The sequence below is a fragment of the Pituophis catenifer genome, unplaced genomic scaffold, assembly GCF_029215685.1.
Source record: "Pituophis catenifer annectens isolate HBS135680 unplaced genomic scaffold, rPitCat1.0.hap2 SCAF_2, whole genome shotgun sequence".
NCBI classification, from domain to species: Eukaryota; Metazoa; Chordata; class Lepidosauria; order Squamata; family Colubridae; genus Pituophis; species Pituophis catenifer.
The window spans coordinates 37,270,315-37,414,493 of record NW_027256882.1 but is presented as its reverse complement, the minus strand read 5'-3'; the positions used below and the strand labels follow the sequence as shown (position 1 = coordinate 37,414,493).

The following is a 144,179-nucleotide window of genomic DNA, read 5'->3' as shown; positions in this document are numbered from 1 at the left end:
TCAAACTAAAATCAACAAACAGCATTCGCACATGAATGTTCTTCTCCTCCAGATGCACCAAGCTAAGATGAAGCACACAGGAAAGTGCAAAGGGAAGAGAAGACAATGATGGATGGTTCAATTATAGTGTGTGAATCATTGAAAGACCTGAAGGAATTGGTTAGAGACAGATTGTCATGAAAGAAAATCAGTGTAATTGCTAAGAGTTGACACCAAGTTGATGGTACATATTGGTATTCCTTGACTTACAACCATTTGTTTAGTAACCATTCAAAGTTACAACAGCACCAAAGAAAAGTGACTTATGACCACTTCTCACGCTTAAGACCATTGCAGCATCCCCATTGGTTGTGTGATCAAAATTCAGACACTTGACAACTGGCATGTATTTATTACAGTTTGTTTGTTTGTTTGTTTGTTTGTTTGTTTGTTTGTTTGTTTAGTTTGTCAAACAAGTACAAGATAACAGGTATAAGTATAAACATGGACATGAACACAGGAAATGGATGTCAGCACTTGCATTTACTCTAGTGCTGACATAAGAAGGAGAAGCGAAGGCGTCTGGAAAGGGACGTTTGACTTTTCACCTACTTATTTTCCCTGGAGATAATATCCCCTAGGAGATGGGATGGGAGGGGGGAAATTCCTTTGAGCTGGAGTAGATTAGGGGTAGAATGACTTGGAAGATGGCCAATGAGTGCAGGGGAGTGGGGAATGGAAAGGGAGGGTTTTGGGGCTGGAAGTCAGTGTTGGCTTCGATGGAGTCAGGTTTTAGAATGCCGTGCTTAATAAATAGGAGTTTTTCTTTTTCTTCAAAGACTTTGTTTGAAATGCAATTTATTTGAGACGACCTCGAAACTTGACAATGAGGAGAAATAAATGGAGACAGTAGGACAGGGACGGTAGGCACGCTGGTGCGCTTATGCATGCCCCTTACAGACCTCTTAGGAATGGGGTGAGGTCCATGGTAAACGGTTTAAGGTTGAAGCTGTGGGGGTTAGAGGCTGTAACAATGGAGTCAGGTACAGCCTTCCAGATGTTGACCACTCTGTTGCTGAAGTCATATTTTCTGCAATCGAGTTTGGAGTGGTTGAGTTTGTATCTATTGTTTTCCCATGTATTATTGAGGTTGAAGCTGAAGTAGTTGTTGACAGTTGCATTGTCCCAGGGTCATGTGATCAATTTTTGCAAACTGTCTGACAAGCAAAGTCAATGGCGAAGCCAGATTCACTTTACAGTTGAATTTGTAAAGTGAATTTGGTTTCCTCCCTTGACTTAACAAACTTAACAACTGCAGCGATTCGGTTTCTTATGGCAAGAAAGGTCATAAACTTGGGCAAAATTCAATTTTGAACAATTATCTTGCTTAGCAACAGAAATGTTGGCGTCAATTGTTGTCATCCTATGTGAAGGACTACCTTGATAATCAAACATGATGCTCCAATTACAAATGATGGTCTATAGCAGGGGTGTCCAACTCACGACATGTTGTCGTCATGTGACATATCACAACTTTTTTTCCCCTTTGCTAAATCAGGTGTGGGGGTGGCATGATGCATCTGGCCTGCGGTTCATGAGTTTGACACCCCTGCTCTACAGTCTCTATAAATTGGGTTGCAAACAATACAATACAATAAAAAGAAATAATGCTATACAAACAACATATATAGCACTGGAAAATTCATCTATATGACCAAAAGACAAAACCAATTTCCCATGCTTGATGGAACACATCAGGATTCCAGCATTCCAACTATGTATGACTGAGAAGAAGGACTGTATATGCTACTCTGAAATCCTAGTTATCGCAACGTCTTGGGTGCAAAAAAAAAAAAGAAAAAAAAGCTTCCAAAAATGAACGGGTAAACTTTTGTTTTTTTTTAAATTGGTGTTTAAGGCAATCTTGCAGAATGGATCTTTAGCAATCTATGTTGGAGCAGCTTGAACAGTGATGCCTGGTTGGAAAATTGTGCAACGGCGCTCATTCCATCCACCCCTTAATTATCATCAATGGGAGGTATGAGGAAACCTATCTTCTTTCGTAAGTTTTTGAATAATGTATGTGATCGTTCAACCCAACCTAGTCAGTTTTTGGTTGCTGTGGGTGACCAAAAATCTCAGAAGGTTTGTGCATGCGACTGCCAGGAGGCATGTCCTTGGATAGGAACAGACCAGAAAGGAGTGCTGAAATCAGTTGTAACTGCTTCTCCTTGCCCAGTTTGAGTGACTAAACTGGGACTGGTGAAGGATGAAGCTCATCAGATGGATGATGGATTAAATAACTAAAACCATATATAAAACTATATGTACAAAAGGATAATCTTACAGGGGGGAAAATCAATCTTTAGTTTTTTAAAAAAGGTAAAACTAAAACACTGACCAAAATACTACCATAATATATATTTTGTTGTTGTTATTAGTAGAGAAGCCATGTCCGATCCATCGTGACCCCATGGACAACATTCCTCCAGGCCTTCCTGTCCTCTACCATCCTCTGGAGTCCATTTAAACTCACGTCGACTGCTTTGGTAACTCCATCCAGCCACCTTGTTCTCTGTCATTCCCTTTTTCTTTTGCCCTCAATCATTCCCAGCATTAGGCTCTTCTCCAATGATTCCTTCCTTCTTATTAGGTGACCAAAGTATTTGAGTTTCATCTTTAGGATCTGGCCTTCTAAAGAGCAGGCAGGGTTGATCTCCTCTAGGACTGACCAGTTTGATTGCCTTGCAGTCCAAGGGACTCGCAGGAGGCTTCTCCAGCACCATAGTTCAAAGGCCTCAGTTCTGTAGCACTCAGCCTTCCTTATGGTCCAACTTTCACAGGCATACATTGCAACTGGGAAAAACCATAGCCTTGACTATTCGCACTTTTGTTGGCAGGATGATATCTCTGCTTTTTAGTATGCTGTCTAGATTTCAGAGACTCTATTCAAATCTATGAATTAATCCTTTCTCCCACCATTCTCTCCCTGCACTCCCACGTGACACCTCTCCTGCGCGAGCTGCATTGGCTTCCGGTGGACTTCCGGGTGCACTTCAAGGTGTTGGTGACCACCTTTAAAGCGCTCCATGGTTTAAGGCCGGGTGGTTATGGGGGCAACCCGTTGTGCCCACATGACACCCCTCCTGCACGAGCTGCACTGGCTCTCAGTGGTCTACAAGGTGTGATTCAAGGTGTTGTTTACCACCTTTAAAGCGCTCCACGGCATAGGACCCAGATACCTTCAAGACTGACTTCTGCCACCAATTGCCTCCCACCGGCCGGTTTGCTCCCACAGAGAGGGCCTCCTCAGGGTGCCGTCAGCCAGACAATGTTGGCTGGCAACCCCCAGGGGGAGAGCCTTCTCTGTGGTGGCACCTACCCTCTGGAACGATCTACCCCCAGAGATATGAGTGATCCCAGACCTCCGGACTTTTCGTCGGGCCCTAAAAACTTACTTTTTTCGGTTAGCCGGGCTGGCCTGATTCCATGTTGGTTTTAACGTTTGATACTGATTTTTAATTGAAATGTTTTAAATTATGGGCCAAATTTCATTTAATTATTTTTAAAATTATTTTAACTTTTGTGTACAAATGTTTTTATTTTGGCTGTTCACTGCCCTGAGTCCGAAAGGAGAAGGGTGGTATACAAATCTAATAAAAGATAAAGATAAAGATTCTACAGATAGAGGGATATGTATATTTATTTATAGACAGAATCACATGTACCACTTTATACATATATTATTTTGTACTATACTTATTTTATACCAAAAATGAGAGCCAGTTTGGTCTAGCGGTTAAAGTACTAGGTTAGAAACCAGGAGACTGTGAGTTCTAGTCCTGGCTTAGCCATGAAAGCCAGATGGGTGACTGAGCCAGTCACTCTCTCTCAGCCCAACCCACTTCCCAGGGTTGTTATTCGGGAGGAAGGAGTGCTGGATATGTTCTCCACATTGAGTTATTTCCAAAAATAACTCAAACAAACAAACAAACAAACAAATAAGCAAGTGCGTAAGTAAACAAATAAATATAAATAAGTGTAAATAATGAAAAGGATTAATTTTATTTGATACCAAAGGAATGTTGTTTAAGGATTTTTAAAAAACCAACATAACACGTCTTAGTCCCGCTTTTTTTCAGGAGGCAACTGGACTTTCTTGTTTTTTTTTTTTCTTTTGAAGACGTCTCGCTTCTCATCCAAGAAGCTTCTTCAACTCAGAGCTGAAGAAGCTTCTTGGATGAGAAGTGAAATGTCTTCAAAAGGAAAACCAAGAAAGTCCAGTTGCCTCCTGAAAAAAAAAAGCACCTTTGGGACAACCCTGGATGACCGAGGATCTCTACAAACACATCTTAGCTTTAATTTTTTTTATTCTTTAATTCACGGTATCGTCACTATTATTTCCCTTCATGGGGGTATTGTATTTTTCTGTATTTCACTTTTATGAAGAATAACGTTGTTGTTTTTTAAATGGACTTTTTGCATTTTGAACCAACCGCCTTTTTCCGGGTCTTTTTCAAGCTCTGTATTCTTGGTAGGCTTGCCTTGTAGGAAGGATCTTTCAAACAGAAATTAGAAAAACTGTATACTCAGAAACTGCAGGGCATCAATGCTGCGATGATCATCCCCAATCCCAAAGGCTGAGGAAAGAAAGCTGCCGAGTCTTCTCAAGAGCCGGTTTGAATCATACAAGTTGTTTATCCTGGGAAGTGGATTGGTGTGAAAGAATGCAACAAGGCGATGCTTGCCTCTTCTGGATACGCCCATAAGTGAAAGCAAAGCTCCCTCTCTCGTTTTGTGAAATTAAGGGAGGGAGTTGCTTACCAAGCACCCTGATATTCCCTCCCCAAAGAAGAATGTGTTTATTAAGTATCACTCATTTATCACTCTTTATTATATTGATCACCCTTTTCCATAATAGAACAGGAGATGGGTAACCTTGGGTGGCCCAACACCATGCTTGAGATGTTTGATGGTGGAGGGCAGCAAAAATGGATAGAACAGAGCAAGGTTTGTAAGTAAAAAGGTAAAGGAGTTCCTGCGGGCATGTTGTTTTACTCGCTAGTCATTGCTGACTATAGGGGGCCGTTTCTAGGCCATTGAGTCAGCACTGTCCGAAGACATTTCCATGGTCATGTGGCCAGCAGCATCATGTGTCGCGACAGGGTGAGCTCTCGTCCTCAACCAGCAAGTGCCCACCTAGCAGTTCGATGGGATGGGATGGGATGGGATGGGATGGGATGGGATGGGATGGGATGGGATGAGATGGGATAGGACATGATGGATGGATGGATGGATGGATGGATGATAGATAGATAGATAGATAGATAGATAGATAGATAGATAGACAGACAGACAGACAGATATGATGGTGGATGGATGGATGGATGGATGGACAGACAGACAGAATCGGCTAATGATTTTATTTTTTAATAATTATCTAAAAAAAGATAAAGAAAAATAATCCATTGACATACCTAAAATCAGTGGTGAAATCCAATTTTTTTTACTACCAGTTCTGTGGGAATGGCTTGGTGGGCGCGGGAATGGAGATTTTGCAATATCCTTCCCCAGGAATGGGGAGGGAATGGGGATTTTACAGTATACTTCCCCTGGAGTGGCCCACCAAGCCACACCGCGCCCACCAAGCCATGCCCACAGAACTGGTAGTAAAAAAAATTGGATTTCACCACTGATTTTAGGTATGTCAATGGATTATTTTTCTTTGTTTTTTTTACCTAATTATTAAAAAATAAAATCATTAGCCGATTCTGTCTGTCTGTCTATCTATCCATCCATCCATCCATCCATCCATCCATCCATCCATCCATCATCCATCCATCCATCCATCCATCCATCCATCCATCCATCCACCATTATATCTGTCTATCTATCTATCTATCTATCTATCTATCTATCTATCTATCTATCTATCCATCTATCCATCTATCATCCATCCATCCATCCATCCATCCATCATGTCTGTCTATCTCTTTCTCTCTCTCTATCCATCCATCCATCCATCTATCCATCTATCATCCATCCATCCATCATCATGTATATCTGTCTATCTGTCTATCTACCTATCTAGCTATCTATCATCTATCTCATCTATATATCATCTATCTGTCTATCTTGTCTACCAGAGTAGAATTCAGTTTTGACAATGGTTAAAATTGCCTAGTAGTAGGAAGCATTGCAAAATTGCTGATTGAAAGTTTTGCTTGTCTTAGACAAGCCAGAAACCATGTTACTGAGTTTTTTTACTTCTTCTGTAAAGTTTCCCCCAGATGGGCACTCAAAGTAAATGCCTGGCAACATTTCTGGTAGCTCCTATTCTCTGTCTAGCAAGAATAGCTTGCTGGATATTCTTATCCTACCCATAAATCCCCTGTCCTGCTTTTAGGTCCTGCTCCTTCTGGCTTTGCAATTTAGTAAGGCCACCTCCTCCCCGTAAATTTTTATTTATTTTATTTTATTTATTTATTTGTCAAACAAGTACAAGATAACAGGTATAAGCATAAACATGGACATGAACATAGGAAATGGGTATGAATAAATGGGGACATTAGGACAGGGATGGTAGGCAGGTTGGTGCACTTATGCACGCCCCTTACAGACCTCTTAGGAATGGGGTGAGGTCCACAGTAGACATTTTAAGGTTGAAGCTATGGGGGTTTGAGGATGTAACAATGGAGTCAGGTACAGCATTCCAGGTGTTGACCATTCTGTTGCTGAAGTCGTATTTTCTTCAATCGAGTTTGGAGCGGTTTACCTTGAGTTTGTATTTATTGTTTGCCCATGTATTATTGCAGTTGAAGCTGAAGTAGTCATTGACAGGTTGGACTTTGTAGCAGATAATTTTGTGTACTATGCTTAGGTCATAGTATTCTGTGAGAAAGTTCTCTCTCTCTAAATTTGCAATCTCCTCAAATTTGCCCTCCATGAGGTCATAGACCCCTGTTTAACAACTCCTGTTCCAGGAGAGGACAGCTGGAGGATGTTTAGCTGGCCAAGAGAAATACTGGAGAATAGAGGAAGTTCCAGATGACTGGAAAACAGTAATAGTTGCCATAACTTCAATAGGGGCAAAGTTGGATAAAAGAAAAAAAAAAAAAAGGAAACAGATTAGTTTGCCATCATTTACATGGGAAAATTCCAGAGCATCTAAGGATTGATCGATAAGCATCCCAAACAATACAGTACAATAATTGCTAAAGATTGATATGTATTCAGAAGACTTGTTAAGCTAATTTATTTTTGACGAAGTAAATTCTAATAGATTGAGGGAATGCGGAGAAATAAGATAACTTGAGTTCAGGAAAACATTCAGCAAACTGATGATATTCCAACTAACAATCTAATTCAGTGTTTCCCAAACTTGACCCTTTGAAGATGTATGGACTTTAACTCCCAGAATTCCTCAACCAGGCATACTGGCTAGGGAATTCTGGGAGTTGAAGTCCATGCATCTTAAAATAGCCAAGTTTGGGAAACACTGATCTAATTAAATATGCACTGGGAGATGTTTATTAGAAGGATCTACAGCTGAGATGAAAATCGTAAACAAAGATGCCCAGCCCAAGAAAGTTTTATCTTAGACCTGGCTTCCATCAACATTTTATCAATGATTTAGATAAAGTGAAGAGGAAATTACTGTCAGGTTGGAAGATGATAGCAAATTGTATGCGACCAACCATACGGAGGGATTTTAGTAATACAAGAGCAATAGCATTAGTAATACAATAGCAATAATTGAGCCTTGGTGGCGCAGCAGACTAAAGTGCTGTTAAATAGCACCAGCTGCCTGCAATTACTGCAAGTTCAAATCTCACCAGGCTCAAGGTTGACTCAGCCTTCCATCCTTTCGAGGTAGGTAAAATGAGGACCCGGATTGTGGGGGCAATAAGCTGACTTTGTATAAAAAAGAACACCGCTTGGGTGGGGGGGGATGAAAGCCCTACTAAGCAGGTATATACAAAAGTATGAAGGCTATTGCTTAACGCATTGTAAGCTGCCCTGAGTCTCCGGAGAAGGGCGGCATATAAATTTAACCAATAAATAAATAAATAATTCTTAGATTTATATACTGCTTCATACTGCTTTACAGCACTTTCTAAGCCATTTACAGTCAGCATATTGCCCCCAACAATCTGAGTCTTCATTTTATTGCCCTCAGAAGGATAGAAGGCTGAGTCAACCTTGAGCCCCGTCAGGATCAACCTCAGGCTATGGGCAGAGTTTGCCTGTAATACCGCACGTTATCAACCATGCCGCCAGGGCTCTTAATACATCCTAATAACAGCAGCTCTTCAATCACAAGACTCAGTTACCTAGAGTGGTGGTAGGTTCCCTTTACATATGCAGTCTGGTAGAGATTTTGGAAAGACTTCCATGTGTATTCCAGCATAAGCACAAAGTAGGACTTGGTCTAATTGACCCTTCTAAATAGTCAGTATGGTTATCAGGTTAGAAAGTGGGAGACTGTGAGTTCTGGTCCTACCTTAGGCACAAAACCAACTGGGTAGCCTTGGACCAATCACTCTGTCTCAGCTCTTGGAAGAAGAAAGCAATGGCAAACTGCCTCTGAAGTATAAGTATAACTTTATTGTCATTGTACGTATATACACAGTATACCCATACAATGAAATTCACATAACACCCAAAGATCAGGCCCAACACACACAATAATCCCCAAACACCCCCCCCACCCACCACAAATTCCCCGCCCCTAAACCACCCAAACATCCACACAGCAGACCAAGTAATGCTGTCCAACAGCTCACTGATGGTGGCCCTTTAGTTCATTGTTGAGTGCAATTATAGCTCTGGGATAAAAACTATTCAGAAAATGTGTGGTCCGAGTTCTAATTGTTCTGTATTTTCTGCCAAAAGGCAGCAGTCCCAAAAGATTGTAAGCAGGATGGGAAGCGTCTCTGAGAATGTTGTGCAACTTCCTCAAACAGCGAGATGCGAAGATGTCGTCCAGGGCTGATAGCTGGAGCCCGATGATATTCTGGGCCGTTTTAATGATTCTCTGTAGAGCTTTTTTGTCCCTGCAGAGCTGCTCCCATACCATGCAAGAATGCCATATGTCAGGACACTCTCTCTGCGATAATAGGACAGAAGTAGATGCTGAGATAGATTTATCTTCCTGAGTATTCTCAGGAAAAACCTTGTCAAGAAAACTGTAGGGATTTGTCCAAGCAGTCACCAGGAAACAACAGTGACTCAAAGGCACATACACACAAGCACACAATAAATAAAAATAAAAATGGACCTTTCTAACTCTATACAGTACTGTAATTCTGACTTAGTTTTGGATTTATACTGCCTCAATTCCTTGTGTCGGAGTGACCGCTGTTTCATCTGATACCTAATAGTGCCTTTGTCATGTTGCAGATCTCTTGGTTAAAGGTTGCAACATCTTTTGTGAGAGGGAGGTTAGCTAATTGCAAGAAACTAAAGGTATCTATCTGAGCAGGAAGACGGTGCGGCTTTAAATCAGGGATCTGTTAACACTTTTTCCAACCGCTCATTTTATTAAAGGGCATATGGTTTTTAATTTATGCTAGCAGACTCCTGATCTCGACTAACCTATCTCTCCTCCTACAATATCATTGTGTGCACTTACATTTACGTTATGAGTTACATCCTGATTTAGCCACAGATTCCATAAATTATTGAGATTTAAGTTGGAGAGGATTACACTCACTTGGTTTCAGTTGGCTTGTTATAATTATGGACATTATATTTTCTAACCTCTGGTCCACATCACAATTTCACTTCTTAGATTTTGTTATGGCAGAGAACGAGGTGGCTGGATGGAGTCACTGAAGCAGTCAGCGTGAGCTTAAATGGACTCTGGGGGATGGTAGAGAACAGGAAGGTCTGGAGCAGGGTCTGCAACCTTAAACACTCAAAGAGCCATTTGGACCCATTTCCCACAGAAAAGAAAACATTGGGAGCCACAAAACCCTTCCCCTGCCTGACTATTTCTTGAGCAGCCACAAAACTAGCATATTTAGTTGAATGTTCTGTTTTCTTCAGAAACCTTTCTTTTCTTGGATTTATCCATGGTTGGCCTACCGGGGGTTGAAAAGCTCAATAAATTGCGTGCTGGCGGGTGTCACACATTGGTGGTTGTGATGCATATTTTGAGTGACTGGGAGCCACAGCAGAGGGATGAAAGAGCCACATGTGGCTCCAGAGCCACAGGTTGTTGACCCCTGGCCTGGGTCGGACATGACTTTGCAACTAACAACAACAGTATAGATCTATTTCAAGCTATTTAGCTCTCGTCAGCTAGTCATACCCTTCTGGGATTTGATCCCAGGCTGCTTACATATTAGATCGAAGTATTAACCTCTAAGCCACAGGCTCTTCTTTCTTTGTTGGCTATACCAGGGGAGATATGGGACAGAGCATACTGCTTAGATCTACCTAATATGTAAGTAGCCTGGGTTCGAATCCCAGAAGGATATGACTAGCTGATGAGAGCTAAATAGCTTGAAATAGATCTATACTAGTCTCCCTTTATTTCTTTGTTGGTAAATATTTTGTTTGTCACAAAAGCGACTGCCTGCGAAAGCTCCTGGATTGGGGCTGAAAGGCGAAAGTGGAAGCAGTATGCTCCATCCCATATTTGGGTAGATCAGGTTGCCCTGATTAAAAACACTTTCGAGAATAGCTGTTGTTAAGTGTTGACGAATGCTAGCATGTCACCCAAATAGCTGTGGCATTTCACCTTTGATACACGTCATAGGTTTGCCAACACAATTGTAAGGTAAGGAATCTCGCTTCAAAATAGGCATCCTTCATTATTTGCTAAGGTGATAGGTGCACTATATACATTAATGCTATAATGCATGGCTTAAAGTTATCTCATTTTAGGAAGAACATAAATCATCTTCCCCAACTTGCCACCATCCTTAGATGTTGAGATGAGAATTCTTAAACTTTCCAATCGGTGTAGAATACTTGAGAAATATGGTTGAGAAATAAAACTCAACAGTATCACTTCTAGATACTTAGCTCATAAATAAGTATTTCTGTTCCATTATTGTTGTTATTGTTATTGTTGTTGTTTTGATGGAAAGAACAGAAAATCTGTTGAAATCTGTGGGGCAAAGAACAACAACAGAACTGTGTCAAGAACAGAACTATAATTGGATTGAAACTGTATCCTCATGTCATCATCTACATTCCTTGTTCTCATCTCCTAAAGATCAGGTGTGTCTTATGTACCATGTTCTTCATCCCATTGGTTGATCCCTGAATGATAATAAAATCTTGATCCTTATATTTCTCATCCCAAGATCTGTTTGAAAGAGTGTCAATTCCAGAGTTGGAAAGAGTTCTTCTGTCTATATAAATTCTGTGTCCTTGACAGACTCAGCACCTCTTTCCCAGTTTGGTGAGATTTATCAAGATGAAGAATTTTGTTCTTCTTGCGTTTTCTGTCCTTCTGTTCTGCACAATTGGTAAGTGTCTTTTCTTGGTGGTGTGATGGAGGGTGGTTTTGGTTGTGATTGTTAAACGAAGTAAGAAAGCCAAAAAGAAAAGAAACGGCTAACGTCTGAAAATGATTGGACACACAAGGAATTTGTCTTGGTGCACCGAGAGCGTATGCACCAAGACAAATTCCTTGTGTGTCCAATCACAATTGGCCAATAAAGAATTCTATCTATCTATCTATCTATCTATCTATCTATCTATCTATCTATCTATCTATCATCTATCTATCTATCTATCTATCTATCTATCTATCTATCTATCTATCTATCTATCTAAAATATGGATAGACCAGATCTATATGTAAGTGAATGGAATAATCTGGTATAACATTTCAGTTTATAGTTGTGTCCATTTGAATTGGTGATTCTACTAGTGATTTGCACTTTGTACATCGCTTGCTACCTAATGTCAAATTAACATTGAAGTCCTGGCTACATTTTTCTTACTTCTGCAGTTCTGAGCCTTAATCCTCAGTGTCCATAACCATTTCCTCCCATCAGACAAGCACACAAGCTGATGCATACACAAGTGATTGTAACTAGAGGTGCCACAAATGGACTGCTGAACTAGTTGGTGACAACAAAGAGATACAGGGAAACGTCTTGGTGCCAATTAGTGTTCCTATGGCCTAGATACTGCAACCATAGTATAAGTAACTTCTGTGTCTGGAAAGGAAGGCCAGGTGGCATAATTCCGAAACACAACTTTCGGGTTATGTAGTTAGCAAGGAAAGAGCTTGTGAGATTTTAGCTTTCATTGTTTGAATCTTCCATGGAACAAAGTGCAAATTTTTCAGGACTGTATGAAAAATAAAATCCTATGTACTAACACAGAAATAGCATTTAGGACTCTGAAGAATAATTGTTTGCATTGATTAGAAATCTCAGTATACAATATATACATTTTAATTATAAGCTGCCCAGAGTAACGGATGGATTAATAAATAAATCAAACTGATAAGTTTTTTTTTTTAAAAAAATGCATAGAAGACTCAGTTTCCTGAACAATAATTCCAAAAATGCTACTCTAAGGTTGTTTCTCTTGGGTCATTAAGGATTAATTAATTGCACAATAAATCCTGAAGTAGAATAAAAATAGGCTGTCTCTTACTGTTGTTTCATAATTGTAAGTAACTCTTGGGAATTGGGCACGTTACATGGAAGGGGGCATTCAGAATAGAATAGAATAGAATAGAATAGAATAGAATAGAATAGAATAGAATAGAATAGAATAGAATAGAATAGATGGAAGGGACCTTGGAGGTCTTCTAGTCGAACCCCCTGCTTAGGCAGGAAACCCTACACCACTTCAGACAAATGGTTGTCCAACCTCTTCTTAAAAACTTCCAGTGTTGGAACATTCACAACTTCTGGAGGCAAGTTGTTCCACTGATTAATTGTTCTCACTGTCAGAAAATTTCTCCTTAGTTCTAAATTGCTTCTCTCCTTGATCAGTTTCCACCCATTGCTTCTTGTCCTACCCTCAGGTGCTTTGGAGAATAGTTTGACTCCCTTTTCTTTGTGGCAGCTGTTTCTATGTAATTTAATGTTTCCATGTAATTTAAAATAGACTTAACACAATTATGTTCTGGGGGGGGCGGGAGATGTCCACAAAATGAGCCAAGGTTGCACTGCTGAAAAAGGGAATATGTGCTGTATTTTGGGGGTAAGATAGGAGAATTTGATACAATGCTAACAGTTAGTTATACAATCCCCAGGCTGGTGTCTTCCAGATGTACCAGATAAGAAAAATGTGCAGTCTGGACTATTGCAATGACCTCTGAAAGGGGCTGTGCTTAAAGACACTTGGTGCAAAATGCAACAGCATTGGATAGTAAATAGCACTGGTTGTTTGGTGCACATGACACCAGTACTTTGGAAATTGCATCAGGCCCCAGGGTGCTTCTGGATGCAAGTCAACAACCTGGTAGTTTCCTTTAAAGTCCTCCATGGCTTGGGACACTGACATAGTCTTGAGGTCCAGGAGAGAGAACCGCTCACTTTGTAAAATGTTAAAAACTCTTAGTAGTTCAGCAATAGCAATAGCACTTAGACTTATATACCGCTTCATAGTGCTTTTACAGCCCTCTCTAAGCGGTTTACAGAGTCAGCATATTGCCCCCAACAATCTGGGTCCTCATTTTACCCACCTCAGAAGGATGGAAGGCTGAGTCAACCTTGAGCCGGTGAGATTTGAACTGCCGAACTGCAGCTAGCAGTCAGCTGAAGTAGCTTGCAGTACTGCACTCTAACCACTGCCACAGAACTCCCTGTGGCCTCTGAAACATTCTCCCTCCCAAAATCAAGTTGTCTCCTATTTTATAGATTACAGATTAACAGAGTTGTAAGGTACCTTGGAGGTCATCTAGTCCAACCTTCCTGCCCAAGCAGGAGACCGTACACCAGAGATGGCAGTCCAATCTCTTCTTGAAAGCCTCCAGTGATGAAGCTCCCACAACTTCTGAAGGCAAACCAAGTTCCATTGGTTGATTGTTCTCACTGTCAGAAAATTGCTCCTTATTTCTAGGTTGAATCTCTCCATGATCAGTTTCCTTCCATCATTTCTTGTTTGGCCTTCATGTGCTTTGGAAAATAGCTTCACCCCCCCTCCTCTTGTGGCAGCCCCTCAAATATTGGAATATTCTCTTCACTAGACTAGCCAGGCCCAGTTCCTGTAACTGTTCTTCATATTTTTTAGCCTTCAGTCCCCTAATCATCCTGGTTGCTCTTCTCTGCCCTTTTTCTCGAGTCTCAACATCTTTTTTATAGTGCGGTGACCAAAACTGGATGCAGTATTCTAGATGTGGTCTTACTAAGGCTTTATAGAGTGGTGTTAGTACCTCACTTGATCTTGATTGTATCCCTCTGTTAATGCAATTTAAGATTGCATTGGCTTTTTTTTTTTTTTACAAGACCAGAAAGACCTGGTTCTGGGCCTGGGCCTGAGGCCCTGAGAGTGTGAAGAGACCTGTCTGCTTGTTGCACAGATGAATGTAGTGGTTCTATCAGCTGCTGTGCATTGCACATTTTAATTTTTGTATATTGATCTGTTGTTGTTTTTTTAGCCCCATTCACTGCCCAGAGTAATTTCTTGAGATGGGTCATTATATAAATTGAGGGCATAAATAAGTAAGTTGTTCCACTGATTAATTGTTCTCACTGTCAGGAAATTCCTCTTTAGTTCTAAGTTGCTTCTCTCCTTGATTAATTTCCACTATTGCTTCTTGTTCTACTCTCAGGTGCTTTGGAGAATAGCTTGACTCCCTCTTCTTTGTGGCAGCCCCTTAGGTATTGGGACACTGCTATCATGTCTCCCCTAGTCCTTCTTTTCATTAAACTAGACATACCCAGTTCCTACTTGTTTAAAACAATATCGCCTACATGGTTTCTAGTTATTTACAGCTTCAGTTGATCCCTAAATTGCAAGCAGGCAGGAGGAGGAGGAGGAAAAGTATCGAGATGGGATGACCCACCCATTTTCTGCTCTACATTGGCTTCTCTGCTTACCACATCACGATAGGCAACGCAGGCCCTTTATTGGGCCTGGCTCCACATTTTGCCTCTCTGTTGGCTCTGTTTCCTAATCTGTAATCTAGCAGAAGTAACAATGAAATCCAAAATGTATTTTAATTCATTGGTTGCATTGCCTTTCTGCTCTTACTCGGGGGTCCCACAGCAGGATGAAGTTTCATTGGCACATAAGTGTGAGATGGGTGATGTACAGGGGTGAAATTTTTGAGCAGTTTGGCAAAGTACTTCTGAAATCTTGTCAAGAAAACTGCAGGGATTAAGTCCAGACACTTTCCAGGGGTCAAAACTGACTCCAAGGCACATAGACACACTCATCAGTTAGATGAAAATTAGTACAATATATATACATAAAGGCAGGGGTGCTATTCAGCAGGTTCTGACAGGTTCTGGAGAACTGGTAGCAGAAATTTTGAGTAGTTTGGAGAACCGGAAAATACCATCTCTGGCTGGCCCCAGAGTGGGGTGGGAATGGAGATTTTACAATATCCTTCCCCAGGAGTGGGGTGGGAATGGAGATTTTGCAGTATCCTTCCCCCTGCCACGCCCACCAAGCCACGCCCACAGTAAGGAAAAATTTTGACTTTCACCCCTGGTGGTGTATAAACGTAACAAATAAATATAAATAACCTTGTGAGGGAGGCTGGATTGAGAGGCAGTCACTTACCCAAAATCATGCAGAGAGTTCCAGACTGGGGTCAAATGGAACCTGAACTAAATTCCCTCCAGACTAACCTCTAACATCAAAGAGTTGCATCCTACCAACGAAACGAACTCTTGCAAGTCCAAAGAAGAATCGAAGATGACCCCTTTTCTTCTGCTGTTTGTCCTCTCACTTGGTTGACCAATATCTACTACTCCCAAACCCAAAGTTTCAATATGAGTAATCATACATACAGTAGTGGCCAAAATTGTGGAAATCTTTTGGGAACTAGCTAATAACACCACTTTTTTTTTTTTTTTGGAGTAGTACCATAAAATTATATATCAATGGAAAGATAATTTAATCAAGAATATAATGCAATACCTTTTATGAAGAATTTGCTATTAGAATAGCAGTTACAGTATAAAGAAGAAAAGTGAAACACATAGAAAAAATGAGATATACAAAAATTATCACCATAGAAAAAATGAGATATGCAAAAATTATCACCCTGTCGGTTAACACTTAGTTGGGTAACCTTTAGCATGAATGACGGCCTTACAATGTCTTCCCATGGAGTGAACCAAGTCTTTTAGTTCTGCAGCTGTTCTAATGTGAAACCAAGATTGAATGATGGCTTCCATTAACTGGGTTTTATTGCTGGGTCGCTTCTGACTAACAAGTTTCTTTAGTTGGCTCCATAGATTTTCAATTGGGTTAAGGTCTGGGCTATTCCCAGGCCTTAACCCAATTGATTATCTTGAAACTTCAAAAAAAAAGTGGTGTTATTAGCAATCAAAACAAACCTCAAAAATACACTTTTTCCAAAAGGCTTCCACAATTCAAAGTGACAATAGCACTGAAAAAAGTGACTTTTTTTCCTGTAACTTATGACTGTTGCAGCATTCCCCCATGGCCACGTGATTAAAATTCAGATGTTTGGCAACTGACTCCTATTTATGACAGTTGCAATGTCCTGGGGTCGTATGATCAGCTTTTGCAACCCAAATCAATGGGGAATCCAGATTCACTTAACAATGTTGTTACTAACTTAACAAATGCAAGATTCACTTAACAACCGTGGCAAGAAAAGTCATAAAATGGGGCAATGCTCACTCAACAGATGTTTCACTTAGCATCATCAATTTTGGGCTCAATTGTGGTCATAACTCAAGGACAACCCGTATTGATTTTAACAACCAATTAAAGCCAGCAGTTTGACTCCTAATTTGAGCAAATGTAAGAGCGCTACCAAAAGTAGCATGGAAGCCCACTTAGAAATATATCAGCAATCCGTTGCTCATATCTCGGGATCCACAACCTGAGAAATGGATTCAGATTTTCCAAGGTAGGCAGGGCTAAATCTATTTTCTTGCAATACCTCAATTGTCTCTCATTTAGAAGATTAAGCAGCCTTAAGAGAGCCTCAAAAAGTTTCACTATTCCTCCCTCAAACAAATTGACATCACGTTCCAGAAGCTGCTTGGATGATATAAAACACTGTTTGGCAGCCTTACAAGAGAGCAGCTACGTGTCCTTTCCAATGTTGGTTTTTTTTTTTTTTTTTGGTTTTATTTTTGCAGCATTCCTTTTTGAGTCACTGTTTGCAGAAGATCTGGCTGGTCTCCAGCAAAAAGGAATTTTCTCCACCCTTGCCAAAATAAATAAATACCATATTTTTCGGAGTATAAGACGCACCTTTCCCCCCCCAAAAAGAGGGTGAAAATCTGGGTGCATCTTATACTCTGAATGTAGCCCCCACCCACCCAGCCTCGCAAATGGAGTTTTCAGAGGCTGAAAAAAGCCTCAGAAAGCTTCAGAAAAAAAGATCGGAAGAGGTTAATCTTTATACCAATATCAAAGAAAGGAGATTGAACAGAATACAGATAGTCCTTAAGAATAAAAGCCTCTGAAAGAAGCTTCAGAAAAAAACCCTCCAAACAGAGCTTCAGAAAAAAAGCCTCTGAAAGAAGCTTCAGAAAAAAAGCCTTTTTTTCTGAAGCTCTGTTTCAGAGGCTTTCAGAATCAGAAAAAAAAAAAGATTTTTCTGAAACAGAGTTTCAGAGGTTTCAGAGGCAGAAAAAAAAGCAAGGCACAGAGCTCACAACCAATGAAACTGTTGCTAAAATTCACCTCTGGAAACAGCTGATTGGGGGTATTCCAGGAGGTCGACCCACCTACCAATCAGCTTTTTTCTTATTTTCCTCCCCAAAAACTAAGGTGCGTCTTATACTCCAGTGCCTCTTATACTCCGAAAAATATGGTAAATAAATAAAAAAGTTGAAAACCTGCTTCTCCACGATCCTGTCTCCTGTTCAGATTTTATAGGATTTTTTCTGGCCGACTTTGTTTTTGATATGTTGATGAACATATCAATTACAAATTTTCACTTAATCCACCGTCTCCTTGGATTGCATTACCTGACACTGTTTTTGCTATAGTTTCTGCTGCCAGCCTAGCCTAGCCGGTTTTCTTTAAATGAAAGGAAGTGCAGAGAAGAGCAACAAAGAGGATTAGAGAACTGGAGGCTGAAACATATGAAGAACGGTTGCAGGAACTGAGTATGTCTAGTTTAATGAAAAGAAGGACTAGGGGAGACATGATAGCAGTGTTCCAGTATCTCAGGGGTTGCCACAAAGAAGAGGGAGTCAAGCTATTCTCCAAAGCACCTGAGTGTAGGACAAGAAGCAATGGGTGGAAACTAATCAAGGAGAGAAGCAACTTAGAACTAAGGAGAAATTTCCTGACAGTTAAAACAATTAACCAATGGAACAACTTGCCTCCAGAAGTTATGAATGCTCCAACACTGGAAGTTTTAAAGAAGATGTTGGATAACCATTTGTCTGAAGTGGTGTAGGGTTTCCTGCCCGAGCAGGGGGTTGGACTAGAAGACCTCCAAGGTCCCTTCCAACTCTGTTACTTCTATTCTATTCTATTCTATTCTATTCTATTCTATTCTATTCTATTCTATTCTATTCTATTCTATTCTATTCTATTCTATTCTATTCTATTCTAGAGCAAAAACTAAATTAATTTCATTTCAGTATGGTATTTATAGGCCAATGACTTCCCTAGATTCATAATGATTTGCAAATATGTAAAAAAAACCACACACCATAGAACAACAATAAAATATCTCACCAACAGAATTTGTACTGGAATAAAATTTAAGCATAGTTAATCTCATTGCTCTTTAGCCATGTTTAATCATTTCCCTCTTGTTGGGTTAACCATATCAATTTGGAAGTGAGGTTTGGAATTTCTGAGGTTCCCAGGTTTTTTTTGTCAGAGGCAATCAGCCCTGTCACCTTGCTGGGGTAATTGCCTGGATCGTGGCATTTCCCTTGTGTATACCTTTGAAAAATAAAACCGGAATACATCTTCTAATTAAACTCATATTTATTGTAAAGAAGAAAATAAAACACCTTACTGACCTAAATAATTAAATTGTTACATTTTGGCAAAATTCCTACCGGCCACCTCTCTGTGGTCAGACTTCTCTTGGCAAGAGAACAAAGAAAAGTGTGAAGTAGAATGAAAGAATGTGGACATGCGTAGTATCAGTTACTGATAAGAAGTTTGGCAAGCTACGGAAAGTCTGACAGTCCAGAAATAATGAGCTCAGCTGGTAAATACAAAAACGCAGTGACATTTTTGTTGAACACAGTACAAAGTTATAGTGCATTTCTCTGGTCTAAATGCAAATAGGTAAGCATTTGGCATACAAGTGATGTAGCAATACTGTTGAAATGATTAGAAGGTTCAGCTAGGATAAGAGTTATGTTTTCACTTAGCCAAGATATGGGTAGTCCTCAACTTACAGCAGTTTATTTAGTGACCATTCAAAGTTACGAAGGCACTGAAAAAAGTGACTTATGACCATTTTTCACACTTACAATCATTGTTAGCATCCCCATGGTCATGTGATCAAAATTCAGGTGCTCGGCAAATGACTCGTAGTTATGATGGTCGCAGTGTCCCACGGTCACGTGGTCACCAGTTCCGACCTTCTGACAAGCAAAGTCAATGGGGAAGACAGATTCACTTATGTTGTGACCCATCAGCGGCCTGTGCAGTTAGTAGCTGATTCAGACAGCGAGGAGGTTAGTGTGGTACTGCGCCAGCAGCCTGTGCAGCTGGTGCTCGAGTCAGACAATGGGGAGGCTGGAGAAGATGTGGTGCCAGAGGCGGGGATTCAGCCAGGGCCTTCAGAACCTCCAGAAGCTCCCATAAGTGAAGAGGAAGAAGAGGAGGAGCCTCTTCTCGATGCACGGGCGTGCAGAGCTGTTAAAAAGCAGGAGTGGCTCCTCAGAGGAGGTCTCCTCGAGAGTAAGGCTTGGGGCTAATTGGCCATTCCCTTAGCCTATTTAAGGAAGGACGACCACTAATGCAATTTGCAGGAAACAACTTCATTCATATTCTTTTGTGTCTTGATTCCAGAAATGTTTGATTCAACTCTTGTTTATCTCTTTTCAGTTTTTCCTGCCAATTGCTTCTAGGCATTCTGCCAACCACAGTAAGATTACGGTTGTCTGAAATACTGTGCCTCAGAATTTAGTTATTATTCTTTGGATTCTTGTTGGCTGTTAATGAAGTTAAATTAACAGCGCTTGTTCAGAAAAGACTGATTTAAACTGTATTTGTGTTCGAACAGCTACTAAGAAACCTCATTAGTAGTCCTTAATTAGTAAACTAAGGTTTGTATGGACTTTGTGTGTGCTGCGTTCTTTGGGGTCCGTAGTTGGGGCAGAACAGCTTAACAACTGAGTTACTAACAACCACTGCAGTGATTCACTGAACAACTGTAGCAAGAGAGGTTGTAAAATGGGGCAAAATTCACTTAACGACTGACTTACTTAGCAACAGAAATGTGTGTGTGGGGTCAGTTGTGGTCATACATTGAGGTCTACCTATACTTGCTGACTAAGGCTGAACCAAACTTTTCCCAAGGCTAGGGAATGCCTTGACCTCATGAAGGAAAAGGGCAGACTCTAGTTCCGTGTGATCTGTCCCCGTCCACACACACACACACAAACACAGCCAGCCGAGGGTTAAGGAAACACTTTGGCACACACCCAGGTCTTTATCTCCAACTTGGCAGCGATTTACACACCGTCTGCCAAGTGCGTTTATTTCCACAAAACAGAAAGATAAGATACTTAGCGTACAAAAAGTCCAATCAGAATAATATTTCTCTCAGCAGTTCCGGATGAGGCTTTAGTGACTATCCAAGGTTTACTTTTGTTCATTACAAGGATCACTGGCCACCACCCTCTATTATATAGTCTCTGGGGTGTGGTCCAGTGACTCAGTTCTAATCCCTAGCACGCCTCCTGAGCTGCTGCAATCGTTTATCACGCCTTCGGAGGTGTGCGTCCAGGAATGATGTTTCTCCTTCGCTCTCATCCGAGCCACCTGTCTCCCTGCTAATCTCCTCTCCCTCGGCTGGCACCTGAGACAGTGCCAGAGGGGAGGGGCCTGGAGAGGGAGGCCTGGCTGACTCCTCTTCCTCATGCTCGGAGCTTTCTTCCTCCGATGGGACAGGCTCAGAGGGCGGGGCCACAACACCATGATGGCAAACCTAAGGCAGGTGTACCTGAGTTGGCATGCAGAACCATCTTTCCGGGCACGCAAGCTGTCACCTAACTCACCTGCAGCTGCGCATGCACATGCACCCCAGCTGGTGTTTGGGCCTCCAGTGCGCATGGGCACAATTCCGGAGAGCCAGCTGGTCTTCAGAGCTCTCCTATGCATGCACGTGCGAGTATCTGAGGGTAGCGCACGCATGAGCAGATGGTGTTTGCACATGTGCATTGCGTGTGTGAAAGCCGTGCGCATGTACAGATGGTGCAATTGTGTGCGCAGCGCATGGGGGAGCTGCACAAAAGTTGCATGCGTGCGCAGATGGTGTGGTTTGAGTATGCAGTGCCCGGAGGAGGAACTGCATATAAGCGAAGCATGTACCTGTTTGGCACTCGGTGAGTAAAAGGTTCACCACCACTGCTCTAGTTGTTCAGCTTCTTTACGAAAGCTTCAAGAGTTGATCATTCTGGATAAATAATTGATTTTTAATTTCTCTTTTAATAGCGCAAGGTCTTGTTTGCAGAGTTTGTAAATACAAAATCGGCTTACTGTGTTTTAAACCTGGAGACCCCTGCAAACCTAAGCCTGGCCAGCTATGTGAGACAACTGAAGTTTATACAGGTAGGAACAAATCCAATACTTTTCAGAAATTTTATTCAAGACCTGGGGGTACTTATTGTATTTGCACAGCTATGAGAAATAGGGGATGTCTGATCTGGGTACAGATCTTGGAATCATAACTCCTTATAGTTAAACTTGACTTTTCTTAAAGTCAACAGTGAGATAAGGCTGGGACCGTAAGGAAAATGCAATTTAGGCTGCATTAACAGAGATTGAATCATCAAAACAATGGAAATAGAAATTTTGTGTGCTGCGTTTTAAGAAATGTTTGAGAAACTGGGACAGATGAGAAGAATGGCGAATAATTTGCTCCAATAATTGAGAATGAAGACTCACAAAATCACTCAATGAGTGTATGAGTTGTGTTTGAGTTAGATAACAGGGGATTAAGCCAGTATTGGGATTCAAATCCCGGTGCTACCAGTTCGCTATCGGTAGTGTGCAGGTGCGCTCGCTTGGTTTGCGAGTGTGTGGCGCTTCTGCGCATGCACAGAGTATTTTTGATAACCACCACTACCGGTTTTTCCCAAACTGGGGAGAACTGAGAGCAATGAGGGCTGTTTAATCAGTACTGTGGGTGGGAGGGGCAGATACGGTGGTAGCAGGGGGGCATATCATGTTCTGGGAGTGTGCACTTGCTGTCTTCGAGCGATTGCGCACTCCGGTCCCCAATGCTCTTCTTGTTCCCCGGGCTGCACAGATCCTCAGGGCCTGGGTCTCCGGCTGATGTTGTGCAATGCCAGGTCCGTGGTAAATAAAGCCCCCCTCATTTACGACCTTATTCAGGAGGGGGGAGTGGACCTGGTGGGTATTACGGAGACCTGGTTGGGTACGGAGGGGGGAGTGCCCCTTGTTGAAATGTGCCCACCAGGTTTCCATGCATTCTATCAGCCGAGGGCCCAGGGTAGGGGCAGGCGGGTGGCAGCTGTTATTAAAGAAGGTCTTTGTCCGAGGGAGGCCACTGTACCTCAGATAGCCGGATGTGAGTCCCTCCTTGTGAAGTGGGGTCGTGGGGTGCAGATGGGCTTGCTGATTGTGTACCTGGCTCCTTGTCACATAGCGGCGGCCCTGCCTGAGCTGCTCAACGTAATAGCCAGGGTGGCGGTGGATACCCCCAGACTTATAGTCATGGGGGATTTCAACCTGCCATCCATCAGTGAAATGTCAGAAGCAGCCTGGGAGTTCATGGCTTCCATGATGGCCATGGACCTGACCCAGTTAATTCAAGGCCCTACTCCCATGGGGGGGACACACTCTGGACCTGATTTTTGTCTCTGGTCAGTGGTTGAATGATCTAGAAACAGGGGATATAATCACCAAGCCCTTGTCATGGTCAGATCATTCACTCTTTCGACTAGACTTTCGAGCCGCTAACCTCCACCGCAGGGAGATGGAACCAACCAGGTGGTTCTGTCCCAGGTGCCTGATGGATCCGGATAGGTTCCTGACGGAGCTTGGGCCATTCCCTGAGGCTCTGGCTCTTCGACTCGACTGAAGAACTGGTGGCTGCCTGGGATAGGGCGGCCGCTGGAGCTTTGAACTGTGTTGTGCCTTTGCGGCCTCTGACCCGGTGCCGATCTCTTATATTAAGATCTACCTAGTGGTGATAAGGGCGGCAAAATCAAACTATTTTTCCACTCTTATTGCATCTGCAGAGAACCGCCCAGCAGCCCTGTTTAGGGTGACCCGCTCCCTTCTCCATCTGGGAGTGAGGGAAGACCTCTTGCAGGGTAGGGCTGAGGATTTTGTGCAATTCCTGCATGACAAAGTCACTCAGATTCGGGAAGGCCTGGACTCCGACTGGGTAGATTCAGATGGGGTGATGGAGGTGGGTCTTGAGAGTGTTATCTGGGAGGGGTTTGACCTTGTGACTCCCGAGGACGTGGACAGGATTCTGGGTAAGATTAGCGCTGCCACATGTTTATTGGACCCGTGTCCCTCCTAGTTGGTACTGGCCTCCCGGGCGGTTACACAAGGCTGGCTCCAGGGGATTATTAACGCTTCTCTGAGTGAGAGTTTCTACCCTCCCTCCCTGAAAGAGGCGGTGGTGAGGCCCCTCCTCAAGAAGCCTTCCCTGGACCTGGCTGTATTAGCGAACTATCGTCCAGTCTCCAACCTTTGCTTTGTGGCGAAGGTAGTTGAGAGTGTGGTGGCGCGACAACTCCTCCAGTACCTGGATGAAGCTGTCTATCTAGATCTGTACCAGTCGGGCTTCAGGGCAGGGTACAGCACGGAAACGGCATTGGTCGCATTGGTTGATGATCTCTGGAGGGCTCGGGACAGGGGTTATTCCTTTGTCCTGGTCCTATTAGACCTCTCAGCAGCTTTTGATACCATGCTGCACTGATTGGAGGGGTTGGGAGTGGGGGGCACCATGTTGCAGTGGTTCTCCTCCTTCCTCTCTGACTGTACACAGTTTGTGTTGGCAGGGGGACAGAGGTCGACCTCGAAGTGCCTTGTTTGTGGGGTGCCGCAAGGGTCAGTCCTCTCGCCCCTCCTGTTCAACATTTATGTGAAGCCGCTGGGTGAGATCATCCATGGTTTTGGGATGAAGTGTTATCAGCACGCTGATGATACTCAGCTGTACATTTCCACCCCGGACCACCCCAGTGGTGCCCTTGACATGATGTCCCGGTGCCTGGAGGCCGTGCGGATCTGAATGGGGAGAAACAAGCTCAGACTCAACCCTTCCAAGACCGAGTGGCTGTGGCTTCCGGCGTCCCGATATAGCCAGCTAGGTCCATCGCTGACTATTGGCGGTGAGATCTTGGCCCCCTCAGAGAGGGCTCGCAACTTGGGTGTTCTCCTGGATGTGCGGCTGTCTTTAGAAGACCATATGATGGCTGTGGCCAGGGGAGCGTTTTATCAGGTTCGCCTGATTTACCAGTTGCGTCCCTTTCTGGACCTGGCCGCCTTGCGCAAGGTCACTCACGCCCTCATCACGTCCTGTCTGGACTACTGTAATGCTCTCTACATGGGGCTCCCCTTGAAGAGCACTCGGAGGCTCCAAGTGGTCCAGAATGCGGCCGCACGGGTGATTATGGGGGTGACACAGCGTACCCATGTAACAGTTCTCCTGTGCGAGCTGCACTGGCTCCCAGTGGTCTTCCGGGTACGATTCAAGGTGTTGGTTACCACCTTTAAAGCGCTTCATGGCTTAGGACCTGGGTATGTACGAGATCGCCTTCTGCCACTGATAGCCTCCCACCGGTCAATACGCTCCCACAGAGAGGGACTCCTCAGGGTGCCGTCGGCCAAACAATGTCGACTGGTGACACCCAGGGGGAGAACCTTCTCTGTGGGGGCACCTGCCCTCTGGAATGTAGTGCCCCCGGAAATTTGCATGATCCCCAATCTCTGTACCTTTTGCCGTGCCCTTAAGACTCTTTTGTTCCAACAGGCCGGGCTGGCTTAGCAAATGAATTTTAAATTGGGTGTTTGTAGTTTTTTAACATAAGGGCCAAATTTTATATATATATAGATTTTAAATTGTTTTTAATTTTTTGGGTATGTGTTTGTTTTTATATGGCTGTACACAGCCCTGAGTCCTTTGAAGGGTGGTATAGAAATTTAATAAACTAAACTAAACTAAACTAAACCCACCATTGGATTAAGCAGAACTAAATTTCACTTGATTTTTTTTTTTAAATGTACATGTAAATAATGTATACCAAGGAACTCTGCCTGTTGTAACATTCATGATAGCTTTTGGAGAAGCCCAAAGACCACAGTCAAACCTGGAATGTTAGATTGCATATCTCCAGGTTAATCTGTATGAAAAAAAACCACAAAATATTATTTTCTAACCAGAAAAGGAGAGTTTAAAAGAGAATACCAATGTTACTTTTCAACCCGTTAAACTGAGGTGGTCTAATTAGAATCCTATCAAAAGGACTGCTTTCTTCATTCTGAGTCCATTTACAAATTGAAATTATAGATTATAGAAATACTTGTGTCCAAAAAATAAAAAACAGAACACCTGAGGCAGAAGGAAATAGATACTCTTTCCTGTTTCTTCCTTTTAGACAAACACAAGATTGGCCCAGTGCTTGTTTTTCTTATATTTATTTATTAATCAAAATTATATACCTGCCTATCTCACTAAAAGCAATTCTGAGTGCTGCACAACACAATAAAACAATATAGAAAAACAGATCAGCGACCTGCAACCCTCTGCCAGTGAAAACAGAGCTCATTTCTGGGTGCGGCAGCCTCCTGCAACTCTTTGCCGGCGAAAACGGAGCTCACGAGGGCCGCGCTTGGCCCTCCTGAGCTCCGTTTCCAGCTGCAACGGCCTCCTGCAACCCTCGGCCAGCAAAAACGGAGCTCACGAGGCAGTGGTGAAATCCAAATGTTTTTACCACTGGTTCTGTGGGCGTGGCTTGGTGGGCGTAGTGTGGCTTGGTGAGCGTGGCAGGGGAAGGATACTTCAAAATCTCCATTCCCACCCCACTCTGGGGCCAGCCAGAGGTGGTATTTGCCGGTTCTCCGAACTGCTCAAAATGTCCGCTACCGGTTCTCCAGAACCTGCTGGATTTCACCCCTGTCACGAGGGCTGTGCGTGGGCCTCCCAAGTTCTGTTTTTGCTGGCAGAGGCACCGTGGGCCAGTCCTTCACTGTTTCCAGATCTAAGCACCACGCAGGCCAGAACTAGAACATCATTTGGCTGATTCATACCTATGTCAGCCCATAATTGGCACGAGCTGTTTATTGTATGAAATAGCATAAACCTCCTCCAACGAAACAGTTCTCTTCAGCTACCAGTCCAATAGGAGCCTGGAAAGCTCAACAAACAGACCTCTGTAATTTAACACCAGTTGTCTGCAATTAAAGTAAGATCGAATCTCCCCAGGCTCAAGGTTGACTCAGCCTTCCATCCTTTCTAAGGTAGGTAAATTGAGGACCCAGATTGTGGGGGCAATAAGCTGACTTTGTATAAATATACAAAAGTATGAAGATTATTGCTTAACGCACTGTAAGCCGCCCTGAGTCTCCAGAGAAGGGCGGCATATAAATCAAATTTAAAAAATAAAATAAAAAATAAATGTAGAACTAAACCTCTAGCTGTGCCAAAGGTGCTTTTTTTCCCCCCCAAAAAAAGGCAACTGGACTTTCTTGGTTCTTTTTCTTTGAAAATGTTTCGCTTCTCATCCAAGAAGCTTCTTCCAGTTGCCTTTTGAGAAAAAAAAAAGGGGGGGGAAGGACCTTTGGGATAACTATGAACTGGATGATTATGAATCTCCATAGACATTAAGTCTCTAGCTTCCATTAATCCCAGCTAAGTGGCAAGCTTTATAGCAGGGGTGTCAGACTGAAGGCATGGGGCTTGGATCTGACCTGCGGCCTCCACTACCCTGGAAATAGTGAAGGACCAGCCCACAGTGCCTCTGCCAGTGAAAACAGAACTCTGGATGGCTGTGTGCAGTCCTCCCGAGCTCTGTTTTCACTGGCAGAGGGTTGCAGGAGGCCGTCGTAGCCAAAATGGAGCCTGGGAGCCCGTTTTCACTGGCAGAGCGCTCGAGTCATCACAGGCACCCCTGACACGAGTGACGTCAAACTGGCCACTCCCACCCTGGCCACGCCCACTCCGGGCCACCCAAGGTCAAACACAAGCTTGATGCGGCCCTCAATGAAATCGAGTTTGACACCCCTGCTTTATAGGAATTGAACCAAGTATACAAAACTGGAGATTGCATGCATCGACTGAATGAGGATGTGCAAATAAATACAAGCCGGTCTAAAAAATATATTGGGATTTGAAGGCGGGGTAGTGGGTGGGGGCACACTCCAAGCTCTCTCCAGGAAGTGACTCATCTGTATGATGCAGAGATGTAATCTCAGTTGTTTGTATCTCACGTTTCTGTTTTGTTTTTTTGTTTCGTTTTTTCTTCTCTCATCAGCTGGCTTTCTGTTCTATAAAAATTACGGGTGTGGTGAACATAGAGAACTCTGCGGCAGGTCCGAACAGAGGGACACTTTATTTGGAAGAATCTACAAGCATACCTGCTGCGATACCGATTTATGCAATAAGGACTAAGCTTCAACGTCCAATGTTTAGCACAGCTCGGCTTGGGAAGGCAGGGGAAAGCTGAAATGCTGTAAAGGCTGATCCTGATGTGTTTTTTCTTTTTTCTTTTCTTCCGGCTTAAAAGAAACACCCACATTGTTCTCCCATCCCTTTGTTTTTGTTGTCGTCCCTACCTACGCCAGAACATGGTCTCACTTTCCAACCCTTTGTGATCATAATGGCAGCTCACACCACAAAGCTGCCCGTTTTGTGAGCCCTTTCGGAAGAAACATGGTAAGACCACCCATTTCCGGAGGCACACTTACGGTAGATCATTTTGGAGGTTGGATGGCATCTCCTCCATACCCTCCTGAGAAAATACATAGCTTTTCATCCACTATCCCAAAGGTGCTTTTTCAGGAGGCAACTGGACTGTCTTGGTTTTTTGTTGTTGTTTTGAGGACATTTCGCTTCTCATCCAAGAAGCTTCTTCAGCTCTGACTGGATGGTGGGGAATGGAAAGATTTATATTCCTTGCAGTCAGCTGATCATTTGCATCCTTTTAGAGGGTCGTTGAAGCACTTGGAGGTTTATCAGGACTTTTAGCTATACAATTTGGAATGAACACTCTTTGAATGGCTTGGGAGTAGGAATGGATTTCCAAAATAAATAAATAAATAAATAATTACAGATTACAGGAATCAGGAGCACTACTTTAGTTGACCCTGAGGACACAGATAAACCTCCAAATGCTTCAACAACCATTTAAAAGGATGCAAATGACCAGCTGTCTGCAAGGAATATAAATCCTTCCATTATACTTATCTTTTATTTGGCCCCACCCAATCTATTGCTGCCTCCTGAGTCTCAGCTGATGGCTAGAGGGAAAAAAACTGTTTAAACTCTTGCCGCGGGGCTTCAAAGGGCCGCCCTACAGCTGATCAGTGTTAAAAGAAAACAAATGAGTAGACCGGTGCCTGCAAAAATAAATGGGTAGACCAGTGCCTGCAGAAATTCATGAATAGATCAGTGCCTGCAAAAAATAAATGGGTAGACCGGTACAGCTCTGCAAGCAGTTAAAAGCCTGGTAGACCAGGACCTCTGCTAAATCCTAAATAATTGTCACATGTCCATCAAGCCACGCCTACAAAATAAGCCACGCCCACAGAACACGTAGTAAAAAAAATTAGAACCCACCCCTGTTCCCGCTGGCCAGCTGGTCTTCAGGTCTCTGCCATTCATGCATAGGGGCAGGGGTCATGCAGGGCGTGTGTGCATGCGTGGAGGGCAGGGCGCACGCAGGGCACATGTGCATGCATGGGAGGCGGAGGGCATGCGGCGGGGCATGTGCGCATTGCATTTTGGGAGTTTACACATGCTTCCGGCACTTGGTCCGGAAATTGTCCCGCAGCGAGTTGTCCCAAGTTGAGTTACCTGTGGCGAGTTGTCCCACATTGAGTTGGCCATGGCAAGTTGACCTCAGCAAGTTGGCTGTGGAGAGTTATCCCATTCCATCCCTTAAAGGCCTGAAGACCAGGCTTGGTCAGTTGACTTGTGGCCCCAATGGGGGTATATCCCACTGGAATTGGTCGACAGAATAGCAGAAGATCCCACCTGCCCCCTTGTGCATCCCGTTTCCTTCCTTCCTTCCACTCTTTTTAATGGTAATCTTTATTGTTATTGGACATATGCATTTGTTATGGCTTTATTGGCTTTTAATGTTGTAAGCTGTCCGGTGAGGTGAGATACTGTAGGTGGTGAGCAACCTAATAAATAAGCAAGCAAGTAAATAAATAAATGACATCTACTCAATTAGCATAGAAATCAAACTGGTTAGGACATGCTGCTCTCCTCCTACTGCACTTTTGAATATCTGTTTACTTATCTGCAAATCTATGGGTGCCAACAAGCTTCTGTTGTTTGCTGGCTGTGCTGGTGGGAAATTCCAAAACCTGATGTGGTGTCCCAATGTTTCTGGAAGATAAAGAAAAACATATGGAGGATAAAGGAAAGTAACATGATTATGTGTGCCTCCACAGGCAGAGACAACTGGAGAAAGCGATCACACATACTTGGCAAATATGCCTCGTTTTTCATCATCTCAAAAGAATTACTTAATACAGGTTCTCCTGCATGTTGCAAATTATATTTCAAAGCATGTGCGCTGTTCCAATGTAGGCATGAGAACACAACCAATTGTTACTCTGATACCAGGCTCAGATACATCCATTATCTCACTAATAAGAAAACAGTTAAGACCAAAAAATAGTTTGAACCGCTATAATCAGAGGTCCATATCCAGGGGTGGGCTTTAAAAAATTGAGCAAGGGATTCTCTTGCTGGGTGGTTGCTGGGTGGGCGTGGCCATGGTGGGCGTGGCCTAGTCGGCCTCCTGCACCACAGTTGGGGGCCATTTTTGCCCTCCCTGGGTTCCAGAGGCTTTTCTTGAGCCTCCAGAAGGACGAAAACAGTCTCCCCAGGCTCCGGAGGCCCTCTGGAGGCTGTTTCTGGCCTTCCCGAACTTCTGATAGGCCCGTTTTTCATCCTCCCTGAGCCTCCATGCACGCTCTGCACTTACCTGCATCCAAAAAAGGCTGCGTGGGGACTCCTGGGAGGGGTGGGTTGAGGTGGGTGGGGACAGCCAGGAGTGGGATTTGGGGGTTCTCCGAATTGCACAGAATCTTAGCGAGAGGTTCTCCCAAACCCCTGTGAACCCCCATCAGCCCACCCCTGTCCATACCTCCTTCTCGCCCAAAAAAGTTTTGACTCCTCTTTGAGCCAATCTCCTTTTGAGTCAGCTGAGTTAGATTGCGATAGGGCAAAGAAGATGCTAGCAGAGAACTGCCCTTAATTGGGCTTAAAGGAATCTTTAATTAAACATACATTCCAGAAATGCAAAGGTGGGGAAATTGTGATTTCTACATTTATGAGTTCTATTCGACTAGAAAAATTAACAAAAGCAAAAGAGAACTTGCAACAGTATATCAAGCTGATTAATTGTAATTAGGAGACTGTACCAGAGTATGGAACTTGTGGTTTTCAAATGTTTACCCACAGATTTAATAAAGATCCATGATGAGTCATTAATCTTAGCTTACCTTACCCAAGGTTATATTTTAAGAGATAATGAAATTAAATGTCTTCTCCAAAGAGGTTCATCTGTTGCTGATAATGATTAGCTGTTAAATAGCTATTAGTGATTATCTAGGCAAAGATTTATTTATTTATTTATTCAAACTTCTATACCGCCCTTCTTCTTTCGGACTCAGGGCGGTGAACAGCCAAGATAAAAAAAAAATTATACATAAAGTTAAAAATAGATTTAAAATAATTAAATAAATTTGGCCCGTAATTTAAAACTTATCAATTTAAAAATCTGTATCAAATTTTAAAACCAACCATAAAATCAGGACAGACTGGCTAACTGAAAAAAATAAGTTTTTAGGGCCTGACGAAAAGTCCGGAGGTCGGAGATCACTCGTATCTCTGGGGATAGATTGTTCCAAAGGGTAGGTGCCACCACAGAGAAGGCTCTCTTCCTGGGGGTCGCCAGCCGACATTGTCTGGCCGACGGCACCCTGAGGAGGCCCTCTCTGTGGGAGCGAACTGGCCGGTGGGAGGCTATTGGTGGCAGAAGGCGGTCCCGTAAGTACCCCGGCCCTAAGTCATGGAGCGCTTTAAAGGTGATCACCAACACCTTGAAGCGCACCTGGAAGTTCACCGAAAGCCAATGCAGCTCGCGCAGGAGAGGAGTCACATGGGAGTGCCCTGTCGCTCCCATAATCCCCCGCGCAGCCACATTCTGCACCAGTTGGAGCCTCCAGGTGTACCCCAAGGGGAGCCCCATGTAGAGAGCGTTACAATAGTCCAGACAAGAAGTGACGAGTGCTTGAGTGACCGTGCGTAGGGAGTCCCGATCCAGAAAGGGGCGCAACTGGCGTATCAGGCGAACCTGATAGAAAGCCCCCCTGGCCACGGCCGTCATATGCCCTTCTAAAGACAGCCGTGCATCCAGGAGGACACCCAAGTTGCGGGCCCTTTCCGTGGGGGCCAATGATTCACCCCCAATAACCAGCGATGGCGTCAGCTGACTATACTGGGACGCCGGCAGCCACAGCCACTCGGGCTTGGAAGGGTTGAGTCGAAGCCTGTTTCTCCCCATCCAGACCCGCACGGCCTCCAGGCACTGGGACATCACTTCCAAGGCATCATTGGAATGGTCTGGGGTGGAGATGTACAGCTGAGTATCATCAGCGTACTGATGGAACTCCAGTATCCAGGTTGTCTAACATGCCAACAAATATAATTCACACTGACCTTTCTTTCTTTTTCTTTTCTTTTCTTTCTTTCTTTCTTTCTTTCTTTTTTACAAACAATTGATTGCAATGGCTTTATTCCATTATTTTTTTTGGCGGGGGAGGATGTGTATTTCTTCTGAGTTTCCAGAACTTTGCATTTGATAAGATTCTAGTTAAGTTGACAGAACTGACAAATTTCACATATTAAAATAGATTAAGTCCTACAAATGAAACTATTGAGGGGGAGGCATATAGAATAGAATAGAATAGAATAGAATAGAATAGAATAGAATAGAATAGAGTAGAGTAGAGTAGAGTAGAGTAGAGTAGAGTAGAGTAGAGTAGAGTAGAGTAGAGTAGAGTAGAGTAGAGTAGAGTAGAACAGAACAGAACAGAACAGAACAGAATAGAAATTTTATTGGCCAAGTGTGATTGGACGCACAAGGAATTTGTCTTGGTGCATATGCTCTCAGTGTACATAAAAGAAAAGATATTGTGCTATGGTAAGGTTTGTTAAATAAATCATGACTGGATTTACACACCAAATTGTAAAAATGATTGTTTATAACCTATCCTTCCTTGATTCTTTTTTTTTTAAAAAAATAGTCAAAATCAAACAATGGGTTAGTTCACAGGGCTTCACCTATGGTGACAGTCAAGCAAATTGGATGCAAGGATGGATGGGGTAGTTATCTCAATGATGCCATCTTTTGAGCAGAAGAGCTGAATAAGGTTCACAAAAAAATATGCAAGGGCATGAGGGTCTAGAGCCGTGATGTTCGAACCTATGGCATTTGTGCCAGAGGTTGGATGAAGAGCCCTCTCTGTGGCCATGTGTGCCATCACCAGCTGCTCTTCCGGTTTCTGGTGCACCAGCTGATCTTCAGGTGGACCGGAGCACTGGAAAACTGGCCAAAAAACAGACCAATTTTGGGGCCATTTTCTGGGCTGTTTTTCAGACCGGTTTCAGGGCTGTTTTCGGGCCAAAAACGGCCCAAAAACTGGCCTGAAAATGACCCAAAAAATGGTCTGAAAACAGCCCCCCAAATGGCCAAAAAACAGGCATGCACACGCTGGCCAGCTGGTCTTCGGGTTTCCGGTGCTCTGGCACGTGCACATCCCGATAATAAGACATCCCCCGATAATAAGCCCAATTGGGCTTTTGAACACACACACTAAAATAAGCCTCCCTCTGAAAATAAGCCCTCCCCGAAAATATTTAAACGCAGAGCTGGAAATCAGATAAGATGGCAAAAGGAGCCCCATCTTGCTCCACGCGCCCCAAAATAATAAGACCTCCCCAAAAATAAAGCCAAGCATTTATTTCGGGGTTCAAAAAAATATAAGACAGGGTCTTGTTTTCGGGGAAATATGGTACACGTGCATCCACGCAAGTTTCGATTTGGGCACTCAGTGCTGAAAAGGTTCGCCACCACTGATCTAGAGTCTGTCACCATCCATCCTCCTTCAATCATTACTTTTAGCCAGTTCAGGGAAAACAACTATAAATATTTTGCTACTCATATACAAATAAGAGCGCCCATTGAATACTTGATGCTGATATAACTGCTTAGTAGAATTTGAGGGTGGGGGGGAATGAATACACAGACATCTAACAATCCACTGACTGTCCTACTGTCTACTACTACTGTCCCTCAAGGAGGCTCTAGCAATGTAAATGGAGGATGAGGAGCTTCATCTAGAGACCACAGCTGTGCTCAGTACATAAAGAGATGCTCGGTTCAGAAGAGTAGTATCAACTTTGCTGCCATCTAGAGCTCGTCTAGATTTTATAAAACCCAGGCATGAAAGTACTATTTAGATGGGAAGAGTTGATATTGCATGATTAGCCAACCCCACTTACAGACTTATCGGAACCATCTTAAGGACACACTGGCACTACTGGGAAAAGAGCCTACAGAAAGACACTTTAAGGGAGAAGAATCTCAGGTCCATAGATCATTTATTTGTTATCATTCTTGCACAATTCATTTGATGGACCAGCCCTGTTTTTCCAGATCCAGAAACACTACTCTGTCTCTGGAATCGATCCATCATGTTACCAGTCAAAGGACTGGCTACCGTATTATCCCGGCTCTTTTAATCCTCTAGAATGATGAGTCATCTTTCTGGTCCATCATCTCCCTGTCTGCTATCGGAGGATTTCTCTAGAACGTTAGATGAGTCTTCTTCACTGGAGTCATTAGAGGCTGCCACTTCACCGTCTGCTTCCTTGTGCTTCCCATGGACCAGGACCATCTCTGTGGTTGTCCCACCATATAAATTCAGTGGTCCAGAAAGATCACTTTCTTTTCCATCAGGCTGGGGTTTCTTGGTACTAGCTGGTAACAACTTTGGTAGAAGAGAAAGTTCTTTTCCCTGTACCCTCAAACTATTGGAGAGTCCAGAATCTGGTTTTTCCCCACTAGAAAGTGTTCTTCCTTGAACAAGCATGGTTTCTTCCCCTGCTTTTCTATTATTTGATGCAAATTGTTTTAACTCAATCGTATTGGATGACCCCTTTTTAGATTTTTTCCCAATGGCCAGCCCTTTGGGCTGGATAGAAGCCCTCCAGGCCAGACTAGATGGACCTTCCTCTGCGCTTCTCCTTGCTTCTGATCTTCTTATCCAAAATGATGGACCTTCTTTCCCATGTTTCCCTGTTGGTTTGCTTGATGACTCCACCTCTCCCAATGCTAGAACGACTTCTCTGCGGCAATGTTGATCTCCAATAACGTTGAAGATAGAGATCCAGCTTTCTCCATGCCCGGAAACCATCTTGAAGTTCTTTCCATCGCAGTCAATGAAGACAGTGGCATTGGCCCGGTGTTGTGGGGACAAAGCATTAAACTCCTGCAAAGCTCGCTTTAGGCAGGCTCGGAGGTCTACTGTACATCCTTTAAGGTCTTCTGTTTCTTTCCACAGTTTCATCAAGTTCTCCGTGGTGAGCAACGTTGTGCGATAGCTCAACCTGTCTAAATAGACATCCATAGAAGAAACTCGAACCCGATAGTGAGGTTGCTTATCAGAAAAGAAGATGTGGATACGGGACCTCCCCTTTCCAGAAATGAAATCTAAGCAGGAGTTACCACACTCAATAGTCAGTTCGGCATTGCTCTTCACCGAAGGAGGTTCCTTCTCAATCTCTGTTATAGACACATCCAAGCAAGCCCGCAGTTCCTTGGTACTGTTGTCCCATTTAGCAAGCTCCTGTCTCACCTTCTCTAAGTTCTCAGAGGTTAGTGGAAGTGGAGAAAGAGACAATCGATCTAAGTATACTTCCAAGGTGGCAATCTCAATATGGTAGTGTATTTTTCCTTTTAACCAAGAAATGGCAATCTTGTTTTCTCCTCCACCAGAGACAAACTCCATTATCTTTCTTCCTCTCACCTGAATAGTCAAGGTGGCATTATCTTGTAGACAGCGAGGCTCATGATGGAACTCTTGGGCAGCATGATCTAAGCAAGCCCTCACCATCTCGTCAGGTTCCCGGTTACCGATCTGCAAACTGTTGCGTGCCGACAGTAAGTTTTCTGTACTTAGTGGTGTTGGAGGTATGTTTTTGGGGATGCAGGCACCCATACGAGGAAAGACCAAGGTTTATGGAAGCAGGACCAAACATGTCTTCCAATGCAGTGGCATTAAATATTCGAAATCTGGAAAAGAGAGAATGTGAGAGGTTTCATACAAGCTATGATCTGGTTTGCTGGTAAGCCTAATGGTCTAGGGGTGGTTTTCCAGTGAGACCAGTCTATTAGGGTAACTTGATCTACCCAAATATGAGATGGAGCATACTGCTTCTGCTTTCACCTTTCAGCCCCAATCCAGGAGCCTTCGCAGGCAATCGCTTTCATGACAAACTATTTTTGTGTTAAACTTATATTTTACTGACAAAGAAATAAAGGGAGACTAGTATAGATCTATTTCAAGCTATTTAGCTCTCATCAGCTAGCCTGGTTCGAATCCCAGAAAGGGTATGACTAGCTGACGAGAGCTAAATAGTTTGAAATAGTTAATCCTTATTAGTTTGTCCTTATTAGTCCTTATGCAGTTTCAATCTCTCCTCTAGCCTCATCTTCTGTTTCATGTCTCCAACAACCTGAATTTTTATTTCTGCATATTGCTGTGAATCCAGATTCTTAATATTTTCCCTATTATCTTTTAGGAGGCTCTTGTGAAACCATAGACCATTAGGGTTAAATTTATATTTTACCGACAAAGAAATAAAGGGAGCATGTATAGATCTATTTCAAGCTATTTAGCTCTCATCAGCTAGCCAGGTTCGAATCCCAGAAAGGGTATGACTAGCTGAGTCCAACATTTCTGTTGTAGCCCTCCTGAGCTCCATTTTCGCTGGTAGAAGGTTGCAGGAAGCTGTTGCAGCTGAAAACGGAGCTGGGGAGCCCATTTTTGATGGCAGAGCACTTGGGCCACCACAAGTGCCCCTGACATGAGAAATGACTGGCCCAAAGTCACCCAGCCAACTTTCATGCTTTCAAACTTTCAATTAAAATTATCTATGAAAACACAAAAATCAAGCTTAGCAAATAATTTTAATGCAATGTCCCTCATCAATATTGAGGGAGAGGGATTCCTAGTGGAATTTCAGCTTGAGGTTTTTACAGCCTCACCTGGAAATGTTTGCAACTGAATTGGGAGCTAAAAAGCTTCTGCTTCAGAGTTACTGGTAATCAGACTACCTTATAACCATCAACTCATCTGAAGGTAATTATCTGACAAACCCAGACCTTAAAATAAGGATGGGAAATTAATTTTCACAAGCGGTCACATGAGAAACTGGAATTGTTGCGAAGGGCCAAGTCAATAGGGCTGTGAGGGTACATACTGTAGGTACACACACACACACACACATACATACATTGAAACAAAAACAGCAATCGGCTGCCAAATGAAAGTAATGCATTTGTATAGTGTGCATAGTGTACACTTAATTACATTTCATTTCTAATTTATCTTATTGAACTTATTGCTGATGTCATCTTCTCATCTTTCTCACATCTCATCTTTTCTATTACCTTCTCCTATCGACATATTATGATTCATCAACCGTTGATTGTATTTTATGATTTATGATGTATGACATCATCATCATCATCATCATTATTATTATTAATCATATTTCTATGCCGCCCACTCTCCGAGGACTCTGGGCGGCTTACACCAAGGACAGTATACTAAATAGCATATTGCCCCCAACAATCTGGGTCCTCATTTTACCCACCTCGGAAGGATGGAAGGCTGAGTCAACCTTGAGCCGCTGAGATTTGATCTGCTGATCTGCTGAACTGGCAGTCAGCTGAAGTAGCTGCAGTACAGCACTCTAACCACTGTGCCACCTCGGTTCTTCTTATCACTTTGTTGTTTGTATGTATGCTGAGGGCTTATGCACCGGAGACAAATTCATTGTGTGTCCAATCACACTTGGCCAATAAAGAATTCTGTTCTGTTCTGTTCTGTTCTGCTCTGCTCTGCTCTGCTCTGCTCTGCTCTGCTCTGCTCTGCTCTGCTACGCTACGCTACGCTACGCTATGCTACGCTACGCTACTCTACTCTCCCTATCCCTATCATTTCTATTTTCTCACACAGGCCAAAAACGGCTGAATCAGGGGTGAAATCCAGCATGTTCTGACAGGTTCTGGAGAACCGGTAGCGTAACTTTTGAGCAGTTTGGAGAACCGGTAGCAGAAATTTTGAGCAGTTTGGAGAACCGGTAGCAGAAATTTTGAATAGTTTGGAGAACCGGCAAATACCATTTCTGGCTGGCCCCAGAGTGGGGTGGGAATGGAGATTTTGCAATATCCTTCCCCCAGGATTAGGGAGGGAATGGGGATTTTGCAGTATCCTTCCCCTGCCATGCCCACCAAGCCATGCCCACAGAACCAGTAGTAAAAATGTTCGGATTTCATCACTGAATGTGTCCCGGGGCTCTAAAGTGCCCAGGTCTGCCTTAAAATATGATGCCTTAAAATAGGTGCTTCTTAATCCAGCAGTGAAATGACTTTGCATTTATATAATGTGCATATTAAATCAACTGCATGTTGGGAGGAAATGGCAATTTATTTATTTTTTATTTATTGAATTCTGAGGATATGTCACAAGATTTTAATATTGGGTATATTTACAGTATTTATTGCCTGAGAGAAAATGACTGGGCCCGAAGCCACACAGCTGGCTTTGTGACCAAAGTGGAACTATAACTCACAGTCTCCCTATTTCAGTCCTGGGAAGCAGGCCATGGAAAACCATCACCACACAAAAACGAAACGAAACAAAACCCTTGCCAAGAAAATTACAGGGACTTGTGTATTGGACACAGCTGAACAGAAGAAAAAAACAATATTTATGTTCTTTATTGCACACGCTATTGCTATTCTGTACAAGTGCTTTTAGCACTGAAGAATAGGACCACTGAAGCTAAATCCAGCTCTCACAAGTTGTCAATGGTATCTCCTCATTTCTCTTTTTTGAAAGTTCTTGGGGTATGTGGAAAGATCCAAATAATGTGGTGTTATGAAAACCCAAGTTACCTTAAACATAAAAACAACTGTAAAGATGTGGATCTAAATTGAAGTTCCCTTATATGCAGTCTGAATTTAAACTAATCTTTTAATTAGTTAAAGGTTTCCTTGGCTGTGAGGAAAAATTCAGCTTTCTAATCGGGAAATCATCCCACACATTATATTAAAACTTATATTAAATACATTTTAATACATTATATTAAAATTATATTCAAATAGAAATACATACAAGATGATTGATTCAAAGAAATCATTCTCTCCCTCCCTCTCTCTTTCCTCCCTCTCTCTCTCCACCCTCTTTTCCCCCTCTCCCTCTCTCTCCCCCTCTTTCTCCCCTACCTCCCTTTCTCTCCCCCTCTCTCCCTCCATCCCTCCTCTCTCCCTCCCTCTCCCCAGTATTTGATATAACCACACAGAAGTGCCTCACATGGTTCTCTATCGAGTTAAAAAAAAATGTCTCACAACTCCCATTTTACACCTATAAACATGCAAGTAAAGAAAAACCATCTTGAATATACAGGAATAGCAACACCACAAAAGGATGAGAAGGGTAATGATTTGAATTAAATGAACTTCAATGTGAATGCCAAGGGGTTTGAATAAGCAGAAAAGAAGGCAGAGAAATAATCGTGGGTCAGGATGTTCGTTCAGGACTGAGAGAGAAGCAAAGGGGTTACAATTAGAAATGGGGGGTGGGGGGGGAGCTGCTCACCTCTGTGCTTGGGTACTTCCTAGCATCCATGGGACTTGGGAAGAGGTTAAGAACCAGAGAGAATGTGCTTTGATTCTGATTGATCATTTTAGCTGTGATGTCACAGAACCATCAGTGGGAATTCCATTCGTGTGTGTGTGTGTGTGTGTGTGTGTGTGTGTGTGTATAGACACTTCCAATTTTACGCGGGAGAAAACCCGAATAACCAAAGACCTACATACAAACACCCACGAAAACCTCAGAAAACATATATATATTGCATATATCCCTTTAAAAAAATAAAGGGAACACAAGCAAAAGACATCCGAGATCTGAATGAATGAAATAGCCTTATTAAATACTTTGTTCTTTACATACAGTAGTTTATTCACTGCTCGAACAACTAAAGGGAACACAAAACTACTGTATGTAACGAACAAAGTATTTAATAAGGCTATTTCATTCATTCAGATCTCGGATGTCTTCTGCTTGTGTTCCCTTTAGTCTTTTGAGCAGTGTATATATAAACTGTATATATGTATATCCAATATATATATATATATATATATATATATATATATATATATATATATATATATATATATATATATATATATATATATATATATACGTCTATATATCCAGTGTGTGTGTGTGTAATATCTATCTGAAGGTGTTGAGTCTTGGCTCTTCACAAAATAACCTTCTGTGAAGCCACTGAGACTCACTGGATCCTTTTTTAATTGAAGGTAAAGAAGTGAGGTTCTTTCCCATTTAATATTCCCATTCTCTTCAATGTTCTCCATGAAGAGGCAGATTTCTTTTTCTTTCTTTTTTTCTCCTTCCTTCCTTCATCTATCTATCTATCTATCTATCATCTATCTATCTATCTATCTACCTACCCACCCACCCATCGGTATATATAGATATATAAAAGAAGCACCAATTACCTTTGTGTAGATCAGGGAAGTTGATGGTCCTGAATGACCCATTCAAAATTCAGTCTCGTTTAAAAACTGGCACCTCTCAGGAAAATTAAGTAAGTTGCTTAATAAATGAACCCATTATATAAACAAGTGGAAAGCAGCCATCCCGGCAGAACCGGTGTCTCCATCCAACCTCGCAGACCCCAGGTTTCCCCCCGCTTCTCCAAGATGCGTGTCTCGTCTCGTCACGCCGTAGTGGCCAGACAACAATGTTCATCGCAAACACTGTTGCAGAGTTGTGTAGCGAAAAAACACACAAAGCGCGACTCCTTCCCACATGGTCACTTGGCTAAGGCAGTCTCTCTCTCTCTCTCTCTCTCTCTCTCTTTGTCAGGCCTGGAACACTTTAAGACGTGGCAACTTCAACTCCCAGAATTCCCTACCCAAGACTTCTGGGAGTTGAAGTCCACCCGTCTGAAAAGTTTTTCAATGACTTCAGAAAGTCAAGGACAGTCACGCTCTGCACTGGTTAGAAGTTCCGCAGGCTGACCTAATTGTGGAGCCCACTCGGGACAATGGTCATGCATGGCTACCTTCTAGCTTTGTGCTTCGTGACTGTGGGTCCCCAAATCCTTTCCAAACATAAACGAGCTCCTAAAGCGGTCTTTACACCCGCGTCCCCTTGCGCGCATCTGCAGGCAGATTCCTTCGACTGACCAGAGGGGGCGCCAAAAACACGCCGTGGAAAGAAATTTTTGAAGACGAAATCTCTTTAAAGCATTTTCCCACCCACTCACTTTAAAGGCTGAACCCCGATGCTGAGAAAAAGGAACGAACTGTCAGAACCCGGCAGAGCAGGCAGCCACGGAGGATGCCACAGCAGCCTGAAAGAGCCACGCGGCGATAGTTCCACTCCAGCTAAATTTCTGGGTGTCCTGAGCCGCTCCCTGTAGCATCCCACTTTTCCCTTCTCCTCTTCCTTTTATAGAGTCAATCTATGGTATGTTACTTTTCCTATAAACTCTACATGAGTCCCTGCATAACTGCAAGGCGGCTGTTATATCATTTACCTCCATCAAAAAGGAAGGCTTTCCTAAATTTGTTAAAACCAAGGTCCAAAATAAAATTTGGGAGGGGTGTATGTGGGCAATGGGTAGGGCAAAATTGGTTGGCAGGATTGAAAAAAAGCATCAGGCATCAGATGTTGGGGTTTTCTTCCCAGTTGTGGGGAGCAGCTAGGAGCTGGTAGAATGGTTTAGGGGTGGAGAATTGTGGTGGGTGGAAATTGTGGTGTTGGACCTGGTCTTTGGGTGTTAAGTGAATTTCGTTGTATGGGTATACTGTGTATACATGTACAATGACAATAAAGTTATTTATGAATTGATTGATTGATTGATTTATAGAAGAGAATATCCATAGATCTGGGTTGAAATGTGGAGTTTGTGATGCTCTCTGAGCTTGGTGGTTTGCTTGCAGACATTTCATTACTTAACTTCAGTGGTGGTATTCAGCCGGTTATATCCGGTTCGGGTGAGCTGTGTGGGAGGCTCCGCCCAGCGGCCCGGACAGCATGACGTCCCGTTTTTGACACTCTGCATGACATCCATTTTTGATGGAAAGCCGTGCTCATGCGCAGAGCAGTGGTGGGTTTCAATTTTTTTTACTACCAGTGCTGTGGGCGTGGCTTGGTGGGTGTGGCTTGGTGGGTGTGGCAGGGGAAGGATACTGTAAGAATCTCCATTCCCTCCCCAATCCAGGGGAAGATTACTGCAAAATCCCCATTTCCTCCCGATCAGCTGGGACTTGGGAGGCAGAGAATAGATGGGGGCGGGGCCAGTCAGAATTTTTACTACCAGTTCTCCGAACTACTCAAAATTTCCACTATCGGTTCTCCAGAACTGGTCAGAACCTGCTGAAACCCACCTCTGGCGCAAAGGTGGCGCGTGTGGTCAGATTTGCAAATTGGTAGTGAAGGTAAGTGAATACTACCCCTGGTTAACTTGCATATGTGGTTTGGAAAGCTGAATTAAGTAAACTTGAAAACAATAAGCACACCAGAAGCTCTGAATTGAGAGAAAGATCTAAAGAGGGTAGGCTCCTCCTAAACTACCTACTGTAGGTGTATAATTTGTGAACTCTTTGATGTGATCATAAAAAGCAACACTTGGTCTAACACTGGAGAAGTAGTCTGAAAATGTTTTTTTTTTCCCTGACCATACACGTGTGCTATTTGCAGACCATATATCAGCAGTTGCAGGAACTTTGTTGGCACTTATTCATTAATCAATGTGGTGTGAGAAATTGCAGACCAGAAGCAAGTTTCAGATTAAAAAAGAGAATTTCCTCATTCTGTGACCTAACCTATCCCTTTTTACATAAAGTGTTATCTTAGGTTAGTTCCAAAACATAATAGAATATTACAGTGCAATTTAAATTGTTGTAAGCGAGGCAGAATTATTCTAAGATGGGTGGCCATAAAAATCATTTCTTAAAAAAAACCCAAAGAATTCAAAGAAATAAACTATATTGAGATGTAGTATGTCCTTGAGAAATGAGAATCATACAATATCAAATTGTCCTCATGAGAAACCTACACATAGAACAGGAAGCCAGACAGAATAGAATAGAATAGAATAGAATAGAATAGAATAGAATAGAATAGAATAGAATAGAATAGAATAGAATAGAATAGAATAGAATAGAATAGAATTCTTTATTGGCCAAGTGTGATTGGACACACAAGGAATTTGTCTTTGGTGGATATGCTCTCAGTGTACAATAAAATACATTCATCAAGAATAAAAAGATACAACACTTAGTGATAGTCAAGGTTACTAACAAGCTATCAAATCATACTAGGAAACAAATAAAAACAATATAAATTGAAAGATACCAGCAACATGGTTATAGTAATAAGTGTATAGTAATAATAGGATAGGATAGGGCAAAATGAAGTGACTCCAGGATGGTAAAGTAGTGAGACAAGGCAGTATTCCTCTGTTCTTATTTATTCATCCTTTATACTGAAAGGATATTAAGAGAATTTGGATTAGAAGAGGAACAAGGTTCTACATTGGTGGAGCAAACATCAATAACCTCCTCTATGCTAGCACACTTCATTTTCCCAAATCAACAATCAGATTGGCCCAGTTGATTTGGAGAAAAAAAAGTGGTGGCATAAAATAAATTCATTGCCCAGGCAGAGGAAGAAAACCTCAACCCATAACAACATGACATGAAAAGAAAGAAAACGAAACACATCAAAACTTCATAAAGATTAGCAAACGATTGTCATATCTTCTAAACATTAGATAAAGCAAATGTGTTTCTATAATACATATATACATATACATATGCATATGCATATGCATATACATACATACATACATTCATTCATACATACATACATACATACATATATTCTTCCTAAATATGGATTGTAGTAAAAGAAAGTAACAATTCAAAAGAAAATGATCTCTTACAAATCTCTAGCATATCTTATTATATCAGTCATAACTGAGACTTGAGAGAGTTTTTAGAACATGTAACAAAAATTTTACTTCCTACTATCCTATTTTATCTTAACAATAATTTGGGTAAGAAATAACTTTCAAAATCAAGAGCCCTCATTGTTTTTCATTATTAGTTGCTCCTTAGTGTTCATGTCAGGTCTCAGAATAAGGATGTAACATTTGGGGACAAAAATACAGCCCAGTAAGCCCAGGCTGGAGGCCAGGATGGAGAAGATCTGCACAGCGACCATGTACTTCCCTTTGGTGCTCAGGTAGGTGGGGACAAAGGAGATCCAAACACTGCAGAAGACCAGCATGCTGAAGGTGATCCACTTGGCTTCGTTGAAAGTCCCTGGAAGTTTGCGGGCCAGAAAAGCCACCAAGAAGCAGATGGCAGCCAGAAAGCCCATGTAGCCAAGGGCAGTGTAGAACATGATGGCTGAGCCTTCTTTACATTGCAGGAGGATTTCTCCTGGTTGAGAATGCAGGTCAGAATGTGGAAATGGGGGAGAAATTCCCAGCCATATAAGGCAGATACCCACCTGAACCCCAGAACACGACAAGACAATGGAGTTGGCCAGACTTTTCCCCAACCATTTCCTCATCCTGCTGTCTGGTTTTGTGGCCAAAAATGCCACCACCACCATGATAGTCTTGGCCAGCAAGGAAGAGACAGCAACTGAGAAAACAACACTGAAGGTGATTTGTTGAAGAAGGCAGGTCACTTTCTGGGGCTTACCAATGAAGAGAAGGGATGTCAAAAAGGAAAGCAGGAGAGAGACCAAGAGAATGTAGGTGAGATCCCGGTTGTTGGCTTTGACTATGGGAGTTTCTCGGTATTTGATGAAGATTCCTAGAATTAAGGCAGTGTTTAGAGACAAAAATAAGGCTGTGATAGCCAGGATAAGACCTAACATTTCTTTGTAGGACAGGAACGTTATGATTTTGGGGACACACTGATCTCGCTTCTTGTTGGAGTACTGTTCATCTGGGCACTTTTCACAATGTGCTGCATCTGGAAAACATGAATTGCCATTTATCTACTGATTCAGTGACATTTTATGCCTCATGACCAACTGACAAGAGGCAGGGTGTAGACACACTAGTGAAGATGTTTTTTACTCCTTTTTTTGCATTTTTTTTAAAAATAAAAATATTTCTATCATTAGAATAATGAAATTTAAAGGAAAAATGATTTACATTGGATGTTGACAATTGAATAACACAAAAAGATATAGTTACTAAGCAAGAATAAAGTAGAAAATGATTATAGAAAAACATTGCCACCATGCTTTCTCTTTATTTGCCAAGTGAAGAAGTATCTTTAGATATTATAAATTTTGCCATTGTGGCAAATTCTCTAATTTCACCTTCCAATGTGAAAATCACTGAGAAAATTTACGGGCTATTTACAGGACCGCCTGCTACCACCAATAGCCTCCCACCGACCAGAACACTCCCATAGAGAGGGACTCCTCCAGGTGCCATCGGCTAAACAATGTTGACTGGCGGCCCCCGGGGGAGAGCCTTCTCTGTGGGGGCACCTACTATCTGGAACGAGTTCCCCCCGGAGATACGGAGGATCCCGGATCTGCGTACCTTCTGTCGCGCGCTCAAGACTTTCTTGTTTCATCAGGCTGGCCTGACCTAAGTCTTTCCCCTTTTTAAATGGAAATTTTAAATTTGGTTTTAAAATATTGGGGTTTTAAATTCAGCCAAATTATTTAATTCGTTTTATTCTATTTTAAATTTTGTATTTATATTGTTTTATTTTATGGCTGTTCACCGCCCTGAGTCCTTCGGGAGTAGGGCAGTATACAAATTCAATAAAACTAAAACTAAAACTAAAATGTGTCATTCCAATTCTGTACCAGATTTGTAGAATTATACCTCAAAAAAATATTTGGGGTTTCAATTCAATGTTTGTTTACGTTTTTTCCTGAATATTCTGATGTGTTTCATTCTCTGAATTCTTTTGAGCTTGTTTGCATAACAACCACAAATGATAAAATATTCCTTCTTTGTTATAGGATTTCCAACATTTATTGTTATATGATTTGTCTGTTTTATCGATTGTTGATACAATTGTATACTGTCTGTAAAACATTTCCGCTTATAACCTGGAGTAAATTTTCTGGATTTTTTCCCCCCAAAGCTGTGCTCATTTTTGTATTGCAGTTATGTTAGAGTTTGCAGCAATCCAACTAGCACACAAGTAAATAATTCAGCAGGATTCATGTATAAAAGAAACTTCTTTATATACAGTAATATAAAGCATGATGCATTTGTACAATACCCATGCAGCAGAAGCCAGAACCAGAACTCAGAATCCAGAAGCACAGAATCAATATAATCACAGAAGCTATATAATACAGAGGCTATATTGGAAGGACAAAGCAACTCTTATATACAAATCAGTCAAGCTAAACCATGCCCAGGCTCTGAGCCATCTGGGTCACCAAACAGTCCCTATTAGCTTACCTGTTACTATGTCTATTCTAAATCATTAACTCTCATATACTGACAAAGTATTTGTTTTATTTTTACATCCATTTTATCATACAGTTGTTTATTTGTTCCATCTCCAGGTCCTGTTTCAAAAATTATTTATCTATGCCTACGAATAGTTGATCTTGGCTTTGTATACCTGTTTCAAATTCTGTCATCTCTCAAGGTTTTCCCATCTTTGTCAATATTACCTTTTACTGTTTCAGCAGTTTCTGAAAACATCCACCTGTCAGGTTCCAGATCAGTACGAGAAAGGAAAATGCCAGACAACAGTGTGAAGTTTGTTGTAGAGATTTTATCTTCCGTGCTCCGGCACGTTCTAACAATCACCCAGTGCAGGTTCAGTGAAATATTGTCAGCTCTAGCTTCTCTGTGCTCCCACCACTGTTTTAAAGCTGACACACCCCACCCCGCTACTCCCCCCTGACTTCACACACACACCCCAGCCAGGAAGCCAATATATAGCGCCAGATGCTAGCAAGCCTCAATCAGTCCTTGTTTGCCTGGGTTATCGATCTCTGCTTAACCCTAGGAGAGCCCTAATTAATCCTGGGTGACCTGGGCGGCGATGTTGCTCCAGATCAGGCTTGGGGCCTCTGCTCAGGCAGGTGTGGAAGTGGCTGGTTCCGGCCCAAGTGCCTGCTGTTTCCTGTCCGCCTCTCAGCTAAGAGGCGGTGGTGGTTCCGAAATTGGCAGGCAGGAGAGGGAGCCACTGGCCAGCACCAGGAAGAGGACTGGCTAGCCAGCCAGCAAGTGGAGGCAGGGTGAGGCTTCCTGGGCAGCTGGAATGTGGGGCGTTTTGCTCCATTGGTGGCCGTCCCCACTGGAAAGGCAGCCCCAACACAGTGGGGCTGACACCACCCTAGTAAAATACTACTTTTATTGAACACTAAACACTGCTGTGTCTTTTTTTTTTTCTGTTTACCAAATATGGATGCAGCATACTGGCATAGGAGATTAAATCTTAGTTGCTATATATGTCTCTAGAATAAAAGGCTGATGTACCTTTTTTGTCCTTGAGCCACCTACCTTCCTGGATGGAGATTGTTCCTTCTATGCATGGAGAGCAGTAATAACAGCACACTGGTTCTCCTTCTCTTGTGAGTTTGGTGTATCCTGGGAGGCAACTTTCAGTACACCTAGAAAAAGGGGCTTTCTAAACAGAAAGAAAATTATGGAAACATATGTTTAGGGCAGGGGTCTCCAACCTTGGCTACTTTAAGACTTGTGGACTTCAACTCCCATAGTTCCTCAGCCAGCAAAGCAAATGGATTATGAAAGTTGTAGCCCACAAGTCTTAAAGTTGCCAAGGTTGGAGACTCCTAGTTTAGGGAATTTATTTTAAAAGTGGAAGTCAATGAAAAGATGGGTTCATGAACTCAGAAGTTACTTTTAAGATCTTTTCTCAAATATAATGAAAATATTTTTGTTTGGGTGATTTCTGCAGCATATGATCTCAAAGTCCTCTCAATATTCAGCAAAGACTACTGGCTCTCCTGTCCAAACGTTTTTAGATTTCTGTTTGTAGACCAGTGAAATGCTATGGACATAGCATACTTAGATTTCAGCAAGGTATTCAATAAAATAGACCACAAGCTACTTCATGTAAGCTAGAAAAATGTGAGATAGACAGCATCATCACCAGATGGATTTGTAACTCTAAACCACACTCAACAAGTAGTACAAGTAATGTTACTACATCTACATGGAAGAAAGTAAGCAGTGGAGTAAGCAAACTAAGTTTCCATTTTAGGTCCAGTATTCTTCATTACCTTTATAAATGACTTAGATCAGGAAATAGAAAGGGAACTCATCAAATTTTCAGGTGACACTAAACTGGCAGTAATAGCCAACATCCCAGAAGACAAGCTCACCATCCAAAAGGATCTTGGCAGACTTGAACAATGAGTCCTATCCAACAAAATGAAATTTAATGTGGAGAAAAGCAAGGTTTTACACTTAGGCAGGAAAACCCAAAGGTACAAGTACAGGTTAGGTTTTGGTCACCACATTACAAAAAAAGATGTTGAGATATTGGAAAAAGTGCAGAGAAGAGCAACTAAGACAATTAAAGGCCTGGAGGCAAAAACATATGAAGAACGGTTTGCAAGATTTGGGTTTGGCTAGTTTAGAGAAAAGAAGGACTAAGAGGACATGATAGCAGTATTTCAGTATTTGAGGGGCTGCCACATAGAAAATGTGGTCAACTTATTTTCCAAAGCACCAGAGGGCAGGACAAGAAGCAATAGATGGAAACCAATCAAGGAGAGAAGCAACCTGGAATTAAGGTTGCTAACAGTGAGGACAATTAACCAGTGGAACAACTTGTCTTCAGAAGTTGTGGGTGATTCATCACTGGAGGTTTTTAAGAAGACACTGGGCAGCCACTTGTCTGAAGTGGTATAGGGTTTCCTGCTTGAGCAGGGGATTGGACTGGAAGATCTCCAAGGTCCCTTCCATCTCTATTCTGAATTTGTCTTTTGAACATCCAGTAAAATAAATATATGTAGTTCAGGGTTGAACTGTGGAGTCCTTGGTGTACTCTGATATGGTTGTTTCCTTGCAGACATTTCACTACTGGACTAGATAGCGTCATCCATGCTATCGTCAGGCACAGGATGCTATTATCATTGCACTGATAATGTTATCAAGCTGGGTAATAAAATATGTGTAAGCAACCATGCTGATAGAGCACCAAGGTCTGTACTGAGTTACACGCCCTGAGGTCAGGGGTGGGCTGCTAGGGGTTCACAGGGGTTCAGGAGAACCTCCAGCTAAGATTCTGTGCAGTTTAGAGAACCCCCAAATCCCACTCCTGGCTGGCCTTGCCCACTCCACCCCGCCCCTCCCTGGAGTCCCCAGGTGGCCTGTTTTGGATGCAGGTAAGTGCAGGGCACACACGGAGGCTCAGGGAGGGCAAAAAAAGGGCCTACCAGAAGTTCAGGCAGGCTGGAAACGGGCCCATTTCTGGCCTCCAGAGGGCCTCCAGAGCCTGGGGAGGCCGTTGGAACCCTCCCGGAGGAGGGAGGAAAGCCTCTGGAGCCCGGGAAGAGCAAAAAGATTCCCTCTTTATGGTGTAGGAGGCCGACTAGGCCACGCCCACCATGGCCACTCCCACCCAGCAACCGGGCAGAGAACCCCTTGCTAAAAATTTTTGAAGCCCACCCCTGCTCAGGGTCTAAGGGTTTTGTGTGGTTCCTTTAGCTTCCTTACAGGGAACAAACATCATTGGACTAGCTTTCCATCCTAACCTAGAACAATGCTGGCATTTCCACAGTTAGCAATCCAGGAGCCTTCTAGGAGAAATAGTAGCATCCCCTTCAACCAGTTTTTTTCATTAGCACAGAGACTCCATCAAAGTGTGATATAAAAGCAGGTGGAAACCTAGGAATGGATGAATAATAATAATAATATCCACAAACAGGCAGACCTGGTTACCTGGTGAAAGGAAGTTGGCCATACGATGACACTCTCATCGATAGAGAACTTGATATCCGCAGAGACTTCTTCTTTTCCAATATTCCCTATTTTCACCCCAGCAGAAGACTTGTTAGGAAATACTGCCCAGTCCATAATATCAAAGTCAGCAACAGGAATTCCAGCCTCATCCAGATAAACATCATCCACAGAAAGATTGTAAATCTGGAAGTTTCTAAGAAAAGGGTGGAGCTGAAAAGACATGGAGAATCACACTTGCCATGTGTACATTCTCTTTGGAGCCCTAAGTCAGAAGTGGGATATTCAGTTAGTGCCTCTGTCTGTCTGTGACAGGAAGATTATTCTCTTTCTCATTCCTTTCTTCCCTTCTTCTCTAACTCTTCCTTTCCCTCGCCCATCCTCTCATTCTTTCGGTCTCTTTCTCTCTCATACATAAACACATATGCATAAAGATTTTCTGTTCATTATTTTTGCCTGCTGTTTTATGAAATTTTTAACCATCTCCTTTTAATCCCTTGCGGGGTGGAGTCTGGTCAACTGAAAGGAGCTGAGTGTTTCCTGGCCAGATGCCCTTCCTGTCACCAATGCGGAGTTATATTCAGCAGATATATTCTCATTGTGCTCAGAGAGAGAACTATCTGCCTCTACCTAGGATCAAACTCACAGCTTTCTGATTGTGAGGTGAGAGCTCCACCTCTAAACCACCACACCACTTGTTTTATGACATTTTTAATCTCAGGTCAGAAACATGTTTTAACTCCAACAATCTCACCATCCTTCTAGGGTTGTTTCCCCACCTTTTGTGGTGAACTCCCATCGTTTTGGAAGGGCATCAAAACTCACTTTTGATAATTGGCTTGTATCCTTGAAGTGGGGCACTCACCACTGGAGGTCATTGTTGGGATAAGAAGATCTCATCCCAGTGCTGTCCTTCTCCTTGTTTCTTGTTTTTTAAAATAGCTTTATAAAAAATTTAATTGTTTTTCTGTTTATCTTTTTACTGTTTGTAAGCCACCCAGAGTGGCCTTATAGCTAAGAGGGATGGGTTATAAATTTAATCAATAAATAATAAATAATATTTTAGGGCCTTTGTAACCAACAATTGGTGGTGGAAAGCGAAAAGGTTGGGAGAAACGACAGGGCTCCAGATTCTAAGGTTTAATTTTCAAAGGAGAAAGAAAGATAAAAAGGATCTTGGGAGAATGAAAATGCAGAAGAAAATTGCCCGGTTATGTGACCAGGAAGTGGTAGTGAGAAGCAAGTCAACTGATCTGCTTGTTTTTTTGAAGATGCTGAAAAGAAAAAAAAACTTGACCATTCCTTGCATGGCAGGACAGGAACTACAGTACATCAGACCAATATTGGAATTTAACAATTTTGTTTATTTATTTATTTTTGTCAAGCATATATAAGATTACAGATAAAAGTATAAACATGATTATGAATACATGAAATGGATATAAATAAAAAGGGGACATTAGGACAGGGACGGTAGGCATGTTGGTGCGCTTATGCACGCCCTCTTTTCGGACCTCTTAGGAATGGGGTGAGGTCAACAATAGACAGTTTAAGGTTAACGTTTTGGGCGTTTGGGGATGAAACCACAGAGTCATCTAGTGCATTCCAGGTAGGGGTGGGTTCTAAATTTTTTTACTACCGGTTCTGTGGGCGTGGCTTATTTTGTGGGTGTGGCTTGGAGGTCATGTGACTAGGTGGGCGTGGCTAGCTGGTCAGAGTCATTTCTGGAAGGTCCTCGCACTTACGACCCGACTCATTTGTTTGCTTTTAACACTGATCAGCTGTAGGACGGCCCTTTGAAGCCCCGCGGCAAGAGTTTAAACAGTTTTTTTTCCTCTAGTCATCAGCTGGGACTCAGGAGGCAGCAATAGATTGGGTATGGGACCAAATAAAAGGTAAAAATAACGTGGGTGGGTGAGAGGGTGGGAGGGCGGGGGGGGAGAACCGGTTCGGTGACATCATATCGTCACCGCTACCGGCTCGGCCGAACCGGACCGAACCGGGAGGAACCCACCACTGATTCCAGGCATTCACCACTCTGTTGCTGAAGTCGTATTTTCTGTAATCGAGTTTGGAGCGGTTTACCTTGAGTTTCTATCTATTGTTTGCCCCTGTATTATTGAGTTTGAAGCTGAAGAAGTCATTGATGGGTAGGACGTTGTAGCATATAATTTTGTGTACTATGCTTAGGTCAGACCGAAGGCGGTGTAGTTCTAAATTGTCTAAGCCCAAAATTTCAAGTCTGGTGGCATAAGGTATTCTATTGCGAACAGAGGAGTGGAGTACTCTTCTCGTGAAATATCTCTGGACTCGCTCAATTGAGCTCAAAATATACGTTAAGTGAGTTTTATCCCATTTTATCCCATTTCTTGCCACAGTTGTTAAGTGAATCTGGGTGCTCCATTGACTTTGTTTTTCAGAAGGTTGCAAAAAGTGATCACATTACCCCGGGATGCTGCAATGGTCATATGTATGAACCAGTTGCCAAGCATCTGAAGTTTGATCACATGATCATGGGGCTGCTGCAATGGTCGTAACTGTGAAAACTGGTCATAAGTCACTTTTTTCAGTGCTGTTACTACATAAGACCAATATTGGAGATTAAGACAGAATACGATGGTTACTGAGGCATCTGGTACTTATTTATTTCACAAATATATGAAAAGGTTCCCTCTCTCTTGAGACAATGTCTATTCTTACGAGCATCCTGAAGCAACATACCCGGTTTGGTCTGGAAGATTCAGTAAGAAGAATCTGTCTTTTTCTCTCTAAGCCTCCACATTTGGTCAGAAAAAGTAGTAGAAACTGACATATTAGAAATAGGAATTCCCCCCATTCAGGGGTGGGTTTCAAAAATTTTAGCAACGGGTTCTCTGCCCGGTTGCTGGGTGGGTGTGGCCATGGTGGGCGTGGCCTAGATGGTCTCCTGCACCACAAAGCGGTGGGGGGGGGTGTTTTTGCCCTTTCTACAAGCTTCCGGAAGGGTGAAAACGGCCTCCCCTGGCTTTGGAGGCCATCTTGAGCCTGGAAAGAAACACATTTCCGGCCTTCCTGAACTTCTGGTAGGCCCATTTTTTGTCTTCCCCGAGCCTCCTCGTGCGCCCTGCACTTACCTGCATCCAAAATGGACCGTGTGGGGACTCCTTGGAGGGGAGGGGCGAAGTGGACCAGGACAGCCAGGAGTGGGATTTGGGGGTTCTCTGAACTGCACAGAATCTTAGCTAGAGGTTCTTTCGAACCCCTGCGAACCCCCGCAGCCCACCCCTGCCCCCATCCCCATCTATCCCTCCTTACATCTAACATAACATTTAAGAAATGAAAGGAAACCATTAGTGGAATTTTGTAATAGAAGTCCTACCTGCCATGGCTGTGTTATCTGGGGTGTCTGATGGTCCCCAACACGCATCCTCCTCTTGCTCAATTGGTAGGAAGAGGCACTACGGAGAACCCAGGCCACAACCTGGATTATTGTGGAAATACTGGAGCCATCCTCGGATAGGATTCTTTCAACCAAATCCTGGGGTGGGGTTTCCCAGCTCTCTTTTTCCAGGCATGTATTCCAAGATTTCTTAGACAACAAGGGGCTTGAATAGGAACACTGAAATGCTGCCTCCCCAAAATTCCGCGTAGCAGAGTAATGTGAATTAAAATCATAATATTGTGTCCTTTTCTTGGTCTGAGTTGTGAAGGATAACAAAAGATGATTATGCTGGAGATTAAATAATCGGTTAAAAAATCTCACACTTATATCGGACAAAGCTGTGGCAATCCATACTTTTTCCCCAAACAGGATTTCACTAGCCTCAACTTCTCGTATTAGAATTGCTAGTATTAATGTGGCCTGAAAGTTCAAGTGACAAACAAGACTTTTTACTTTAGTGTCACTAAAATATTGAAGAACATCCTTGTTCTTCCCCACTTCAATAACCATTGGTAAGCTTTCTGAGAAGGCAACACAGACGCCTTTCTTTAGGGCTTCTGGCACAAAGGTTCTTCTGAATTTTTCCCCACTTTCATTGTCCGGAGCAGCGAGGCCGATCCACGTCCATCGGAAATACAGGAGCAACTTGACAATTGCTGAGTGAGGAGGTTCTTGTTTTGGAGTCACCCGGTAGAAAAAAGGGAAATGATGTTTCTGCTCTGGAATGTGGCTGATGACCCCATAATTAATCTAAGATGTAAGAGAAAAAAAATGGTAGATTGCTTTGTTTTTAAGGACAACAGTAAGTCCTTACATATCAAGGCTCTATGGAAGAGAACTTCCTTCCCTCTGTTCTTGAGTTTGTACCATGAAATGTCACCTCAGTCTCTGTATCACTTGCCTAGTATTTACAGTCATTGCCTATTAGCAACTTTCTGCCAAAATTACAGGAGGAGAAATAGTTGTAGGATGCATAAACAGAGGGATAGAATCAAGATCAAGATATACCACTTTATAATGCCTTGGTAAGGCCACACTTGGAATACTGCATTCAGTTTTGGTCACCATGATGCCAAAAAGATGTGGAGACTCTAGAAAGAGTGCAGAGAAGAGCAACAAAGATGATTAGGGGACTGGAGGCTAAAACATATGAAGAACGGTTGCAGGAACCGGGTATGTCTAGTTTAATGAAAAGAAGGACTAGGGGAGACATGATAGCAGTCTTCCAATATCTCAGGGGCTGTCACAAAGAAGAGGGAGTCAAACTATTCTCCAAAGCACCTGAGGGTAGGACAAGAAGCAATGGGTGGAAACTAATCAAGGAGAGAAGCAACTTAGAACTAAGGAGAAATTTCCTGACAGTTAGAACAATTAATCAGTGGAAAAACTTGCCTCCAGAAGTTGTGAATGCTCCAACATTGAAAGTTTTTAAGAAGAGGTTGGATAACCATTTGTCTGAAGTGGTGTAGGGTTTCCTGCCTAAGCAGGGGGTTGGACTAGAAGACCTCCAAGGTCCCTTCCAACCAGTGTTGAAATCTCAACCGTTTGCTGGCTGCGCATGCGTGCTGGGCACCAAATATGTACTGTGTACATGTATGCACAGTGCCCACCATGCACCAAATGCATGGCGAACAGGTTGTAAAAAAATGCTTTTAAAAAGTTTTTAAAAAGGCTCTGACAATTGTGTGCCACAGCTCTGATCGTCAGACCCTCTTTTTTTTTTACTTTTTAAAAGCATTTTACTTTAGGCATGCCTGAAAAGTAAAAATGCTTTTAAAAAGTTTTTAAAAAGGCTCTGACAATCGCGCGCCACAGCTCTGATCATCAGACCTTCTTTTTTTTTTTTTTTACTTGTTAAAAGCATTTTTACTTTAGGCATTTAAAGAATGCCTAAAAAGTAAAAAAAAAAAAAAAAGTTCTGATGATCAGCTAAGCAATGCGCGATCTTCAGAACTTTTTTGTTTTGTTTGGTTTTAAAGCATTTTTAACTACCGGTTCTGGAAAACCGGTAGTAAAAAAATGCTAAAAAAATAAAATAAAAAAAAAAAGTTCCAACAATCATGCATCTCTCAGCTGATCGTCGGAACTTTTTTTTTTTTTTACATTTTTTACTACCGCTTCGGGTGAACCGGACCGAACTGGGAGCATTGCACCCCTGCTTCCAACTCTGTTATTCTATTCTGTTCTAAATATGACAATTTTTTCACATCTTCAGCAGTGCAAGGACAAAGGACAAAACACTGTTATAAAACCAGCTCAGCTACATATGTCTCAGTAATGCCCTAGGGATGATGGAATTATATGTGAACTCAGCAGAAAAAAGAAAGTTGGGCAGGATTTTTTTGTGTGTGTCTTTAAATACAAATAAAAAATCGCTAAAGCAATATTTTTCATTTTTTTTCTTCCAGTATAGGATGATTTAGAGCAGGGGTCTACAACCTTGGCAACTTTAAGACTAGTGGACTTCAACTCCTAGAGTTCCTCAGAATTCTGGGAGTTGAAGTCTACAAGGGTCTTACAATGTAGGGTTTTCATCTTCTTCTTCTTTTTTTTTTTAATTTTAAAAAGAAAAAGAAAAGTTGCCAAGATTGAAGACCAGAGGTGGGTTTCAGCAGGTTCTGACCAGTTCTGGAGATCCAGTAGTGAACATTTTCAGTAGTTCGGAGAACCGGTAGTAAAAATTCTGACTGGCCCCGCCCCCATCTATTCTCTGCCTCCCAAGTCCCAGCTGATCAGGAGGAAATGGGGATTTTGCAGTAACCTTCCCCTGGATTGGGGAGGGAATGGAGATTTTACAGTATCCTTCCCCTGCCTTGCCCACAAAGCCACGCCCACAAAGCCACGCCCACAGAACCGGTAGTAAAAAAATTTGAAACCCATCACTGTTGGAGACCCCTGGTTTAGAGCATTTCAGTTGAACTATGAATGAAGGTTTGTTCAACTTGCTTAGCGCATTGTAAGCTGCCCTGAGTCTCCGGAGAAGGGCGGCATATAAATCAAATTTTTTTAAAAAACTGCAAAAATGGAAACCATTTCAGGGCTTCTTTAAGCTCCATTGGCTCACTAATTTTATTTATTATTTTTCCTTTTGAGACATGGTGGCGCAATGGTTAGAATGCAGTACTGCAGGCTGCTTCTGCTGCCTGCTGGAAGCCTCAAATCTCACCAGGCTCGAGGCTGACTCAGCCTTCTATCCTTCTGGGCAATATGCTGACTCTGTAAACTGCTTAGAGAGGGCTGTAAAGCACTGTGAACTGGTATATGTCTAAGTGCTATTGCTTTTGGGGGCTATTTGCAGAGTGAAATTAGCTTCAATATTCATTCATACCTGTGGGATTTTGTAGACGCTCAGCATGGTGGAAATTTGACTAAAGAGATCAGAATCAGTGTCTTCAAGCAGAGGCAAAAGATTATTTTGCTTTCCACAGCTATAGTTTGGGACACTCTCCTGCCCCGCAGACAGCAAATCCATCATGACCTCATATGTTAACCTTGCATTGTAAAAGTTCTCATAGATGTTGTAGCCCAGAGTGATGTTTGGTAAGAGCTTTGGGTTCTGGTTGACCTGATGAGTGGCAAAGAAGAAAGGCAGGACATGCCAGAAGCTCATACTCTGTATACTGCAAGATAAGAAACTTTAGTTGGTTTTCATCTCAATGTAGGGTTTTCATCTTCTTTCTTTTTTTTTTAATTTTAAAAAGCAAAACTTTATTCATTTTTAAAAGAAAAACATTTAAAACATACAAAGACTTGATTAAGTTAAAAGTTAACTTATCAAGAAACAAATCTGCATATACATGTACAATAATCAACTTCAACTACTAATTATATATATATACAGATATACAAACCTACAGTGACATATTTCATTTTCTATCTATCTTGACAGTGCATTTTCCTTTACTTATAATAATTTCATCTAATTTTCATCTCAACCCATTTGGCCTCCTTTGATTTATCCACTGGTACCATCTATTCCATATTCTAAAGTATTTTGAGTCCTCCTTATCTTGTAACTCTAAAGTTAATTTGTCCATTTCTGCGCATGTGTATATCTTTTGCATTAGCTCCTGATCAGTTGGCAATCTATTTGTTTTCCAAAGTTGTGCTACTGCTAGTCTGGCCATCGTTATTATGTGAAGTATTAAGTATTTTGTATCATTCCTAATGTTCTTTTTGATCATACCTAATAGAAAGATTTCGGGTTCTAATTCAATTTCACAATCTGTTATTTCTGCTATCCATGTTTTAATCTTGTTTCAATATTTTTTAATTTCTGGGCAGAGCCACCAAGCATGATAAAAAGTTCCCTGTGCTTTTTTACACTTCCAGCAAGTTGGATTTACGTTTGGGTACATTTTTGCTATGAATCTTCAATTCATAATATCACATCATATTTCCTGAAGCTATTCCTTTATATATTTATAACTAATCAATTGAATTGCTGTCTTATGAGTCTAGTCTGGAAACTGGACAATCGAACAATCTGAAGTTAGTTATGGAATGCATCACCCTCTCATGTATCTCTAACGCTGTAGCCCACTCATGGTGATGTTTGGTAACAGCTTTGGATGCTGGTTGATCTCATGAAGAGCAAAGAAGAAGGGTAGGATGTGCCCGAAGCTCATAATGAGTATACTGTAAGTGAAGAGATTTCATTTTGGTTTTGAGTTTTTCATGTTCAATTCATTAAAAAAAACAACACCATATCACATTTCTGAAGCTGTTCCTTTAAAAACATTTATAAGACATCATTTGTATTGCTCTCTTATGAATCTACTATGGAAAGTTCAGAAATCTACAGTCTGAAATCAATGTTGGAATGCATTATGCCCTTATGTATAAAATAATCTGGTTGGCCTCTTGAAGGGGAAAGTAGGACAGGATCACGTCAAAAGCTCCCTACCCATATGTAATGCAGGAAATACTGCCAGAAATTCATTGTTCAATGAAAAAAAAAGTCAGATCCCTGTATCATTCATTTACCGTGATGGACTTTCCTTGGGTCTTCATATCAGAAGATCAGCCCCATTGATACCCCATTGACACAAGTGGGACCTTCTTTTCCATACTTTTCTTTAGGGTCAAAGTGACCCCAATTACAAGTTTTGGACCTGATCCCAACTTTTATTTTCTCTAAATGACTCAGAGGGGCATTCCGACAGCAAATCCTATATTATTCTAATCATGGATAAAATGTCTGAGCAACTGGATGGTTTTATTTAAAATTCACTTCAGAAAACCATATTCATATGAAAATACAGTCTTTCCCCTTTTTCTTGAGATTTGTTCTAGGATTACTTTGATTTCTAATTGTTAAGAATGACCCCCTTCTGACGACTTTTATATCTTTTAATTTAATTTTATTTCTTTCATATTGTTCTTCCATATTGTGTTTGAAATTTTGCCTCTCAGCGTGCAAAAGTCAGAAGAAAACAAGAATTTGCTAGCCATGATAAAGCCTAGAATATTACGAGAAAAGAGTTGATAAACAAGTGGCCTTAATCTTCTTAGACGCACAAAAGGCCTTTGACAATCTAAATTGGAACTTCCTCATATTGCAACTAGAAACCATGGACTTTGGTGCTAAATTTTTACATATGATTAGAAGAGTATATTCCCTCCAAACGGCCAAAATTATGATTAATGGAGATATGACTGAGAATCTGGATATACAAAAGGGTGTGAGACAGGGCTGCCCCTTATCCCCACTATTGTTCATAATTTCATTGGAAATATTACTAAATGAAGTCAGGAAAGATGCTGAAATAAAAGGTTTGAGAACACGGAAGGAAGAGTATAAATTGCAAGCCTTCGCTGACGACGTGGTATTTATAATGGAGCAACCGGAAATAACAGGAACCAAACTTCTAGCGAAGATAGAGGAATATGGAAGAGTCGCAGGGCTTAAAATTAACAAACAAAAAACTAAAGTATTAACAAAGAATTTGACAAAGGTACAGGAGACAAAACTAGAAGACAAATTAGGAATACAAATTGTAAAGAGAATAAAGTATCTAGGAATCTGGCTTACTGCTAAAGCAATAACAATTAGAGAAGACAATTATAATAAATTAATGAAACAAATTAGAAAAGACTTGGAAACATGGAACAAATTACAACTGTCATTCCTAGGGAAAATTGCATCCATAAAAATGAATATACTGCCTAGATTACTCTACCTTTTTCAAGTATCCCCAATCTGGCCAGGAAAGAACTTTTTTAAGGACCTTAATAAAATAATAACAAAATTTATCTGGAATGGGAAAAGGGCCAGAATCAAAATAAAATGCATGCAAGACATTCGGGAAAAAGGAGGTTTAGGCCTACCGGACTGGGAGTTATATTATAAAGCAGCGGCGCTAAACTGGATAAGGGACTGGATAGACCTTAAGAATAAAAGAATGCTATCACTAGAGGGCTTTGAATTACAACGCGGATGGCACGCCTTTTTGTGGGAGGGAAAGGACAAGCACCACGGATACTTCCAGCAACATATTATCAGAGAATCACTGTACAAATCATGGCAAGAGATTAGGAAACATTATACCAAGATTCCACGATGGCTATCGACAATGGAAGCACTAATATATCCCAATGCCATGGATATAGAGAAAATGAGGACTTACAAAGAATTACTGAACAGTGAAGGAGAATTACAAACAAGACAAGAATTACAAAATCAGGGTATAGACATTGATTGGTGGCCATACATGCAAATAGAATCAAGATATAAAATTGATCGGGCACAATTTGGATTCCAAAATGAACCAAATGAATTGGATAAAATATTACAAAGTACAGATCAGAAAATGATTACCAAAATTTATAAGTACCTATTAAAATACAAATTAGAAGAGGAGGCTGTCAAAGAGAATATGATAATATGGGCCAAAAATATAGGATATACTATTGAATTGGATAAGTGGGAGAACCTGTGGAAGATAAATTACAAGATGACATTGTCTATACCCTACAAGGAAAACCTTTATAAAATGTTCTACCGATGGCACCTCCCACCGGCGCGCCTAGCCAAGATGTTCCCAAATACATCTCCGATGTGCTGGAAATGTAAATCACAGAAAGGGACATATTATCACCTCTGGTGGCTATGCCGAAGGGCAAAACAATACTGGCAACAAATCAAAACAATGATTGAAGAAATTACGAAACAAAAACTGGAAATGAGGCCGGAAACCTTTTTATTGGGAATAATCACAGCACAATATACCAAAGAAATAAAGTATCTGATTATCCATATCCTCACAGCAGCACGTATACTCTTTGCCCAACATTGGAAATCTGAACAGCTACCCACAGAAGACAAAATAATAGCTAAAATTACAGAATGTGCAGAATTGGATAAGCTCACAAAAGAAATACAAGAGAAAGATGATACTGATTACTATTTAGTATGGCAAAGATGGTACAGCTGGCTGGAGGCAAAAATAGGAATATAAGATTACTTTCGACTATTTAATAGAAATGCATAGAAGTAAATAAGGAGTCAACTATATATGTATATATATAACTAAGTAAATAGGCGACTGTAGATATTGATACAAATAGAAATATGAAAAATAACCCACCGTTGTAAATATCTTCTAAGAGTCAGTCATTGGACTGAATTGATGTGTGTTCGTTTTGTATGTTGTTTCAATGTATTTATATTGGTTTTGTTTTTTCTTTTTATTATTAATAAAAACTATTAAAAAAAAAAAAGATCAGCCCCATTGACACCCCATTGGCACAAGTGGGACCTTCTTTTCCATACTTTTCTTTAGGGTCAAAGTGATCCCAATTACAACTTTTGGACCTGATCCCAACTTTTATTTTCTCTAAAAGACTCAGAGGGGCATTCTGACAGCAAATCCTATATTATTCTAATCATGGATAAAATGTCTGAGCAACTGGATGGTTTTATTTAAAATTCACTTCAGAAAACCATACTCATATGAAAATACAGTCTTTCCCCTTTTTCTTGAGATTTGTTCTAGGATTTCTTTGATTTCTAATTGTTAAGAATATCGCTATGGAATTTTTCTGCTAAGTACGAGCCCATTCTGATGACTTTTACATCTTTTAATTTAATTTTATTTCTTTCATATTGTTCTTCCACAGTAGAATAGAATAGAATAGAATAGAATAGAATAGAATAGAATAGAATAGAATAGAATAGAATAGAATAGAATAGAATAGAATAGAATAGAATAGAATTCTTTATTGGCCAAGTATGATAGGACACACAAGGAATTTGTCTTTGGTGCATATGCTCTCAGTGTCCATAAAAAGAAAAGATACATTTGTCAAGAATCATAAGGTACAACACAATGATAGTCATAGGGTACAAATAAGCAATCAGGAAACAATATCAATATAAATCATAAGGATACAAGGAACAAAGCTACAGTCATGCAGTCATAAGTGGGAGGAGGTGGGTGATAGGAAAGATGAGAGGATTAATCGTAATAGTAATGCAGATTTAGTGAATAGTTTGACAGTGTTGAAGGAATTATTTGTTTAGCAAAGTAATGGTGTTCGAGGAAAAACTGTTCTTGTATCTAGTTGTTCTGGTGTGCAGTGCTCTATAGCATTCTTTTGAGGGTAGGAGTTGAAATAGGATAGGAGTAGCATATACTGTTTGTAAATTTTGTCTCTCAGCATGCAAAAGTCAGAAGAAAACAAGAATTTGCTAGCCATGATAAAGCCTCCCCTTGCCCCATTCCATTGTTAGTCATTAAATCCCTAATATTAAACTTAATATTCCTTTGCCATAAAATAATTTACTTTTATTGTTATTATCTTTTCAGACAGTATTCTGCATAGAATAATCTATTTCCATAATTTTCAAAAATAGATGGCTTGACATATATGTTAATATTAAAAATTATAGCATATAAAGGTTTTGGTATATATTAGCCACAACAGATATTAATCATTATACCTTGCAATGATCCTATAGTTACATACTATTAATATTAATGTTTTAAATAATTTTTTTCATTGTATATAAGAATTAATTTCTATTTCAAGACATATATTAATACAGTAACAACCACTTACCAGAAATGGACTTTTTTTTTTTTTTGAAACATCTGAAATGGCCTCTACCACATTCATTTCTCTTTTAAATCAGATAGATGGTGTTTTCAGGGACAATAAACAAAATTATATTCTATTCTAAATAAATTTAAATAAAACACAACCAGGGCTGTGTTTTTCCTGGCATGGTCCTTGGCTTCTTTATTTTTTTTTAGGGATTTCATTAATTTAAACAAAAAGTAAGCAGAAAGATGGTGATGCTGCCACCCAAAGCAAAATGCCAGCCTCCTTTTGAGAGACCAAATTGCGCTCAAGCCATTTTATGAAAGAAAACTGAAAGCCAACAGGTGAGGACTTGCCCAGGAAGGAAAAAGATGAGAGATCAAAGAGAGATAGAGCCAGATAGACAGATTAAGAGATAGAGATTCAGTAGATTGAAGAGATAGAGATGATAGAGACAGAGACAAAGAGATAGATAGATAGATAGATAGATAGATAGATAGATAGATAGATAGATAGATAGATGATAGATAGATGGATGGATGGATAGATAGATAGACAGATAGACAGACAGACAGACAGAGGCAGATAGACAGAGACAGACAGACGATAGATAGATAGATAGATAGATAGATAGATAGATAGATAGATAGATAGATAGATAGATGATAGATAGACAGACAGACAGAAACAGAAAGACAATAGATAGGTAGATAGATAGATAGATAGATAGATAGATAGATAGATAGATAGATAGATAGATAGATAGATAGATAGGTAGGTAGGTAGGTAGGTAGGTAGGTAGGTAGGTAGGTAGGTAGGTAGATAGACAGACAGAAACAGACAATAGATAGATAGATAGATAGATAGATAGATAGATAGATAGATAGATAGATAGATAGATAGATAGATAGATAGATAGATAGATAGATAGATAGACAGACAGATCAATGGATGGACGGACAGGAGAGATAGAAAGATCAGTGCATCATTAAGAAAAACATTGATGAGAATGGGAAAATAAGATGAAACAGTTTGACTTCAGCTAAGAGGCAATCCTGTAATTCTCCCTGGCATCACAGACAGTTATTTTGTGAAGAGCACCCCCATCCCTAATTTAAGTCTTTTCCTTAAAGGAAATGAAGATGGGAAAAGACCTAGTACCAGGAAATGGAAACCATTGATATTTTTAAAAACAAACAAACAAACAACAACAACAACAAAAGGATAAAATGAATCACTAGGCTTATGTAGATATCAGGAATTACCTTTGAAATCTGTTGTTTGGTGGTTTAAAGAAAATGTATGGTTGAAATATAGTGATAGTTGTAGATATGATTGCACTAATCAGGAAGTCTCCTGGCTTGTAGTAATTGAATCTATGTTCTTCCTCTTTCTGCACATTCAATGGGCATTTGGTCCTCATTGTACCACAGGGAAACTGGGACACCAGGAGAAGAAGCAGCAGCAGCAGATTTTCACATGTCATGATGGAGATCTTCTGTAGTTCTCTGACACAGGCACCACTGTCTTTGGCCTAAGAGCTGTTTAAGAAAAGTGTCTTGCCAAAGCCGACTTTATTAATAAAGATAAAATGAAATCCGGCACATTAAAATGAGCAAGATTACATCCAGACTTGCACAGACCTGCCTAAAGGAGTCTCACATATGCTCTCCATAGTCCTCGTGGACCAAATTTTTAGATATTTTTAATAAGTGTTCATGAATATTTGTCAAATCTGTTGTTGATGGATGGTGCGTATGAGAGATTTACTAGTATGCATGAGGGAAAAAAGCTTTGTATGACTCATGGGCATAGTTCTAATTTAAGACTTATCAAAATAACAATTCAGGTAACTTTTTATTCCCTTCACTCAAGAGACTTATTCTTAACAGAATAACAGAATCTGAGAGACATGTCTTTGAAAGAAATACTGCAATGAATTGAGTGAACTTTTAATGAGCCAAAAAAAAAAATATTTTATTTTTTTTAAAAAAATAATTTTATTGAATATACAATTTAAAAACATTAGACTTGGTGCGACTTATCTGGTACATACTTTTCTAACACTTTTTCTTTCATGTATATTTCAATATAACATCATGCATATTCCACATATACTTTTTATACATTCAATCACACTTCAGTTACATACATATTCCCTTTGTATCTATTCAAATCCAATTTAATCCAACAAATATTTCTTATATTATTTTATTTATTTTTCTCCCCTTTTCTTCACTTTTTGAGAGAATTAGAAACAGAGTCAAAAAGTTTTTTATTGATAAAAAAGAATATCTGTTTCCTGCTGGAAATGAGTTACTTTTCTGCTAAGATCTGATTCCCAGACTCAGGAATGTCCATACACATCTCCAACTCAAAAGACTGGGTTTGGGTCAGAGCAGGGTTGGGTTCTACTTATCTTTACTACCGGTTCGCAACAGGGCCGCGTGCACCATTCTGCATGCACAGAAGCATTCTGATGACATCGGGTTGGTGGGCGGAGCCTCCCACCAGTTTTACTACTGATTCTATAGAACCGGTGTGAACCGGGGTCAACCCACCAGTGGGTCAGAGCTGGGTTTCAGCAGGTTCTGACCAGTTCTGGAGAACCGGTAGTGGAAATTTTGAGTACTTCAGAGAACTGGTAAATACCACCTTTGACTGGCCCCGCCCCCATCTATTCTCTACCTCCCGAGTCCCAGCTGATCAGGAGGAAATGGGGATTTTGCAGTATCCTTCCCCTGCCACGCCCACCAAGCCATGCCATGCCCTCCAAGCCACACCCACAGAACCGGTAGTAAACATTTTTGAAATCCATCACTGGTTTGGGTGCTTGATGCCTATGCAGGATCAGGGTTTGGATATGGCTCAGTTACCTGTTTAAATGATGTTGGCCATATGATGGCACTTTCATTGATGAAATGCTTGATTTCCAAAGAGGCCACATTTTCTATCGTTCCAATTTTCACTCCAACATGTGATTGGTTGGGAAAGAAGTACTGAAATAAGTTGACTTTTAGCAGGCCAAAAATCCTTTATTGATTGAAAACAACATCAATTTTTTTTGCTGGAAATGACTTGATCCCCCCCCCCTTTTGTTTCTTTCATTATAGCATAGCCAATTCTTCCAAATTTTTTGCTTAATTCAAAACACCGTGAATTGAGATTGGTGTCTTCATCTCAGCACATAACATTTTCACACCAACAGTCAGAAAAGTCTGGATCTCGTGCAGAAAAGAAGGGGATTGGAGGCTAAATCACGAGGAACGGCTGCAAGAATTGTGTATGTCTAGTTTAATGAGAAGAAGGACTAAGACTGACATGATAGCTGTCTTCCTATATCTCAGGGGCTGCCACAAAATGGAGGGGGCCAACCTATTCTACAAAGCACCTGAAGGCAGGACAAGAAGCAACGGATGGAAACTAATCAAGGAACCTAGAACTAAGGAGAAATTTCCTGACAGTGAACACAATTAATCAGTGAAAGAACTTTCCTCCAGAAGTTGTGGATACTCCATCACTGGAGGTTTTTAAGAAAAGATTGGTCGACCATTTGTCTAAAATGGTATACGGTTTCTTGCTTGATCAGGGGGTTGAATTAGAAGGCCTCCAAGGTCCCTTCCAACTCTATTATTCTGTTAAAAAGGGAAAGGAGAGTATTTGTATGAGCAAATTACTAAGTCCAAAGTTATAACTGAGAAAACCAATAATATGAAATGAAAAGTAACAACACACCTCACACTCAACCTTCAACATGATCGACAAATGATTTCCCCTCATGTAAAAATTATATTGAGCAACTTCAAGTGGCCTGACATGGCTGCTGCTGTTCCGCTGGTGTGAGTTAGCCTTTGAAGTGAGTAGACGGAGGAAAAGTAGTTAAATTTAGGACTTGCGGAACTGGTGTCAGGTCCCAGATATTTCTACAGGGATGCTGGCATTTTGGTGGGAGGATAGGGGGAGGAATGGAATGATCTGTATATGAAGTTTCTGTTTCTTTTATTACTGTGTTAATCTCTATATGAAGTTTCTTTTTCCCTGCAATGATGTAGAGTGGGAGGGGTTTTGGTTAGCATTGCTTTAAATAGCTGCTTTTAAGTGAGAAGCTTCAGTTCTTGCCTAGATCTCTTGTTATCACAAACCTTCCAATAAAAGCTCTTTTTGGAACAACTGCAGTTTCAAGAGTCCTGCTTTCTTGTGAAGATTGGAGAGGCAACATCTTACAGCAGGTATGCTTTGATGTATGTATGTATGTATGTATGTATGTATGTATGTATGTATGTATGTACAGTATGTATGTATTTATTTATTTATTTATTTATTTATTTATTTATTTATGCACAGAAGGCTGTGCACTCAGATTTGCGAACCAGTAGGGAAGGTAAGTGAATCCCACCTTGGGGGGGGGGGGCGGGGGAAGGAAGAGTGTCAACTCATTTCCAGCAAAAAAAAATGATGTTGTTTTCTAACAATAAAGGATTTTTGGCCTGCTAAAAGTCTACTTATTTCAGTACTTCTTTCCCAACCAATCTCATGTTGGAGTGAAAATTGGAACGATAGAAAGTGTGGCCTCTTTGGAAATCAAGTGCATCATCAATGAAAGTGCCATCATATGGCCAACATCATTTAAACAGGTAACTGAGCCATATCCAAACCCTGATCCTGCATAGGCCTCAAGCACCCAAACCCAGTCTTTTGAGTTGGAGATGTATATGGACATTCCTGAGTCTGGGAATCAGATCTTACTAATGAACATTGAGGCAGAGAAGAAGAAAAACGACTAACTCATTTCCAGCAGAAAACTGATATTCTTTTCTATCAATAAAAAACTTTTTGGCTCATTAAAAGTTTACTCAATTTATTGATGTATTTCTTTCAAAGACATGTCTCTCAGATTCTGTTATTCTATTAAGAATAAGTCTCTTGGGTGAAGGGAATAAAAAGTTACCTGAATTGTTGTTTTGATAAGTCTTAAATTAGAACTATGCCCATGAGTCATACAAAGCTTTTTTCCCTCATGCATACTAGTAAATCTCTCATACGCACCATCCATCAACAACAGATTTGACAAATATTTATGAACACTTATTAAAAATATCTAAAAATTTGGTCCACAAGGACTATGGAGAGCTTGTGTGAGACTCCTTTAGGCAGGACTGTGCAAGTCTGGATGTAATCTTGCTCATTTTAATGTGCCGGATTTCATTTTATCTTTATTAATAAAGTTGGCTTTGGCAAGACACTTTTCTTAAACAGCTCTGAGGCCAAAGACAGTGGTGCCTGTGTCAGAGAACTACAGAAGATCTCCATCATGACATGTGAAAATCTGCTGCTGCTGCTGCTTCTTCTCCTGGTGTCCCACTTTCCCTGTGGTACAATGAGGACCAAATGCCCATTGAATGTGCAGAAAGAGGAAGAACATAGATTCAATTACTACAAGCCAGGAGACTTCCTGATTAGTGCAATCATATCTACAACTATCACTATATTTCAACCATACATTTTCTTTAAACCACCAAACAACAGATTTCAAAGGTAATTCCTGATATCTACATAAGCCTAGTGATTCATTTTATCCTTTTGTTGTTGTTGTTGTTGTTTGTTTGTTTTTAAAAATATCAATGGTTTCCATTTCCTGGTACCAGGTCTTTTCCCATCTTCATTTCCTTTAAGGAAAAGACTTAAATTAGGGATGGGGGTGCTCTTCACAAAATAACTGTCTGTGATGCCAGGAAGAATTACTGGATTGCCTCTTAGCTGAAGCCAAACTGCTCCATTTTATTTTCCCCATTCTCTTCAATGTTCTCCTGTTGGCTTTCAGCTCTGTCTGTCTATCTGTCTATCATCATCATCTCTATTATCTATCTATCTATCTATCTATCTATCTATCTATCTATCTATCTATCTATCTATCTATCTATCTATCTATCTCTTTGTCTCTGTGTCTATCATCTCTGTCTCTTCTATCTACTGAATCTCTATCTCTCAATCTGTCTATCTGGCTCTATCTTTCTTTGATCTCTCATCTTTTTCCTTCCTGGGCAGGTCCTCACCTGTTGGCTTTCAGCTTTCTTTCATAAGATGGCTTGTGGGCAATTTGGTCTCTCAAAAGGAGGCTGGCATTTTGCTTTGTGTGGCAGCATCACCATCTTCCTGCTTACTTTTTATTTAAATTAATGAAATCCTTAAAAAAAATAGAGAAGCCAAGGACCATGCCAGGAAAAACACAGCCCTGGTTGTGTTTTTTTTTAAATTTATTTGGAATAGAATATAATCTTGTTTATTGGCCCCGAAAACACCATCTATCTGATTTAAAAGGGAAATGAATGTGGTAGAGGCCATTTCAACTGTTTCCAAAAAAAAAAAAAATCAATCCATTTCTGGTAAGTGGTTGTTACTGTATTAATATATGTCTTGAAATAGAAATTAATTCTTATATACAATGAGAAAAATTATTTAAAATATTAATAGTATGTAACTATAGGATCATTGCAAGATATAATGATGAATATCTGTCATGGCTAATATATACCAAAACCTTTATATGCTATAATTTTTAATATTAACATATATATCATTAGCCATCTATTTTTTAAAAATATGGAAATAGATTATTCTATGCAGAATACTGTCTGAAAAGATATTAACAATAAAAGTAAATTATTTTATGGCAAAGGAATATTAAGTTTAATATTAGGGATTTAATGACTAACAATGGAACAGGACAAGGGGAGGCTTTATCATGGCTAGCAAATTCTTGCTTTCTTCTGACTTTTGCATGCTGAGAGGCAAAATTTCAAACACTATAGGCTACTGTGGAAGAACACTATGAAAGAAATAAAATTAAATTAAAAGATATAAAAGTCGTCAGAAGGGGCTCATTCTTAACAATTAGAAATCAAAGAAATCCTAGAACAAATCTCAAGAAAAAGGGGAAAGACTGTATTTTCATATGAATATGGTTTTCTGAAGTGAATTTTAAATAAAACCATCCAGTTGCTCAGACATTTTATCCATGATTAGAATAATATAGGATTTGCTGTCGGAATGCCCCTCTGAGTCTTTTAGAGAAAATAAAAGTTGGGATCAGGTCCAAAACTTGTAATGGGGGTCACTTTGACCCTAAAGAAAAGTATGGAAAAGAAGGTCCCACTTGTGTCAATGGGGTATCAATGGGGCTGATCTTGTAATATGAAGACCCAAGGAAAGTCCATCACGGTAAATGAATGATACAGGGATCTGACATTTTTTTTTCATTGAACAATGAATTTCTGGCAATATTTCCTGCATTACATATGGGTAGGGAGCTTTTGACATGATCCTGTCCTACTTTCCTCTTCAAGAGGCCAACCAGATTATTTTATACATAAGGGGATAATGCATTCCAAAATTGATTTCAGATTGCAGATTTCTGAACTTTCCATAGTAGATTCATAAGAGAGCAATACAAATGATTTCTTATAAATGTTTTTAAAGAAACAGCTTCAGAAATGTGATCTGGTTTTTTTTAATGAATTGAACATGGAAAATTCAAAACCAAAATGAAATCTTTTCACTTGCAGTATACCCATTATGAGCTTTGGGCACATCCTACCCTTCTTCTTTGCTCTTCATGAGATCAACCAGCATCCAAAATTGTTACCAAACATCACCATGAGTGGGCTACAGCATTAGAGATACATGAGAGGGTGATGCATTCCATAACTAACTTCAGATTGTTCGATTGTCCAGTTTCCAGACTAGACTCATAAGACAGCAATTCAATTGATTAGTTATAAATATATAAAGGAATAGCTTCAGGAAATATGATGTGATATTATGAATTGAAGATGAAAACCCTACATTGAGATGAGTACCAACTAAAGTCTCTTATCTTGCAGTATACAGAGTATGAGCTTCTGGCATGTCCTGCCCTTCTTCTTTGCCACTCATGAGGTCAACCAGAACCCAAAGGTCTTACCAAACATCACCCTGGGCTACAACATCTATGAGAACTTTTTCAATGCAAGGTTAACATACGAGGTGATGATGGATTTGCTTTCTACAGGGCAGGAGAATGTCCCAAACTATAGCTGTGGAAAGCAAAATAATCTTTTGCCTCTGCTTGAAGGGACTGATTCTGATCTCTTTAGTCAAATTTCCACCATGCTGAGCATCTACAAAATCCCACAGGTATTTGGGGATTTTATAGTAAATAAATTGTATACCTGATTATTTCATGTAATAACTGTGGCTAGAATTGTGTTTGCACAGGATTGGAAAGGTGAAGAGATACCTGCAGATGAAAATGTGATTAAGAAAATATTGGAATGTGCAGAAATGAATAGATTAACACTTGCAATTAGAGGGAAGGAATAATCTGATTATTATAATATATGGGATTTGTTTTATCAATGGTTAGAGCAGTGGGTCTCAACCTTCCTAATGCTGCGACCCTTTAATACAGTTCCTCATGTTGTGGTGACCCCCAACCATAAAATTATTCCTAAAACCATTGAAAATATGTGTTTTCCAATGGTCTTAGGCGACCCCTGTCGAAGGGTAGTTCGACCCCCAAAGGGGTCCCGACCCACAAGTTGAGAACCATTGGGTTAGAGAATAAATATGAAAGTAATGTACAGTAAAGTTAAATGAGTTAAGAAGAGAAATGTTATGATAATAGATATATTAAGTATTAAGTATTAATATTAAACTAAGAGTAGATATAAATAATGAATATGGTGGTAAACTTTAACTGTTATGACACAAAAAAATTGTACCCAGACGACACACTGTTTAATGAATGATGAAATGTTTTGTATTAAATGTTTTGTATTAACAGAAAATAAAAAAAATATTTTTTAAAAAATCCCACAGGTATGAATGAATATTGAAACTAATTTCACCCTGCAAATAGCCCCCAAAAGCAATAGCGATAGCACTTAGACTTATATACCACTTCACAGTGCTTTTTCTAGAGTCTCCACATATTTTTTGCATCGTGGCGACCAAAACTGAATGCAGTATTCCAAGTATGATCTTACCAAGGCATTATAAAGTAGTATTAACACTTCACGTGATCTTGATTCTATCCCTCTGTTTATGCAGCCTAGAACTATTTATCCTCCCGCAATTAGCAGAAAGTTGCTAATAGGCAATGACTGTAAATACTAGGCAAGTGATACCAGAGACTGAGGTGACATTTCATGGTACAAACTCAAGAACAGAGGGAAAGAAGTTCTCTTCCATAGAGCCTTGATATGTAAGGACTTACTGTTGTCTTTAAAAACAAAGCAATCTACCATCTTTTTTCTCTTACATCTTAGATTAATTATGGGGTCATCAGCCACATTCCAGAGCAGAAACATCATTTTCCTTTTTTCTACCGGGTGACTCCAAAACAAGAACCTCCTCACTCGGCAATTGTCAAGTTGCTCCTGTATTTCCGATGGACGTGGATCGGCCTCGCTGCTCCGGACAATGAAAGTGGGGAAAAGTTCAGAAGAACCTTTGTGCCAGAAGCCCTAAAGAAAGGCGTCTGTGTTGCCTTCTCAGAAAGCTTACCAATGGTTATTGAAGTGGGGAAGAACAAGGACGTCCTTCAATATTTTAGTGACACTAAAGTAAAAAGTCTTGTTTGTCACTTGAACTTTCAGGCCACATTAATACTAGCAATTCTAATACGAGAAGTTGAGGCTAGTGAAATCCTGTTTGGGGAAAAAGTATGGATTGCCACAGCTTTGTCTGATATAAGTGTGAGATTTTTTAACCGATTGCTTAATCTCCAGCATAATCATCTTTTGTTATCCTTCACAACTCAGACCAAGAAAAGGACACAATATTATGATTTTAATTCACATTACTCTGCTACGGGGAAGTTTGGGGAGGCAGCATTTCAGTGTTCCTATTCAAGCCCCTTGTTGTCTAAGAAATCTTGGAATACATGCCTGGAAAAAGAGAGCTGGGAAACCCCACCCCAGGATTTGGTTGAAAGAATCCTATCCGAGGATGGCTCCAGTATTTCCACAATAATCCAGGTTGTGGCCTGGGTTCTCCGTAGTGCCTCTTCCTACCAATTGAGCAAGAGGAGGATGCGTGTTGGGGACCATCGGACACCCCAGATAACACAGCCATGGCAGGTAGGACTTCTATTACAAAATTCCACTAATGGTTTCCTTTCATTTCTTAAATGTTATGTTAGATGTAAGGAGGGATAGATGGGGATGGGGGCAGGGGTGGGCTGCGGGGGTTCGCAGGGGTTCGAAAGAACCTCTAGCTAAGATTCTGTGCAGTTCAGAGAACCCCCAAATCCCACTCCTGGCTGTCCTGGTCCACTTCGCCCCTCCCCTCCAAGGAGTCCCCACACGGTCCATTTTGGATGCAGGTAAGTGCAGGGCGCACGAGGAGGCTCGGGGAGGACAAAAAATGGGCATACCAGAAGTTCAGGAAGGCCGGAAATGTGTTTGTTTCCAGGCTCAAGATGGCCTCCAAAGCCAGGGGAGGCCGTTTTCACCCTTCCGGAGGGTTGAGGAAAGCCTCAGGAGCCTGGGGAAGGCAAAAGCACTCCTCCCCCTGCCATGGTGCAGGAGGCCAACTAGGCCACACCTACTATGGCCACACCCACCCAGCAACCAGGCAGAGAACTCTTTGCTAAAATTTTTGTAGCCCACCCCTGGATGGGGGGAATTCCAATAACAACTGTCAGTTTCTAATACTTTTTCTGACCAGATGTCAAGATTTAGAGAGAAAGAGACAGAATCTGTCATTGAATCTTCTAGACCAAACCGGGTATGTTGCTTCAGGATGCTCGTAAGAATAGACATTGTCTCAAGAGAGAGGGAACCTTTTCATATATTTGTGAAATAAATAAGTACCAGATGCCTCAGTAACCATCGTATTCTGTCTTAATCTCCAATATTGGTCTTATGTAGTAACAGCACTGAAAAAAGTGACTTATGACCAGTTTTCACAGTTACGACCGTTGCAGCAGCCCCATGATCATGTGATCAAACTTCAGATGCTTGGCAACTGGTTCATATATATAACCATTGCAGCGTCCTGGGGTAATGTGATCACTTTTTGCAACCTTCTGAAAAACAAAGTCAATGGAGTAGCCAGATTCACTTAACAACTGTGGCAAGAAATGGGATAAACTGGGATAAAACTCACTTAACATGTATTTTGGACTCAATTGTGGTCATAAGTCAAGGACTACCTTTATGTGTAAAATAAATAAGAACAAAATGCCACAGTAACCATCGTATTCTGTCAAGGACCTTGGAGTACTCATCTCTAAAGATCCAAATGCCAGAGCCCACTATAACAACATTACCAGAAAGGTATTAAGAGTTGTTAACCTAATTTTGAGAAGCTTCTTCTCTGATAATTTTATACTGCAAACTATGGAATACAAAACCTTTGCTAGACCAATTCTTGAATACATCTCATCTGCCTGGAACCCATGCTGCATATCAGACATTAATACAATTGAGCGAGCACAGAGATATTTCACAAGAAGAGTTCACTTCACTCCTCTGTTCACAACAGAATACCTTATGCCACCAGACTTGAAATTTTGGGCTTAGACAACTTAGAACTATACCGCCTTCAGTCTGACTTAAGTGTAATACACAAAATTATCTGCTACAATGTCTTACCTGTCAATGACTACTTCAGCTTCAACCATAACAATACATGAGCCAATAATAGATACAAACTCAAGGTAAATTGCTCCAAACTCGATTGCAGAAAATACGACTTCAGCAACAGAGTGGTCAATGCCTGGAATGCACTACCTGACTCTGTGGTTTCATACCCAAACCCCCAAAACTTTAACCTTAAACTGTCTACTGTCGACCTCACCCCATTCCTAAGAGGTCTGTAAGGGGCGTGCATAAGTGCACCAACGTGCCTACCGTCCCTGCTCTAATGTCCCCTTTTTATTCATATCCATTTCATTTATTCATAATCATGTTTATACTTTTATCTGTAATCTTATATATGCTTGACAAAAATAAATAAATAAATAAATAAATAAAATTGTTAAATTCCAATATTGGTCTGATGTACTGTACTTCCTGTCCTGCCATGCAAGGAATGGTCAAGTTTTTTTTCTTTTCAGCATCTTCAAAAAACAAGCAGATCAGTTGACTTGGTTCTCACTACCACTTCCTGGTCACATAACCGGGCAATTTTCTTCTGCATTTTCAGTCTCCCAAGATCCTTTTTATCTTTCTTTCTCCTTTGAAAATTAAATCTTAAATCTAGACCCGAGGTGGCACAGTGTTTAGAGTGCAGTAATACCAATATGCTATTTAGTATACTGTCTTTAGTGTAAGCCGCCCAGAGTCCTCGGAGAGTGGGCGGCATAGAAATATGACTAATAAAAAAATAAAAAATAATAATAAAAAAAATCTTAGAATCTGGAGCCCTGTCGTTTCTCCCAACCTTTTCACTTTCCACCACCAACTGTTGGTTATGTAAAATACTACAGAAGATAAAATGTTGCAGAACTCTGAAAGGCCCTAAAATATTATTTATTATTTATTGATTATATTTATATGTCATCCATCTTAGTGATAAGACCACTCTGTGTGGCTTATAAACAGTAAAATGATAAATAGAAAAACAATTAAAACTTTAAAAAAAAGAGCTATTTTAAAAAACAAGAAACAAGGAGACGGACAGCACTGGAATGAGATCTTCTTATCCCAACAATGACCTCCAGTGGTGAGTGCCTCACTTCAAGGATACAAGCCAATTATCAAAAGTGAGTTTTGATGCCCTTCCAAAAGTCCAAAAGGATGGGAGTTCACCACAAAAGGTGGTGAAACAACCCTAGAAGGATGGTGAGATTGTTGGAGTTAAAACATGTTTCTGACCTGAAATTAAAAATTTCATAAAACGAGTGGTGTGGTGGCCTAGAGGTGGAGCTCTCACCTCACAATCAGAAGGCTGCGAGTTTTATCCTAGGTAGAGGCAGATATTTCTCTCTCTGAGCACGATGAGAATATATCTGCTGAATATAACTCCGCATTGGCGACAGGAAGGGCATCTGGCCAGGAAACACTCAGCTCCTTTCAGTTGACCAGACTCCACCCCGCAAGGGGTTAAAAGGAGATGGTTAAAAATTTCATAAAACAGCAGGCAAAAATAATGAACAGAAAATCTTTATGCATATGTGTTTATGTATGAGAGAGAAAGAGACAGAAAGAATGGGAGAGAGGGTGGGCGAGGGAAAGGAAGATTTAGAGAAGAAGGGAAGAAAGAATGAGAAAGAGAATAATCTTCCTGTCACAGACAGACAGAGGCACTGAACTGAATATCCCACTTCTGATTTAGGGCTCCAAAGAGAATGTATACATGGCAAGTGTGATTCTCCATGTCTTTTCAGCTCCACCCTTTTCTTAGAAACTTCCAGATTTACAATCTTTCTGTGGATGATGTTTATTTGAATGAGGCTGGAATTCCTGTTGCTGACTTTGATATTATGGACTGGGCAGTATTTCCTAACAAGTCTTCTGCTGGGGTGAAAATAGGGAATATTGGAAAAGAAGAAGTCTCTGCGGATATCAAGTTCTCTATCGATGAGAGTGTCATCGTATGGCCAACTTCCTTTAACCAGGTAACCAGGTCTGCCTGTTTGTGGATATTATTATTATTCATCCATTCCTAGATTTCCACCTGCTTTTGTATCACACTTTGATGGAGTCTCTGTGCTAATGAAAATAACTGGTTGAAGGAGATGCTACTATTTCTCCTAGAAGGCTCCTGGATTGCTAACTGTGGAAATGCCAGCATTGTTCTAGGTTAGGATGGAAAGCTAGTCCAATGATGCTTGTTCCCTGTAAGGAAGCTAAAGGAACCACACAAAACCCTTAGACCCTGAGCAGGGGTCGGCCTCAAAAATTTTAGCAAGTGGTTCTCTGCCCGGTTGCTGGGTGAGTGTGGCCATGGTGGGCGTGGCCTAGTCGGCCTCCTGTGCCACAAAGGGGGGGTGTTTTTGCCTTTTCCGGGCTCCAGAGGTTTTCCTCAAGCCTCCGGGAGGGTTCTAACGGCCTCCCCAGGCTCTGGAGTCCCGCTGGAGGCCAGACATGGGCCCGTTTCCAGCCTGCCTGAACTTCCGGTGGGCCCTTTTTTTGCCTTCCCCGAGCCTCCGTGTGTGCCCTGCACTTACCTGTATCCAAAACAGGCCGTGTGGGGACTCCTGGGAGGGGTGGGGTGGAATGGGCAGGGCCAGCCAAAGTGGGGTTTGGGGGTTCTGTGAACTGCACAGAATCTTAGCTTCAGGTTCTCCTGAATCCTTGCGAACCCCCAGCAGCCCATCTCTGACCCTGAGGTATTTACCTCAGGGCATGTAACTCAGTACAGTCATTGGTGCTCTATCAGCGGAGTCGCTTACAGAGATTTTATTACCCAGCTTGATAACATTATCAGTGCAATGATGATAGCATCATGTGCCTGACGATAGCATAGATGATCCGATAGTGAAATATCTACAAGGAAACAACCATATGAGAATACACCAAGAACTCCACAGCTCGACCCTGAACTACATATATTTTTTCTACTGGATGTTCAAAATACAAATTCAGAATAGAGCTGGAAGGGACCTTGGAGATCTTCCAGTCCAATCCCCTGCTCAAGCAGGAGACCCTATACCACTTCAGACAAGTGGCTGTCAGTCTCTTATTAAAAACCTCTAGTGATGAAGCACCTATTTCTGAAGGCAGGCTCTTCCTCTGGTTAATTGTCCTCACTGTTAAGAAGTTTCTCCTTAATTCTAGGTTGCTTCTCTCCTTGATTAGTTTCCATCTATTGCTTCTTGTCCTGCCCTCTGGTGCTTTGGAAAATAAGCTGACCACCTCTTCTATGTGGCAGCCTCTCAAATACTGAAATACTGCTAACATGTCCCTCTTAGTCCTTCTTTTCTCTAGACTAGCCAAACCCAAATCTTGCAAACCGTTCTTCATATGTTTTTCTCTCCAGGCCTTTAATTGTCTTAGTTGCTCTTCTCTGCACTTTTTCCAATATCTCAACATCTTTTTTTGTAATGTGGTGACCAAAACCTAATCTGTACTTGTACCTTTGGGTTTTCCTGCCTAAGTGTAAAACCTTGCTTTTCTCCACATTAAATTTCATTTTGTTGGATAGGACTCATTGTTCAAGTCTGCCAAGATCCTTTTGGATGGTGAGCTTGTCTTCTGGGATGTTGGCTATTACTGCCAGTTTAGTGTCACCTGAAAATTTGATGAGTTCCCTTTCTATTTCCTGATCTAAGTCATTTATAAAGGTAATGAAGAGTACTGGGCCTAAAATGGAACCTTAGTTTGCTTACCCCACTGTTTACTTTCTTCCATGTAGATGTAGTAACATTATTTGTACTACTTTTTGAGTGTGGTTTAGAGTTACAAATCCATTTGGTGATGATGCTGTCTATCTTACATTTTTCTAGCTTACAAGAAGTAGGTTGTGGTCTATTTTGTTGAATACCTTGCTGAAATCTAAGTATACTATGTCCATAGCATTTCACTGGTCTACAAACGTAAGTCTAAAAATGTTTGGACAGGAGAGCCATTAGTCTTTGCTGAATATTGAGAGGATCATATGCTGCAGAAATCACCCAAACAAAAATATTTTCATTATATTTGAGAAAAGATCTTAAAAGTAACTTCTGAGTTCATGAACCCATCTTTTCATTGACTTCCACTTTTAAAATAAATTCCCTAAACTAGGAGTCTCCAACCTTGGCAACTTTAAGACTTGTGGGCTACAACTTTCATAATCCATTTGCTTTGCTGGCTGAGGAACTATGGGAGTTGAAGTCCACAAGTCTTAAAGTAGCCAAGGTTGGAGACCCCTGCCCTAAACATATGTTTCCATAATTTTCTTTCTGTTTAGAAAGCCCCTTTTTCTAGGTGTACTGAAAGTTGCCTCCCAGGATACACCAAACTCACAAGAGAAGGAGAACCAGTGTGCTGCTATTACTGCTCTCCATGCATGGAAGGAACAATCTCCATCCAGGAAGGTAGGTGGCTCAAGGACAAAAAAGGTACATCAGTCTTTTATTCTAGAGACACATATAGCAACTAAATATTTAATCTCCTATGCCAGTATGCTGCATCCATACTTGGTAAACAGGAAAAAAAAAGACACAGCAGTGTTTAGTGTTCAAGAAAAGTATTTTACTAGGGTGGTGTCAGCCCTACTGCGTCAGGGCTGCCATTCTGGCAGGGATGGCGACCGACAGAGGAAAACACCCCACATTCCAGCTGCCCGGGAAGCCTCACCCTGCCTCCACTTGCTGGCTGGCTAGCCACTCCTCTTCCTGGTGCTGGCCAGTGGCTCCCTCTCCTGCCTGCCAATTTCGGAACCACCACCGCCTCTTAGCTGAGAGGCGGACAGGAAACAGCAGGCACTTGGGCCGGAACCAGCCACTTCCATACCTGTGCAGAGGCCTCAAGCCTGATCTGGAGCAACATTGCCGCCCAGGCCACCCAGGATTAATTAGGGCTCTCCTAGAGTTAAGCAGAGATCGATAACCCAGGCAAACAAGGACTGATTGAGGCTTGCTAGCATCTGGCGCTATATATTGGCTTCCTGGCTGGGGGGTGAAGTCAGGGGTGGAGTAGCGGGGTGGGCGTGTCAGCTTTAAAACAGTGGTGGGAGCACAGAGAAGCTAGAGCTGACAATATTTCACTGAACCTGCACGGGGTGATTGTTAGAACGTGCCAGAGCGCGGAAGATAAAATCTCTACAACAAACTTCACACTGTTGTCTGGCATTTTCCTTTCTCGTACTGATCTGAAATCTGACAGGTGGATGTTTTCAGAAACTGCTGAAACAGTAAAAAGTAATATTGAAAAAGATGGGAAAATCTTGAGAGATGACAGAATTTGAAACAGGTATACAAAGCCAAGATCAACTATTCGTAGGCATAGATAAATAATTTTTGAAACAGGACCTGGAGATGGAACAAATAAACAACTGTATGATAAAATGGATGTAAAAATCAAACAAATACTTTGTCAGTATATGAGAGTTAATGATTTAGAATAGACATAGTAACAGGTCAGCTAATGGGAACTGTTTGGTGACCCAGATGGCTCAGAGCCTGGGCATGGTTTAGCTTGACTGATTTGTATATAAAAGTTGCTTTGTCCTTCCAATATAGCCTCTGTATTATATAGCTTCTGTGATTATATTGATTCTGTGCTTCTGGATTCTGAATTCTGGTTCTGGCTTCTGCTGCATGGGTATTGTACAAATGCATCATGCTTTATATTACTGTATATAAAGAAGTTTGTTTTATACATGAATCCTGCTGAATTATTTACTTGTGTGCTAGTTGGATTGCTGCAAACTCTAACATAACTGCAATACAAAAATGAGCACAGCTTTGGGGGGGGAAATCCAGAAAATTTACTCCAGGTTATAAGCGGAAATGTTTTACAGACAGTATACAATTGTATCAACAATTGATAAAACAGACAAATCATACAACAATAAATGTTGGAAATCCTATAACAAAGAAGGAATATTTTATCATTTGTGGTTGTTATGCAAACAAGCTCAAAAGAATTCAGAGAATGAAATGCATCAGAATATTTAGAAAAAAGCCTAAACAAACATTGAATTGAAACCCGAAATATTTTTTTGAGGTATAATTCTACAAATCTGGTACAGAATTGGAACAACATATTTTTTTTAATTTGATTTATATGCTGTCCTTCTCCGGAGACTCAGGGCGGCTTACAATGTGTTAAGCAATAGCCTTCATACTTTTGTATTTTTTATACAAAGTCAGCTTATTGCCCCCACAATCTGGGTCCTCATTTTACGCATCTTAGAAAGGATGGAAGGCTGAGTCAACCTTGAGCCTGGTGAGATTTGAACTTGCAGTAATTGCAGGCAGCTGATGTTAATAACAGTCTGCTGCGCTACCAGAGCTCCTTGTCAGTGATTTTCACATAGGAAGGTGAAATTAGAGAATTTGCCACAATGGCAAAATTTATAACATCTAAAGTAGCAATGATAGAAGTAGCAATAATGGCTACCATACATATCACACATGACGCAGAGAATTTAGAACTTTGGAACATAGTTTCTGGAAAGATACTTCTTCACTTGGCAAATAAAGAGAAAGGATGGTGGCAATGTTTTTCTATAATCATTTTCTACTTTATTCTTGCTTAGTAACTATATCTTTTTGTGTTATTCAATTGTCAACATCCAATGTAAATCATTTTTTCCTTTAAATTTCATTATTCTAATGATAGAAATATTTTTATTTTTTAAAAAAAGGCAAAAAAAGGAGTAAAAAACACCTTCACTAGTATATCTACACCCTGCCTCTTGTCAGTTGGTCATGAGGCATAAAATGTCACTCAATCAGTAGATAAATGGCAATTTATGTTTTCCAGATGCAGCACATTGTGAAAAGTGTCCAGATGAACAGTACTCCAACAAGAAGCGAGATCAGTGTGTCCCCAAAATCATAACGTTCCTGTCCTACAAAGAAATGTTAGGTCTTATCCTGGCTATCACAGCCTTATTTTTGTCTCTAAACACTGCCTTAATTCTAGGAATCTTCATCAAATACCGAGAAACTCCCATAGTCAAAGCCAACAACCGGGATCTCACCTACATTCTCTTGGTCTCTCTCCTGCTTTCCTTTTTGACATCCCTTCTCTTCATTGGTAAGCCCCATAAAGTGACCTGCCTTCTACAACAAATCACCTTCAGTGTTGTTTTCTCAGTTGCCGTCTCTTCCTTGCTGGCCAAGACTATCATGGTGGTGGTGGCATTTTTGGCCACAAAACCAGGCAGCAGGATGAGGAAATGGTTGGGGAAAAGTCTGGCCAACTCCATTGTCTTGTCCTGTTCTGGGGTTCAGGTTGGTATCTGCCTTACATGGCTGGGAATTTCTCCCCCATTTCCACATTCTGACCTGCATTCTCAACCAGGAGAAATCCTCCTGCAATGTAAAGAAGGCTCAGCCATCATGTTCTACACTGCCCTTGGCTACATGGGCTTTCTGGCTGCCATCTGCTTCTTGGTGGCTTTTCTGGCCCGCAAACTTCCAGGGACTTTCAATGAAGCCAAGTGGATCACCTTCAGCATGCTGGTCTTCTGCAGCGTTTGGATCTCCTTTGTCCCCACCTACCTGAGCACCAAAGGGAAGTACATGGTCGCCGTGCAGATCTTCTCCATCCTAGCCTCCAGCCTGGGTTTACTGGGCTGTATTTTTGTCCCCAAATGTTACATCCTTATTCTGAGACCTGACATGAACACTAAGGAGCAACTAATAATGAAAAACAATGAGGGCTCTTGATTTTGAAAGTTATTTCTTACCCAAATTATTGTTAAGATAAAATAGGATAGTTGGAAGTAAAATTTTTGTTACATGTTCTAAAAACTCTCTCACAAGTTTTTTTTCCTTACCCAAATTATTTTTAGGATAAAATAAGACCGCTTGGAAGTGAAATATGTTTTGTTAAGAACTCTCTCTCTCTCGTATGAACTTTCAATCATGACTGATATAGTAAGATATATTAGACATGTGTAAGAGATCATTTTCTTTTGAATCATTACTTTACCATAATCCATATTTAGGAACATTCATAAAATGAGCCTTGGTGGTGTAATGGTTAGAGTGCAATACTGCGGGCTATTTCTGCTGACTGTCAACTGCCTGAAATTTGGCAATTCAAATCCCACCAGGCTCAAGGTTGACTCAGCCTTCCATCCTTCCGAGGTGGGTAAAATGAGGACCCAGATTGTTGAGGGCAACAGGCTGACTCTGTAAACCACTTAGAGAGGGCTATGAAGCATTGTAAAGCGGTATATAAGTCTAAGTGCTATTGCTATTGCTATCACTAACCATATATTTTCTGATACTAATTAAGAGAGAGCATTAGAGAACACCTTTGCTTTATCTAATGTTTAGAAGAGATGACAAACCTTTGCTGATGTTGATGAAATGTTGATGTGTTTTGTTCGTTTTTCATGTCATATTGTTATGGGTTTTTTCCCTCTATATGGGCAATTAGTTATTTGCTGCCCCCACTTTTTTTTTCCTGCAGATCATTCTAGGCCAATCTGATCGTTTAGTTGAAAAATAAAGTGTGCTAGCATAGAGGAGGTTATTGATGTTTGTTCCACCAATGTAGAACCTCGGTCCTCTTCTTCTAATCCAGAGGTCTTCAAACTTGGCAGTTTTAAAACTTGCGGACTTCAACTCTCAGAATTCTCCAGCCAACATAGTTGGGAGTTGGAAGTCCACAAGTCTTAAAGCTGCCAAGTTTGAAGACCTCTGTTCTAATCAAAATTCTCTTCATATCCATTCAGTATATAGGATGAATAAATAAGAACAGAGTAATATTGCCTTGACTCACTTCTTTACCATCTTGGACTTACTTTGTTTTTCCCTGTTCTTTTCAGAGTTTGGCTTCTTGTCCTATGTGTAGGTTTCTCATGAAGGCAATGTGATAGTGTGCAATTCTCATTTTTTGAGAAAATTCTGCAGCTAAACATAGGGTTTTTTAAATTATTTATTTATTTTAAATGCTTTGCATGGCCACCCATCTTAGAATAATTCTGGCTTGCTCACAACAATAAAACTGTGGATATAATATTGATGTCTCTTTAAAAGTTTAAGGGAAAGGAGCAGTGGTGGGATTCAAAATTTTTAACTACTGGTTCTGTGGGTGTGGCTTGGTAGGCGTGGCAGGGGAAGGACATTGCAAAATCTCCATTCCCACCCCACTCCAGGGGAAAGATACTGAAAAATCCCCATTTCCTCCCGATCAGTCAGAGGTGGTATTTACCAGTTCTCCGAACTACTCAAAATTTCCACTACCGGTTCTCCAGAACTGGTCAGAACCTGCTGAATACCACCTCTGGAAAGGAGACTCTATATCCCATTCCAAGAGATTGAATATATTCCTTCCCGCAGTGCAATGCAGTGTCTGCAGGCCTTTAAGTGCAATGGTCCATTATCTTTCGTCCCAGTAGGGGGGCTTGAATCCCATAATAAAAGTTTTGCCTAAGTCAGGGGTGTCAAATTCGATTTCATTGAGGGCCCCATCAGGGTTGTGTTTGACTTTGGGGGGACGGGGTGGGCGTGGCTACCTCGACATCACTCATGTCAGGGGCAGCTGTGGTGGCCCAAGTGCTCTGCCAGTGAAAACGGGCTCCCAAGGTCTGTTTTCAGTTGCAACGGCTTCCTGCAACCTTGCTGTTTCCAGCTTGGCCCCGCGGGCCAGATCTAAGCGCCCCACAGATCGCATCCAGCCCCCAAGCCTTGAGTCTGACACCCCTGGCCTAAGTACATCTGGCAAATCCCAATTTGGGTGAAACAAGGGTCACACTGCCTCTTGATGCTCCTTGTAGCTTTTTAAAATCTCTTAATTTACTCAGAGGGGAGCAGCAAAAATACTTCTGTGCAATTTTGAATCTGGCTGGTATCTTATTCAGAATGGGTTGCAAATGCATGGCTTTAAGCTATTAAGTCAGAAACACTTGGGCACAAGTCCACATTCTTGTTCTCTTCATGGTAAGTTTAAGCCTTTTCCTTAACCATAACCTTCCTTTACGTCTACTTCCCGAGATCCCTAGTTGACATTCTATTTTAGTGACCTAATGATGTCCCGGTGGGTGGACAGAGCCTACCACCGCCGGTGTTACCGGTTTGTGCGATCCGGATAGATCCAGCTGGATTTCACCACTACTACTGGCTCATATTTAATTAGTTGTCCACTAAAACTCCAAGATCCCTCTCACAGTCACTGCCATTAAGCCTGGTTTCACCCAGTCTATATGTGCCCTTTTGGGTTTTTTTGCCTAAGTGTAAGACTTTACTTTTCTCTGCATTACAGAGTAAAAGAATCAAGACAAGGGTCACAATCACACAGTGAAAAATATACTTCTTTTTATACACACCGCACCGCACATAACAAACAGGTGGAGCTTTGTCTTCGAGTTTTGACCATAATGTTACCTACAGGTAGTCCTCGACATACGACCACAATTAAGACCAAAATTTATGTTGTTAAGTGAGACATTTGTTAAGTGAATTTTGCCCTATTTTCGACCTTTCTTGCCACAGTTGTTAAGTGAATCACTGCAAATGTTAACTTAGCAACGGGATTGTTAAATGAATCTGGCTCCTCCATTGACTGTGCTTGTCAGAAGGTCAAATAAGATGATCACATGACCCCTGGGAGTCAGGACACTGCAACTGTCATAAATATGAGTCAGTTGCCAAGTGCTTGAATTTTGATTGTGTGACCATGGGCAGGGGTGAAATCCAGCAGGTTCTGAAGAACTGGTAGCAGAAATTTTGAGTAGTTCGGAGAACTGGCAAATGCCACCTCTGGCTGTCCCCAGAGTGGGGTGGGAATGGAGATTTTGCAATATCCTTCCCCTGCCACGCCCACCAAGCCATGCCCACAGAAGCAGTAGTAAAAAAATTTGGATTTCACCACTGACCACGGGGATGCTGCAGTGGTCGTGTGAGAAATGGTCCTAAGTCACTTTTGTCAGCGTCATTGTAACTTTGGACAGTTACTACATGAACTGTTGTAAGTGCTACCTGTGCTTTGTGATAATCATAAATTGTGCCACCGGTGCACCATTTTCGTGGTGGTTGTTATGCGAATGTGGAGGTCATTAAATGAAACATGGCTGTGGAATGCTGCATCATTAATAAAGCTGTCCAGTCTCTTCTTTAAAACCTCCAGTGATAGAACCCCCATAACTTCAGGCAAGGTGTTCCACTGGTTAATTGTTCTGTTAGTTTCTCCTTAATTCCAGGTTGCTTCTCTCCCTGATTACTTTCCATGCATTGTTTCTTGCCTGCCCTCTAGTGCTTTGGAAAATAAGTTGATCCCCCTTTTCTTTGTGGCAGCCCCTCAAATACTGGAATACTGCTATCATGTCACCCTTAGTCCTTCTTTCCTCTAAACCTTTAATCACCTTTAATCATCCTAGTTGCTCTTCTCTGCCCTTTTTCCAAAGTCTCACCATGTTTTTTGTAGTATGGTGACCAAAATCAGATGCAGTATTCCAGGAGTGGTCTTACTAAGGTTTTAAAGTAGTAATACTTCATGTGATTTTGATTCTATGCCTCTGTTTAGGAGATATTTAAAATTTAAAATAGTATACGTTTAAAATTTCCAGGTGTTTCCCATGGCTTTCATGAAAATTGAAGAATGTCTAAAAAATACAAAGTTTGTGGACAGCAGATGAAGAACACAGTTGAAATATTTTTTTTCTTTCCTTGCGTCCCTAACAATGTTTATAACTATGAAATAGACAGCAATATAAAAGGAGCATATGTATGCCCACACCTTCCCCAAATCACGAAAAGTACTACTGCTTCCCTAAAATGCATTTAATCTCTGAAAGTACACCCTTGAAATATTTGAATGTTTCGAATCAAGGCTTAGAAATGAGATGGCATTTGAGCTTGACTTCTGGTTGCTAAAGAAATTTATCCAAACTCTTCAAAAGTTTTATCTATAAGCCTTTCCTTCCTGCAAATTGAAAGTAGACATAAACTGTTTCTCTTAATCTAGTTTGTCATGTTGAGAGATTTTGGAATGAATGAAAGAATTTAAAGAATTCAGAGTGGGATGCAAAGATTTCACCAGCAAAGTCAGTGACTTCATCAGGGATTCAGTGGCAGAGAGAAGGTCAGAAAATGCCCTGCTTGTAGACCCTAATTCACACATAACTACCCAAAACCACCTCCCCATTCTTATCCACCAGTCCGCCACATTGATATTATACACTGGCTTGTCTAGATTACTGTCGTATAAAACTGTGGCCAAGTTCTTTCCTTCACCAGACAGGAAACTCAGAATAATGTCATCACAAATGATCTTCAGGATCATACTCTTCTGGAGACATTGGAGCTCCTCCGTGAATTTGGTCTTGGCAAGAGAAAAACAAGCAAGGATTTCTTTGCTCTGAATTCCAAGAAACCTTAGATCATTCTGCACATGCTGGAGACTTTCTGCAGAGAGGGTCTCCTCTATTAGGCCTTCTCCATACTGTAGGTAAATCCCCTGTACTGGCAAACGTTTTGAGAATTGGGTTTGCCCATTAGCATTCAAAACAGCAACTTGGCAGTTCTCCGTCCAATAAGTCAGCGACAAGATTTTCCCATCACACTGATCTTGAGCCTCCTCACCATTCTGTAAAGAGCTCGGTGTTTGAAGCATTTTTTTCAGCAATCTAAAAAAGCAACGTTTCTGCTCCTCGGTTAATGAATTCTTTGAGCTGGCTTGCATTTTTTTGGAACAAGACATACCTTTTTTTTTTTTTTAACCACAAACCGCCAAAGAGGGAGGTAAGATTTCAATGTACTTTTTTTAGAGGTTGAATTCCTGGAAGTCAAAATCTGGGGGAGAGAAATTGAATGGATGGAAGCTATTGCAGATTATCTAGCCCAGGGGTTGAAGATTGTGGGAAGTTTTGCTGTCGTTTACTCATCAGTGTCTGCAGAAGGGGGAAAAAAATGACAAAACAAGTTCGTAATTCAAACCGTGTGTTTTAAGAATTCTTGGGTCAGAATCAGACCCCAGGATAAAAGTAAGAAAGGCACAACATTTTGTGGTAAATGTAGTCATTATTGTCTAATTGTGGTTTATAGCAAATGAGAAATGAGATGAGAAGCTGTGTTTATTGTGAGTAAACCACATTTGGTTTTAAAGGATTAGACTACATCTGCCTATAAAAACAAAGAAGGCCCATGCTCTCTTGGAGACTTTAGTTTGTATTGGGAAACTGCCATCCAGGCTGCAAGGATAGGTCAGACAGGGACCTAGCTTGGAGTCCTTGCACGGCTGCAACAGGCACAAGCCTGACCTTCCCCAAGATCCATGAAACATTATCTGATTATTCCCAGAAGGCAAGCAGTGGGGGGAGATTCTCATACAGTCAGGTCCAGAAATATTGGGACATCGACACAATTCTAACATCTTTGGCTCTATACACCACCACAATGGAATTGGAATGAAACAAACCAAACACAATGTGCGTTAACTGCAGACTGTCAGCTTTAATTTGAGGGTATGTACATCCAACTCAGGTGAACGGTGTAGGTCTTACAGCAGTTTGTGCCCTATGTCCCTGGCCTATCTTATCATATTTTCTTTTACTGTTTCTTCCAGTAATTTATATCTAAGTAAGAAGTTATATAATTTGGTTATCATTTTTTGTTCTGGGCCTTGTAAAATCTTATCCAATTCGTTCAAATTATTCGAGATTCCATATTGCTTTTTATCTGCTATGTGTCTTGAGTGTATTTGAGTATAGGGCCACCAATCGATATTTATGCCGGAGTTTTGGAGTTGCTGTCTTGAGATGAGTTCGCCTTCATGATTCAGTAAGTCTTGGTATCTCATCATTTTTCCTATTTCGAGAGTGTTCGGGTATATCAATGCTTCCATCGGGGACCACCATTTTGGTATTTTAGTATAGTAAGTATATATTGATTATACTATACTATATTTAATCAACATTTCAATTAAACAATCAATATACATAAAATCCATTAAAACATGTCTTAGGCAAAAAAAATTAAAACATGTAATATACATAACTCACAATCTAAGATATATGTGACTAAGATATACGTAATAATTTTACCATAATTATTTTCACTACTGTCAATAGCATTACAATTTTTGATATTTTTATTGAAAAAAAGCGTGACTACTGCTTTTTTCAATAAAAATATCAAAAATTGTAATGCTATTGACAGTAGTGAAAATAATTATGGTAAAACCTTAAAAATGCAAAAGCAACATTTTGCAAATGACATTATATTGTGGTACAAGAATCTTAAATTGGTAAAAGTATGAAGCCTCTTTCTTTTTATAAAACGAAGCTGGTATGCAAATTATCATTTCACAATGTAATAGAGCGTTTCTTAAATGTTTGTGTATGTGATACTATATATTTAAAATCAAAGAAATGCACACAAAGTATTACAGGGTCCCAGACTTACATCTGGAAGATAGGAAGTTGTTCAGAACAGGACAGATATGGTGTCGAAGTCTGGATGCTCTCAAAATACCTTTAATGGAATCTAGTCCTACTTTTCTTGTTGAAGATACAAACCATACTTTCCCACTACTTTGAGGCAGGAAATAAAGAAAAGCTGCAATATTATCCCTGAAATAGTTCTAACAAGTTTGAAAACAATAAAAAGTAAATTCCCAGCTATGCCACTATATGTAAGGTGGCATACACTTGTGCCATACTTCCCTTCCCCTCATATTACCGTATTTTTCAGAGTATAAGACGCACCTTAGTTTTTGGGAAGGAAAATAAGAAAAAAGCTGTCTGGCAGGTGGATCGGCCTCCCAGAATACCCCCAATCAGCAGTCCCCAGAGGTGAATTTTAGGTGGTTGTGAGCTCTGTGCCTTGCTTTTTTTTTTTTTTTTTTGCTTTTTTTTCCTGCCTCTGAAAGCCTCCAAAATAGAGCTTCAGAAAAAAAGCCTCTGAAACTCTGTTTGGGGGCTTTTTTTCTGAAGCTTCGTTTCTGATGCTTTTTTCGGCCTCTGAAACCTCTGTTTGAGAAGCTGGGCGGGGTTACATTCAGAGTATAAGGTGCACCCAGATTTTCACCCTCTCTTTTGGGGGGAAAAAGGTGTGTCTTATACTCTGAAAAATACAGTAAGTATGGGCAATAGCCATCAAAAGATTCCTTGCCCACAACTGGACAACAGGAGTTAACAAAATCATTTCTTACTAGCTTTGCAATGGATGTACTATTTAGCATCATTTGCATGGACATTACAGAAAGCTTTACAAACCTGATACAAGCTTTCAAGTATTTCTGTGAGATGCCATGAATTGTGGCCTTTCTCCTAGTTCAGAGATTGCCACTTATTTCTTAGAAACAATGGGTGGAAATTAACTAAGGAGAAAAGCAACCTAGAACTAAGGAAAAATTTCTTAACAGTGAGAACAATTTACCGATAGAACAGCTTTGCTTTCAGAAGTTGTGGATGCTCCATCACTGGAGGCTCTGAAGAAGAGACTGGACAGTCACTTCTCTCAAATTGTATAGGATCTCCTGCTTGAGCAGGGGAGTTGGACTAGATCAGTGGTCACCAACCGGTGGTCCTCGAGAAAATTTTGGTGGTCCGTGGCGCACCCGGGTGGAGGAGCTGCTCCGGGATGAGCAATGGCCAGTCCTGTGACTAGAGCTCTGGAATATGGGAAAGGCCAGGCAGCTCATGGTGGGGCTGTAAATCTCCACTCTAGAGGGAGGTTCGTGCAACTTGCAACTTTGCAGCGCAGCCCTCACTGGCCAGAATGAGGTAATGTTGCAAGGGGGGGTGCAGGCGGGCTGAAGCAAAGAATGGCAGCAACCCCGGGCTGTTTCTTCCCCCTGCTGTAGCTTCCTGTCAGCTGAACCCACCAGTGGCAGTCCCCACCCCTCGCCCTCCCTTCCCAGTCACTCCTCGCCTGGCCTGGCCTCACGGCTGTTTTTTCCAGCCCTTTTGGTACTCCGCACACCTTGGTCTCTCAGGCAGACTCTTGACTTCCTCTCAGCCCCAAGACACTGGCTGGCCCATGAGATGAGAGAGAGAAAGAGAATGAGAGATTGGGGGGGGGGGAGAAAGAGATGAGAGAGAGAGAGAATGATAGAAAATGAGTGGGAGAGACAGAGAAAGAGAGAGGGGCAGAGAGAGAAAGAGATTGAGAGAGAAAGAGAGGGGGGAGAGAGAGAAAGAGATGAGAGAGAATGATAGAGAATGAGTGGGAGAGGCAGAGAGAGGGGGGAGAGAGAAAAAGATTGAGAGAGAAAGAGTGGGAGAGAGAGAGAAAGGTGAGAGAGAGAGGGGGGAAGAGAGAGAGAGAAGGAGAGAGGAGGGAGAGTGCCTGAAGGATTCCATCCCATCACTGGGAGTCCAGGCACTTCAGCAAGCGGCACGCTGGATTCGTATTAGTGGTCCGCAGGATTTAAAATTATGAACTTGGTGGTTCCTGAGGTCCAAATGGTTGGGGACCTCTGGATTAGATGATCTCCAAGGTCCCTTCCAACTCTGTTTTTCTGTAGTTCTGTAGTCCTTGACTCATCTCTAATCGTTGAAAGTCAAGCCATTAACATAGCTACTTCTGTTTTGAAGAAACAGCAGCTGTGCTGCCTACAGAGTTCAATTCCTCCTACTTAATTCTTCAATTTGCTTTAAAAAAAAAACCCAAGTATTTAAGAGCAAAGAGGAACATCCTTTTTTCTGGTAGCGGGTACAGATAACATTGAGGAAATTTAAAGGATTTTTCAAAAAATGGATAACACAAAAGAACCGTCCTCTTGTGAATTTGAACTAGAAACTCATAGAAATACTGGTTACAGCTGTTTGTATTTACTGCACCATGATACAAGTCGGTAAAGACGTTGTAAGGAAGATTGAATATTAGAAAAAAATGTACAAGCTCTTCTATAAAATGTGACCAAACGTGCAGGCAGTAACCTGAGGTTCCTGAACAACTTGGTATACCAATGTGCCATTTCCATATTGTACTTTGGTATTTTCTCGATGCCATCGTAAAGAACTACGGCCAAGTTCTTTCCTTTACCAAAGGTCAGAATAACTTCACAGCAAATTATTTTCAGTTTCATATTCTCCTGCACCAATTTTGGCTCTTTCATAAGCTTGGTTCTAGCCAGGGAGAAGCAATCACACACTTCCTTGCTTTGAATTCCAAGGAATTTCAATTCATTCTCCACAATTTGGAGATTCTCTAAGCTAAGAGGTTCCCCCTCATCACCACGCCAGTTGAGGTAAATATATTTTGTTTTGATTATTCTCTCCCATATTTCATTTCCCTTTCCATCCAGAATGACTGCTTTGCACTCACTTCCCATATATTTAAGCTTCAGTTTGGTATTGTCACACCAACGTTCTTCCTCGTTGCCTTTTTGTAAGATGCTCTTATCTTCAAGTAAATGTTTCAGAATGTTGAAAAAAACTTCTTTGTTTTTTTTAGATGGAATGCTTGAATCGCAGGAATAGAAGGAATCATCAGATCCTGTTGATCCTGAAGAATCATCTCTGTCTTCTTCTAATTGGTTTAGATTCGAAAGTGAATCTGGGTCTTCTCTTGAAATTAGTGGAATGTGTTCTTTTGAAATGGACTTTTTATCAAAGTGCCATGAATAATTTATATAATCAAAAGATGAATAGCCCATGATCGTGGTGGATTTCTTCAACACCATGCTACACGTGGTACTGCAGCTCTTCTCCCCTTCCCTCAGTCTTGATTTTGGGGAAAAAAAATCTGCCAATTTTTGAGCAGTTTTTACACAGCCAGTTTCCAAGACCTGGAAGTATAGGTACAAATTATCAATATATGAAATAAAATGGTTTCAGGACTCACATAGGAATATTTCTAACATTAAACATAAAAAAATCCAGCCTGACTGAATATTAGATTTATTTGATGTTTGGGATTTTTTTTTTCTTTTTTGTACACAAAAATTTTTCTTTCTCTCTCTCTCTCTCTCTTTTTTTTTCATTATTAGCGTTGGGTGCAGTGGTGGGATGCAAGTAATTTAACAACAGGTTCTCTGCCCTAATGATTTCTTCCAACAATCAGTTTATCAAACTGCTCAGGAAGTTAACAACTGGTTCTCCCGAAGTGGTGCAAACTGGCTGAATCCCACCACTGGTTGGGTGTCTGTTAATTTGTTTTTTTTTTTTCCTGTTTGGTATTTTACCATTGGTGATAAAAGAAAAATTAATATATAGAGTTTTCACACAGGAATATTGTATACGTTATTAGCAACATGGTGGCACATAACTTGTTTGTTATGTGTTAGGATTCAAAAGTTTTTACTACGGGTTCTGTGGGCGTGGCATGGCTTAGTGGGTGTGGCAGGGGAAGGATACTGTAAAATCTCCATTCCCTCCCCAATCCAGGGGAAGGCTACTGCAAAATCCCCATTTCCTCCCAATCAGCTGGGACTTGGGAGGCAGAGAATAGATGGGGGCGGGGCCAGTCAGAGGCGGTATTTACCGGTTCTCCAAACTACTCAAAATTTCTGCTACTGGTTCTCCAGAACTGGTCAGAACCTGCTGAATACCACCTCTGATTTAAAGGCCTAATTTACACAACTGCTTTTCTACTTGTGTTAAAGCTAAAAGCAACATGAAGGATGGCAATGTCACTCAGATATTTAATAAGCTTCTGTCCCATAGAATCATTTATGAATTGGAAGAGGAACATGACTGTTTACTAAGATTCTCTTCTAACATTGTTAAATGGTGATGGATTAGTACTCAGTGGATTAAAATGAACAACAAATGAACAAAGTAATTTTTAAGATTTTGCAACCTGAAGTTCAGCCTTTCACCACCAGATGGAAATCCACATGGATCTCTCAGCTTCAAACTATAAGGAAGATGATGCTACTTTTACGTAACCCTGTTCAGAGTATCCAAGAGCAGCAGTATCTTGAGGTGGGGGTGGGGAGTTATTCAAATCAAGATGGTGGCCATAACCATCAAACCCACCTTGTTGGCCTTTTATTATATCTGCCCATTAACTACTCTTGCCCAGATCCTTCTGTGTTCAATCACATTTGGCCAATAAAGTGTTGTGTTGTGTTGTTGTTGTTGTTGGTATTCTATTCTATTCTATTCTATTCTATTCTATTCTATTCTATTCTATTCTATTCATGTATGTCCACTGGGGAGGGACACATGACAAAACATGCTTGAGGAATAGAATAGAATAGAATAGAATAGAATAGAATAGAATAGAATAGGATAGGATAGGATAGGATAGGATAGGATAGGATAGGATAGGATAGGATAGGATAGAATAGAATAGAATAGAGCTGGAAGGGACCTTAGAGGTCTTCTAGTCCAACCCCTTGCTCAAGCAGGAGAACCTATACCATTTCAGACAGGTGACTGTCTAGTCTCTTCTTAAGAAGCTCCAGTGATGGAGCGGCCACGATTTCTGAAGGCAAACTGTTCCATTGGTTAATTTTCATCATGTTTATGCTGCATGTTTTTATCTGTTTGTATCAAATGTCTGGATGTAAACATGTAATGGGGACATTCGCATAGCGACATCACCACACGTGAAATCCATTGGGGGTGATCACTGTTTGCTGCAGATGCTGTGCATCTATGAACATTTCTGCACTAACCATTTATAATCCCATTCAGCTATCTTTGTGGTACTACTTAACGAAAATATATTAGAAGATCAGAGCAGCAAAAATGCTGAAGATTCCAAAATGAAATTATGATGTCACTGTTATGAGTAGAATCTGTTATGAGTAGAATAAGAGCCTTGGTGGTGCAGCGGACTCAAATGCTGTTAAGTAGCACTTAGCTGCCAGCTGCCTGCAATTACTACAAGTTCAAATCTCATCAGGCTCAAGGTTGACTCAGCCTTCCATCCTTTCGAGGTAGGTAAAATGAGGACCCGGATTGTGGGGGCAATAAGCTGACTTTGTATAAAAAAGAACACCGCTTTGGGGGGGGGTGGCAAAAGCCCTACTAAGCAGGTATATACAAAAGTATGAAGGCTATTGCTTAACTCATTACAAGCCGCCCTGAGTCTCTGGAGAAGGGCGGCATATAAATAAATAAATAAATAATAAATGGATGGATGGATGGATGGATGGATGGATGGATGGATGGATGGTACAAGGAGGATAACTGGTTTCATTTAAGAAAAGGTGTATAACTTTATCCTTTAGCAAATTATACCACCACAGTAACCAGGGGTGAAATCCAGGTTCTGACAGGTTCTGGAGAACTGGTAGCAGAAATTTTGAGCAGTTCAGAGAACTGGTAGTGGGAATTTTGAGTAGTTCGGAGAACTGGTAAATACCACCTTTGGCTGGCCCCAGAGTGGGGAGGGAATGGGGATTTTGCAGTATCCTTCTCCTGCCACCCCCATCAAGCCACACCATGGCCACCAAGCCACGCCCACAGAACTGGTAGTAAAAAAAATTGGATTTCACCACTGCTCAGTAACAGATGGATAGCCCTATAAATTGCTACTGTGGGAATTTTCCAGATTAAGGAGAAAAAATGAAATATTCCAACCATAATAAACACAGGAAGGAACTGTAGCTGCTCAACAAATTCTGACGTCAATAAAAATAGCCTTCTCAATATAGCATCCACAATGCTTCCAAACAGACAACCTTATGCTACAAGTTTAAAAATCAAATGGGTCTATTCCAACTTTCCATCCTAAACAGATTTTATTCTGATGGGAAACATAAACCTGAAAAAGTGAATGGAAAATGCAGGTGTGTTTCAAATGGGGGATCACATGATCTAGAATGAACTGTAAAATTGTTTGAAATAGAACAATTGGCCAATAAAACTTTTTATCTAAAAACACATTTTCCCAGTTTTGAAAAATATGAATGTCGCAAATACTCCCATTTCCTTATATAGCAAACTAGGAAGAAACGTACACCATTTTATAGCTGTTTTCACAAAATGGCTGCTGTTTCCTCTTCTGGAAATATCTGAAAAAAATTTTTCCCTCTTGAATGCAGTCAGGTTTGATTGTTTCCTACCAGTCTGAGGAAACTTTTAATCAACTCTTAGTTCTATTTTATATTTATTTTCCCAACAAAATGAAGCAAAGCAGCCGCTTTTATCTTTATTATCTAAGGTCTATGGAGTTGTTGTGAGGGCTCAGATGCATTTGTATACATAAACTTAGGTCAGTGCTTCCCTTTGCATAATAATACTTTTCCTCAAAAAAACCCCTCAAAACTATTACTCAAAGCCTCTTTAAAACATTGAAATCAGGTTGGGAAGGGAGGCTGATGGGGGAAAATCATGAAAAAGTTCATGTCAAAAGACATCCCACTGTTCAGCTGGGACATCACTGGAGAAAGAAACTATGCCTTCCTTGTGAAATGCATTTGTTCCTTTTTCCACACATGCCAATTTTTATTCTTTTATCAAATGATCAAAACATCCGCAGAGCTTTTTTGTTTGTTTGTTTGTTTGTTTGTTTGTTTGTTTGTTTGTTTGTTTGTTTCTTAACATTGTTCTTTTAAGTTATAGGCTTTCTGTTAGCAAGTCTCACCGGCAATGTTGTCCATTTCTACAGACTCCCCATGAGCCATTTTTAAAGCTGATGATTATAAATCTGCCCTTACCACAACAACCCTCCCAAAAATGCTAGCTCTTAAGATCTGCTAGACATCTTCACGATTCAAGCTAGCTAATAAACAACTTGATTTGCTATGAATGTTTTCTAAGGGTCATGAACAGGGTTATTTTCTTTGCATTTTTTGAGGGACATGTTGGCCCCTTTTCTTTCAAAAATGAAACATGGGGTAGTTCCAAATGAATGTTGTTGGTTTTTTTAATAAGAAATTAACCCAGCTCACTTATACATGCTTACAGTAGCGTTTGAAAAAGTCTCACTCTGAGCAATTCTGGACACGAACACCAAAATACATTATCTATTGCTTCTCTTTTCCCGAACATAATTATGGAAATAGGCACTTAAAAATAAATAAATAAAATAAACAAAGCAGACAAATGATCGATGAGTGCAAGCCATGGTATAGCTCACAGAACAGGAACTGACTTTTTAAAATAAATCTTATTGAAAGTTTTAAAGAGAACTGGTATTTTGAAAGCTAAGAAACATCAGACAAATATTTAAATATCAGAGAAATTTGGATTTCAAAAGACTTAAATGCAACGTGAGATGCTTTTTTAAAAAATATTGGGGAGATTTAACAGTTAACTGATGAAAGAAACATGCAAAACCTTTGTATGTCACTTAGCATTGCAAATAATTTTTAAGCTTTTATAATATATAGTACAGAACTGACAAAAGCAAAATGTACAAACGTAAGACCCAAAATGCATTCTATTAACCCCTAAAGGCTGTTCTTGGGGTGCATATCTTTTCTTTTAATTGTAATTCTCCTATTTTCCAAAACCTCTCCCCCTGCATTTCTCCCTCCCAACACACAAATCTGATCAGTTGGAATAGATGCACAATGGTTTTGCACTAACACATCAACATTGTCTATTAATCCAGAAGTGTGGCTTTTACCTAAAAAAATCAGAATTATCAGGCATCTGCCTGCTTCTTTTGTGGCGATGGAGAGGGAGATCATTCAATAAGAGGCTTTCCCTCAACATGTTTCAACAGTTTTCATTGGCAAAGCCCCTTTCCAAATTCATTTAGAGACTGGGTTGTCATATTATACTTTAATATGGAGGATTAGGAAGGATTTAGGAAGGTCTTCTCTGCTCCCTGGTCCAAACCAACATCAGTTTACCCACTTACCTGATAAGAGAGACTATTGATTTGATATTTCGAGAATAAGAATAACTTGAGGTTCTTCTTTCCAGAAAGAGTAGTGTCATATGAAGAGTTTCTGTTTCTAAACTAGTCATTAGGAGGAGCTACATCATGTCCTGCTGATTTCCTATAATCCCAGAGACTGATGCATAGAAGCAACATTAGCACAGCATTTCTGAAAAATATCACACATGTCACACCTCAAAGAAAAATGTTGATTTGATTGTTTGTTTATTTAACTAGTGGGAAGGGAAATCACAAAGGGGTGTTTGTTTGAAAGAAAAACAAACGAAGAAAGCTGAAGGAAGAGAAAGAAACAACTTTTCTTGAATGATTAACTTTTGGATGTTTATGAACTGCAATTCTTATTTTATGCAAAATATTAGATTGGGTTTTTTCTTTCTTACTTATTTCCTTATCAGTAGTAGGACGCAGGGCCGATCTGAACTTCTGCTTAACTCAGTAGGTTGTTGTTTATTGCTGTGAGCCGCCCTGAGTCCTTGTGGAGAAGGGCGGCATATAGGTCTAATAATAAATACATTAATTAATTAATTAATTAATTCACTGTTGTCTGAGCACGGAATGGCTGACAGCCTCCTTCTACATTACAGCTGTACTCTGGTTTTTCCATCTTTGATCCAAAAATGGCTGCTTTCCAAACAGCAACTGTTTTAAGCCCGCCATAATTAGTGGTCTCCAGAGCTCTTCTCAGTTGAAGCTCCAGTTGATTGCAGTGCCTTCCACTCCCCTTCCCCTCAATGAACTGCTCACTATCATGTACAACTTTAGAATAACAGAGTTGGAAGGAACCTTGGAGGTCTTCTAGTCCAACCCCCTGCTTAGGCAGGAAACCCTACACCACTTCAGAAAAATGGTTATGCAACCTCTTCTTAAAAACGTCCAGTGTTGGAGCATTCACAACTTCTGGAGGCAAGTTGTTCCACTGATTAATTGTTCTAACTGACAGGAAATTTCTCCTTAGTTCTAGGTTGCTTCTCTCCTTGCTTCTTGTCCTGCCTTCAAGTGCTTTGGAGTCTGTCAGATATTAAACTGCTGTGACGTCCTTCACTGTTCAACAGCCACCATTTTTTTTAGTTGATCAGCATTGGCTTAATGCCATTGACTATATCAGCACTTTGTGCCCTCCCTTTTTATTTTGTTTTGTCATCTTTAAAACGTTCATTCTATCTATTCTTCCAAATTTTCAGTGGACCTAAAGAGGAAGTTTAAACAAAAAAAAAATTATCAGTGTTCTCATTGCTTTGACTGGTGCAACAACACAGCAATGATAGTACCCCAAGGGAAAGAAAAAAAATTGTCTCTCGGTATGAGATAAGGATGGGTAGGATAGATGCAGAAAGTCTGTAGAGATTCTCAGTCATCCAGGTTATGGTTGTCCCAAAGGTGCTTTTTCAGGAGGCATCCTTTTAGAGGGGAAAAATTGCAGATTACAGGAACCAGGAGCAATTCTCAGGTGACCCTGAGGACACAGATAAACCTCCAAGTGCTTCAACGACCCTCTAAAACAATGTAAATGTCCAACTGTCTGCAAAGAGTATAAATCCTTCCATTCCCCACTATCCTGTCAGAACTGAAGAAGCTTCTTGAATGAGAAGTGAAACGTCTTCAAAGGAAAAAAAAACTAAGAAAGTCCAGTTGCCTCCTGAAAAAACACCTTTGGGATGATGGAGGCAGAAATTCATGTGTACAAAGTATTTGAAAAGCAAAGAGAAAGCAATTAGTGAGAAGGGAACAATCCCGAAAAGGAAAAGACAAGATACTTTATACCTTTGCTGTGAGATGGGCAGTACCAAAATTTGACAAATAAATAATAAAGTTCAAGAGCAAAACCAAGAATATAAATATAAGTAGTCTTCAACTTACAACAGTTCATTTAGTGACCGCTCAAAGTTACAACAGCATTTAAGAAATGTAACTTATGACCATTTTTCACACTTACGACCATTGCAACATGCCCATGATCACATGTTGAAAATTCAGATGCTTGGCAACTAGTTGATATTTATGATGGTTTGCAGCATCCCGGGGTCACGTGGCCAGTTTTTGCGACCTTCTGACAAGCAAAGTCAATGGGGAAGCCAGATTCTCTTCTCAGCCGTGTTACTAACTTAACAACTGCAGTGATTCACTTAACAACCATGGCAAGAAAGGTCATAAAATGGGGAAAAATTCACTTAGCCAATGTCTCTTTTAGCAACATAAATTTTGGGGTCAGTTGTGGTTGTAAGTCGATGACTACCTGTAATGAAATTAAATAAATCTAAAAGACAGGTTTATTATAAAGGACTGTCCTTTATAATAAAGGATGTAAGGTCACTTTAAGTATGGGCTGTATTGCCAGGGATTAATGTGTATCAAAGGAAGGAAAAACGTGTGTGTGTAAGAGTGCACTCTTACCACTCTGAGGGGATTTCCAGTATATTTGTGGAACATCTTTTATTTTGTTTCTCAGCTTCTTCTCCATGGTATCAAAACAAAAGATCTGGCAAAGTTCCCAGTGAAAAATTCCCAGTTTACTTTTCATGGCCTAAAAGTGAAAGTTGGTGTTCTTTCCAACTTTTGGATGGATTTTGCAACCTTGGAGTTGCAACAGATGCAACCTTTAGTATCTCTCCCTTGGGTCTTTTTACTTCAAAGCTGGATGCAGTTGGGGGAAGCATTTTTAGAACCAAATGTTGCTGTGATGGACCAAGTCCTCTGACATCTGATGGACAATATCCATTACTGAATCTTTTTATATTCCCAAATTAGTCAAAAAAAAGTAGAGCAGCTCTTCTATTGTCAGCTATCAAATATTTTTATATATGTTTTATATATGTGTGTGTGTGTGTGTGTGTGTGTGTCTTTGGTTATTCGGGTTTTCTCCCGCGTAAAATTGGAGGTGTCTTAGCAACGTTTCGATGAAGTCTCATTCATCATCTTCAGGCTGGTGTTCTCGGCTTCGTGCTTCTAGGAGCAATTGCCAAGACACCTCCAATTTTACGCGGGAGAAAACCTGAATAACCAAACATTGCTCCTAGAAGCACGAAGCCGAGAACACCAGCCTGAAGATGACGAATGAGACTTTGTCGAAACGTTGCCAAGACACCTCCAATTTTACGCGGGAGAAAACCCGAATAACCAAAAACCTACATATAAACACCCGCGAAAACCTCAGAAAATATATATATGTGTGTGTGTGTGTGTGTGTGTGTGTGTGTACAGTTAATATCTTGGGTTTCTTCCTGTGTAATTGTAAACATATCCTTAAAAGGGTAGTAGTGACGTTTCAACGAAATCGCATTCGTCATCTTCTGGCTGATGTTCTCGGTTTGGTGCTCATGGGCAAACTGTGTGATCGTAACTGACGTTTTTCTATGAAAAGAGGCAAAGGTGTATTCTGATTGGTCGACATTGTTGTTGTATTCTGATTGGCTGATGACGTAGCTGTATTTTGATTGGGTGGAAGCTCTGTTGCTTGGTTGTGGGTCAATGGATAAGTTATGCTGGAACTGGTGGCAACACAGGCATTTTGATGAACCTTTGATCTATGGTTTATATTTTGTGTTAAGATTCGTCTGTCTATGAGAGCAGGTTTCCAAATAGTAAGTAATTTAAGATGAATTTCGTTAAATTTCGTCGAAACGTCGCTACTACCCTTTTAAGGATATGTTTACAATTACACGGGAAGAAACCTGAGATATTAACTGTACACACATATAGACCCGTGAAAACTTACATACATACATATATATATATATATATATATATATATATATATATATATATATATGTAGGTCTTTGGTTATTCGGGTCTTCTCCCACGTAAAATTGGAAGTGTCTTGGCGACGTTTCGACGAAGTCTCATTCGTCATCTTCAGGCTGGTGTTCTCGGCTTCGTGCTTCCAGGAGCAATGTGAGATTGCAGCTGTCTCTTCCTTTTAACTGCTAGTGGGGGTGTGAGTTGATTGGGTGGGAACTTGGCTGTGCTCTGATTGGATGGGGGGTTGGTTGTGCTCTGATTGGCTGGGGGTGTGTTCTGTTTGGGTGGGGGCTTGGTTGTGCTCAGCTTAGTCTGAGTTGCAGGGGGATTTGAGCTGGTGAGCTGCGTTGTTGTTGTTTGGCTTCATGTTTGTGGCCATGCGAGCTCTTCATGGTGGGTGTTGGTCTGCTTCATGTATGGATTGGAGGGGTTTAAAATGGCTAATGATGCAGCTGCGGTCTGGCTTCTGGTCCTTGGTCATGGCTCATTATCAGTGTGGGTTTGAGTCTGCTTTCTGCGTGGATGTGTGGTGGTGACATCCTGTGTGGCTCTCGTGAGTGTGGGTCTGGTGTCATTCGTCGTGTTAGGGACTCGTTTGTCAATAAGGGCGGGTTTCCAAATGGCTGGTAGGCGGGAGGTATCGTCTCGTTTGTTCATGCTGTGTGGGCGTTTTTCTATCTCGATGGCTTCTCTAATTATTCTGTTGTTAAAGTGTTCAGTTTTGGCGATAGTTCTGGTCTTTTTAAAGTCAATATCAAATGATATATATGTATGTATGTATGTATGTATGTATGTATGTATATATATATATAATACTTCCTGCCCACAGTACTGCAAAGTTTCTCTTCCCCCTTTTTTTTTTTTTAGCATCATTAAAGCCTCAGTTCTATAGGCTTCACTTATCAGGTCTTCCTTGTTGGAAAGGTTCAATGAACCCCTAAGAGGAAGTTGAAATGAAAGACAAGCTGGCCAGAGCTCTGGTTGCGTTGACTGGTTGTGTGAGAAGGAAAATCCGTCTGGTTCAGTTCCTAGCTGTGAGAAAGATGCTGGAAACAAAATGGAGGCTGGAGGCTGTTTGGAAAGAAAATTTAATGATGAACAGATCCAGAACAGTTCTGGATCAGCTGAACAAATGATTGAATGAGTGGATTTTGAAATATCCTGTCTTGAATGGGCTTCTGCTGACAGTATTTGTGTTGCTTATGAATAGAGCCATCTAGGTAGTTGTCTTTCTCTTTCAATAAGCTCTTTATCTCTTAAGTGCTGGTAAGGAACAATCCTGAAAAGGAAAAGTATGAACTTTTCAAGCAGTCCACACAGGAAGGAGCAAGGACCCCTCAAAGAATATGAATCCATACATTAAGATATGAAAGTTCATGGTCATATTTCTAGATAATGGATGTGAACTGAATTATTACCAATCTGGTCTTGAAGGTATGTATGCTTTGTGGCATTGTGGTTAAGGTATTGATCTAAGACCCTGGAATCAAGTCACCCTATAGCCAGGGAAATTTATTGAATGACTTTGGACCTGTTGTGGCCCACCAGCGGCCTGCGCGGATTGTGGCTGATCCTGACAACGAGGAGGCTGGTGTAGTGTTGCGCCAGCAGCCTTGCAGCCGGCGCTCGAATCAGACAGTGAGGAGGCTGAAGAAGATGTGGTGCCAGAGGCAGAGATTTAGCCAGGGCCTTCAGATCCTCCAGAGGCTCCTTCAAGTGAAGAGAGTGAAGTGGAGGAGCCTCTTCTCAATGCACGAGCACCCAGGGCTGCCAAAAGGCAGGAGTGGTTACTCAGGAGGAGGTCTCCTTGAGAGTAAGGCTTGGGGCTAATTGGCCACTCCCTTAGCCTATTTAAGTTTGCACACAGCTAGCAAACGTTGCAGGAAACAACGTGTGTTCGTCCAGTCGTTGTTGAGCATTTGAGAGTGAATTTTCCTTTCAAACCTGGTTTCTGGGCTAATTGCCAACTATTGTAAGCCTTTATGTAATCTTTGAATTTCTGGCAGGCTGTTAGGGACATTTTTAGTAATAGCCTGCAATCGAAAAAGACTATGTTTGTAGTAAATCGAGTTGTTCAGAGTTTTGTGTGTGCTACATTTCTTGGGTTCCGTGGCTGGGGCAGAACAGGACCAGATCATCTTCTCTTAGCACACAGATGTCAAACTCACGGCATCACGTTGCTGTCACATGAGGTATCGCGATGTCTTTTCCCTTCGTTGACCTGGGGTGGGCGTGGCCTTCACGTGACACATCCGGCCCGCTGGCTGCCAGTTTGGCAACCCCTGTCTTAGCATAACCTCCTGTCCTGTCCAGGATTGAAACAAGTGAAACAAGAATCCATTGTATACCATCCTGAGTTCCTGGGGAAAAAAAGATGGCATGCAAAACAAGTGAAATGAACATAACTGGAGCAAATAAATGAATTTGTACAGAAGTTGACTAAAATCATGCAAATATTGGTAGGAAAATAGCAGGCATAACAATGAACATTTATTACAGTCATAAACAGTGGTGGGATTCAAATAATTTAACAACCAGTTCTCTGCCCTAATGACCGGCTGGGTGGGGGTGGCCAGGGGGTGTGACAGGTAGCACTCGGGCTCCTTCACCCCCCTGGGAGCAAAAACAGACTGTGGGGTGTGTGCACCCCTTTTTGGGCCTAGTAGGGCTCCCTGCACTCACCTGGGAGTCAAAATGGGGCGCGTGGGGACTCCTGGAAGGGGCCGGGTGGGGAGGGACAGGGCAGGGCCAGCCAGCAATTTTGCCTGAACTGGCCCGAATCGGCTGAATCCCACCACTGGGTCATAAACCAACCTAATAACATGTCCAGAAAAGAAATATTTATATGTGCAATGCAAAATGTAAACAAGAACAGAAAGAATTCAAATTCACCAACAAACGATAAATAGATTAAATATTTTTTGAGTTGGAACAGTGAGGAGTCTCAATTCTTAGTCTCTATATGGAGATAACAGTACCACACAGAAGCTAACAGCAGTGTCAGGGAGAGGCAGGGGGCCCAAACAGTTAGTCTGACAAAAACAACATCCTGTCCTCATGGTGCAAAAGCCCCATCCCTTTTGTACTGTATATGTGTCATGACCGCACACACACATATCCTGAAGAGGTAGAACTTTTATGTGGCAACACAAACTCTGCTTTTGTCAATTTGACTAAAGCAACTGCAGCTGTTGACATTCACACAATTTAGCTGCCCTGCATGATTCCCAAATCATGGTTGTCCACCAAGGAGAACCATTTGCTTCTCATCTCAGCCATGGCGGTGCAGTGGTTAGAGTGCAGTACTGCAGGCTGCTTCTGCTGCCTGCTGGCTGCCTGCAAATTGGCAGTTCGAATCACACAAGGCTCAAGGTTGATTCAGCCTTCCGTCCTTCCGAGATGGGTAAAATGAGGACCCAGATTGTTTGGGGGCAAATATGCTGACTCTGTAAACCACTTAGAGAGGGCTGAAAAAGCACCGTGAAGTGGTATATTCATGTAAGTGCAATTGCTACTGCTATCTGACCTGCCAGAACAAATTAAGAGCACTATTAAGTCTGAGCATCACCTGGGGAGCATATGCAGTACAATGAAATCTAAGTAAGTGACTTGAGGGTTGAAATAATCTCAGCCTGTTGTTAGAATTTATAAAGGTATGAAGCAGAAGTGGTATACAGCCGGTTTAGACTGGTTTGCCTGAACCGGTAGCAGAGATGGCGGGTGGGGCCCCGCCCCCTGCCCCAGCGCTTTGCCATCCTATTTAGCCACGTTTGTGTGTGAGCAAAGCGCATGCGCAGAAAGTGCGTGGAAGGTGCACGTGTGCGAAGCAAATGTGCGTGCGCAGGCTGAACCGGTGGTAACAATATCTGAAATCTACAGCTGGTATGAAGCCCACTTTCAGGATAAGATTAGTCATGTAGGCAGGAAGAGGCTTATTATCCATTAAGGTAGCAAGTAGCATGGGTACAGTGACCATATCGTCTTGGAAAAAATAAACCTGACAAAGGAGTAAACGTAAAAAAGCGTCCATAAGGATTAACAGAAACATTGATGGTTTGTGATTTTAGCTTTGCTTTAACAAAAGAAAATTCAAGAGCAAAATCAAGACTATAAATATTGAAATTAAATGAATTTAAAAGACAGCTTTCTGAAATAAACGGCTGACTTTATAATAAAAGAATGTAGAGACACTGTAAGCATGGGCTGTGTTGCCAGAGATGATTAATGTTGTAGCAAAGGAAGGAAAAACGGGGGTGTGTAAGAGTGTACTCTTAACCTACTCCAAGGGAGTTTCCTGTGTGTTTGTAAAACAGTTCATTTTGTTTCTCAGCTTCTTCCCCGTGGAAATAAAAACAAAAAGTTTGGCAAAGGTCCCACTGAAAAATTCCAACTTCCTTTTTATGGCCTTAAAACGAAAGTTGGCCTAACGTTGGAGTTTTATCAGATACAACGCTGAGTATCTCAGTTTTAGGATTTTCTATTCCGAAGCTGAATGCAGCTGGAGTGGGGGGTGGGGAAACATTTTTGGAACCAAATGTTGCTGTTATGAACTACACATCCCTACATCTGATGGGCAGTACCCATCGCTGAAACTTTTCATATTCCCAAATTAGTCAAATAAGGGAGAGCACAGGGGTGAAATTCAGCAGGTTCTGACAGATTCTGGAGAACCGGTAGTGGAAATTTTGAGTAGTTCAGAGAACCAGCAAATACCACCTCTGGCTGGCCCCAGAGTGGGGTGGGAATGGAGATTTTGCAATATCCTTCCCCCAGGAGTGAGGAGGGAATGGGGATTTTGCAGTATCCTTCTCTGGAGTTGGGTGGGAATGGAGATTTTGCAATATCCTTCCCCCAGGAGTGGGGAGGGAATGGGGATTTTGCAATATCCTTCCCTGGAGTAGGGTGGGAATGGAGATTTTGCAATATCCTTCCCTGGAGTGGGGTGGGAATGGAGATTTTGCAGTATCGTTCCCCTGCCATGCCCACCAAGCCATACCATGCCCACCAAGCCACGCCCACAGAACCAGTAGTAAAAAAATTTGAATTTCACCACTGAGAGAGCAGCTTTCCTATTGCCAGCTATCAAATATTTTCAAGAGAAGATTTCCTCCTTCTGTGAATCTATAAAAACATTTTATTAAGAAAATGAAGCAGTAGAACACAGAATGCAGCAGAGAAGACGGATTCAGGAAATACCATGAGTTAAGAATGAAGAGCGATGGCAAATACCATTCAATATCACAGTAACAAAATAACAGCAAAAGACTCACCTCATAAAACAAAACTGATACAGATAATAAAACCCAAGACAATAAAATGGCCTTCACGAGACAGTGGAAAAAAGCAGGGATCTAAAATGTTTTTAAAAGGGATGCTTGATTATATGGTTGCTATTGCCTTCTTGATATTTTTTTTCAAAGCATCCATGTGGACACCCTTGAGGTACTATTTTTTAATAATATTTTTTAATTAAAAATTATGTCGTTTAACCCTTTCCAAGTCATAATCAAAGGTGAGAAGAGAGGGTGCTTGTCGATGTACTCATACCTCACCAAGGGTCTGACTCAGAAATTATAGAAAACTTTATAAACATAAAGCCACATTATGACATAATATCTATCATCCAACACTTACCCAGGGCCAACCATAATGTTCTGAAGCAATTTTAATGATTTTACTTATTTAGCGTATGGCAAAAACATTAAAAAGCACATGGCAAGTACATTCTCAATGAGAAAATATGAAACTATTTCCTCTATTTACAGATTCAAAGGTAGACTATTCATACAGTCAATACATAATGCTACAGAAAGTCTCTGAGGTTTCCCTCATATGAGCTCAGAGGCCATTGTTCCACAATATGTCACACTGTCTGCTTTGGAGCTGCATTCTGAAGAGGACAGTCGCTTTCCCCACTTATGCAGGAGACTAGCACACCTGCCAACCTGGGCCCTAATCCTATTTGAGGATTGACCAGGTTTTACAGAGTAGATTGAATCCTTTTGGTTCAGCTCAGTGGTAGAGTTCAATTTTTTTTACTTCAGTGGGCATGGCTTGGTGAACATGGCATGGCTTGGTGAGCATGGCAGGGGAAAAATACTGCAAAATCTCCATTCCTTCCCCACTCCAGGGGAAGGATACTGCAAAATCTCCATTCCCACCCCACTCCAGGGGAAGGATACTGCAAAATCCCCATTCCCACCCCACTCCAGGAGAAGGATACTGCAAAATCCCCATTCCCACCCCACTCCATGGCCATCCAGAGGTGGTATTTGCTGGTTCTCCAAACTACTCAAAATTTCTGCTACTGGTTCTCCAGAATCTGTCAGAACCTGCTGAATTTCACCCCTGATTCAGCTGTAAATCAGGGGATGCTGTAAACAATAGGCTTGCTCCAGACATCTACCTATTGGGACAGCCAGAAACTTGCCGGAGAACAACTTCTATCTGCTTCAGGCCTGGACACAAGAATAAGAATGTGTCCATTCTTATTATGTGTTATTATTAAATGCTAGGTTTCTCTTTAAAGAAAATGAGTGAGGTAAGGCTGGGTGTATAGGGTAGATAAGGAAGGGTATAAACACAGAGAGAGAAATTGGCCTGGGTGTATGGTATGTTATGCAGGCAAGATAAGAAGTAGCTATGGTGATTTGAGGACATGCCAGGAAAAGGAAAAGAAACACACCAAGATAAGCTGCCTTCTTCTGAAAAGGCAGGATTAGAAATTTGGGAGGAATATTGAAGCATCTAGAAATTTGCAGAAGTGTGCAAAAGTTATGCTATGTGTCTGTAAACAAACCTCTGAAAAAAGTAAAACGTGAGGAGAATCTCACTGTATTGAACCTGTGAGCTGGAACCGATGAGAAAGCAAACTTATAAATAGGCAAGAAGGCCTCATAAAGAGTATAAAAATGTTGTTAATCTGTCTAGAGATATAATACTATAGTACAAGTTAGTATAATCCTAAAGTATTTACTGCACTTATAACACTTTATACTATTTATAGTCTATTTAATAGGAGAAGGACTTTTATTAAGATTAAGATACAGTTCGTGTGAGAATCAGTTAGAGTGATATACAATAATACCCTAGTTAAAATACAATTTGTAAGTCATAGATTGAGATTTCATATTTAAATAAAACAGGAATAGAATATACTTAGACCTATTCAAGAATATTAGGAAATAGTAGTTTACAAAACTGAGCTAGAAGCGAATGCTGGTTTGGGAAAGAATAGACAGAATTCTAGAAAAACAATACAGAATTTTGAAGGAAATGACATCCACCACAGTAACCACAGTAAAAAATAGGAAAGAAAGTCACTTCAACACCAATTGGATTAACAGTTTCTCCAGCAACACAAAAGACCTTAGAAGGGATGTTCTCGACTGATAAGCAAACTTCCACCATGGGTATGCAGACTGTCCAAACTGCATTAGTGACAATACAGGAGACTATGTTAAAAATGCAAGAGTGCTTGTCTAGAAACCATGAGGAAGCTAGGAGAGATCTGGACGAAGTCAAAAAGTCGGTCAAAGAAGATATACAAAAATTAGATGAAAAAATGGACTCTATTCAAGAGATAATACAAAAAAACGACCAAAGGATCACGGCCATAGAAAAAAAAAAAAAAACAGAGCAAACAGAAGAGAAGCTAGAACTATTGGATGAGAAAATGACAGGCCTCAATAAAGACCTTGAGAATACGGTGGCACAGTTAGAGATGGAGAGAGCGGCATTCTATCTAAGGTTCCAAAATGTGAGAGAAGAAAGAGATGAGGACCTAACTCTAATAATGGCTGAAATGATCACGGAAGCTCTACAACGAGATAAAGACGAGATTATCAACGAACTGGATGAAGTATTTAGAGTGCATACGAACTACGCGAGACAACACAAATTGCCAAGAGAGGTCCATGTACGTTTTGTGCGGAGGAAAGTCAGAGATATTGTCTTTAGAATAACAAAAGAAGAACCAATGTATTATAAACAGAAAGAAATCATAACATTAAAACAAATACCAAAAAGAATTAGAGAATGGAGAAAAGACTATGGATTCTTCATGGCATTACTAAACATTAAACAAATATTATTTTGATGGATAATACCGGAGGGAGTGTTGGTCATATGGCAGGGGAAAAAGATAAAAGTTGACTCTTTAGAGAAGGCACAAACCCTACACGATCAAGTGATAGAATTAGAAAGAACAAATGGCAGAAGAGAAGAATTGGAAAAGAGAATCAAGCCAAAGCAAAGACGAGAAGACCAAGATACCCCGTGTGAGGAGAGTATTAAGGAAAAAGAAAAAGAAGAAGAGGGGGAAATTCGAGAAGAAGAAGGAGTAACAACAAGAGCACAAAACCAGGCTAAGAAAAAGGACAGGAAGTAAAGGAACAAAAAAGGAAAAGACCAATTTTAAAGAATGGACCGGAATCTTAAAATTATATCATTAAATGTAAACGGACTTAATTCACCAGCTAAAAGAAATCAAATATTTAGGAAGTTAATTAAACAAAAAATAGACATTGTATGCCTTCAAGAAACCCATATAAGAAAACAAGATGAAAAATTTTTACAATGTAAAAAATTAGGGAAATTATTTGTATCCTTAACAGACGAAAAGAAAAGAGGAATAGCAGCTTTTGTTAATGAAGAGATAGAAAATAATTTAAAATATGCAGATAAGATAGGAAGAATCCTGATGATTGAAGTAAAGATCAAAGGTAAAAGTGTGTTGTTAGTGGTTGTATATGCGCCAAATAGTGAACAAAAAGAATTTTATCGAAAACTGCATGAAAAGATTATAGAACAAAATATAGAAAATGTATGTCTGTTGGGAGACCTCAACGCAATTGTGGATCCAAAAAAGGATTATAAGAGCGATCAGAATAATAATAATAAAAAAAAAAAATTGCTGCCAAAAACATTTTTTAATTTAACGGAAGAACTAAATTTAGTAGATATATGGAGATTATATAACCCAGAAGAGGAAAGGTACACATATTATTCCAACCCCCACAAATCCTGGTCAAGGATAGACATGGCATGGGCTACAAAGAGTTTAATACAGGAGATAGAATCAGTAGAGATTGTGACGAATGACTGGTCTGATCATAATCCAATAACGATAGAATGGAGAGGGCAAAGAAAGAAAAGGAGCAGATGGATGATGAATGTTCAGATAATGAAAGAAAAGGAGTATACTGAAAGGATAGAAAAAGAATTGAAGGGTTTTTTTCAAAGATAACAATAAATATCAGACATCCCTCCAAAACCTGTGGGATACAACAAAGGCTTACATTAGAGGCTTAACAATAGCCTATAATAGTAAACGGAAAAAGGAGAAGGAAAATGAATATAACAAAATTCGAGAAGATATCAAAAATTGGGAAGGGAAATTACAGGAAAGGCCAGGGGATGAACAAATAAGAACTAATTGGATGGCAGCTAAACACAAATTGAATTTATTCGAGCAAGAAAAATATGTCAATACAATGAAATTTGTAAAACAAAATCAATTTGAACAGGCGAACAAACCAGGGAGGTGGATGGTTTACAAATTAAGAAAAGAAAGAGAGAAACAAACAATTCACCAACTGCAGGATAAGGATGGTAAGTTATGTCAGAACCTAGAAAAGAAGAAAGAGATAGTAACCCAATTTTTTCAAGATTTGTACACACAGGATAAGGTGCCAACAGAAGAAATAGACCAATATTTAAAAGAGGAGAGAATGCCAGTAGTAACTGAAGAAGAGGAAGAGATACTCAATAGAGAGATTACTATAGAGGAACTGCAGGCAACAATTAGGAAACAAAAAAACAATAAAACCCCAGGAACGGCTGGGTTACCAGTAGAATTATATAAAGGATTAAGGGAATCGCTAAATTGGATACTATTAGAGGTCTACAATGAGGCATTGAAAGAGGCAAAGCTACCAGAATCTTGGAGGGAGGCATATATCTCGCTAATCCCGAAGGAGGGGGCAGATACAATACAGATAAAAAATTATAGGCCAATTTCTTTACTAAATTCCGATTATAAGATTTTTATGAATTTGATGGCAAACAGATTAAAGACAATATTAAACCATAGAATACATTCGGACCACAACGGATTCCTGCCGGCAAGACAAATTAAAAATAACATAAGGACAGTGATCAATGTAATAGAATACTATGAGGTGCATCCAGAGAAACAGGTAGCCCTGATCTTCCTGGATGCACAAAAGGCATTTGATCGGGTCAACTGGAGATTCATGACACAATAAATAAAGAATATGAAATTTGGGGAGAAATTCGAAAAGATGATAGTTTCAATATACATAAAACAGAGAGCAAGGATACTAGTCAATGGGGAACTAACAAATGTTTTTGAAATAAGTAGAGGAGTATGACAAGGGTGCCCACTTTCACCACTACTCTTTATTCTAATGCTAGAAAACCTACTTAGAAGAATTAGACTCAACAAAAATATAAAAGGACTCAAGGTTAAAGGAGAAGAATACAAGGTCCAAGCGTTTGCTGACGACCTTGTATTCTTCATAGAGGATCCATTAGGAACAGAATTAAAATTAACAGAAGAAATAGAGAAATTTGGTAAGGTGGCAGGTTTAAAAGTCAATAAGGATAAGACTAAAATATTAACTAAAAATTTAACAGCAAAACAAATAGAAGAGTTAGAAAAACAATCAGGATTACAAGTAGTTAAGAGGATAAAATATTTAGGTATTAATCTGACAACTAGGAATGTGGCTATAAAAGATAATAATTATGGAGAGTTAGTACAACAAATTAAAAATGATTTAGAAAGATGGGGGAAACTAAAGTTATCATTGCTAGGAAGAATTGGGGTGATTAAGATGAATATACTCCTGAGGCTCCTCTACTTATTTCAAACTATTCCAGTTAAATTAGAGAAAAACTTTTTTACAAATTTGAATAAAATGACATCAAAATTCGTATGGGAGGGGAAAAAAACAAGAATAAATTTAAATATATTACAGGATGATAGATCTAGAGCGGGTTTTGGCCTACTAGCGTGGGAAAAATATTATAAAGCAGCGAGTTTAACATGGTTTAAGGAGTGGGTCAATTTGGAGAATTACAGACTATTAAAATTGGAAGGCCACGATTTGTTAAAGGGGTGCCATGCCTTCTTTTGGAACCCCAGGAACAAAACCTATAAACATTTTAAAAACCACATAATAAGAAATTCACTGATTGGCATTTGGTTCGAAATTAAAAATAAACATTATATGAAGGTTCCCGGCTGGATATCTGCATTGGAGGTGGCAACGCACCCCAACACACTAGCCCCCCATAAATTAATAAGATATAAAGAATTACTGGATCCCCAAGGAAGATTAAAATCACGGCAGGAACTCAAGGAACAAGGCATAGAAATAGATTGGTGGCCCTACCTACAAATACAAACTAGATACAATAAAGACAATGAGGAAGGAGGAATCGAAATAAATCCCAACCGACTAGACAAATTATTAGGAACTAAAGATGGAAATTTGATTTCAAAGATTTACAAATATTTATTGGAATATGACCTAGCAGAAAATCTAGTCAAAGGACAAATGATAGCTTGGGCAAGAAATATTGGCAAACCAACTATAGAATAACAAAATCCGTAGCATATAAGGAGAACCACTACAAGATGTGGTACAGATGGTATCTAGCCCCTGCGAGATTAGCGAGGATGTATGCAAATCTTAATCCAACGTGTTGGAAATGCAAGCAAGCACAGGGAACCTTCTTTCATGTCTGGTGGTTTTGCCCACAAATTAAGAAATATTGGATAAAAATAAAAATTTGGATATCAGAAATAATTGCGGAGGATATTGAGTTAGAACCAGAAATTTTTTTGTTAGGAATGCTTAAACAAAACATTAGAAAGGAAAAAGAGTACCTAATATTACATATAATTATGGCAGCTAGGTTAGCCCTAGCACAAGTCTAGAAAATAGATCAGTTGCCAATGGAGCAGCAAATAATTCAAAAAATTTACACATGTGCAGAAATGGATAGACTAACATTGAAATTGAAAGATAAGGAAGATTCACGGTATTTTAAGATATGGGACAGTTGGTATGAGTGGATAAACCAATGGAAAAGAAGGTAAAGTCAAAATTTAGTAAGAAATTAAAAGTAATAATTATACACCGTCATTAAGGAAAAAAAGGGAAAATAAGTTTTTGTATATATGTGTACTTAAGAAGACACTTATATACATTATATATACTTTCTTTGTTGTTTGTTTGTTGTTTGTTGATACTGTTGATTGTATTTTAAGGTTGTGAATGTTTTATACAAGTTTATTTTATTTTTTAAATCTAATAAAGTTTGTTTTTAAAACGAAAAAAAAAATGTTGGGATGTGTTTTCAGGAAGAAACCATCAGTAATCCCAAAGAAAGGTCAACAACCATTGAGGAGGTGGGGGGGGGGAAGAATTCGAGAAATAAACTGCTGGGTTGGTGTCACCACGGGAACTTTGGTTTCCTGCAGTGGTGAAATCCAATTGTTTTTTTACTACCGGTTCTGTGGGCATGGCTTGGTGGGCGTGGTATAGCTTGGTGGGCGTGGCAGGGGAAGGATACTGCAAAATCTTCATTCCCACCCCACTCCAGGGGAAGGATATTGCAAAAACTCCATTCCAGGGGTGGGTTCTACATTTTTTTACTACCGGTTCTGTGGGTGTGGCTTATTTTGTGGGCGTGGCTTGATGGTCATGTGACAATCTTTAGGATTTAGCAGAGGTACTGGTCTACCAGGCTTTTAACCGCTTGCAGAGCTGTACCGGTCTACTCATTTATTTTTGCAGGCACCGGTCTACTCATTTGTTTTTGGAGGCACCGGTCTACCACCACACTGCCTTTTAACACTGATCAGATGTAGGGCGGCCCTTTGAAGCCCCGTGGCAAGAGTTTTAAACAGTTTTTTTCCTTCTAGCCGATCAGCTGGGACTCAGGAGGCAGCAATAGATTGGGGGTGGGGCTAAATAAAAGGTAAGAATAACGCGGGGGGTGGGGGGTGGGGGGGCAGAACCGGTTCGGTGACATCATATTGTCACCGCTACTGGCTCAGCGGAACCGGCCCGAACCGGGAGGAACCCACCACTGCTCCATTCCCACCCCACTCTGGGGCCAGCTCAGAGGTGGCATTTGCTAGTTCTCTGAACTGCTCAAAATTTCTGCTACCGGTTCTCCAGAACCTGTCAGAACCTGCTGGATTTCACCCGTGTTTTCCTGGATCATAGGCTGCATGACCTACATGAAGGATTCTTGGCAAGTGATGGACTGCACCTCACGAAAACATAGAGGGAAATGTACTCGGAAAATGACTGGCCCAACTCCTCAGAAGAGATTTAAACTAAAATTGAGGGGGGTGGGTGACCAGTCTTTAGAGTCTCTAGAACACAAAACCAATCATAAACCCCAAGAAAAGAAATCAAACAATGAGGTAGGGAGTGATGAGGGGGGAGGGAAATCTCAAACACCAAGTAGGAAAGGCAGGAAACATACCCCATAGACAGGCATAAAAGTCTCAAATGCTTATCTACAAATGCTCAATGTTTGGGGAACAAGGAGGGTGAACTAGAAGCAGGAATACAGGAGGGTAGGTATGACATAGTTGCCATTACAGAAACCTGGTGGGGTGAAACCCATGACTGGAATGCACTGGTGGATGGATATAAATTGTTCAAAAGAAACAGATCTACAAAAAGAGGAGGTGGGGTTGCACTATATAGTAACATTAACAGAGTTGGAAGGGACCTTGGAGGTCAACTAGTCCAACCCCCTACTCTCACGCAGGAGACTTATACTAGGGATTCGAACTGCCGAACTTTCTGATCGACATGCTCAGCATCTTAGCCACTGAGCCACCTAGCCACCTCTCAATATGTAAGAGATCACTACATATCTACAGAAATGCACATGATCAAAGATAAAAACCCGCTAGAATACATATAGGTCAATATAAAAGAGTGACATTGCCATAGGTGTATACCCATCCAATCAGAAGAAATGGGTGAATTTTTTGCCAACCAGTTAACAAATCTATGTAGGAAATGTAGTAAGAAATATCCTTCTGGGTTCAGCTCCAAGTGGAGAAAAAGACACTGGAAGCACGGAGACTGCTTGGAAAGATGGTTTAATGGTGGACAGGATCACATGGCTTGAGTTCCTGAACAGAAAAGGGCAGATACAGCGAGTCTCCGGGTTTTTATGCTCTCTTTGGCTTTGAACTTCCTGGGGCCCTGAAAGAGTATCCTGATTGGTTATCAGACTCCCAGGGGGTGGGAGTCTTAGCTAGCCTTGCTGGCTGATGTAATCTTCCCAGGTGCCATGTGGTGAGTTTCTGTCCCTATTGTGTTGCAGATGGATCCTATTGTGTTGTGATGCTGCCTGGTGAGAGACTTATATAGATCTATTTCTGGCTCGTTAGCCATCATCAGTAAGCCACACTCACATCTCATGTATCCTCCGTGTAAAGGTACACTATCTATTTTCTTACTCTTCGTAGGTTTTATCTGTGTTTTTCTTTTAGCCAGGTTTTTCCTACGTAACAAAGATTTTTCTGCTGGCTGCTAGGGCTGTAGCTGGCAAACGTTGCAGGAAGCAACGTGTGTTCGTCCGGTCGTTGTTGAGCATTTGAGAGTGAATTTTCCTTTCAAACCTGGTTACTGGGCTAATTGCCAACTATTGTAAGCCTTTATCTAATCTTTGGAATTTCTGGCAGGCTGTTAAGGACATTTTTAGTAATAGCCTGCAATCGAAAAAGACTATGTTTGTAGTAAACTGAGTTGTTCGGAGTTTTGTGTGTGCTACATTTCTTGGGTTCCGTGACTGGGGCAGAACAAGACCAGATCATCTTCTCTTAGCACACAGGTGTCAACCTCACGGCATCATGTTGCTGTCACATGAGGTATTGCAATGTCTTTTCCCTTCGTGGGCTGGGGTGGGCATGGCCTACACGTGACACATCCGGCCCGCTGGCTGCCAGTTTGGCAACCCCTGTCTTAGCATAACCTCCTGTCCTGTCCAGGATTGAAACAAGTGAAACAAGAATCCATTGTATACCATCCTGAGTTCCTGGGGGAAAAAAAGATGGCATGCAAAACAAGTGAAATGAACATAACTGGAGCAAATAAATGAATTTGTACAGATATTGACTAAAATCATGCAAATATTGGTAGGAAAATAGCAGGCATAACAATGAACATTTATTACAGTCATAAACAGTGGTGGGATTCAAATAATTTAACAACCAGTTCTCTGCCCTAATAACCGGCTGGGTGGGCGTGGGCATGGTGGGAGTGGCCAGGGGGTGTGACAGGCAGCACTCGGGCTCCTTCACCCCCTGGGAGCAAAAAAGGGCTGTGGGGTGTGTGCACCCCATTTTGGGCCTAGTAGGGCTCCCTGCACTCACCTGGGAGTCAAAACGGGGCGCATGGGGACTCCTGGAAGGGGCCGGGTGGGGAGGGACAGGGCAGGGCCAGCCAGCAATTTTGCCTGAACTGGCCCGAATCGGCTGAATCCCACCACTGGGTCATAAACCAACCTAATAACATGTCCAGAAAAGAAATATTTATATGTGCAATGCAAAATGTAAACAAGAACAGAAAGAATTCAAATTCACCAACAAACGATAAATAGATTAAATATTTTTTGAGTTGGAACAGTGAGGAGTCTCAATTCTTAGTCTCTATATGGAGATAACAGTACCACACAGAAGCTAACAGCAGTGTCAGGGAGAGGCAGGGGGCCCAAACAGTTAGTCTGACAAAAACAACATCCTGTCCTCATGGTGCAAAAGCCCCATCCCTTTTGTACTGTATATGTGTCATGACCGCACACACACATATCCTGAAGAGGTAGAACTTTTATGTGGCAACACAAACTCTGCTTTTGTCAATTTGACTAAAGCAACTGCAGCTGTTGACATTCACACAACTTAGCTGCCCTGCATGATTCCCAAATCATGGTTGTCCACCAAGGAGAACCATTTGCTTCTCATCTCAGCCATGGCGGTGCAGTGGTTAGAGTGCAGTACTGCAGGCTGCTTCTGCTGCCTGCTGGCTGCCTGCAAATTGGCAGTTCGAATCACACCAGGCTCAAGGTTGATTCAGCCTTCGGTCCTTCCGAGATGGGTAAAATGAGGACCCAGATTGTTTGGGGGCAAATATGCTGACTCTGTAAACCGCTTAGAGAGGGCTGTAAAGCACCGTGAAGCGGTATTTACGTCTAAGTGCAATTGCTACTGCTATCTGACCTGCCAGAACAAATTAAGAGCACTATTAAGTCTGAGCATCACCTGGGGAGCATATGCAGTACAATGAAATCTAAGTAAGTGACTTGAGGGTTGAAATAATCTCAGCCTGTTGTTAGAATTTATAAAGGTATGAAGCAGAAGTGGTATACAGCCGGTTTAGACTGGTTTGCCTGAACCGGTAGCAGAGACGGCGGGTGCCCCCCCCGCTTCCCCACCCCAGCGCTTTGCCATCCTATTTAGCCACGTTTTCGAGGCCGGGCGCATGCGTGGAAGGTGTGTGTGTGAGCAAAACGCATGCGCAGAAAGTGCGTGGAAGGTGCACATGTGTGCGAAGCAAGTGTGTGTGCGCGGGCCGAACCGGTGGTAACAATATCTGAATTCCACCGCTGGTATGAAGCCCACTTTCAGGATAAGGTTAGTCATGTAGGCAGGAACAGGCTTATTATCCAATAAGGTAGCAAGTAGCATGGGTACAATGACCATATCGCCTTGGAAAATATAAACCTGACAAAGGAGTAAACGTAAAAAAGCGTCCATAAGGGTTAACAGAAACATTGATGGTTTGTGTTTTTAGCTTTGCTTTAACAAAAGAAAATTCAAGAGCAAAACCAAGACTATAAATATTAAAATTAAATGAATTTAAAAGACAGCTTTCTGAAATAAACGGCTGACTTTTATAATAAAGGATGTAGAGACACTGTAAGCATGGGCTGTGTTGCCAGAGATGGTTAATGTTGTAGCAAAGGAAGGAAAAATGAGGGTGTGTAAGAGTGTACTCTTAACCTACTCCGAGGGAGTTTCCTGTGTGTTTGTAAAACAGTTCATTTTGTTTCTCAGCTTCTTCCCCATGGAAATAAAAACAAAAAGTTTGGCAAAGGTCCCACTGAAAAATTCCAACTTCCTTTTTATGGCCTTAAAACGAAAGTTGGCCTAACGTTGGAGTTTTATCAGATACAACGCTGAGTATCTCAGTTTTAGGATTTTCTATTCCGAAGCTGAATGCAGCTGGAGTGGGGGGTGGGGAAACATTTTTGGAACCAAATGTTGCTGTTATGAACTACACATCCCTACATCTGATGGGCAGTACCCATCGCTGAAACTTTTCATATTCCCAAATTAGTCAAATAAGGGAGAGCACAGGGGTGAAATTCAGCAGGTTCTGACAGATTCTGAAGAACCGGTAGTGGAAATTTTGAGTAGTTCAGAGAACCAGCAAATACCACCTGTGGCTGGCCCCAGAGTGGGGTGGGAATAGAGATTTTGCAATATCCTTCCCCCAGGAGTGGGGAGGGAATGGGGATTTTGCAATATCTTTCCCTGGAGTGGGGTGGGAATGGAGATTTTGCAGTATCCTTCTCTGGAGTGGGGTGGGAATGGAGATTTTGCAGTATCGTTCCCCTGCCATACCCACCAAGCCATACCATGCCCACCAAGCCACGCCCACAGAACCAGTAGTAAAAAAATTTGAATTTCACCACTGAGAGAGCAGCTTTCCTATTGCCAGCTATCAAATATTTTCAAGAGAAGATTTCCTCCTTCTGTGAATCTATAAAAACATTTTATTAAGAAAATGAAGCAGTAGAACACAGAATGCAGCAGAGAAGACGGATTCAGGGAATACTATGAGTTAAGAATGAAGAGCGATGGCAAACACCATTCAATATCACAGTAACAAAATAACAGCAAAAGACTCACGTCATAAAACAAAACTGATACAGATGATAAAACCCAAGACAATAAAATGGCTTTCACGAGGCAGTGGAAAAAAGCAGGGATCTAAAATGTTTTTAAAAGGGATGCTTGATTATATGGTTGCTATTGCCTTCTTGATATTTTTTTTCAAAGCATCAATGTGGACACCCTTGAGGTACTATTCTTTAATAATATTTTTTAATTAAAAATTATGTCGTTTAACCCTTTCCAAGTCATATCCAAAGGTGGGAAGAGAGGGTGCCTGTCAGTGTACTCATACCTCACCAAGGGTCTGACTCAGAAATTATAGAAAACTTTATAAACATAAAGCCACATTATGACATAATATCTATCATCCAACACTTACCCAGGGCCAACCATAATGTTCTGAAGCAATTTTAATGATTTTACTTATTTAGCGTATGGCAAAAACGTTAAAAAGCACATCGCAAGTACATTCTCAATGAGAAAATATGAAACTATTTCCTCTATTTACAGATTCAAAGGTAGACTATTCATACAGTCAATACATAATGCTACAGAAAGTCTCTGAGGTTTCCCTCATATGAGCTCAGAGGCCATTGTTCCACAATATGTCACACTGTCTGCTTTGGAGCTGCATTCTGAAGAGGACAGCTTTCCCCACTTATGCAGGAGACTAGCACACCTGCCAAGCTGGGCCCTAATCCTATTTGAGGATTGACCAGGTTTTACAGAGTAGATTGAATCCTTTTGGTTCAGCTCAGTGGTAGAGTTCAATTTTTTTTACTTCAGTGGGCATGGCTTGGTGAGCGTGGCGTGGCTTGGTGGGCATGGCAGGGGAAGAATACTGCAAAATCTCCATTCTTTCCCCACTCCAGGGGAAGGATACTGCAAAATCTCCATTCCCACCCCACACCAGGAGAAGGATACTGCAAAATCTCCATTCCCACCCTACTCCAGGGGAAGGATACAACAAAATCTCCATTCCCACCCTACTCCAGGGGAAGGATACTGCAAAATCCCCATTCCCACCCCACTCCAGGGGAAGGATACTGCAAAATCCCCCTTCCCACCCCACTCTGGGGCCATCCAGAGGTGGTATTTGCTGGTTCTCCAAACTACTCAAAATTTCTGCTACTGGTTCTCCAGAATCTGTCAGAACCTGCTGAATTTCACCCCTGATTCAGCTGTAAATCAGGGGATGCTGTAAACAATAGGCTTGCTCCAGACATCCACCTATTGGGACAGCCAGAAACTTGCCGGAGAACAACTTCTATCTGCTTCAGGCCTGGACACAAGAATAAGAATGTGTCCATTCTTATTATGTGTTATTATTAAATGCTAGGTTTCTCTTTAAAAAAAAATGAGTGAGGTAAGGCTGAGTGTGTAGGGTAGATAAGGAAGGGTATAAACACACAGAGAGAAATTGGCCTGGATGTACGGTATGTTATGCAGGCAAGATAAGAAGTAGCTATGGTGATTTGAGGACATGCCAGGAAAAGGAAAAGAAACACACCAAGATAAGCTGCCTTCTTCTGAAAAGGCAGGATTAGAAATTTGGGAGGAATATTGAAGCATCTAGAAATTTGCAGAAGTGTGCAAAAGTTATGCTATGTGTCTGTAAACAAACCTCTGAAAAAAGTAAAACGTGAGGAGAATCTCACTGTATTGAACCTGTGAGCTGGAACCGATGAGAAAGCAAACTTATAAATAGGCAAGAAGTCCTCATAAAGAGTATAAAAATGTTGGGACGTGTTTTCAGGAAGAAACCATCAGTAATCCCAAAGAAAGGTCAACAACCATTGAGGAGGTGGGGGGGGAAGAATTCGAGAAATAAACTGCTGGGTTGGTGTCACCAAGGAAACTTTGGTTTCCTGCAGTGGTGAAATCCAATTTTTTTTACTACCGGTTCTGTGGGCATGGCTTGGTGGGCGTGGTGTAGCTTGGTGGGTGTGGCAGGGGAAGGATACTGCAAAATCTCCATTCCCACCCCACTCCAGGGGAAGGATATTGCAAAAACTCCATTCCAGGGGTGGGTTCTAAAATTTTTTACTCCCAGTATTGTGGGCGTGACTTATTTTGTGGGCGTGGCTTGATGGTCATGTGACAATTCTTTAGGATTTAGCAGAGGTACTGGTCTACCAGGCTTTTAACTCCTTGCAGAGCTGTACCGGTCTACTCATTTGTTTTTGGAGGCCCTGGTCTACCCATTTATTTTTGCAGGCACCGGTCTACTCATTTGTTTTTGGAGGCACCGGTCTACCACCACACTGCCTTTTAACACTGATCAGATGTAGGGCGGCCTTTGAAGCTCTGCGGCAAGAGTTTTAAACAGTTTTTTTCCTTCTAGCCGATCAGCTGGGACTCAGGAGGCAGCAATAGATTGGGGGTGGGGCCAAATAAAAGGTAAGAATAATGCAGGGGGCGGGGGGGTGGGGGGGCAGAACCGTTTCAGTGACATCATATTGTCACCGCTACTGGCTCAGCGGAACCGGCCCGAACCGGGAGGAACCCACCACTGCTCCATTCCCACCCCACTCTGGGGCCAGCCAGAGGTGGCATTTGCCAGTTCTCTGAACTGCTCAAAATTTCCACTACCGGTTCTCCAGAACCTGTCAGAACCTGCTGGATTTCACCCGTGTTTTCCTGGATCATGGGCTGCATGACCTACATGAAGGATTCTTGGCAAGGGATGGACTGTACCTCATGAAAACAGAGAGGGAAATGTACTCAGAAAATGACTGGCCCAACTCCTCAGAAGAGATTTAAACTAAAATTGAGGGAGGTGGGTGACCAGTCTTTAGAGTCTCTAGAACACAAAACCAATCATAAAACCCAAGAAAAGAAATCAAACAATGAGGTAGGGAGTGATGAGGGGGGAGGGAAATCTTAAACACCAAGTAGGAGAGGCAGGAAACAAGACAGGCATAAAAGTCTCAAATGCTTATATACAAATGCTCAAAGTTTGGGGAACAAACAGGGTGAATTAGAAGCAGTAATACAGGAGGGTAGGTATGACATAGTTGCCATTACAGAAACCTGGTGGGGCGAAACCCATGACTGGAATGTACTGATGGATGGATATAAATTGTTAAAAAAAAACAGATCTACAAAAAGAGGAGATGGGGTTGCACTATATAGTAACAGTAACAGAGTTGGAAGGGACCTTGGAGGTCAACTAGTCCAACCCCCTACTCTCAAGCAGGAGACTTATACTAGGGATTCGAACTGCCGAACTTTCTGATCGACATGCTCAGCCTCTTAGCCACTGAGCCACCTAGCCACCTCTCAATATGTAAGAGATCACTACATATCTACAGAAATGCACATGATCAAAGATAAAAAACCACTAGAATACAGATAGGTCAATATAAAAGAGCGACATTGCCATAGGTGTATACCCAACCAATCAGAAGAAATGGGTGGATTTTTTGCCAGCCAGTTAACAAATGTATGTAGGAAACATACCACAGTAGTAATGGGAGACTTTAATTACCCGGCTATCAACTGGGAGACAAATTCTGTGGGAGATCCAACAGATTCCTAACCAACCTAGCTGACAAAAGGTAGAGGAGGGAACTAGCAGAAAATTTATACTGGAGCTAATTGTTATTTATAGAGAAGAAGTGATAGTGAGCCAGGCTAAGATTCGATATTGGGATAAAACTCAATTATTAGAAAGCCAAATCTTTGGTCAAGACAGAAGTGCCTCTTCCGTGCCAATGTGCTGAGATGACAAATGGTATTTGACGTAGGTACAGAATTGTAAAAGGGCAAACTGACCCTAAACAGATACATCCTGTTGTTTAATGTTTATTGCACCCCAAATGTCATGTAGATTCTAGAGAAGAAATACTGCTTTCCTTACTGTCCTCTTTACTGCTTGTGAGGCACCTTTGAGCCCCTTATCTCCTTTTATTATGTCTTGAGCTCCGGAGCTGAAAACCTGAGCCTGTGGGAACAGGGCTTTTTATGTCTTTCCTAGAGATAGATTAAAGGGTAACTTCTACGTGTGAAATGTCGCACTCTTCGTAATAACTTTGCCTTTATACTGTATAAATATCTGGTCAAAATCATCCATCTTTGTTCAGACCTTTTGGACTGTTTGAACCTTGTGCAATAAACTCTTTCCTGCATTAAAGAGCTTGGCCTAGTCCGTCACTTTTTTCTACAATAGAGGGAGTTAAAGTTGCTAGAACCTTAGGTGAGAGTGACCACATCATATTGGAGTTCAATATAATGCAAACACAAGCAACAGAACATAATCTAAACAGTGTCTTAAACTTTAAAAGAGCTGATTTTAACAAACTCAGCGAGATCCTAGGAAAGATTCCATGGATGAAAATCCTACAGGGGAAATTAATTCAAGAAGCATGGGAAACTGAAAAAATATGATCATAAAAGCCAGTCCAGCACAATACGACTGAAAAAGAAAAACAAGAAATCCAAAAAGAAACCAGTATAGTTGCACAAAGATCTCTCTGATAAACTGAAAGACAAAAAGAACAAGTACAAAATAAATGGAGGGAAGGACACATAACTAAGGCAGAATATCAGCAGATAGCCTGAATCCGCAAAGATGAAGACAGGAAAGTAAAGTTCAGAATGAATAGACTTGCAACAAAAGTCAAAGATAATTTTAAAAGTTTCTTTCAACATATTTATAATAAGAAAAATGTCAAGGAAACAGTCAGTCCACTAATTTGCAGATGACAGTAGGCTGGCAGGAATACCCAACACCCCAAAAGACAAGCTCAGGTCCTGGATGCAAGAATAAGAAAGAATAAGGATCTTGACAGATTTGAACAATGGGCCCTATCCAACAAAATGAATTTTAATGTGGAGGAGCCAAAAAAGCTAATACAATCCTTGGTTGTATAAACAGAAGCATCGAATCAAAACCGCGTGAAGTATTAATACCACTTTATAAAATCTTAGTAAGGCCACACCTGGAATACTGCATCCAGTTTTGGTCACCACATTACAAAAAAAGATGTTGAGACTTTGGAAGAAGTGCAAAGAAGAACAACTAAGAAGATTAAAGGCCTGGAGGCTAAAACATATGAAGAATGGTTGCAGGATTTGGGTTTGGCTAGTCTAGAGAAAAGAAGGACTAGAGGTGACATGATAGCAGTTTTCCAGTATTTGAGGGGCTGCCACAAGGAAGAGCGGGGTGACTTAGTTTCCAAAGCACAGAGAGTAGGACAAGAAACAATGGATGGAAACCAATCAAGGAGAGAAGCAACCTGGAATTAAGGTTGCTAACAGTGAGGACAATTAACCAGTGGAACAACTTGTCTTCAGAGGTTGTGGGTGATTCATCACTGGAGGTTTTTAAGAAGACACTGGGCAGCCACTTGTCTGAAGTGGTATAGGGTCTCATGCTTGAGCAGGGGGTTGGACTGGAAGACCTCCAAGGTCCCTTCCAGCTACTAGCCTATTACCCTTTCTTAGATCCAAGGTCCGTGATCAAATCACTTCAGAGGATAATGAGTCCCCTTTTTTGACAGGAGACAAGCAAGTATACAAGAAGGCATAATACCCTTAGCCTTCTAAAATCACCAGGGAGTATTGCAGTGAACTAAGAGTTAAAATTAACTCATTTGTTAGTGTAAGTCTGTAAATGACACCATCAGGGGAGGGGAAAAAGAAAGGAGAGGAAAAGGATTTTTTATAGAAACATTCATATGATATTCATTTCACTTCCATTCAGGATACTTTGAATATGAAATGTAACAGAAAACCATTACTATATACATATTGTTGTTCATCAGTTCAGAAATTGGTTTTATTTTTTTAACTCAGATTGGATTTCTAAACTTCTTTCTGTGGCACTTGGAGGCAAGTATTTTTTTCCCTTCGTTTGCATACTTTGAAAAAACAATTCCTATTAAACAGAATTAATGTGCATGTAAGGTATGGGTAGGAGATTGTTTTTCCTGACAAGATTAGCCAAAAGTATTCTATGAATAGAATGGAATAGGAATAGAAATAGAAATAATAGAAAAAGAAAAAGGAAAACGGAGTTGGAAGGGACCTTGGAGGTCTTCTAGTCCAACCCCCTGCTTAAGTAGGAAACCCTATACCATTTCAGACAAATGGTTGTCCAATCTCTTCTTAAAAATTTCCAGTGTTGGAGCATTCACAACTTCTGCAGGCAAGTTGTTTCACTTATTGATTGTTCTATCTGTCAGGAAATTTCTCCTTAGTTCTAGGTTGCTTCTCTCCTTGATTAGTTTCCACCCATTGCTTCTTGTCCTGCCCTCAGGTGCTTTGGAAAATAACTTGACTCCCTCTTCTTTGTGTTCTTTATTACAGTTAGTTAAAAGTACCTCCTTACATTTATATACACTTGATGCAGAAATTTTGTTTGTTTCAATTTGTATAGTTGTCCATCTCGCATAACTGAGTTGCATGCTTGTTTGTTCCATTCTAGGCTTGTTCAGATTATTTTAATATTCAAGGATGGATTAGTAAATACAGTATATAGATAATTGATATTTATTTGTCTACTGTGTCATTTGGCTAAAGATATTTGCTGCCTGGAGCCGAGAAACAGAAAGAAAAATTGTGCCATTTCTGGCAGGAAACAGATGTCCTGTTCTGTGTTGTGCTGTATAAACATGATTATATTTGGGGAACACACTCCCTATTTGATAAGCATTTCAGCAGTAGGCTTCATCTCTTTCTTCCCACCAAAGCTCTGTGAAATACATTATAAATTAGTTATCTTTTCTCCCTCCCTCCCTCCCTCCCTCCCTCCCTCCCTCTCTCTCTCTCTTTTTGCTTTTCCTTTTGCAGAAAAAGGCAAAAGCTGTAATTCTGGCCTTTCCCCCGCCCCCCAATTCTGGAAGGAGAGTGGATTTATACTATCGGTTCAGATATGTGATCACAACTTAGTTTTGTAGCAAAGTCCAAAGTTCTTGTCTTCATTGAAGTTGTGAATTAAACAACCCCCAGTTTGACTATGGCACAATGTAGAATGGAATGGAATGGAATGGAATGGAATGGAATAGAATAGAATAGAATAGAATAGAATAGAATAGAATAGAATAGAATAGAATAGAGGTAGAGGTAGAGGTAGAGGTAGAGGTAGAGGTAGAGGTAGAAGTAGAAGTAGAAGTAGAAGTAGAAGTAGAAGTAGATTGACTTCCTCTTCTTTGTGGCAGCCCCCAATCCTTCTTTTCATCAAACTAGACATACCCAGTCCAGGGGTGGGTTCTACTTACCTTTACTACCGGTTCACAGTGGGGCCGCGCGCATGCGCAGAAGCGTTTTGATGATGTCGGGATCAGTGGGCAGAGCCTCCTGCCGGTTTTACTACCGGTTCTATAGAACCGGTGCAAACCGGGGCAACCCACCACTGACCCAGTCCCAGCAACCGTTCTTTATACAACCATTCTTTAGCCTCCAGTCATTTTTGTTCCTCTTCTCTACACTCTTTCTAGAGTCTCCACATCTTTTTTTACATTGTGGCAGTGGTGGGTTCCTCTCGGTTTGGCCGGGTTCCCGCGAGCCGGTAGCGGTGACAATATGACGTCACCGAACTGGTTGCCCCCCCTCCCCCCCTGCGTTATTCTTACCTTTTATTTGGCCCCACTCCCAATCTATTGCTACCTCCTGAGTCCCAGCTGATGGCTAGAGGGAAAAAAACTGTTTAAACTCTTCTTGCGGGGCTTCAAAGGGCTGCCCTACAGCTGATAGTGTTAAAAGAAAACAAATGAGTAGACCGGTGCGTGCAAAAATAAATGGGTAGACCCAGTGGTGGGATTCTACTTTGGTAGAACCGGTTGTTAAGTAGTTAAGTAGTTAAGACAGTAGTTCCCAAAGTGGGCGGTACCATGCCTTAGGGGGGCGGTAAGAGGCAAGGGGGCGGCGGCAGGGGAGTGCTAGAGGCAAAAGGGGGCGACAGGGGGGCACTAAGTGGCAAGGAGGGTGGCCCCCAACCTTTGGGCTGTGCCTTGCAGCAGGTACCTCCTTGCAACAAAGAGCAAGAAAAAACAACTCCTTTCAGCTTCAGCATAGGCTAATTAGCCCTTTGATGCCTCCCGACTCTCAGCTGATTTGCTCTCAGCTATTTTGTGCAGGGCTCAGCTGCTTGCTGCAAAAAGTTAAATTGCTGGAGCAGATTTTTTTTTTCTCCTTATGCAAATCAAGCTGAAAACAAAATTGAAAGTAAAACAGGGTGTTGGCTGTTAAATTGGAAAATTAGGCAGAGGCAGATTTCTTTTCTTTTTCCTCACCAAAAAAGGTAGGTGCAAACAATGGGAAATTTAGGGCAAAAGAGGAGAGTTCAAGATTTTAAAACACAAAAGAAAAAAAGCTCTATTTAACTAGGGAATTGTAATAATTGAGATACTATTAATTGTATATTGTGTTGAAAGCAGAAATGGTTAAGTTGTGCTTTGGAGGAATATATGGGGGAAATTATTTGGTTTATTATTATTGATAAATATAATTAATTGATTAATTAATTTGTAAGAAATTGGATTGCATGGAAATAATTGGAATATTCATGTTCATATTGATTAATATACAAAAAAGATAGTTATATAACTAATTGATTTATATTAAAATGTTGAATTTGTATTAAATAACTGTAATATTACATAATTAACCAATGTGAGGATGGATATAAAAATAGATGACAATGGGAAGGGGTATAATATACAATAGAAGAAAAAAATTGAATTTGATTAAGATTAGAGATGAGGATGAAGGGAAATATTGTTTTTTTTAAAAAAATAGATGAGGAATAAATATGGAAAAAAGGAAATATAGAAATTGTAAATTTAATTGAAATGACTGAACACTGTTTAAATTTGTGAACCGGCCAAATACTCTGTTCAAAGAAAATACATTGTATGTTTGTATGTGTGTTTCTAATTATTGCTATTTATTCATATTTGTTCTCTTTTATTCTTTAAAGTTTAACAATTCATTCTTTATCTTAATATCTTTATATTTGTTTGGGGTTGCCTTTCTTCCCTTTCATCTTTTTTATTGTACAGCAATCTTTCTCCTCAAACCTACCACCTCTCTCTTTTCTTTCCTTCTTACTTTCTCTTCCCCCCTTCTTCTCCTCCCTACTTCCTCTTCCTTTCTCCTTCTCCTCCTCTCTTCCACCCTCTTACCCTCACTCCTACTCTAATTTCCCTTCCTTCCTCCCTTCTCTTCCTTCCCTCTCTCTCCTTCCTTCTTCCATCTCTCTTTTCCTTCCTTCATCCCTCTCTATTGCTGTATCCTTTTGTGCATATGGATTACTCAGAGGGCTGAAAAAGTTATTTTTGACTGGTCCTCGTACTTTTGACCAGTCCTTGAACTTACAACTGTCCTCCCATTTTACGTTTTTTGCCCTATCTTGTCACCATGGTGAAGAGAAGCAGTTGTGAAATGAGTGACACGGTTGTTAAGAATGCTACAATGGGCATAAATGATGACCAGTCATAAGTGCGAGGACCGGTCAAAAGTGCGAAGACCTGTCAGAAATCACTTTTTTCAGCCCTCTGGGTAGTCCTTTTGTGCATATGGACTACTCAGAGGGCTGAAAAAATTATTTTTGACTGGTCATCGCACTTTTGACCAGTCCTCGAACTTACGACTGTCCTCACATTTTATGTTTTTTGCCCTATCTTGTCACCATGGTGAAGAGAAGCAGTTGTGAAATGAGTGACATGGTTGTTAAGAATGCTGCACGGGCATAAACGTGAGGATGGTCCTAAGAGTGAGGACCAGTCATAAGTGCGAGGACCTGTCAGAAATGACTTATTTCAGCCCTCTGAGTAGTCCCTATACATAGCCATGGTCACCCGGTCACATGACCAGCTAGCCACGCCCACCCAGTCACATGACCTCCAAGCCACGGCCACAAAATAAGCCACGCCCACAGAACCGGTAGTAAAAAATTTTAGAACCCACCCTGCATTGTGGAGACCAAAATTGGATGCAGTATTCCAAGTGTGGCCTTACCAAGGCATTATAAAGTGGCATTCACATGATCTTGATTCTATCCCTCTGTTTATGCAGCCTAGAACTGTGTTGGCAGCCAACATGAGATGAAATGTGCACTAAACTCACTTAATAACTGCCTTGCTTAGTAACAGAAATTTTGGGCTCAACTGTGGTCGTAAGTCAAGCACTACCTGTGAAGCATTATTTAAATCAGTAAAACCAAGCCAGGCTCCAAGAAAAGGTACTTTCATTCATGCGCATTGTCTAACGCTGTCCCAAAGGTGCTTTTTCAGGAGGCAACTGGACTTGTTTTTTCTTTTGAAGACGTTTCGCTTCTCATCCAAGAAGCTTCTTCAGCTCTGATAGGATAATGGGGGATGGAAGAGCTGTCAGAGCTGAACAAGCTTCTTGGATGAGAAGCAAAATGTCTTCAAAAACAACAACAACAAGGAAGTCCAGTTGCTTCCTGAAAAAGTACCTTTGGGTGACTCGAAATGACCTGGATGACTGAGAATATATACAGACTATTATCTAATGCTAATTGTCTGTCTAATGCTTCAATCCTAGGGATTTTAGGACTGAGTGTCAGGGATTGTCAGGGGTAGATGGGTTTCTCAGCTGAATTATTCTCAGCTTCAGGAGCTGCCTGGTCCCTGCTGCTGAATGCAACGTTATCAAATTTGAAAATCTCCTCCTTGGAAAATCCCCAAAGGAAGTGTAGCAGGGTGTGGACCGATTCACTCATGCTTCCTGCCTTGAACACTTGAGGAAAATTAAAAGTAATCTGCAATGGTAAAGCCCCAGGAGGAATTTTTTGCTTTGTTTAAACGAACACAGCCCATTGTGCTGAAACATCACAGCACTCCAAGAGTGCTTTGCCTGTAAATCTCAATGCGCACTTATGCCGTTGCACAGGTAGGAACAGCCGTGCAAACTTCAACAACTTTCACCAAGCATGATGGTTCATCTATTCACCTATTCTTCTGCCACACTTGCAGTGCTGATCTGATGCCTGAGGTATGTATTTGCAATCAACATGAGAATGTTTAGCTGTAGGCGATTGTTGTTGTAGAGCAATGAATTATGTTATCAACGTGACATGATTCAGAAATAGAGTGCAGTTTTACGGGGAAAGACTACCATGCTTTGTATTTTTGAGTTTAGCAGAAAAGATGGGTGGCACAAGAGATCATGTAAAACCTAGTGTACATCCAGCTAGAATTATTATTATTATTATAAACCTTTGTTCATTAAACATGAAGCTCAGTCAACTGAAACATTTAAAAATGTATCACAAATATTGACTGGCACGGATGGTTGATACGGGTTGCTGCCAGCATCATAGATATCAAACAAGTATCTTCTTAAAATGTACAATGTTCTGAGTAGCGCAGTTTTTTGCAGCTCTGCTGGTGTTATTGCAGGAAGCTGCAATTTCTTGATGTATTTTGTAAAATTCTTGGACATGATACCAAGTGCCCCGATGACGATGGGTCTTCCTCAGTGGTGGGATTCAAATAATTTAACGACCGGTTCTCTGCCCTAATGATTTCTTCCAAAAGCTAGTTCACTAAACTGCTCAGAAAGTTAACAACCAGTTCAGTGGTGGGTTCCTCCTGGTTCCCGTGAGCCGGTAACGGTGACGATATGACATCACTGAACCGGTTCTCCCCCCCCTCCCGCGTTATTCTTACCTTTTATTTGGCCCCACTCCCAATCTATTGCTGCCTCCTGAGTCCCAGCTGATGGCTGGAGGGAAAAAAACTGTTTAAACTCTTGCTGCGGGGCTTCAAAGGGCTGCCCTACAGCTGATAGTGTTAAAAGAAAACAAATGACTAGACCGGTGTCTGCAAAAATAAATGGGTAGACCCAGTGGTGGGATTCTACTTCGGTAGAACCGGTTGTTAAGTAGTTAAGTAGTTAAGCCAGTGGTTCCCAAAGTGGGCGGTACCATGCCTTAGGGGGGCAGTAAGAGGCAAGGATGGTGGCAGGGGGGTACTAGAGGCAAAAGAGGGTGACAGGGGGGCACTAAGTGGCAAGGAGGGTGGCCCCCACCCTTTGGCCTGTGCCTCACAGCAGTTACATCCTTGCAAGCAAACAGCAAGAAAAAACAACTGTTTCAGCTTCAGCATAGGCTAATTAGTGGGTTGATTAGCACTGCCGACTCTCAGCTGATTTGCTCTCAGCTATTTTGGGTAGAGCTCACCTGCTTGCTGCAAAGAGTTAAATTGCTGGAGCAGATTTTTTTTTTCTCCTTATGCAAATCAAGCTGAAAACGAAATTGAAAGTAAAGCAGGGTGTTGGCTGTTAAATTGGAAAATTAGGCAGAGGCAGATTTCTTTTCTTTTTCCTCACCAAAAAAGGTAGGTGCAAAAATGGGAAATTTAGGGCAAAAGAGGAGAGTTCAAGATTTTAAAACACAAAAGAAAAAAGCTCTATTTAACTAGGGAATTGTAATAATTGAGATACTATTAATTGTATATTGTGTTGAAAGCAGAAATGGTTAAGTTGTGGTTTGGGGGAATATATGGGGGAAATTATTTGGTTTATTATTATTGGTAAATATAATTAATTGATTTGTAAGAAATTGGATTGCATGGAAATAATTGGAATATTCATGTTCATATTGATTAATATACAAAAAAGATAGTTATATAACTAATTGATTTATATTAAAATGTTGAATTTGTATTAAACAACTGTAATATTACATAATTAACCAATGTGAGGATGGATATAAAAATAGATGACAATGGGAAGGGGTATAATATAGAATAGAAGGGAAAAATTGAATTTGATTAAGATTAGAGATGAGGATGAAGGGTAATATTGTTTTTTTTTAAAAAAAATAGATGAGGAATAAATATGGAAAAAAGGAAATATAGAAATTGTAAATTTAATTGAAATGACTAAACACTGTTTAAATTTGTGAACCAGCCAAATACTCTGTTCAAAGAAAATACATTATATGTTTGTATGTGTGTTTCTAATTATTGCTATTTATTCATATTTGTTCTCTTTTATTCTTTAAAGTTTAACAATTCATTCTTAATCTTAATATCTTTATATTTGTTTGGGGTTGCCTTTCTTCCCTTTCATCTTTTTTATTGTACAGCAATCTTTCTCCTCAAACCTACCACCTCTCTCTTTTCTTTCCTTCTTACTTTCTCTTCCCCGTCCTCTTCTTCTCCTCCCTACTTCCTCTTCCTTTCTCCTTCTCCTCCTCTCTTCCTCCCTCTCTTAACCGTCACTCCTACTCTAATTTCCCTTCCCTTCCTTCCTCCCTTCTCTTCCTTCCCTCTTCTCCTTCCTTCATCCCTCTCTATTGTTGTATCCTTTTGTGCATATGGATTACTCAGAAGGCTGAAAAAGTTATTTTTGACTGGTCCTCGCACTTTTGACCAGTCCTCCAATTTACGACTGTCCTCACATTTTACGTTTTTTGCCCTATCTTATCACCATGGTGAAGAGAAGCAGTTATGAAATGAGTGACATGGTTGTTAAGAATGCTGCGTGGGCATAAATGTGAGGATGGTCATAACTGTGAGGACCAGTCAAAAGTGCGAGGACCTGTCAGAAATGACTTTTTTCAGCCCTCTGAGTAGTCCCTATACACATAGTCATGGCCATCCGGTCACATGACCATATTTAATAAGAAAGCAATTGACAACCTGATGTTTTAGTCACATACAGATAATCCTCGGGAATCTGAATCAGAATTAGAGCTGGAAGGAACCTTGGAGGTCTTCAAGTCCGGCCCCCTGCTCAAGCAGGAAATCCTTGATTAAAACAGTTCATTTAGTGAGCAAATGAAGTTATAAGATTAAAAAGGTAATTTATGACTGTTTTTCACACTTAAGACCATTGCAGCACCCCCATGGTCATGTGATCAATATTCAAACATTTAGCAACTGACTCATATTTATGACGGTTACAGTGTCCTGTGGTCATGCGATCCCCTTTTTGAGACCTTCTGACAAGCAAAGTCAATGGGGGGGCCCGATTCATTTAACAACCATGTTGTTCTGACCTAGGCTTCCTGAGATAGTAAAAAGCTCACAATTAGTCCCCAAAACCCTCTTTTTATTTCAACGGCTGTGAATTCTGTTCATTCCCAGCCCGTGATGAGTCACAAATAGTTTGTAAAGAGTCCGACAGAAGTCTGCCACAGTCCTTCGGGATAAGGCTGATAAGCACCCGCCTTTATCTCCCTTGACACGCTGCCAAAGACCTAATTGGCAATTAGCTTTGCAAGGCCACGCGAAGCACAGAGTCAAAACAGAGCTTCAGAATTTAAACCAACCAGCATGAACAAAGTTGCTTCCTGCAAAGGCTCACGTGCTTTATGTCTTATGGGAGGGGCCAATCATCTCCAAGTTTTACCCCCGAGTCGCCCCTTTTGTCTTAACTATTCTTGCCTTCTGGCAGCTCTGTGCATGTGTGCACTAGGAACAGGCTCCCCCTGTTCCTCTGCCTCGCTGACGTCAGACTCTGGAGGCTCCGAAGTCAGCACATAACTCCCAGATGGCCCTGGCCCCATCTCTGCCTCTGACGCAGAGCCCTTGTCCAAGCCTTCCCCAGACTCAAGGACCGGCCCATGTTCCTCTCCAGACTCCTCACTGTCTGACTCTGCTGCCAGCTCCGCAGGCTGCTGGAGGACCCCAACACATGTTACTAACTTAACAACTGCAGATTCACTCAATAACTGTGGCAAGAAAGGTCGTATAATGGAGCAAAGGCCACTCAATAAATGTCTCGCTTAGCAACAAAAAATGTGGGGCTCAATTGTGGTTTTAAGTTGAGGACTACCTGTATTTAGAATACCCAGAGACCGAGTAAATTTAAAGTAAGGACAAAAGTTTAGTGGTTATAATATAGATTTGTTAAACAATAGGATTAAACCATGATGTCAGGGTATGCTTATTTCTTGCAATTTAAGTGTGAAGTATACCTGATGTATATTTTGTAAATATGTACAAACACTGCACTTCTGATTTTAGTAGAGATTTGATGTTTTTAACCATAAAACTAATAAAGTATACTTAAATATATAGATATAGATATAGATTTGCTTTTCCTTACTTGCACAGGAGCATAGATTTGGGGGTTAAAATTGGTCCAGAAGCCTGCCTGTTCTTTGAGTTGTCTTTGGATCCAGACTTGGCGCCTGGCAGTCTAATGAAGAAGGCTGTGGATAAGTTGATTGTCAAGACTGGCAGCTGCTGGTGGGATTTTAGTGGGGAGGGAGGCTTTAGACAGGAATTTCATATTTTATTCGATTTGCTTACCTTCCTGCTTCACCAGCTTCACCCCTAGGGTCACATATTCTCTGGGTTCCTTCCATTAAACAGCGCCATCTAGTGGGATCCAGGAGGTATGCCTTCTGTGTTTTAGTTGCCTGCCATACGGAACAGCCTGGAATTTGCAGTGGGAGGTTCAGCAGGTGCTAAAGAGAGCCAAGAACAGTGTTTCTCAACCTTGGCAGCTTAAAGAAATGTGGACTTCAACATAGTTGGCTGGGGGATTCTGGGAGTTGAAGTCCACTAGCCAAGAGGGCCATCTACAGAATGAACTGGCTGGTGGACCAGACTGTAGTTTTAGAGATCAGCAAGGACTTTGGCTAGAAATACTGGAACTTCAGAAGTTGAGAAAAGAGTTGTTTTTCCTTCATTCAGAATCTCTTATCATCCTTGCATTTTAATTTGATTCCCTTAATTTTTTTTTTTTACATAAACCATCAACTCCCTCACGTGGTGACTTAATTGCATTCCTTTGCCATCTGTACTTCTGCCTAAACCATGTCTTCAAAAGTTATGTTTTTGAGCCAATCCTCAACCAGTCACAATGATTATTCATTCTAGGGTCATTTTTTCAATACACTCCTATCTTGTGCTCACCAATCAAACTCATGCTTTCTAGCAAAACATTTTTCTCTCGACTTCAGGTTAATTCAGGATGTCATAAAATGTCCCCTCAAAATCTTCCATCAGTTTTCTTGCTTTCACTGGAAGGTAAAATGCAATTATCACCAACCTAGGAATTTCTACTTCAACCATTTAGGTTTCACCACAGCATCCTAAATCCCAATGTATACTTCCTGAAATATCTCCCAGACTTTTCATACATGACTAAATGTATACATTCACTTCCCTGAACATATTAAGGAACTCCACAAGATTATTAAGGAGAAACTTCCCAACAGTCAGGACAATTAACCAGTGGAACAGTTTGCCTTCAGCAGTTGTGGGTGCTTCATCACTGGAGGTTTTTAAGAAGAGACTGGACAATCGCTTGTATAAAATTGTAGGGTCTCCTGCTTGAGCAAGGGGCTGGACTAGAAGACCTCCAAGATCCCTTCCAGCTCTATTCTGACTGATTGACTTTAAGATCGATTACGTTCTTGCTCCCTCTCTTTTTGGCGGGCTTCCTTTCAAGTCAAGTCTCGATTCCTAATAATTGCCTGGAGTAGCGCCTGCAGTTCTTAGTACAGATAGATGATTCACAATTTTAATGTTGAATATTTTTTACTAAACAGTTTCACTGTTTCAACTTGTGAGCATGAGTTGTGTCAGCGTCTCAGCACTGACATAGAAAAGGGAGGATGAAGCTTGAACTTTTGCCTGCTAAATCCCTTTGAAGATTCGGTCTCCTTGGAGATGAGGGGGGAAGCATTCCAGTGAACTGACGGGAAAAGGAATCAGGAGAGTGACTTGGAAGAAAGCCAATGTGAAGCAGAGAATTGGGGATCGGAAAGGGAGGGATTGGGGGGCAAAGGTCAGTATTGACCGCGAAGAGCCAGGATCCGGTTACTGTACTTGAATAAAGAGAAAATTTCCTTAAAGATTGGCAGTTTGGAAGTTCATTTATTTTGAGATAGCATCGAAGCCTGACAAGTTGCTTGAGAAGAGATAAGAGGCTATTATGAGGAAGGAGGGATATTCTCAGTCGAGATATATCAGTCTTGAATCTCTTCATGCGAGCATTAGCATACAATAAACCTATATTCATTTAATCTGCCTGGAGTCCTGATTTCCTACACTTGACAGTTACTTTGTACAGTCACTCTGTTTTAGCCCCACCTATAGCTCAGGGTTATGATTGTGGAGTAAAATACAGAAAACTTAATGTGTGTGTATATCTATATATCTACATCTACATCTACATATCTATCTATATTTATCAGATAGTCCTCGACTTTTGACTACAATGGAGCCCAAAAGTTCTGTTGTTAAGTGAGACATTTGCTAAGTGCATTTTGCCCCATTTTACAACCTTTCTTGCCACAGTTGTTAAATGAATCATTGCAGTTGATAAATTACTAATTTGACTGCTAAGTGAATCTGACTTCCTCATTGACTTTTTTTTTTTTTTTTTTTGTCAGAGGGTCACAAAAGGTGATCATTGAACCTTGGCATACAGCAACGGTCATAAATATGAAGCAGTTGCCAAGAATCTGAATTTTGATCACATGATTATGGTCAAAAAGCGGTCATAAGTCACTTTCTTTAGTGCTGTTGTAACTTTGAATGGTCACTAAATGAACTGTTGTAAGTCAAGCACTGTCTGTCTATCTTTCTTTCTCTCTCTCTATCTGCCTATACTGTCTGTCTGTCTGTCTGTCTGTCTGTCTATCTATCTATCTATCTATCTATCTATCTATCTATCTATCATCTGCCTATAACGTCCGTCCATCCATCCCTCCCTCCCTCCCTCCCTCCCTCCATCCATCTACCTACCTACCTACCTACCTACCTACCTACCTACCTACCTATACCAGTGATGGCTAACCTCTTTGCCATCGCGTGCCAAAAGTGGGGGGACCACGGGGAGGTTGCCCATGTGTGTGCCCATACCCCTAATTCAATGTGACTCACCCCTGCACATGTGCGCACATGCGCCCCCTGCTTTTAGAACATGATGGCACGGCGGGCCTGGTAAGCTTGTTTTTCACTCTTCCCAGACTCCAGAAGCTTTCTAGGAGCCTGGGGAGGGCGAAAACAGCCTTCCCCACTCCCCCGAAGGCCCTCCGGAGGCCGGAAACCACCCATTTCCCAACTTCCAGTGGGACCGAAAGGCCCAAAAATCAGCTGACCGGCGCAGACATGTGTGCTGGAGCTGAGCTATGGCAATGCTCGCGTGCCCACTGATATGGCTCCATGTGCCACGTGTGGCACCCGTGCCATAGGTTCCCCATCACGGGCCTATACTGTCCGTCCGTCTGTCTGTCTGTCTGTCTGCCTGCCTATACCATCTGTCTATCTATCTATCTGGCTAGCTAGCTAGCTATCGTCTTTTCATTCAATCAATAAGCAGCTAAATAAACATGTATTTTTTTAAAAAAAAATCAATAAAATATTTTTTTCTTCCTTTAAAAAAAAAATTCCAGATAAACAGCATGCTAAATATTCATCCTGAACTGTGAGCATTGATCTACAATCAGTATGAAGGATTATCCTTTGAAACCTAAGGCCAGAAATCTCAGACAAAAGGGACTATACATATTTTGATATGAATTAATAAATGACCCCCAAACAATCAAGCCTTAGAAAAAGAGTATTTTTTGGAATGTAGTGCATTCAAATAATTTGGAGCTATTCTAGAGTGGGAAGACCATGGCCGATGCTTTTTCTTTGGTACTTTCCACTTGGAAGAAGAAACTATTACTGTCACAGACCCATAAACTGAATATTGACAGTTTAAACAACGTGAAGAAAAGCTGGGAGAATTTAGGAATGGATGAGGGGATGGGAAAATGTTTCAAAGAAGTAATGAAGAACTTTCCAAATGAGCCTTCGTGGGTAATGAAAAATGCTCAGATGATTCTCAAGGGAGATGATGGGAAAGTGCTGTCTTTTGCTTCAGGAGAAAAAGAATGGAAAATCAATGTTTCTGCTGGAGACTACAAGTTCCGTGTGGAAGCCCCATCAAAATCTGCATATCTGGCCAGATTACGCTTTCGGCAGCAACCCCTTAGCACTGGACGTTTAAAAAAGGTAGAAGAAGACTTGAAGACATTTGGCCCATTGACTCCAGCTGAGAACAGTTGCTTTGAGATGGTACTCCAGCGGTTCCCCAAGAAACCGGATCAAATACAAAATAATGCCCAGATAAAATTCATCTTTGATACGGATGGAGAAAATGTGGAATATGTATTCATCTCAGGGAACGGAGATTACAAAATGGACGTTACTTATTCCAGTGGGCAACCTCAGTACAGTGAATTACATGTAAGTTCAGACAACAAACTAGAGAATTTCTCGTGTTCCCTTCAGACACTGGACGTTGGTAACTTGAAGGAAATTGAAAGTAAATTAGCCCAATTGGATTTGCTTACCGACAGCCTAAAATCATGTTTTAATCACCTTGTGGATAAATTGCCTGAATGTATCATTAAGAATAATCTCCAAATTGATTTCACCTGCGATGAGCAACGCCTATCTGTAAACTCCAAAGAGTGGAAGATCAACGCACAGAGTAATGATGGAAAAGTAGATTTTACCTTCAAATCAGAAATTTGGGAACAGTTTTTAAAGCAGAACAAGGGCAAACCACTTGAGCTCACTGTGGAAAAATTGAAAGAAGTGCGGACACAAGTCCGGAACATGTCAGCAGTACCCAAGCGTGTCAATGACACCTTCAACAAAGCAGTAAATGTATTTTGTGAGGAAACATCATGTTTGCAAAAGAATGCTCACCTTGTTATTCAGTGTGACGGTGGAGAGTTGGATTTCATCTCTGGCAAAGGGCAGAACAAAATCGATATATTCTACATAGAAGACATCATCGATTCTAAGGTATTTCGTACTTGGTTAACGTTCATACTGAGTTTGCATAAACACATTCCAAAAGCTTTACCACCTATAATCCCAATAATACTACGACTGATTCTATCTTGTTTGTGATGTCCCTTTCATCGAGGCCATTACTTGGGATAAAGCTGTTTCAATGAGGGTTAAATTGTATTGAACAGTGATTGCTGTAGGAACATCATTATTGCCACGTTTTAAATCTGCATTAGAATTTTTTTCTACCAGAAACTCACTCAGTTGGTTTTCCCAATAGGCGGAGGATGTACGTGCTTAGGTACTCGAAATTGACCCAATCAATTTACCGTATTTTTCGGAGTATAAGACGCACCTTCCCCCCCCCCAAAAGGTGGTAAAAATTTAGGTACATCTTATACACTGAATGTAGCCCCGCCCACCCACTGGCCTCCACCCTTTGGCCTCTGCCTCGCAGCAGTTACTGCCTTGCAAGCAAACAGCTCCTTTTAGCTTCAGCACAACCTAATTAGCACAAGTTGATTGGATCGGCCTTCCAACTCTCAGCTGTTTTGCGCAGGGCTCTGCTGCTTGCTGCAAAGAGGTAAATTGCTGGAGCAGATTTTTTTTCTTCCTTGTGCTAATCAAGCTATGCTGAAAATGAAAATGAAAGTAAAGCAGGCTGTTTGCTGCAATGAGGCAAAATTGCTCAGAGGCAGAGAGAGATTTCTTTTTCTTCTTTTCCTCACCAAAAAAGGTAGGTGAGTCTTATACTACGGTGCGTCTTATACTCCGAAAAATACGGTAATTATTCTTTTAAGGCTGAACTTTAGGATACATTCTGGACACAACTAAAATCTTATCTTTGGAGGAATTCATTTCAAGAAAGACTCCTATATGCAGTGGTGGAATTCAATTTTTTTTTACTACCAGTTCTGTGGGCATGGCTTGGTGGGCGTGGTGTGGCTTGGTGGATATGGCAGGGGTATGGCAAAATCTTCATTCCCTCCCCACTCCAGGGGGAAGGATATTGCAAAATCCCCATTCCCACCCCACTCTGAGGCCAGCCAGAGGTGGTATTTGCCGGTTCTCCAAACTACTCAAAATTTCGGCTACCAGTTCTCCAGAACCTGTCAGAACCTGCTGACTAGCACCCCTGCCTTTATGTATATATATTGTACTAATTTTCATCTAACTGATGAGTGTGTCTATGTGCCTTGGAGTCAGTTTTGACCCCTGGAAACTGTCTGGACTTAATCCCTGCAGTTTTCTTGACAAGATTTCAGAAGTACTTTGCCATTGTCTCCTTCCTAGAGCTGAGAAAGAGTGAGTGGCCCAATGTGACCCAGCTGGCTTTGTGGTCAAGGCAGGAGTAGAACTCACTGTGTCCTGATTTCTAGTCTGATGCCTTAACACTACAACATACTGGCTCTTGATAATGAGTAGCTAAACATGCATGTATTGTCTACACAGAATTCCTTGCAATTGTGACTTGCGTGGATACTTTTTCCTTCCCTTTTGATAAGGACCAGGTTGGATCAACTTGAGATCTAGTTGCTTATGTCAACTCATAAGGTTACTATAATCTAATTCAGTAGGTCCCTTCCTGTTTGTATCAGGCTACAGTCTGTGTAAGGGACGCAGTGGCTCAGTGGTTAAGACGCTGAGCTTGTCATTCGAAATGTTGGCAGTTCAGCGGTTCGAATCCCTAGTGCTGCATAAAGGGGTGAGTTCCCGTTACTTGTCCCAGCTTCTGCCAACCTAGCAGTTCGAAAGCACGTAAAAAATGCAAGTAGAAAAATAGGAACCACCTTTGATAGGAAGGTAACAGCATTCCGTGCGCCTTTGGCGTTTAATCATGCCGGCCACATGACCACGGAGACATCTTCCGACAGCGCTGGCTCTTCGGCTTTGAAACGGGGATGAGAACCGCCCCCTAGAGTCGGGAATAACTAGCACAGATGTGCGAGGGGAACCTTTAACTTTTTAGTCTGTGTGTTCTGCTTATTTCATATTTTCCCTTTTTAACCAAACTCCCTCTATACCATGATTTAGCAGTGTTCCAGCATAGTCACTATTTGATGGATTGGTCTACAAAGTTTTAAGAGAAACAGAAAAAAAAATTCCATTCAGGTAAAGTTTTTATTTGCTTTTTTCAGCAGTACAAAAACTAGTTTTCAGCTGTTAAAGGTAAAAAGAGAGATTTCAGGAGTAAACAAAAATAAATCCAGCCTCCACCACATAATTTTGTGAAAAACTTTTATTTATTTACATTTCCTATTTTTTAACTGCCCATCTCCTTCAGAGAAGGATTGTTTTCTCCACTTCTGTTCCTCTTACCAAAATATTTATAAAGTATTGAAGCTGAAATAATTTTTTTCTGAACTTGTTTAAAATTTGGTAAACGTGTACTCCTAAAATTAATTCGGAACTTATAACCTCTTCAACCATTTAAAATTTTTAAAGACTCAGGAGTGGGAGCTGATAACACATACTATCTAAAATATTTCTGTATTAGGGATATTCCTAAAGCAGGAGAACAATTACAAATAATTTTAGAAAATTTGGCTAGTGCATGATTTCAAATATGTCAAATATTGTATTTCACCGCAATCCAGAAAATGAGAATACAAGCTACTATAACCATGGTTAAATTTGAAATTAGGTTAATTTCATCTCTAACAGAGATGAAGTAGGGAGAATCTCAAGCATTTTTAAAAATGTTATTAAAAACGCAAATTTCTTTGATAGGTTGAAAGACATATAAGAATCAGATATAAAAATTTCTTTACCTTTGATTTTATGGTTATCAATCTGAAACAGAAAACCACTGAAATCAGTTATTAATAAAATTAAGGGAAATTCAATGAGTATTTTAGAAATGGTATTTAAATCTAAGATATAACCTAAATGACCTTTTAGAGCAGCGGTCACCAACTGGTGGTCCACAAGAAAATTTTGGTGGTCCGCAGAAAAATTATTTGCATTTTTTATATTGCACTAAATCAGGGGTCCTCAAACTATGCTCCCTGGGATGGAGACTTGCAATGAACATTGCTGCAGAGAGTCTCCCTTCAAGGTCTTTTTGTGTGGATTGGAGTGGGGCAGAAATTCCAACTTAGGGTCTGCTTCGGCCTCCTGGTGCGGGGCTTTGGGTGAAGGCTGGAGGGAAGCGCCGCTGGTGGCGAAGAGCCAGAGGGCCTTGTTCCAGTGGGACTGCATCATGGCCTGGAACTGGCTGACCATCTCAGCCTGCTGAGCTTCCAGGCACCGGTACCTGGCCTTGCACTCCTGCAGGTCTTCCCTCTGCTTGGAAAGCCTATGCTCATAGTCCTCAGTGAGGTGCTTCTGCTGAACCTCCTTCTCAGTCAGATCCAATTTGAACTGAGCCAGCTGTTTTGCCAACTCTTTCTCATGACTGCTATTTAGCTCCAACAACTGCTTCCTGTTGGGGCCCTAAGGAGCCCGGGCAGGCAGGCAAGTAGTAGTGAGTACTTAATAATTACCCCCTAAAGCATTCCAGCTAACAAGATCTCCCTTCTGCTTCTGTGCCTCCTTACTAATGGTTAGTATGCACACAAGGTCAAAGAACACAGTTATGAATAAAGGAAGATAAATTAATGCAAGTAAATGGGGAAAAAATTAGCTGAAAGTAAGACACCTGTGGTATAATGTCAAATATCAAATTACTGTATTTAGTCACAGATAAGTCAAGAATTTGAGGGTCAAAGTAGACTCCCCCCCCCATTGGATTTGGCTTATCTATGGTTGAGCATCTGTGAGTAAATACCATAATACATTTTTAAAAAGTTTTCATATATACTTAAATATAATCTCATCAGCAGTGAGCAATTTGGTGTAGTGGTTAAGGCTTTAGGCTACAAACTAGGAGACTTGAGTTCTAATCCCACTTCGTTGACGACACCAAGCTACATGGGTTTCGGTCCTTGGTCCAATCACTTTCTCTCAGCCCTAGGAAGGAGGCAATGGTAAACTAATTCTTAAAAAAAAAACTTGCCAAGAAAAGACAGGATTGACGGGGAAAGCCCATCTGCAGGTAAGTCAATCTTCACATTTTCAACCAAATAACCATGAAAAATGCACACACACACACACACCGGATTGGCTAATCGTGAAAATTAAAGCATGAAAAATTTGAGGGTCAGTTTATTGTGGATGGGCTTATCTGCAAGAATCTATATGATCTGTTAAAATACATGCTCCCATTGCTAGGTATGATGCTTAACATAGCAATAGCACATAGACTCATATACCGCTTCACAGTGTTTCCTAACAGCCCTCTCTAAGCAGTTTAAGAGTCAGAATATTTTCCCCAACAATCTGAGGGAACAATCCTCATTTTATCAAACTCAAAGGATGAAAGGTTGAGTCAACCTTGAGATAGTGAGAATTGAACTGCTGGCAATCGGTAGAATTAGCCTGCAATACTGCATTCTAACCACTGCATCATCGCGGCTTAGAGGCAGCGGTATTTAAAATAAATATTTATTTATATTTACTAGTATCCTGTGCTATAACCTAATCCAGACAGTTATCCTTCTAGGGAGGAGCAATAAAGTAGTGCAACAAGAGACCACAATATTGCAGTTTAAGGTACACATAGATAATATCAATGATACTAAAAAAGCAACCTTATGTATACATTTTTCCCTTCCCCTTTTTTTCCTTTTGCACTTTTTATTTTATATATTTTTTAAAAAATACTTTGTATTAGGGGTTTTTGCATTTTAAAAATTTTAATAAAATATTTTTTAAAAGATAGTATCAGGAAGGATACTGCAAGTATGAAGTATAATAAAAATCATTTCAATAGCTCATCAAATCATTCAGAAGAAGGCAGTTTTATTGTATTCTTTTTATCTCACTGTTTCAAATGTTAATTAACCAAACCTATATAATCTGAGGAATATTTTGCTCTGGAATCACTTTCCTGCTGTAAGCGTTATTTCAATAAAGTATACTTCATTGCACCTATCTCCAAATGTTTCAGTTTTTATTTCATCCTTCCTTTAACCTCACAACTCAACTGATTATATTGCCAAGATCTGAAAAATTAGTTGGCTTATTTGCACCACAAATGACGAATGGTTGGAGAAATTGGGTATGTCTAGTCTAATGAAAAGAAGGACTAGAGATGACATGATAGCATTGTTCCAATACCTGTCTGAAAGAAGAAATCAAAAAAGAGACTGGACAATCATTTGTTTGAAAAGATAAGAGTACCTCTGTAAATTATTTCCCTTGCCACTCTTGAGTTGCAGGTGGTGGGTTTAGCTCTTAAACAGCATTCTCCGTCCCCAAAGACAATAGAGAAATTTTATTTCTCTTGCAAGGGGTCTGGCATCACCCCTGCTAGTAAATAAAGAATGTCCCTTCCCGGTTGCATCCAGTCCCTAAAGCTTAGATTCTGGAATCTGATCATTTGATCAGACTCCAGAATTTGATCTGATCGTTAGGGTTATTGCTTTTGATATCCCCAACGATCAAAGATAAAAAACCATATTTTATATATGTTGATAATTTTTATGTTTGGAGATGAGCATTTGATCGTTGGGGATATTGCTCCCTCGCAGGCACCAGGACGGGCGCATGGCTTCGAGAAGAGAAAATCTACGCTCACTCAAGCTTATTCCCGCAGCAACTTCCCGAGCTACCATTCCACTCCAGGGGATGAAACGAGAGAGCTTCGCCCTAGAGCGGCAACACTCCTAGTGTAACTCACTTCCTGCCCTCGCCTTCAAAATCCCACTTCAGCCTGGCAGAAGAGCGCATGCGCCGTTCGACTTTGAAGCTAGACTGCTGCCAGGACTTTAGGGTTCAAAAGAGGAGAACTACGGTAGCAGCTTAATTCGGTTTACCCAAAATATGCTTTTTCTTTTTTTCAGGAGGCAACTGGACTTTCTTGGTTTTTTTTTCTTTGGAGACGTTTCGCTTCTCATTCAAGAAGTTTGTTCAGCTCTAACAGGATAGTGGGGAATGGAAGCTCTGAATTCTGTCGGCACTGAAGAAGCTTCTTGGATGAGAAGCGAAACGTCTTCAAAGAAAAAAAAACAAGAAAGTCCAGTTGACTCTTGAGAAAAAAAAAAAAAAAAGCACCTTTGGGGACAACCATGACCTGGATGACTGAAAATCTCTA

General features: G+C 40.9%; 3 protein-coding genes and 2 long non-coding RNA genes across 8 annotated transcripts; 2 read left to right on the top strand and 3 right to left on the bottom strand.

The window, feature by feature from the left end:
• Positions 1 to 43,947: 43,947 nt before the first annotated feature.
• On the bottom strand, positions 43,948 to 56,838 carry LOC139310150 (vomeronasal type-2 receptor 26-like). Its single transcript, XM_070934307.1, has 4 exons — positions 56,557 to 56,838; positions 53,682 to 53,978; positions 53,166 to 53,244; positions 43,948 to 44,858 (listed from the first exon to the last, which is right to left on the bottom strand). Exons 1-4 carry the CDS (start codon positions 56,836 to 56,838, stop codon positions 43,948 to 43,950), a joined length of 1,569 nt encoding a protein of 522 aa, XP_070790408.1.
• A 13,325-nt stretch (positions 56,839 to 70,163) lies between these two features.
• On the top strand, positions 70,164 to 81,585 carry LOC139310149 (vomeronasal type-2 receptor 26-like). Its single transcript, XM_070934306.1, has 4 exons — positions 70,164 to 70,445; positions 71,579 to 71,875; positions 72,313 to 72,391; positions 80,675 to 81,585. Exons 1-4 carry the CDS (start codon positions 70,164 to 70,166, stop codon positions 81,583 to 81,585), a joined length of 1,569 nt encoding a protein of 522 aa, XP_070790407.1.
• Positions 81,586 to 85,632: 4,047 nt separating this feature from the next.
• Positions 85,633 to 96,714, bottom strand: LOC139312116 (uncharacterized). Its single transcript, XR_011599971.1, has 3 exons — positions 96,577 to 96,714; positions 88,270 to 91,600; positions 85,633 to 86,756 (listed from the first exon to the last, which is right to left on the bottom strand). It is a non-coding gene; the product is annotated as an uncharacterized lncRNA (long non-coding RNA).
• A 4,714-nt stretch (positions 96,715 to 101,428) lies between these two features.
• Positions 101,429 to 102,710, bottom strand: LOC139309355 (uncharacterized). The gene is made up of 2 exons (XR_011599859.1): positions 102,523 to 102,710; positions 101,429 to 101,633 (listed from the first exon to the last, which is right to left on the bottom strand). It is a non-coding gene; the product is annotated as an uncharacterized lncRNA (long non-coding RNA).
• A 21,338-nt stretch (positions 102,711 to 124,048) lies between these two features.
• On the top strand, positions 124,049 to 143,017 carry LOC139312114 (uncharacterized). 4 transcript variants are annotated; one of them, XM_070936655.1, is made up of 3 exons: positions 124,049 to 124,151; positions 129,177 to 129,278; positions 136,648 to 143,017. In XM_070936655.1, the coding sequence occupies exon 3, from the start codon at positions 136,874 to 136,876 to the stop codon at positions 138,161 to 138,163; it is 1,290 nt and encodes a 429-aa protein (XP_070792756.1). In that variant the 5' UTR covers positions 124,049 to 124,151; positions 129,177 to 129,278; positions 136,648 to 136,873; the 3' UTR covers positions 138,164 to 143,017. The 4 variants fall into 4 exon arrangements, with proteins under 4 accessions (XP_070792756.1, XP_070792758.1, XP_070792757.1 ...); XM_070936657.1 differs by lacking the exon at positions 124,049 to 124,151 and adding an exon at positions 126,477 to 126,565 and having other exon boundaries at positions 129,181 to 129,278; XM_070936656.1 differs by lacking the exon at positions 124,049 to 124,151 and adding an exon at positions 129,016 to 129,053.
• The last annotated feature ends 1,162 nt before the right edge of the window (positions 143,018 to 144,179 follow it).

Bases quoted from the DNA above. Each gene is read 5' to 3' on its own strand.
- LOC139310150 (XM_070934307.1), bottom strand. From the start codon at position 56,838: ATGAGCTTCTGGCATGTCCTGCCTTTCTTCTTTGCCACTCATCAGGTC. The intron at 53,245-53,681 runs GTAAAAAGTCTT...GGTTCTCCGTAG, and splicing joins AATATTTTAGTGACACTAAA to TGCCTCTTCCTACCAATTGA. The intron at 44,859-53,165 runs GTAGGACTTCTA...CATGTTTTCCAG, and splicing joins AGATAACACAGCCATGGCAG to ATGCAGCACATTGTGAAAAG.
- LOC139310149 (XM_070934306.1), top strand. From the start codon at position 70,164: ATGAGCTTCTGGCATGTCCTGCCCTTCTTCTTTGCCACTCATGAGGTC. The intron at 71,876-72,312 runs GTAAAAAGTCTT...GGTTCTCCGTAG, and splicing joins AATATTTTAGTGACACTAAA to TGCCTCTTCCTACCAATTGA. The intron at 72,392-80,674 runs GTAGGACTTCTA...TATGTTTTCCAG, and splicing joins AGATAACACAGCCATGGCAG to ATGCAGCACATTGTGAAAAG.
- LOC139312114 (XM_070936655.1), top strand. From the start codon at position 136,874: ATGGCCGATGCTTTTTCTTTGGTACTTTCCACTTGGAAGAAGAAACTA.